At 39.6% G+C, this 144179-nt stretch overlaps 1 protein-coding gene across 2 annotated transcripts; it reads left to right on the top strand.

Annotated features, from left to right (window-relative positions):
* The first annotated feature begins 54858 nt into the window (after nucleotides 1–54858).
* Nucleotides 54859–128429, top strand: Slc12a2 (solute carrier family 12 member 2). 2 transcript variants are annotated; one of them, XM_021634119.2, is made up of 27 exons: nucleotides 54859–55584; nucleotides 72861–72980; nucleotides 73933–74008; nucleotides 74574–74669; nucleotides 75828–75967; nucleotides 76587–76697; nucleotides 77816–77924; nucleotides 80027–80154; nucleotides 80247–80331; nucleotides 81855–82006; nucleotides 86902–87009; nucleotides 88200–88323; nucleotides 89016–89117; nucleotides 90255–90410; nucleotides 91609–91708; nucleotides 96449–96560; nucleotides 98528–98668; nucleotides 104225–104331; nucleotides 114183–114262; nucleotides 116661–116786; nucleotides 119087–119134; nucleotides 120484–120606; nucleotides 120723–120834; nucleotides 122917–123003; nucleotides 123773–123908; nucleotides 124369–124436; nucleotides 125686–128429. In XM_021634119.2, exons 1-27 carry the CDS (start codon nucleotides 54859–54861, stop codon nucleotides 125819–125821), a joined length of 3609 nt encoding a protein of 1202 aa, XP_021489794.1. In that variant the 3' UTR covers nucleotides 125822–128429. The 2 variants fall into 2 exon arrangements, with proteins under 2 accessions (XP_021489794.1, XP_021489795.1); XM_021634120.2 differs by lacking the exon at nucleotides 119087–119134.
* Nucleotides 128430–144179: the final 15750 nt, after the last annotated feature.

Genomic DNA, 144179 nt, shown 5'->3' with positions numbered 1-144179 from the left:
ATTTTCCCCATATTGGCAATCTATAATTCCAAAAGTGGGGCCTGGGGAGATGCCTCAATGAATCCAGTGCTTTCTGTGCAAGCGTGAGGCCCTTAGTTCAGATTCCTAGCCACCATGAGGAAGTCAGCCACACAACATGGTTCACAGCACATGACCCCAGCTCTGGGATGCAGAGACAGGCGCATTCCAGAGGTTCCGTGGCCACCCAAGACAGCTAATACTGAGCTCTAGGTTTAGCAACAGCCCTCGTCTCAAAAAATATGGTAAGAAGTAAGAGAGGAAAACACCTAGCACTGACCTCTGGCTTCCACATCACATACGTGGGCAAGTGCACCCAAAACCAAACGTTTACACACGGAGTCCTGTATGCATGCGTACAACACACAGAGATAGACAGACATGCACAAACACAAGAACACAGTTCCGAGGTGAGCCCTGCATGAGGCATTCACCTGTAATCCTGACATTCAGGAAGCAGTGGCCAGAGGATTATGGTGGGTTTAAGGGGGATTTGTCCATAAGGAGAGTTCCTGCCCTGCTGTGATTACAAAGTCAGGCTGTCTCGATAATAAGAATAAATGGTAATAATTCTAAGAAGAGCAGAGCTTACATATCCCCTCTGATCTTTTCATTGGGATGCAAACCAATTAACAATGAAGATAAAGGAGAACCCAGACTAGAAGTATTTTCAAAAGCCTGGGAAAGAAGAGGAGAAGGGGAAAGAATGGCAAATGGGCAGAGCAGTATAGCTGGATAAGAGGAATAACTTCAAATGTTTTACAGCACACTAGGTAAGCTATGGCTAAAAAATAATTAATTGGATATTTCAAATTAGAGAGGATTTTGAGTTCTTCCACACACAGGAAGTTTGAGGTGATGGATATGCCAATCACTATAAACTGATTATTGCATGTTGTATATATTATCAAAATATTGTACTTTGTCTCAATATATGTACAATTAAAAGGGGTGGCAAAATGCTTCAACAGGTAAAGGTGTTTGCCACCCAGCATGATGACGTGAGGTCAATCCTTAGGATCCTTGTGGTAAAATGAGGGAACCGACTACAGAGAGTTGTCATCAAATCTCCACAGGTACATGATGGTACATACAGACCCACACATGTACACACAATAACTGAATAGATGATAGATAGATAGATAGATAGATAGATGTTAGAAGGGTGAAAAGTATATGATAGCAAAAAGAGATGCAAAGAGACTAACAAAAAAAGATTCTGTGTATCTTAATCAAATGGGGGGACTGGGTATTTTAAGAGTGGCAATTTGGAGATACGAAAAAGCACTTCTGAAGAAGAAGAATGTTTACACAAGAGACTGTGTTGGGTTCTTCTGTGAAGGCAATGAACTATCGGCCAGCTCCACTCGTACGTTCCTTCGTGGCAAGGGGCGTGTCTAGTTTATCTAGCAATGCTAAAAGAGAAGTCTGTATGCGCCCAGCAAGTACTTCGTGTTTATTAAGTTGCAGTGTAATTTTTCCATTGCAAAATTGTTGGCAATAAGCAAATGACTGGCTACCACCTAGTCGTCCGCTCACAGCAAATTCTCTGAAGTCATTCTATTAATGAAATTTATTTATATGTAACTCCATAAAAGAATTTCCAGAATGTATTATTGAATGAAAAAGCAAAGCATAGAACACTCTCACTTGAGTAATAAGTAAATAGATATTGACACCTTGATGTGGTAAGCAGTGAAGTTTCTCTCCTCACGTCTAATGGGTGTTCTCAACACCTCTGTGTCCAAATACGCATTTCTTTCCCTCAGATTTGGGAGGTTTTCCCGTGTAATTTCACCTAATAGATGCTTTGCGCATTTGGTGTTGTTTTAGCTCCTCTTTCTGTTACATGGATTCTTGGCTCTGGTCCCTTCTGAATACCCCGGAGCTTTTGGAAGATTTGGTCATTCTCACTGGGGGGAAAGAGAGGGTGGAAGGGAGGTATGTTTAAATGTTTTTTTTTTCCTCTCTCCCTGATATTCTTTTTTCTGATTCATGTTCTGTGGCAAATTTTGAAATTGTTTTTTGGCATTTCAGCTAGCTCATCTTTGGTTTAAGGCATTGAAGAGCTGTAAGAACGTGGGAGTGCCTTAATGGCTCGTTTTCTTACATTTTTGGTGTTCATTGTGTTCTGTGTGTTGCGTCTATGGGAATGGGTATGCCCTGTTCTCCCCCCGCCCCGCTTTTTTGTTTGTTTATTTTGAGTCTCCCTCTTGAGTTGTCTTTACTCGGGTTTACTCCCCTGTTACTATTTAAAAAGAAGTCTAACTGTAGTAACGGAAACAATGGTTGGACAGCTAGACCAGTGAAGTAACAGATACTTGTATACATCACTATGTCCCTGATAATCTTCACAGACCCAGTTTCTAGAGTGCTTTGCCAACGGCTATCCTCCCACACATATCCAAGATTGTGTGTGTGTGTGTGTGTGTGTGTGTGTGTGTGTTTCTGTTTGTTTATCTGTTTGTGCCAGCGGCCCACAGTTCTTGCCTGAGAGTAATTGTATCTACCTGTAGACTGTGCCACAGTCAGCAGCACACTTCTCATGATCCCGTGTTGCCCCTCACCGCGACAACAGCAGAGGTGGTGTCCTTCGTACAGTCTTCAGGTTAGTCCCTTCCAAATGAATGCAAAGATCTCACACAATGCCTTGCCCCAAGTGTAACTGTAACACGTCCTCTGGGGGGCCAGCCTTGCCATCCTTCCTTACCCACAGTGCTACTGGGTTCAAGTTGGCACTCCACAGCCTTTTCAACTTCTCTCTCAGGCTTGTGATTCCTACAGTGCCCATGCTGATGAAGGGACAGCACATCTCTGGCAAATGCATCTGACCCAGGCTTGAAGTGGGCTCCATTGTACAGCTAAGCACCAGTTAGCAAATGCTCTTAGTTGCTTCTTACATTGGAGGATGTGGGACTCTAAGCCCAGGTTGTTGGTTTTCTCTGCATCGCCTTTCTCTTTCACCATACTCTTCTGCTCTCTTATGATCCCCTATACATGCTCCTGGGGTTCCTCCCATCCTCCTTAAGAATAGAGTCTAATTTTATGTATTATGGTTCCTTTCCTTCACTGAGTCCCAGAGAGTCAGCTTCTAAGGTGCTCATTTTCTTATCCAGACCCTGAGTACATTCCACTGCACTTCTCAACACAGTTCAGGCAACAGAACTATGTTCTCTGGCACATAGCATTTGCAGCAGATGAGGTCGAGCTTAAGAACAGCACATATTTTCCATAAACTGCTTGCTGCTTCCAGCTCTAGGTGGGGTCTTCCTTCATTGTTTATCTACTCCTTAGTTCTTGAGCCCACAGTAGAGGCTGAGTGATTGCCTCCAGCTTAGGCATTTCCTCTACCTGCACTGCTGTGATTTATCCCTGCATTGCTGATCTCTACCTCGGATCTGCCACTTCCCAGTGACGTCATTCATTCTCCTTGTCCACTCAATTGTTTATTTCAAAGATACTGAATTATCTCCCCTTCAGACTATATTCAGACTTCCACCCTCCTCCCCATTTTACATTTTCAAAATGAGTTTTACTAAGAGATCCATTTCCTCCTTTGATTCAATTATTTTGACACCTTTTGCTCCAAACAAAACAATTTCTAAATCGTTATGTATCACTATATACCATCTTGTTACTTATCATATCTTTAACAGCAACACAACCACATGTCTCTGAAATTAATATAATCGATTATACATCTCAAAAGTATTATATTTTTATTCGTCTTTATTTTTTTATTTTGTTTTATTTTTTGAGACAGGATTTCTCTGTGTAGCCCTGGATGTCCTGGGAATCATTCTGTAGACCAGGCTGGCCTTGAACTCAAAGGCCAGCCTGCCTTTGCCTCCTTTCTGAGTGCTGAGACTAAAGGCATGTGCTACCACCACCCAGCTTCAAGAGTATTTTTAAAAAGCCAACAACTATATCATTGGCAGAAATGAAACAAAACACAGTGGTGAAAAACAAGCCTCTGAAAGTAGTTTAGCTAATAACTGTCTTGTATCTCAAGAAGCCTTTAGAAGCATCTTTCCCACTTATAAAAGTAGATGAGTAGTGCTTTATTGGTTCTCTGTGGTGATTATGTAAGATAGTGGCTGCTTGAGGACTCAGTGATGGTGCCAAATAACTGTTCCCCTTTTGGCTTTGTGTCATCATCAGCTCCCCACAAACCTTGTAAATCTCAACCTTGTCTTCACCACCTCATTTATACTCACCTTTTAATTCTTAACATCATCACCTGCATTGATGTTATATAAATTAATTTCATCATGTCAATTACATCAAGTTGATATAAAAAATACCTACTGTACATCCTTTGGTATACAATATTTTTATCTTACTGTTTTTACGGTAAGCTGAAAGAGTACCCCTGTGGAAACTGGATGTGGTAGTGCATATTATAATCCTAGCACTCACAGAGAAGAAGCTCAAGTTATGGTTAGCCATAGTTAGACCTTGTCTGGGGTAGGTGGGGGGGAGAGAAAGAGAGAGAGGATATCTCTTAAATTATAGAATGCTAGACTCTAATCTTAGAGTCAGCCCAAACAATGAGAGCTTTGTGCTCTGTTACAAGTTAGAGAGCTGTCTCGTATCCATTCACACCAGTTGTTATGGTGATTGCCTGTGGGGACCACAGACACATTCCAGCTCAAGATCTATTTTTATATGACTGTTCTGAGGATCTGCAGACACCTGTCTCATTTAGCAGCTAGAATATTTAAGCATCAAGATGCTTTTAAAATAACAGATAAGCCAGCTATGATGACATATTTTAAGCCAGGAATTTTATTACTGAAGACTAAGATTTCACTTATTTCAGTGATATCTTTGTAGTACTGTTTCCAAGAAAATACAACCTCTAAACAAAATCAGACAGAAGAAAATGTGGATTTGTCTAATGATAAATGGAAGGAGAAAAAAATTTTTCCCGCACTTTTATTGTTGCTCCATAAATTGTGAAAGAGAGGATGTGGGAAGCCAGGCATGTGTTGCAAGTACTCAAGAGGATGAGGCAAAAGAATGACAATTTCAAGGTCAGCTAGGGCTCTACAACCAACCAGATCCTGTTTGAAGAAAAAGGGTGAATCTAGGCAGGGGGAAGGATGGAGAAGTGAGGATAATGAGGACAAATATGGTTAGAGTGCCTTATATGCATATATGAAATTATCAACATTTATGCATAGCTTATGCTAAGAAAAATTTCACATTTTTTGCTTGTTTTCTGAAACAGGTTCTCACTCTGTGGCTCAGGCTGGCCTGGAACTCACTACGAAGCCCGACTTGAATCAATCTATTTGTTTCCACCTCCCAAGTGCTGGGATTATAGGCAGAACCAACCCAAGCCAGCAAGAAGGAAGGAAGGAAGGAAGGAAGGAAGGAAGGAAGGAAGGAAGGAAGGAAGGAAGGAAGGAAGAAAATGCAGCTTGCAAACCAATTTAAAGCACCCAACTGAGTCAGTTTACATTTTAAACCTTCATTTTGATTGTAATTTAGTTCCTTTTTTCTTTGACTTGATTACATTAGTTTCTTTACTGCCCAATCAAACACTCCACATCTTTTGTATTTTTGATTTTTCATATTCTTCAGTTAATATTGATTGATTCTAGTACACCTCTCATAGCCCTGGCCTGGATCTAGACATAATCTGTCTCTTAGTATATTTTTATGCATGTATCTTTATGTTTGTGCATATGTGTGTGCAGGTAATCATACACACGGAAGCATGTGCATGAGGAGATCAGAAATGGCTGTTGAGTATCTTCCTTATTTTCCACCTTAGTTTTTCTGAGACAGGACCCCTCACTGAATCCTGAACTTGATGGTTAGGCTCAACTGTCTGGTGAGCAGCCCCCAGGGATCCTCCTGTGTCTGCAACCTCACACTAGAATTACAGGTGTGTACCACTACACCTGGATCTTTACATGGGTGCTGTCTCCAAACTTAGATGCTCATGTTTGCACGGCAAGCACTTCACTGACTGAACCAACTTCCCAGGCACCATCACCCTTTTAATAACCCACTTGACTTTGAGAGGATTTGGCACACAGACTTCCATGTCCTTTAGCAGATTTCTCTTGTCAAGGAATAGATGACAAAAACAGAGGTCTAAGAGGCCCAAAGTTTGAAGTATTCTACAGTGCTGCAGTGGTCAGAATGGCAGTGAGGTGGAGGGGCTTTGGGAAGACTGAGTGAAGTGACACCACTTACCTTAAAGAGAAGGAGTAGGGAAGAGATTAACTGGCACAGCTTTTTTTAAAGCTCTGCTGTGTGGGCAATCACGTGCAGGGATTTAGGTTGGAGATTTGGGGGTTTTGAGACAGTCTCACTATGTAACCAAGGCTGACCTGAGACTTGACATCCTCCTACCTTCGCCTCCCAAGGGCTGAGGTTACAAGTACACCACCAGCATAGCTTACAATAGTTGTTGAAAATATTGTTTTATTATAGGATTTGTGTATTGCGGATGATCTTAAAAAATAAAATGTGTTATTACATCATGGATTTATTACATGAACGCCTTGTTATGAATCGTTCACGCGACATGAAAATGAATTAATCTTTCAGAATGGAGACAGAATTGTTAGCTGGATGACAACGCTATGAATAATTCAGCAGAAGCAAGGAATTTCGGGGCTTGGCTTAGTGTGCCGCGCCACATTCACAAAGGCAGGAGAAATTTATCTGTTGTCTGTAACATTTTCTTGGGTTCTACTGAAGAAAAGCTACCCACCAGACAGAATGAACATTTAGCACTTTATTCCTAAATACTGACTTAAGAATTCAGCGACAGGCTTATTAAATAATCTGCATTCATTAGCTGAATACAGACATACTATAGTTTTTTAAAAAGCTATCTTCCTTTTAATTAAATATAATATAGATTGCTGGCATAATGATCACATAATGCAAGCAAGCCAAGAAATTAGGGAGGTAATAATACATCTTTCAACATCTCTTCTATATGAACACGTTCAGTATTATGTAAACATTTTTTAAAAACTTGATTTTTTTTTTCTCCCAAAACTGGTCATTCAATCTTGACGATGCTTCTCTAAGAGTGAATACCTCACATAAAGTGTGATAATTGCCAGTAGAAGTTCTATATAAGTTATACCAGGGAACTGTAGAAGCGACCAGAGAACAAGAGTGAGTTCAAGCATGCATGTTTAACACTGGCCTGTCAGTCCACTGGGTTTCTAACTTGTTACATTTCTCAGTATCATGAAGACTATGTTTGTTTTAGAGTCCTCATCAATACCCAGTTTATAACTTCAAGCTAAACAAGACTCCCAGGACACTCAGTTATTAGCCATACGCAGCTTTTGCTCATCTATCTGTCTCTGATGTCCAAATCAGTCAGTCATCCATCGCCTATGAGCCTATGTTCTCATCAGAATAATGAAGACAGCTGTTGGGCGTTGAGTTGGAAGCACTTGCCTTATGCATATAAATCAGGTTTCCTTAACGCTTTCTTTCCTTATCTGTATTCACTTAGCAGCTCAGGAGACTGCATTCTAGCATCTAAATAATTTGGCATGTTTCTCTGCAGCACTGTAAAATCAGCATAAATCAGCTGAATTAAGGACAGCGGTAATGAATGTCCTGAGGCAAACTCATTGAATCACTACATTTCTTACACATTTGCTAACTGCTTTCAATTTTGAAGGTCAAGTAGAGATCAATATAAATGAATGATAGAATTTGGACGAAATGTGAAGGAATTTAAAACAGGTGTAAATGACGCTAATGCTAACTATGTGATATAAATATGAGCATTAGCCACAGACAAAGGATGAATGCTCTGCCAGTAGAACCAAGAGAGAGGTAAGGCAGAGTGGTCCTACGAGACACATGCTTTGGCATCTGTGTGTCAGCTGGTGGGAAAAGGTCATAGTGAGATGCACCATGAAGAAGTGAGACAGAGGAAGGAGAAGCATCTCGGTGGAGTCAGAAGAAGATGGAGCAGAGCAGGACAGCACAGACTTAATAGTCGGAATGAAAAAAGCAGTAAAGCTAGGTAAAAGCCCGTAATTCCAGCATTTGAGAGTCTGAGACAGGAGGGTGGTAAGGTTGAGGCCAGTCTGGGCTGCATAGCAAAATCCCACCTCAGGAAAAAAAAATAGTAATGAAGAAGAGGAATGGGTTCTCTGAGGAGGTACAAATGTAGTACAGGAATTGCCCATATTTGTATTTTGTTCTAAAGAGAGATCTAGGTCTTTTTTTCTTTTTCTTTTTTTTTTTTTTGTATTGGTTGCATTTCTGCCATATCTGATAGCCTGAGCAAAGTGAATCCTCTCACAATGTCAGAGTTTTCCCCAAACTCTTAGGATCTGGTAGATTGAAAGAGTAGGCAAAACAAACACACAGAAAAAAATATATTAATTTAGCAATGATTTGCAGACTTGTTCATCACTTAGCTTATTCCATGTGTAACTTTGGGTTATAATTACTGGTTCTATATTTAAATTTGCATCAAATATGAAATAATTATACTCAACCCAAATACCCATTTCAGAGAGATGATTCACAGTTACAACACTTAACAGCAACAAAATTTAACTTTGAATTTCCACTAAAATCTCCCCTTACCTCACATCTTACCACCTGAATACTGATAACCTCCACAGAACCATCGTGCTCCCCTCCTGAGATACAGCACAGCCTTGCTCAAGTCCAGGCCTTGAACTTGCTCCAAAAACTAAAGTTCTTGACTAACTGCACAAACATCTGCAGTATTTGTTCACTTTATAACCTCAGCATTTTGTAATTTGCAGGGAAACAACTTACAGAGACCTTTTTCATTTAAGCTTCCTCATGGTACAAGTGAGACAGAAATGCCCATTGATTCCTTATATAATGCTACAAACTCAAGTCAGAGGCAGGTATAGAAGCCAGATCTCATGATGCTTCATTTCCTCCTTTTTGCTGTGCTACATTTAGCCCATGATAATTATAATTTTAAAAATAACTGAGCACAGGTTGGAGAGATTGGTCAGTGGCTAAGAACACTAGGCCACTCTGCCAGAGAACCTGGGTTCAATTCCCAAGACCCACATGACAACTCACATCCATCACTGTAGTTTGAGAGGATTTAATGCCATCTTCTTGCCTCACCAAGCACCAGACACCCAGGTGATACACAGATATACATGGAAGTAAAACACCCATACACATAACATTAAAAATGAATATAAGAAAATAATTTAGCACTGAAATATTGAAAAATATTCTCAGGTGGTGACATTGTATTTTATTCTATTCTTCTGTTCAGTTTTATTCTGTTCAGCGATAGTAGAACATAATCAGGGAACAGAGAAAAGATTCAGGAAACATGCTCGCACAATAGTTGTCCTAGGGGCTGGGGAAATGGCTCAGGCTAGAAAGCATTTGCTGAGCAAGCATGGGGACTTGAGTGCAGACCCCAGCACCCATATAAAGAGGTTCCACAGCACTGTACCTCTGAAAGCCCAACACTGGGGAGGCATGGGCAGGAGGATCCCAGCCCAGATAGTCCAGCAAGATCAGGGATCAGGGAGCTCCAGGTCGGGCAAGAGATTGTGTCTCAAAAATTAATGGAGAGTGTGACTGGGGTGACACATAACATGACCTATTCACATGCAAGTGAACACACATGAAGAAAAACATACACATACATCACATAGCACACACAAACAAAATGGAAAGCGCTTTCTCAAGCAATAGCAGAAAATTTAGGATCAGTTTCGCTGTACTGTAGAAGTTCATCAGTGCGCATTTTATTTTCCTAGAGAGGGGAAATGACCAACAGTCAAGGATTTGCACTCTCAGGGGGTGTTCTGCTGCTCTTTTCACAGGTTTTTTTTTTTCTGGCCTGAGAATCAGATGAATGTGTTGCTCAGTCATCACCGGAGAAGCTTCCTTCTGCAGCAGGTGGGAATAAATACAAATACCCACAAAGGAACAATGTGCAAAGAGTAAGAGACCTTTGAATACTCACTCCAAAATTGGATGTCTCCATCAAATCCCCTCAGGGGTCAGAGAATACTGGAGAGGAGATGGAAAGGGTGTAAGAGCCAGAGGGGATGGAGGACCCCAAGGAAACAAGGTCTTCTAGACACATCAGCACTAACGTAGCATGCCCGTGGCCTGCATGGACCTAAACGAGTAGCCTATCCATCTCTCCAGCCTGTGTTGCCTTATTTTTAAAATTATAACCATTATCAGCTAAATGTGACACAGAAGAGAGGAGTGAAACAAACATCGTGAGATCTGGATTCTCTACCTGCCTCCAACTTTAGTTTGTAGCATTATGTAGGGATCAGTGCGCTCCTCCGTCTCAGTTGTACCATAAGGAAGCTTGAACTAAAAGATCTCTGTAAGTCGTGTGCATGCAGATCACAATACGCTAAGGTTGTAAAGTGAACAAATGCTGCAGATGTTTATGTAGTTTAGTTGTTAGTCAAGAACTTTCGTTTTCGGAGCAAGTTCAAGGCCTGGAGAGCTTAGCAAGGCTGCGCTCTATCTCAGGAGGGGAGCACTGTGGCTCTGTGCTAATTATCAGTATTCGCATGGTAGAATGTGAGGTAAGGGGAGATTTTAGAGGAAATCTGAATTTAAACTTTGTTGCTGTTAAAAGTTGTAACTGTGAATCATCTCTCTGAAGTGGGTATTTGGGTCGAGTATAATTATTTCATGCTTGATGTGAATCTAAATATAGAAGCAGTAATTATAACTCAAAGTTACACATGGATGCTCTCTCCAATTGATAACGACTCATAATGAGAAAATTAGTTGTTCCAATGAAGTTTCTCTGGGTGTACAAACCAGGCCTAAGGACAGACCTCAGGCCCAGCAGTGCATGGCCAACAGAAGACTAATCTGTGCCCTCTTGGAGGTTCCTTGTCTCATAATGCTTTGTCTGATCGTTATTATTTTTTTCCTTACAGGTCTTTTGCATGTATATTACAGTCTCCACTGTTGCGTTTTGATGGAGTTTCCATGGGTATGAACGCGTGTCCCTACTTCTCACGCTTTTTTCCCTTGGCGCTTTTCTTTTTCTGTTTGTTTGCTTTACCCCATTCCAGTCTATTTGTTTTCATTTTATCACTAATTTTAGACTCCGGTTTGTATTCTAATGAGAGAAAAAGAAGGAGTGTGGATTTGAGTGTGTGGGCGAGGGGAAGCAGTAATCAGAATATATTGTATGAGAGAATATATTTTCAATAAAAAAATAAAATTTTTTTAAAAGAGGATCACTTTCATGCCGGACCTAGTTTGACAACTGCTATGATCATCAGTTATTACGGTGACCGGTGGAATAAACATGCTTTGTTGTTGATAGCTCTCTAAATTTTCTTTTAAAAACTATAGTTACACACAATCCAGCCAAATAATCTAAAAAAAAATTAGACTTTTAAATGAAATTTTTTTTATCTTATATCTGACCTATAAGATGGGAGAAATCATAGCTTGAACTGTCTGCTTTGATATAATTAAACATTTGTTTAGTTCACTATTTAGGTTTTGACAAAAATAAAAATATAAGCAATGATCGAATATGTAGTTTACTCAAGAATTACTTATATATGAATGTGAAGGCAATTCTTTTCAAAGAATGTTCCATGAAGAAATATAAAAATAACAAAAGGTGCTTTTTCTCATAGAAAAAAAATGGCTGTATAATTTTAAACAGATACGATATTTAGGGGCTTATAACCCTATATGCCAGAAACAATCAGAGACGTTAGAATGCAAAGGTCAAATATTAATTCTCTTTATAAAATAATCAGAATGAATTTTTGTTTGTCTGTTTTTTGCTTCTTCTAGACAGGATCTCACTATGCAGCCCTGGCTGTCCTGGAACTCACAGTGAACTACTCGCTTCTGCCTTCCTCGTGCAGAAGGTGTGCGCCTCCATGTCTGGCACCCAAACTTTCTGATCAGATTTTTTTCTATCAACATTAGTGTCTTTTCATTCCTCTTTGAAATTTCTTTGGAGCATAAATTTCTTTCGCCATGGTTTGGGTCCTGTTTCCATTTTCCCTCTTAGATTGAGATAAAGAAAATAGGTGAGGTCTATATGTGAAAAACCCACTTATCACTATATGTTTTGTCCCCTTAAGAATATTTTCGTAGCTGGGTACAGTGCTATATATACATTACATAGCGCTGTATACATACACACATATGCATAGGTATATATATGGACAGTCAGAGCTACATAGTGAGACTTCATCGCAAATATATATATATATATCCTGAAAATTGACTTGCTACTGAAGACCCAGGATAGCCACTCAAATTCCACACTGAAGCGTGGTCAAAGGCCTCTCCTGGATCTTTATTTTTGAGTGCATCTAATGAGAATGAATTAACCTTATTTCCCATCCCACTATCCTTTTATTTGGGTAAGACATGGTTGGTGGCAGAACATGGAGAAAGCAGGGATTTATTCCTTTCACACAAAAGTTCATACATAATATTACTTAGTGCCACTTAGATCCAGTTATCCAGAGCTGAGCTACTGGGTCATAGTCAGCTGCTGCTAAAAAGCAGAGCCTTGGCTTGGGTCAGCTGTGTATATTAGTCATCATATCAGGTATGCCTTTGTTAATCTCAGCTGGATCCTCAACCCAGCTTACATCACTCATAGTTTTCAACTACCCAATTATACAACATGCAAAGGAAAAATGAGCTGGGGTCAGGGTCAGTGAAGAGGAAAACCATTCTGTCTCTCAGCACCAGGTGACACAAATTTTACAAGAAGGCATGTTCTCTGTATATGTTAAAAGTGAAGAAAAGGTTAACACAAATAGTTTTCACTATAGCCAAGTTTCTTATTTATTAAGTATCAGATCTGATTTTTTCTTGAGTGACTCTGTGGGTTTTCACAGTACTATGAAATATAACTGTAAAGAGGGCCCTTTCACAAACTCAGCTTTGTTCAGGAATTTGAAAACGCAGCCAGCTTTTATCCTGCCAGAACATTTTAAGATGCTTCACAAAAAATGTACAATTACTTACCAACTGTAATACAATCTGTAGCCTGAGATAAGGATTGGGAGCAGACGGAAACGAGTGAGTCAATACTATTGGCTTGTATTTTTGATAAGAGTATAAGAGAATTGTCTGCCTTCAGTCCAACTGCTTCCTATGGGGATACACACAGAGAACAGAGGTGTGGCGCAGAATACGGAAGACGCTCTTTTCACACGTTTGCCTAACAGCGTGTGTGCACTTTTCAACGGTTCATTCACTGCATCTGTTTTTAAAATTACGTAACAAAAATTTTAAATAATAAAAGATAATTCTCTTTTTGCTAAAATTCATTCCTGAGTTGGTATCCTCTAAACTCCTATCTATCTATATCTATAGATATATCTATATAGCTTACGAAACTTAAGTTAAAGGCCTTTAAATGAATACCCACCCATTCACCCCTTATGCAGTGCTAGATATCAAACCCAGGACCTTATGGTACATGCTAGGCAGTTGCTCTACCCCTAAGCCATATTCTCAGCCCCTCTTTGAATATTTACATGGGTTTCCCCCAGCCCAGAGGGCCAGAACACTTAATCATATAATTTCTTTTTTAAAATTTATTTATTTTTTTATTAATTACAGTTTATTCACTTTGTATCCCAGCTGTAGCTCCCTCCTTCATCCCCTCCCAATCTCATTCTCATCTCCTCCCATTCCCCTCCCCAAGTCCATGGATAGGGGAGGTCCTCCTCCCCTTCTACCTGACCCTAGCCTATCAGGTCTCATCAGGACTGGCTGCACTGTCCTCCTCTGTGGCCTGGGCAAGGCTGCTCAGGGGGAGATGATCAAAGAGCCTGCCACTGAGTTCATGTCAAAGACAGTCCCTGTTCCCCTTACTAGGGAACCCACTTGGAGATTGAGCTGCCATGTGTGCAGGGGTTCTTGGTTATCTCCATGCATGGGCCTTAGTTGTAGTTAATAGAATGAATTTTTTTTTCCCCAGAGGTGTAGTCTGATAAGACTTTGGTTTTTTTTCCATTTAATTTAATTTAATTTAATGTGATTGGTGTTCTGCCTCCATGTATGTCTATATGAGGGTGCCAGATGCCCTAGAACTGAAGTTATAAACAGTTGTGAGCTGCCATGTGGGTCCTGGGATTTGAACCTGGGTCCCTGGGAAGAGTATCCAGTGTTCTTAAACACTGAGCCATTTCTCCAGGCCATGGTAGAACTTACAATAGTTATTCTGATCTCTATCTTGATAGTCCACATCCTCTCTTTAGAACTATGGGTTTGGTCTTTTCAGCCTCTGTATACTTTGACTTCATATTTTATGTCTTTCATGAACATACATAAAACCTAAGATGACTAATAGAATGATAATGTATCTGGGATTTCTAATGAAGATATCCTGTTAAATTTAATTTCAAACTATGGGTCTCTAGAAGCACAAAGGAAATTAATGTGACAATGAAGGTTAATGGAAATAAATCACAGGACCTGTACTACTGAAGTGTGTGTGTGTGTTGTAAAATTCTTTGGAGACAGTATCTTTCTTTGTAGCTGTGGCTGACCTGAAACTTTCCATGCAGACCAGACTAGACTCAAAATTGTAGCAATCTTCCTGCCTCTGCCTCCTGAGGGCACGGATTACAAGTATGCGCCACAGTGTCTGCATGTACTACTGATCACTGACATTATCAATCACTCACTCTGCATTAAAGCTATGTCATACACTGTTAATTAAATCTTCACTGCAGTTGATAAGATAGGAAAAAATTCCCTCAGTTTTTAAAGTAAGGAATCTGGATCCCAAGGAGATAGAGAATTGCTCTGTTAAATGTGCAGGTTGTAGCTGATGGGAAATACCAACATAGGCTATTCTAGAACCTATGTTCTTATTTACCATACTAACACGTCCTCCTTAGTTCATGACCTGAGCCATGGTTACAGAAACATATTTTCCCCCCCAAAACTGAACAGACATCAGGACCACATGTAAATTTTGTAGCTCTAGCTGAGTGGCATTTGTGTGCCTGCTTTCTTTTCTCATAGCTGGCTTCTTCTCCCATATATATTCAAACAGAAGGAAAGCCAATTGGACCCTCTCTTCTAGACAAAATTTTTTTCATCTACAAATGGACATTAGACTTGAAGCACTAGACCCTGTCCAGGATAAATTAAATAGGTTAAGGTTTGACTTTAGCTTGGCTAGCTCTTTGAACACAAGAAGTATAAATATGGAAGCAGAATGCAACAGTCCTTTTCTATTACATGGAACAAGTGATAGAGAGAGGGGGTCTGCAGGGAAAGATGCATACAGAAAACATTCCCAGAAAAGCAGAGTAATTTCTTGGGCTACTAGAGTAAACAAATGGTCAGCTGGCCTCACTGCTGTCACTCTGTCCTGTGTTCTGCTGTCTTCAAGACAGGACTTTAGTGCTCTTCGCTCCGAATGGAAAAGTCTAACCAGCATGGTGATTCACAGCTGTAACCTCACTACTTGGGAGACTAAAGTAGAATCTCAATGACTTTCAGGTCACTTTGGGCTAGAGTGAGACCTTGTCTCAAAAAAGTAAAAACAAACAAACAAACAAACAAACAAAAAAGCCTAATATTCTATTGCTTGGATATGATTTTTTTTTTAATTTGTCAGAAGGAAGGGTCACATCAAGGCTTAGCTCACAAGGAGCATCATACATTGTGTTAGCTTCCCGGTACTGAACTAAAATAGTGTAGATGATTCAGAAAGAGTGAGGAGTCACTTTGGACTTTGTGAGTCCATTAGCAGTTGGCCTATTGTTTGGGGGCCTGTGGTGAATCCTGAGGTGGAAAAGGAACTAAGCAGTCATCTTATGGTACCTGAAGTGGGGGAGCCAAGAAGGAGGAAGGGGAGAGAGAATGAGAATGAGAATGAGAGGAAAGAAAGGAGGAAGGGAAGAAGGGAGTGAGGAGGGAGGAAGTGGGAGAAAGCAAGTGAGTAAGAAACCTGGGAACCAAACCTTCAACAAAGAGGCCTGGGAGGGGACTCTAGCAGACATCCACTCATCCACTCCCTGAGGTCAGGCATGCTTGGAGTAAGTAGCATAGCTGTGGCCCCAGAAAAGGCTATCTTAACAAGCCAATCCTAGCTGACCTACCAGTTGGCCAAAAAGCCCATCTGAGACCGTCCAAGCCCAGCATAGATAAACAAAACTGCCTGCCCAAGCCATAGACTTATGCAAAATAACAAACTGCTGTGATTACCAGGCTGGACTGTTAAACAGTATTAGCTAACTGATGCAGATAGCTAAAATGTTCCCGTGAGTATTTCCAAAAGCCTGAATCTGTTTTAAACACCATGCCTGATGTCCCATACCACATCTTCTAGTTGCCTTATGTCACCTTAGTTTGGTTTCTGGTATTTGAAAGCTGCAGATTTCTATGTGGCCAGAGTATTCAGGACTTGAGAAAAACAAGAAGACAATGGTGTCATCCTTACACAGGGTCTCCTAAGAAGGAGCCAGATCTGTGACATCAAGACTCAAGGATAACTAGCAAGAAGGCAGAGAGGCTACTGAGGATATAATAAGAAAACTGATGAAGTATTTAATTGGGGGGGGAATTAATTGAAGGATCTGGTTATAAGATAATAGTATGAAGATAGGGAAGGGAAGGTTGGTAGATAAGGAGAAGCAAATGAGTGATACCCACGGGCTAAGCTTTGCAGGCCTGTACCTGCCTCTATGCTGATGGAGACACTACTGTATTCTGCTTTGGGTCCAAGGATGAGGAGCTGCCCAACCAGGCATGGAACTTTAGCAAATGCCATCGTTGCCCTCTGAGACAGTGAGAAACCAGAAGCTGCCTGTCACCTCTGCCTTCTAATACCTTGCCAGTTTCTATTAGCAAGCCCTAACCAGAAGTCTCTGGCAAAGGAGTCTGAAGCAGACAGCGTGCAGACTTCAGACATCTAAAAATTAACAGAGCAAAGGACTGGAGCGAGTGACCTACACAAGGAGGTAACAGTGAAGGGTTAAAGATGTCACAGCTATCTCATTGACGGCTGTTGGAGCTACCACCAGGGCATTAGCCATGAGTCATACTGGGCAGACTGCTCAGACCCTGAATAATCATTTAGCCAATGTAGCTCATGCCTTAGTTGTACATAAAAGAATTAATGCTCAACTAAAAGGAAGCTTGATGGTGTTCAATCAGAGGATTGACCTCTTGCAGGAGCAAATTGATACCCTATGGCAAATCGCTCAACCTGGCTGTCAATGAAAGTATGCTGGACTTTGTGTCACTAGCATACAACATGAGAATTTTTCCTGCGCTGCAAATCTGTCTAAACAATTGTCGAGCTATATTTTAGGTAATTGGACTGGAGAATTCGATACTACGATGGAGCAGCTGAGAGTGGCCATTGTCACAGTAAATTCTACCGGAGTGGACGCAGGACTAGCCACAGGATTATCAACATGGATTGCTGCAGCCATGAATCACCTGAAGGAATGGGCGGGCATGGGAGTGTTAGCAGGCCTTCTGGTGTTGGTCTCCTTGGTTTGCCTGTGGTATATATGCAAGATTAGAGTCTCACAACAGTGTGATGCAGCCATGATCATTCAGGCCTTTACAGCCATTGAAGCAGGACATTCTCCCCAAGCATGGTTGGATACCATAAAAAGCTAAAATGATACGCTCAGGATGCACTCAGGGTCAGCCGCTTTGGACCCAGAGAAGAGCATGTCTGATTGCATGCAGGTTGATGCCCCAGGTCCCGCCTCTGAGAAAAAGGTATTGGACGGGTCTGATGCTCTTTGGGTGGATGACACCTAAATGAACATCTGTACAAAGTCCCAATTTATTTCTAATATCAGAGATCAGACCTCTACTCTTGCCTGATGCGTCTAAAACAAAAAGGGGGAACTGTAGAGAGCTGCGGAATACTATGCTGGTTTCTGCCTTCCACCTTCCCGATGGTGAGTGCTCTCTGTCACGAACAACTCCACATTTGGCTAAGGCCGAGGATCTGGCTTGCTTCCATGTATGTGGACCTATCTGCATTGCCCCCGTGGCACGCCTGGGTTGGCTACCCAGAGGCTATTTAAGCTGTGGGCTGGCTTTCCCCGGGGTCCGAGGATTGTTCAATGTTCCTGAATAAACTGCATTGAAAAAAAAAAAAAAAAAAGATGTCACAGCTAAGAAGGAAGCTGAGACACCTCTGTTCATTAAGAGATGGGTAAATTAATTATCTTTGTCTGGTCTGCTTTGTAGCATGCTGTATGTGGCTGTGTTTTCATTTCTTCAGAAAGGAACAGGAGGAGACCGCAGAGGAAGAAGGAAAATATGGATCAGAAATGCACAGATGCATGTACACAGGAGTCAGGAGTGCGTTTTCAACTCTGACTTCATTTGCAGGCTCCCGAATATGTTCCTGTGTTCCAACACCCTCCTCTGCTTCCTCCCTGCACCCTTTTCATCTTCATCTTCTTCCTTTTCTTTCTCCTCCTCCTCCTCTTTTTCTTTGGGCACTTCTTGTTAAGATCAGTAGGATTCATGTTGCTGGAAAATAAATAAGAGTTGAATACAGAAATAATGTAGCTATACACCTGCAAAGGGAGCTGGGAAAGGTTTATGTATAGAATCAGTCACAAGCTGTGAAAAATCAAAATTTTTCTACACATTCAGCATTATATGACCGAAATAAATCATGTTGTGGGGAAATAGTCAATAAAGTTATAAGTGTACATAATTTATGTAAATGAAAAAGTTAAGGATGTCTATGTCCAATTATTATCCCATTTGTGTTTTACATTTTGCATTGTACATTGGCACTCAGAAATGATGGCAATGTCTGAACAAAAATGACAATAGTAACTTTCTCTCAATAACAAAACTGGAAAACATTTATTTCATCATTTAAAAAAGTATTTCTGTTATCAGTGAGGAACTTGCACTTCTTTCACATTAAAAAAAAAACAAGGAAGTTCCACACAATATGAAAATGAAGATAATGGGTGTGGTATTTGTTGATACAGAGGTTAGGTAAGCAGAGAAGCAAAACTCAAATATGTAAAAGGTGAATAAGAGACTTCCGTAGCAGCTTAGTATCAATTAAAACCAGACTCATGATATTCATGAGAATGTGAAACGAGAAAAATAGCTTCTGAAAATGATGTACAACCATACCGTGTGGCTAAACAAGAGGCTTACACGTAGCTAAATAAACAACCTGTGACTTGTAAGCCTCACTCATTCTCTGTGGGCATACAGTCACCATCTCATGTCTCACTCATGACAGTAACTCTTTAATCCAAAATGTAAATCCTTACAGATAATAAATCTACCCTGGAGGGAAAGCGTGTACTAAAAATCTTGAGTACACTGTGACGAATTGCCATTTATGTGTAAAGCAGAAATTGAAAAAGACTGGGAAGATTCAACAGAAAGGTAGGAAATACTCAGGCTGCACAAGCAAAACGGTTTTTTGCAAATACAGATTGTCTAAAGGATGACTCATTCATCTCTGTCTCTGTCTCTCTGTCTCTGTCTCTCTCTCTCTCTTTCTGGCTACCTGCTTGGCATCTCACCCCATCTAACCTACTTTATACGCAGCAACTTCAATCACAAGATGACACTGGCAGTATTTCAGAAATGCTTTTCAACAGTACAAAACCTTTTTTTGGAAACTGGGATTAGCTTGCCACAAATATGGGTATGTAAAAGTAGGCAGTCAGTTATGCAATATTTATTCAAGTGGAATTCTTCCAATATTTTCTGGAAGAGAGATACTTTTCAGTGATGCCACTCTGTGGCCTAACATCTTAGAGAAAGTGCATAAGTGCATAAGTGTTCGTCTTTTTTTAATTAGTGTTTTAAGCATTAAAAATGCATGAATGTGAGACACTAAGATAAATGTCAGGTCTTCTCTGTAGTGAGTGTTTCAGATTAATAAAGTTTCCTTGCAAATAAGATGAACTCTACTTTCTCTCCTCCAGCACACACCTTGTACACATATTACATAGCAGGAGTGACTGTCTCCTGTTACATTAGTATGTACCATGAGTTATATACACTACTGAATCCCTCTCTTCCCTGTATACTGTTTCTGTCTACACTTTAGTCTAGCCTCTGGATCAGTGTGGAGCTGAAGGGCTTGTTCTCCTCCACTCCCCTTTCATTCCACATTGCCCTCAATGTTTCTGCCCTCCCAGTAGCTTCCCTTTCTTTTCATCCTGATTCCTGGAGTCTTACACTGATCATCCCTAAAATATTTTAGAAAACTCATGTGCTCTCAAGAATTCAACTTTCACTTGAGTACTTTACCTTAGCTATAACTGCCAAATTTACCCTTAAGCTGTGGCCTCATCTAGGATGAAACCCATCACCTTGCTCCCTAAAGCTGTTATGTTTCTTCATTGTTCAGTTATTAAATTGTATCAATTCTTTTAGTGGTGGCCTTTTAAATTTCTCTCTTTGTCTTAGTTGCTGTTCTATTGCTATGAAGAGGCACCATGACCAAGACAACTCTTTTGAAAGAAAGCAGCATTTATTAGGGGCTGTTTTAGAGGTTTAACCCAGTATCATCATAGCAGGGACCGTGGCTGCACATAGGCAGACATTGTGCTGAAGAACTAACAGAGAGCTCTGCACCTGGATCCACAGGCAGCAGGAAGGAAGGGAGGGGGAGAGAGAGAGAAATAGACTGGCATGGGCTTTTGAAAACCTAAGGTCCACCCCCAGTGACACACTTTCTTCCACAAGGCCACTCTTCCTAATCCTTCTAATCCTTTCAAACAGTTTCACTCTCTGGTGACTCAGCATTCAAATATATGATCCTATCAGAGTCATTCTTATTCAAACAATACTCTTCATTTTTCTTTGCAAATAGTATCCTTACACTTTTATGTATCAGTTTTCCCTACATTTGTTTGTCATTGAATCTCTCAAAACAATTAAAACTAAGGATTGTATGTTGGTGGTTTCTTAAGCAGTAATACCAAAAAGTACAATTGAGATGCTATAGGATGGGAAAGATGATGAGTTCAAAGGTGTCTTCTGCAATTGGCTGCTGTCACTGGGACTTGCTCTTCCCAGGAACTTATAATAAAGCTTATAAAAGACATCTCACAAAGCTCACCTAGGAAATGAAAAAAGGTAAATAGCAATTTATAAATTCCTGTCCCCCTGTTGTGTTACTTTATCTGGAGGGCCGTATGTGAACATCTATTCCTGCTAGACCGGGCACCATGAACTTGTCATTCTCTTACCTTGGTCTCTTCTTAAGTAGCTAAGACCACAGTCTGGGGCTGATCCTTGAGTCACTTCTAATCTAAAAGGCACATTCTATACGTTAATTATCTACTTTGTTGTGTCTTGTTTCTACAATAGGATTCTACTTCAGTGGCTTGCAATTATTCAGCTTTATTAAAATACTAGAATAGGGAGCTGGAGAAGTAGCTCAGCAGTTAAGAGCACTTGTTCTTGAGAAGAAGAGGTTCAATTCCCAGCTAGCAACCATCTGTAACTCCAGTCCCAGAGAATCAGACGCCTTCTCCTGACCTTTGAGGGCAGCAGGCACACCTATAGTGCCCATACACACATGCATACATAGAAAATAATAAGCCTAAAAAGTTTGCCAGGAATGGTGGTACATGCCTTTTTTCCCCAGAACTTGGGAGGCAGAGGCAGGTGAATCTCTGAGTTCGAGGGCAGCCTGGTCTACAGAGTGAGTTCCAACACAGTCGAGGCTACATACAGTAGCCCTATCTCAAAACAAAAGCAAAATAAAAACAAAATGCTAGAATAGGTTAACCCATCAGTCACATTCTGTTTCCTCTCGATACTAACAGAGTACATCTTCCAGCTCCGGTTTCCCAGTAAATAGACTGATTTCAGAGAATATGATCCATATGTTCATCTCTCTGGAGTATTACAAAAGTCACTACCATCTTTCAGTCCTATCCCTTACATACCTAAATCCAAATACTTCCTGCCCACTGTTGTTAAAGATTGGCCTATGCAGTTGCTTTTCTCACGATTGTTATATTTTCTTAGAGTAGAAAAGAATTCCTGTTTCTTTGAGAGTATAGAAGATTCTCCAAAACATCTGCCCCTTTTAGCAATGCAATTAATCATGCATTAGTCCTCTACTCAACTAAGATCACACAGATGATTTTTAAACTCTTTTTCCCCTGGCTGTCCTGGAACTTGATCTGTAGACCAGGCTGGCCTTGAACTCACAGACATCTACCTGCCTCCTACCCAAGTGCTGGGCTTAAAGGCAAGCAATCACCACATGGTGATTTTAAACTCCTTACCCAGATTAAGGCCAAGTTTCCTCAGTAACTTAAGTTTGATTCTGCATTTACTTATATTTACAACTTAGATGAATATTTTCTTGCATTCTATTTTCTCTTCCATCCACATGAGTTGGAAAACTTCAAAAATTTCTGTTATATACAAATCAAATGAAAACACCCAAACTATGCTTATGTCTTACATGCAAATAGTGCTTATTTTTAGAATATTCTAAAACTTAGACAGAGAAAACAAATTCATTTTCTTTATCCCTTATTTAAAATGCAGCATCCAAAAATTTTGTCAGGGAACTTACTCTTTCATTAGACTTTTTCATATGTTAAGATAAAGTTAGCAGATAAAATGTCTCCTAAGGGAAAAACTTGAAGTTATTTTGACCATAAATGTTTTTAAAACATTAGGACAAAAATTAGAGAATGTGTTTTTATTCAACAAATATCCATTAAGCAGTCTGTATGAAAAGGCACTGAAAGTCTATTGAAAGTCTATGTTTACACACAGTCTGTTTAGTTTTTGTTTTGTTTTGTTTTATTTTATTTTATTTATTTATTTTTGAGACATGATCTTTCTATATAGCTCTAGCTGCTCTGGAACTTAATATTTAGACCAGACTGGCCTCGAACTCACAGAACTCTACCTGTCTCTGTCTCTCAAGTGCTGGGATTAAAGACATTTGTCACCATACCTGACTAGTTACAAAATATTTAGAACATTCTGAGAAGCAAACAGAAAGCTTTGAAAACAGAAACATCAACCTTTGATGGACAGTTCATAGGTGCTTTGGAGAGAGATGCTGATAGAATGTTTTCACAGGGACAGGTTAGGATTGAAAACTTTAGTCTTCACTCAGCTTTCCTCCAGTTTTCACTTAATCATGTTATCTACCCCCAAAGTCAACATGTTATACAAATGTTTTGTGGGTTATTTCACTGGATTTATTAAAACTAAATCAAAACAGATTATTTAAGGAACTCATATCCCTTTTTGTCTGCTAGGAGGTAAATCATGCAGAATATGTAATCATGGTCTTTTTTTTTTTTCTGATTATACAAAGATGTTCACCAGACTTGAGTAGTTATTGTGTTCACATGGTGGTACACATCCAGTGTCTCACTGGAGATGGGATTTGGTGAGAGAGGCCCAAGCGAGAGAGGTCCTCATTCCATGCCTACAAGTGGAAGGCAAGCATGAAGCATAAAACTTGGGGTACACATGGTAGAAAAGTATTAGATTCTCTACAGGATCACAGCAATTGCGTTATGATTTCAGTTGACTTAATCTTGGATTCTAAAATCAGACATAAACTAGAACATAAGCTAAAATTCAAGTTGGCTTGGTGGCACACACCTTAAATCCCAGCACTGGGAAACAGAGGCAGGCATATCTCTAGGAGTTCTGAGGTCACCCTCGTCTACAGGAGTTCCAGGCTAGCCAAGGCTACATAGTAAGAACTTATCTAAAAAACAAACAACTTGAGCTGAGGTGGATGGGAAGGAGGGCTCTCCTTTTCTGAGGAATAGGGAAGGGGGATGGGGAAGAAGGAGGGAGGATTGGAGTGGGAGGTGAGGAAGAATGGGGCTAAGATGAGTATATAAAGTGAATGGATATATTAATAAAAAAAGAAACATAATAAATAAAACTTAAAATCTAAAATGAAGAACAAACAAACAAATATTAACTGGACATGGTGGTGTACACTTTTTTTTTTTTCAATGCAGTTTATTCAGGAACCTTGAACAATCATCGGACCCTGGGGAAAGCCCTTTGGGTAGCCAACCCCAGCGTGCCACGTGGGCAATGCAGATAGGTCCACATACATGGAAGCAAGCCAAATCCTCAGCCTTAGCCAAATGTGGAGTTGTTTGTGACAGAAAGCACTCACCATCAGGAAGGTGGAAGGCGGAAACCAGATCCATCTTTAAGGTGTGGCATTTCGCAGCTCTCTACAGTTCCCCCTTTTTGTTTTAGACGCATCAGGCAAGAGTAGAGGTCTGATCTCTGATTCGCGCATTTGGATGGCATAAGCATAGGGTCTCTATGACTTCAAAGACTCCGTGGTCCACCCAGCAAGACTGTGTCTCGAAAAAAAAAGGAACAACAACACAAGAGAAACTGTGTGGTTGTGCCAATGGTCTCTTGGGGAAATTTGACAGCTGACTTCTCTACTGTTTTCTCTGAAGGCCAAATAAACGGCTTAGTTTCAGCTTAGTGGAACTTTTGAGAGAATGGCTCCCTTGGATTTTAGCCTCATGGGCTGGAGTCTACTTAGAAAAGCCTAGAACTGAACAATGGCCTTCTGTGAATTTATCAATGTCAGCTAAAACCCTAAAGATTGGTTCATCATGTCCATGAGTCACTCTCCATCTGACAGGTGACAAAACTGATAAAATTCACTATATGTAATTACTAAAACTAATAATCAAAAACAAAACAAAAAGAATGAAATGTGTTATTTGGGGGGTTACTTTTAGAAAATGTTTTTTGCTAGTAATTTATATACTGAATATGTGTAAATAGCCTATCTTAATATGGGATTTCACCCATTTTATTTGTAGTTAAAACATTAAATTCTAAGAAATTTGTGAGAAAGAATACTATTTCATCATCCTTATCTTTGTACGGTTGGTGTAGAGATGAAAATATTTCCTGTTCTTTCAGAGAGTGGAGATCAGCCTCAGGCTTGTAAAAGTAAATTCTTTCTGTGGCTAATGGGAAAAAAATAGCATTCAGGTTGTAAATGATTTTTATAACAGTTTTAATATGTAATCAAGTCTTTGTCTGTTTGTCTTACTAAAGATGAAAACAGAGCTTCTGAGCAGACTGATAAAGGATGAATAGGTCTGAAGGGCCAGGGCTGTTTAAATAGGAACTGCCCTCTTGTACTGGTGGATTTTTGGCATAGGACAGGCTTTGGGAAATTGCTTAGATTTTAAAGGCCCTGAACTTTCAGTAGAGTAATCCTTTCGTACACTGGTGATACGGCAGCATTGTTGACAGTAAACAACAGGCAGCAGAGCCACCTGGAAGGAAGTAGGTCACTGGGTTGTGTGCTCTTCTGGCTAGATCTTGCCTTGGTGCCTTGCTTCCGTCATCTCTCAACCTCAAGAAAAGATGCTCCGCTGCCACATGTCCCTCAGTCACCATGTTCAGGCCAACCACAGATCGATCCCTCCGCAACCACAAGGAAAGCAAATCTCTCCTCTCCTTGAGCTGATATTTGTCACAGCAACAAAAGACTAACGAATAAAGAGGGACAAGAAGGAAGTGCCATTTACTAAAATAAGGAAGCCAGAGAAGCAGTTTGGGAAGCAAAAAAAAAAGGGGGGGGGATTAGGTATGGCTATCTGTTAAAAACTGAATTCAATGTTGGCCTGAGTCCCAGCATTAGCCTGCCTTAGCCAGGGCTCTCTTTCTTTCCAGTGTACTAGGAGAAAGAGAGTGTTGCCTGGCCTTGGAGGCCTGGGTACTTCATTCTCTCAACCGTATGACATCCTTCTAGATCAAGTCCCTAAGCACTCAGACTGGAGCTCATCAGTCACTACTCAGCAGTCACACCTCGTCCTGACTTCTCATCTTGTAAATATTTGGCTTTTCCCCAGAGGGACTGAAAGGACCAGTTGTTCAAGTTGAGAATATAGTTTTCACACTATTCATTTAAGAAGAGGAAACAAGGTGCTAGAGGATAAATAGTCCTGAAACTAAAACTAAGCTTCAGGTTCTTTAAGAGCACACTGAGCAAAAGAAGATACATTGGTTAGTCTCAGTGGCTTTTCAAATACTGAAAATATAGTTTCCCAAGTTTTAAATAACATAATTCCAAAATTGACACAGGCTATCTTTTCAATATATGCTTTACATTATGAAGTATGGAGTTAGTTGTCATATTTTTTGAAGCCTACAGTTAAGCACTGTGATCATCCAACTCTAATTGACTCCTTAACCCTTCAATTATCTTGGCACTTTAAAAAAATTAATGTTTCCTGTTCTGAATTACCCAGGTAATTATAGTTGTATTCTTAGGCTGCTGTCCTTTCATCACAAATGATGTTTTAATTTGAGTTGGCACTTTCTTCAGTGACATCTTAGGGTTCAACTTCTTTCCTACAAGGCAGAAAAAGAGAAAACTTTAAGGAAAGTTTCTAGCCCTGGGACAGGAGGGTGTGTAGGTCCATGAGTAAAACGTTCATTGCAGAAGCATGAGGATCTAAGTTTCAACCCCCCAGAACCTGAGTAAAAGCTAAGCATGGTAGTGCAATGAGGGCCCTAGAGTGAGGGACTACAGACAGAATGATACTGGAAATGCACTCCTCCATCTAGCCAGCCTAGCTAAAATGATAAAGTCTAGGTACAGTGAGAGACCCTGCCTCACAAAGTACAGTGAAGGGTGGCAAAGGAAGATATCTAATATCAATCTCTGGACTTTACATGCACACGAAAGCTAGTGCACCTGAACACAGGCATACCAACCCTCCTCCACACACACCTTGTCCTATAATGGCTGCCAATAAATCAGAAACAAGGTCCACTTCCATAAGTACAGAATTTAAAAGTGATCCCTATTCTTACGTACGTGGACAGAATTCTAGTTCTCTATTATGTAATGATTTAATCAGATGAAGATGTGACTGGTGTTAAAATAATCTAATCATTTATTTAATTGGAAACTGAGATCACTTATGATAAATATTTCCCAAAGTTGTCAAACTAGTTCTTTCTCTTGCATTTTGCCAGCTGTTCGGCAAGCTAGCTGGATTCTGGCTGCATTTTTATTCAAGTGTACTGAAGGATCAGTGAGATGCTTTCAGCTCTAGAATTCACTTCCTTGGTGGTCCCATCAATTATGAATTTACAGTTCTTCAGGGAATGATGTTTAAATGTTTTCCCCCTTTGGAAAATTAGTCTCAGCTCTTAAAATGAATGAGATTTCCATATGAAATGACCAACTAAAGTATTTTTAAAATGATTTTCATGGGTTAAGGACATAGCATGATAAAGTACTTGCCTAGCATATGTGACGCTATAGCTTCAATATTTGCATGCACACACAAGCAAGTGCACCTGAAAACACACATGCATACCAACCCTCCACCCCACCCCATTCAATAGAAAAAATTTTGGCATTTCTGTAAGAAATATATAATATGTAACTTTAGTCATTATTAAATATTTTTAACACATTTATACCTCTTACATAATTGTCTGGCGATTACTACTTCAAAACTGAAAGAGAATCACATTGTTTGCACTCCTCTATGATCATGCATCTCAGATAATCTTTTGGCACATGTCATCCCAAACACAGTAAATCAGTCTGGGTATGTTTTCTTATACATCCAGTCTCAGTACTTAGCAGGATGAAACAGGTGGATTGTCACAAGTTCAAGGACTGTATTAGGTACACAATGAGTTCAAGGCTAGGACTGAGCTACAGAATGAAATCCTGCATGTCTGAGAAAGAAAAAAATCAACCAACCAAACAACAACAAACCCTACAAAGTGAATCAGACATTTATCTGTCAAGTTTAGGCCAAAGATAGCATAGGCAGTGTCTACACTGAAAGAAATTACATACCTGCTGAAAGCAATACAACCTCATTTCCAAACTCTATAAGACAGTTTGAGCTTCTATTAGAAAGTACCCCAAACTAGGTGGCTTATAAAAAAATACAAAATTATTTCTACAAGTTCTGGATGTTGGAAGTCCCAGATTAGGGTGCAAACGTAGGGAAGGTTCTCGTATTGGTTGCAGACACTTCTTAAATCTTCACATGATAGAATGAGCACTGCCTAGCTTTCTGGTCTCTTCTTGTGAGATCACTAATCCCTTCATGAACAATTTACCTCCCAAAGGCTCTACTTTGGAACAGCAATGCTAACAATGAAAGTTTCAACACATGAATTGTGCCAGGACACAAGCGTGCAATCAATCCACAAATCCTCTGACCCATCCTCACCATAGTAAGATTTTTCTCATTCTGTTCTGCTACAGAGACACAGGAAAACAACAACAACAACACTATCAAATGGCAGAATCCATCATGTGTGCTGACAGGATGCATTTTTCTCACTGACCCTTAGTGTCCCACTGAATGCCGAGCATTTATAAATGACTGGTGCTGAGGGAAACACAAATGCAAAGCTAGGCCTCTCTGTTTCTCCTCTAAGGGTCAAGAAGTCAAATGAGGTAAAGAGGATGTAAGTGAAACAACCAACTCTTGAATGGTACCCAGAGTGTCCTTCATGAGAAGCCAGACAAAAAGGTAATGAACAACATCATAGCAGATGTTCATTTTCTTGAGTTGTTTGAATTGGGACAACTACAGTGGATTGATTCTTTATCTGTGATAAGTTAGTTTGGATAAGTTAGACTGAGACTATAACTGAACGTGAGCAAATGGTGGCGATTCAGCAACCAAAGAGGAGATGTTGGTGCAGTAAGAGGCAGACTGGCGGAGATCCAGTATGTTGGTCCATGTAGAATGAAAAATTCTCATCTCATATTTTCTCATCTGCTACTAGTGTCAGTGAAGAAGGATTGATGCTCAAATATAAAAAATAAAAGCATGTGTTTTTGTGGGGTGTTGTGCTCAGAGCACAGCTAGATGACCTTAGTTACTGTCACAGCAGCCTGGGCATTTTCTGATACTCCAGATTGAACTACAGACACTTGAGATTCAACAGATGCCGAAAAACTTCTCTTCAGACCCTCCCTTATCTGACTAGAGGCAGAAATTCCAGGAAGTAAGGTGGCCATAAGTCTTGTTGGAGGGAATCTTACTGGCCAGAAGGCAGACACTTGTTAAAACAAACACCAGCCCAAATCTGGTTTCTTCTTTGTTGCTTAAGTTACTTATTTATTCTTCCCAAAGTAACCTTCTCTCTCCTTCCCTCTTCTATCAAGTTATGTGTATAAATCTCCATCTTTTGCTATCTGAAGACTCATGTTCTTTTTTCTCTGTGTTCATATATAGGAAAAGAAATGAACAAGCGCCTTATTATTAGTCTTTTTCCCACTTAAATTATAACCTTGAAGCCAGGGAGATGGCTATCTGTAAAGAATAAGTAAAGTCTGTACAAGCAGGAGGACTTGAATTCAGAGCCCCAGCTTCCCAGGGAAAGGGGTACTCAGCTGCAATTCCAGTGCTAAAGAGGTGGCTCCTTGACACCTTTGAACACATTGACAAGCCAAGCAATCCAAATTGATAAATTATTTAATGACTCTGAAGTAGTGAACCTGAGGGTGGAGGGAAAAGTTTTCTTCCATTACAAACCCTATGAGTAAGCAATCTCATCTCCATCATAGACATAAGAAAAGTTAGACTCAGATCCAGAAAGCTTGCTGCCCTGGAGTCTACACCACAGTACTTCAGTAAATTGTTCATACTGACTCTAGACGCTGCAGTAGTCCATGCAAACTGGCAGATAAGTCAGATATGTCAATATTTATTTCTTGTGGTGCTGGGGATAAACCAGGGACTATGATCATGGGTGGCCACTCTTCTACTGAGCTCGATACTTCCTCCAACCTCAAACTTCAGATCACTTTGCTCTTTTAAATTGTGTGTGTGTGTGTGTGTGTGTGTGTGTATGTGTGTGTGTGTGTGACAGGGTCTCTCTGTGTAGTCCTTGCTGTCCTGGAGTTCATAGAGATCCACCTGCCTTTGCCTTTTGAGAGCTGAAATTAAAAGCATGCACCACTATGCTCAGCCCAAACTTAGACTTTAAAGCCAATTTTTACAGAGCTGGGGATGTGACTCAGCAATAGAGTATAGACATGCTTGGCATGCAAGAGTTTTTGGGTTCAATCACAGTACAACATGCCTCCCCCCAAAATAAAACAAAGCACAAACAAAAAAACAAGCAATTCTTATGCCTACCATCAGGCGTCTCAGTTCTGAATGCTTTGATACATACTAGGGAGGAACACTATTTATTTGGGTGACTGCAAAGTTCATCCAAACTATTTAGTTAGAAAAGCAAAGGTAAATGAAGCATTTAACTTTATTTCACTTCCTTCACAAACCTGTTTCTAAGGTTGACATGTGTTCTCACTGGGAAAAAATTTTCACATACCGTCGAAAAACTGACTCAAAATGAAAGAATCCAGCATGAGTAAGATTTGCTGTTTGTCACAAGCCAGTGATGAGGAAGTTTAGCTGTAGATACACAAAAGATAAACCAAACTGAGACAAGCGTCTCCGTGGCACCCGTAGGCATCTTCCAACTGTACAGTGAGAGAAGGAGCCTGGGAGTGCCTGTGCTTAGTAGCTCTTACGGAGGAAACTAGTCAGGGTCATGAAGAACCAACTGCAACAAAGTGGAGGATTAAAAGAGGAAGGTCCCTGGGGTGGAAAGTGAGCTACAGGTTCAAAGTTCAATCCTGACTGTGAAGCTCTAGAGATGTATCATAGAGCTGACTCTGGAAGAAGCCAGGGTATGTGAGACCTCTGGTGTATGTAGTGTATGCATATATGAACACAAGGACTATTTTGTTTTAAAAATGTCCACAAAACAGGGCTGGGGGTACAGGATATTGGTAGAGCGCCTGTGTAATATAAGTGACACCATGGGTTCCATCCCCAAAATTGAAAAGAAAATGAAATAAAATCTGCAAAATGATATACATACTTCCAAACAGTAAATACAGATGTCTATTTTAATATGTAGAGTTTTTTGTTTTGTTTTGTTTTTTAAAGCGGGAGAGATACTGTGCTGTTTGGTTTTTGTGTCAATTTGACACAGGCTACATATGGGAAGAGGAACTACACTTAAGAACATGCCTCTGTTGGATTGTGGCCTCTAGGCAAGCCTGAGGGGCATTTTATGGATTGATGATTGATGCTGGAAGGCCCAGCCCACAGTGCTATTTCCTAGCAGGTGGACATTGGTTATATGAGAAAGCAAGCCGAGGAAGCCAAGGGGAGCAAGCCAATAAGCAGCTCCTCCCTGGCCTCTGCTTTAGTTCCTGCCTCCAGTTTCCTGTTGGAGTGCCTGCCCTGGCTTCTCAGCCATGATGGACTATAAGCAGTGAAGATGAAAGCCCTTTCCTCCCCAAGTTGCTTTTGGCCATGATGTTTCCCCCAGCAATAGAAAGCAAGCTGGGACACATATCATGGAGATAAAGACCACACAAATGAGACTAATCAGAGGTTATAAATACCCCTCCCCCGGGAATCAGACACCATTACTTATGCTTGGCAGAGACTAAAAAGCACTCCTTGGAGGGTTTCATGTTAGGGGGGGGTTATAGTAAAGGAAGAAAAGATTCACTATGCTCCAGTTGGAAACTGCTTAAGAAGTGAGTGACAGTAGACTAACCAGAAGATGGACTCCTTTTGTGGTTGGCTGGAGAGCCATACTTGTCTTTCTCATTTTGGTCCTGAGTTTGAAACTAACAGTCATCAACTGATGGCTGACACTTCTAGACCGATGATCGATTGCTTCAGAGCCACTCAGTTAGCTTACCAGGCTGGCTGCTACACAGCCTGTTGTCAGCATTCTATTTGCTTGTGAGGTCTGTACCTTGTCCATTCATGTCAAGGAATTTTAATCCAGAAACATGGCTGCTCTGGCACGGGATCACATCTAAAGACCTAGGTCTGTGTGATCCAGCCGGGAATACAGATATTGCCATAGTGCACACCTTTAATCCCTCTGACTGGAATTTAATATGTGCCTTTAATCTCAAACAAGGAAGTGTAATTGAGGAGCAGACAAAGTGACAAATCAGAGAAATATATGGCAGAATGACTCAGAGATACGATACACCCAACTCTCACAAGAATTGACAGGAAAGAAAAACTACTTAAGAGCAGCACAGAGAGAGAAAGAGCAGGGCTTTGTGGAAACAGTACAGTAAAATTTGGGAGTATAGTATAGTTCACTGTCATTTGATGCAGTTCAATTGAGTGCAATTCAGTTGCAGTTTAGAAGTGCAATTCATGGAGTTCAGAAGCAGTTTTCCCAAGTAGAGAAATTCAATGAGAAGCAGAAGAAACCAGTTAGAATCAGTTGGCTTGAGGCATTTTGAGCCAGAACAGCTGATTTGAACTAGCCAGCCAGAGTTCAGAAAGAACTAGAAAGGGTTAATTTATCTAGCAGTAAGTCTTTAGGAAGCTGAAAACATTCTAGGCCTAGGCTAGCAGAGGGAAAATGGAAGCTGAAGCCTTCAAAGTCTGGGCTTGCCGAAGATTAGAGTTTATGGAGGCCAGAAGCTTCCAGGCTCAGGCCTAGAGATAGTTAGAAATGCTATGGGCTCAGCCCAAATCATGTATTCATAAAGTTTGGGTATGACTTTCATCTTCTGAGGAAATAAAAACAACATTGACACATTTGTATATCTCGGTATGCACACAGTGATCTTAGTGGTTACCAACTAGGAGAGTGTATGGTCAGCAAAGACTAAATTCATTATTTTTCATTCCTAATGTTTATTTATATTGCTTTGCAAGATTCTGAACAGAATGGCAAAAAAATGATAGTTGCCTTTTCTATAGTCAACATAATCATCTTCTTATTTTACAGTTAGAGACACTAAGGCACCCAGAAGGTGACTTTTCAGACACCACTGATAAACAAACAGTAGGTAAACCTGAGTTCCAAAAATACTTGATCCTAGTCACTGCTGCTCAGCCTGCTATGCCATGACCTACAAAATTATAGTCATGCCAACAATGAAAAAGAGGATGTCATTTGGACTGCACAAAACATTGAGCAGAAGTCACATCAGCCTCCTACAGTAGCAATACCTACGTGTTGGGAAGTTAGAGTGTAGAAATGGCTACAGCCCCGGGCAAACCGATTTACCCAAAGTTACATGGAAGTGCTGCATGAAGGACTGTGAGTCAGAGCTTTTGAATTCCCCACAGGGGAGCTTTGGCTTTTGAAAGAGAGCCTTTCTTCTTTGACTGTTTTTGTGCCTGTGAGGCCTTAGGACCCTGTGAATGCTAGAGATGCACTCTATTACTGAGCTTTATTTTTCCTGACCACAAAGCACACATTATGGGAGAAGTTACAACTAATGACAAAGCAAGAGAGTGGGGAACCTCAGTGCATCTTTTAGACAATTACTTTCAGGGTATCATCCATCACCCACATTGCTGATGACATGCTGTTTTCAGTTTCAGATCTGGGAGACACTCAAAAAGGTATTCCTTGGGTATTTGAAGAAGCTATAAACTGGCTGACTCTGTTCACGAAAGTAGACTAATTTATTTACCTTGCAGATTGAGAGCCTCTAGAAGTACTGTGTTTGCCTACTTCTTACAGAGTACAGAGAAGTAGGGCTTATCCTCTTTTATTTTATTCTTCTTTTATTTTTAAAGCTCTTTAATTGGAGGTTAAACGGCATTGTGCTTATATTTGCTTACTCTTGAGACAGGGTCTTCTGTGCTTAGCCCAAGCTGATCTGGAACTCAGAATCCTTTAGAACAATCAGAATGCTGGGGCTTACAGGTGCGAATGCCCACACATGGCTAAATTTGAATATTTTATTTGACATTTCTACGTTGTTGGCGATTGCACACACATTTGCACATACTCATGCGCATATACATTTTGAAATATGTGTGTCTATAACAAAGATGGTGTCATCACATATATTCAGTGTTTGCATTTTATGCAGATATGGCCAGGGCTCAGGATAATCCCCTAAATATGGTGGTTTGGGGTAAAATGAGTATTCTGTTGTATTAACATGATTAGTGTGTAGCCTCATTCATTACCTGCTTTAAGACCAAACTGAGAAAGGAAAATTTCTTCCCTTCCCACCTGAAATCCCATTTCCATCTCCTTGGAAATGTCAGTCTAGTTCCAATTATCTTGAGCTAGGGATATCTCAAGATAATGCCCACTGTCTAGCTCCAGATAACTCCTATCTCAAGATAATGTCCAGAGACGCAGGCTCAGATTCCAATATTTTTACTAACTTTTGCCTAATTTCCCTCAGTCTTTATTTACAATCCCTCAGAAACTCTCTATGTTCCCCAGTCATCTTATTTTTCATTAAAAAAAAAAAAAAGATAGACAAGTGTTTGAATGATGACCACTTGGTAATCACACTCCTGTGAGATTTTCATCCTCTTGTAAACCAATAAATACACACAGCCCCAAGCTGTGGTAGTGAGGGACTAGGAGTTAGGATACCCTGATAGGCAGAGAGGGACCTTGACTAGGTCATAAAGATAGGTGGTGAACTTCCAAGATGGCTTCTTCTTCACCCTCCTGACCTGAGACAAAAGCCTGGAAGCTTAAAGCAAAGGCCCTGTGAGTTTTTTCTCCTGCCTTAGGGCCTCTGATGATCCAATGGCTCACATGCAAGTTCAAGGCCGGATCAGAACTCTCATACACAAGAGTTGTGGGCCAGCCAGCCACCCTGTCTTTCTTCAAACTGACAAGCCCTAAAAGAGGAAAGAGCCTTCAAAGATTTTAAAAACCAAATAAACAAGAAACAACAACAAAAACAGCCCTCAAAGAGAGGGCAGCTGTACGCTTCCCAAGATCCCCTCCTCATTGGGGAGGCTCTTTTTAGCTGGGTGCTTGCAGGCACTAAGATGGTATAACACTGTTTTCTCTTTTCCCTCTAAGCCGTAACATTTGGGTCACAGCCTTCAGTGTTGGACAGGTGGTTCATCATGGTTCTCGAATGAGGAGTCCTAGGTTCCAGCTCTCCTTTTAACCAGGATCTTCTGTCGTGTTCCCAGGAGAAAAAGCATCTCAGCTTCTCAAATTTTCTGAGTTAACTTTGAGTTACCCTGTCATCTATTTTTTTTTTCTTTAATAGGGGGCTTATATAACTTAAAGCTCACTGTAGGCTGGCCTCAAATTTACAGACATCCATCTGCCTCTGCCTCTGCCTCCTAAGTGCTAGGATGAGAGGTGTGAGACACCACACCCAGCCAATCCTCATACTTAAAAACAAACAAACAAACAAACAAACAAACAAAAAACTTCTTACGTGTTTCAGAAGGAAGGTTGATTAAAATAGTCTAACAGTGTTTCTCAACCTTCCTAATACTTCAACCCTTTAATACAGTTCCTTATGTTGCAGTGATCCTCAACCATAAAATTATTTCCCTTGCTACTTCATAACTGTAATTCATACTGTTATGAATTGTAATGTAAATATCTGTGTTTCCGATGGTCTTAGGCGACCCCTGTGAAAGGATAGGAAAATCATATTGGAGAAAAGAACCAAAAAAGGAAAGGACAGGGAGGCGGGCAGGACACATACCAGGGCATTCCACATGGGTATGGAGAGTTGGGGTGGCTATAAACATGTATGGGATTGTCAGAGAATAAATGAAAGGTTTTCTTTCAAGAGAAAAGAAGCTGTCACGACTCAGAGCTCTACGGAATAGGCAGGACAGCAGAGCAACCCTCTGGCCAGGGATCTATAGTGGAGACCTACAGCCCATGGGCCACATCTTGCCCCCAAACTGCCTTTGAGTGGCCTGCAAGCTCAGAATGATTTTTACATTTTAAAGGGACACAACAAATTCAAAGATGCTCACACAAGAGGCCACATATTACCTGTCCGCCTCACTGCAGAAATGTGTCAGGCCTGCTACCTGTCATCTAGTCACAGCAAACGAAGATTCTGAAAGTTTATCTTGCAAGCTAACAAGTTAGGCTACTGCAGTGCCATGGGCCTGGCAGCAGACAGAGGACTCAAAAAACATGGACTAGTTTACAGCAATAGTGGCCATCTGTTGCAGTTACTTACATGTGATTCCCCAGGAGTGAGAAGGAGGGTACCAGGTGACAGACACCTGCTTGCACAATAAGGAGGAAAGGAATCCTGAGCTCAGAATGCTGAAGCTATTATAAAAGGCACCTGCTTTTTACCAGCAGGGAGCTATTATCTCACTCTTCTGGGGCTCTTTGCTATACATTTATGAAAAGTTAGTTTGTATTGCTGGTCACTGCCTCTGTTGGTGAGACACACAGAAACTCATGAGGACACATTAACAGTTTCTTCTTCTGTTCCTGTGATTAAAATTCCAAGACATAAACAACTCAAGGGAGAAAGAGTTTATTTCCATTCACAATGTAAGAGTTATGGTGGGGAAGTCAAAGGGGCAGGAGCTCGAAGCAGCTGCTCACATCCCATCTACCATCAAGGATTAGACAATAGTGAGTGTGTGTGCTCAGAAGAACATGATGAAAAAATAGCTGTGCTGGATAAAGTTTGACAGTGTACAAAGACTTCCTGTTTTTGTTGCTTGAGACAGGGAAGAAGACTTCTTAATATACTGTCTTAAGAAGTAATTGTGGCTGGGCCGTGGTGGCACACCTTTAGTCCTAGCAGAGACAGGTGGATCTCTGTGAGTTCTAGGCCAGCCTGGTTTACAGAGTGAGTTCCAGGACCACCTAGGCTACACAGAGAAAACCTGTCTTGAAAAACAAAACAAAACAAGAGAGAGAGAGGTAATTATCATCTAATTTCTAGAAGCAGAACAGTCTAAGCAGTTTTCTCAAAGCACTCTAAATGGAGGAGTGTCTGTAAAAATGAAGACAGTTTTAACATTTTATAGTTTTTTAGCTAAGTCTGTAAACAGCATTTGCTTACATGCTTAATGGTTTGTTTTACTGAAAACAAGAAACATAGATCATCTTTAGAGATAAGCCAGGGGGTGGTCAGCAGCATTCTCTTATTCTAACATGAAAGGATCCTGTCTGAAAGCTCTGTGCTGCTACCGGTACAGCTCTGGAGAGGGCAGGTCACTTTGAGGATGACAACCAACCAAGTCTGATCCGTAATTTTCAGTTCCTAGCCTGCTGAAACAAAGCTGCAGAAACGGTTTGATGTCTCATTAGTTAATCTTTCTTGGTCATTTGTAAACAGCTTTACAACATATAGGAAATAAGAACACAGTAATACACGAAGAGAGACTTTCAAAGTTGGCCTATGACCTCCATGACCTCTCGGTGTTACTACTGAGATTTTTCCAGTGTGTTCTGGTGGGTTAAATTTGAAGTCATTTTTGCTGAAAACTAAGCAGGGGCTAGGTTCACACGGACTGTCCCACACAGAATGTTTTTATATATTAAAATACCAATTCAATTGGACACCTAAGTGCTTTGCTTCAATTATATTGTAAGCATTCTATAAGAATAACAAGATAGGATTTTTGGTTGGTTCAAGACAGAGTCTCAATAGGCTGGCCCCAAATTTGCTACAGTCCTCCTGCCTCTGCCTTTCAAGTGCAGAGATCACAGGCTTGTGCCACCACACCCAACCCTTATTACCTATTAGGGCAAATATACTAAGAAAAAGTCCAGATAAATCTCCTAATTTCATTATTGCATGTCAATAGTTCTTGGGTAAAATGACCACTTCTGGTCTTCAATATTGTGTCTTCAGTAAGATGAAGGGAAGTTGCAGAGGCTATTCTTTTTTTTTTTATAATTCTGTTTTTTATTTTTATTTATTTTATTTTATTTTATTTTATTTTATTTTATCAGTTACATTTTATTAACTCTGTATCCCAGCCATGTCCCGATCCCTCATTCCCTCCCAGTCCCTCCCTCCCTTCCTCATCTCCACTGTGCCCCTTTCCAAGTCCACTGATAGGGGGACCTCCTCCCCGTTCATCTGATCCTGTTTTATCAGGTATCTTCAGGACTGGCTGCAAAGCCCTCCTCTGTGGCCTAACAGGACTGCTCCTCCCTTCGGGGGTGGGGAGACCAAAGAGCCAGTCATTGAGTTCCTGTTAGAAATAGTCCTTGTTCCCCTCACTTTGGGAAACCAATTGGTTACTGAGCTACCACAGGCTACATCTGAGTAGAGGTTCTAGGTTATATCCATACATGGTCCTTGGTTGAATGTCACCCTCAGAAAAGACCCTGTGCCCAGATATATTTGGTCCTTGTGGAGCTCCTATCCTTTCCCCATCAGACTAACTCCCCTTCTTTCTTATGATTCCCTGTACTCTGCCAAAGGTTTGGTCATGAGTCTTTGCTTTGAAAACACTGCTAGTTAGAGTCTTTCAGATGCGCTCAGTAGACTCCTGTCATACGTTCAATGCACATCTTTCTAAACGAGGATTGATCATCTTACCCCATGTCCGCTCAATTGATTATCTTTTTTAGGTGTATAGATTTCATTATGTTTATCATATCTTATAGGTCTATATAAGTGAGTATATCCCATGTTTGTCTTTCTCCTTCTGGGATATTTCACTCAGAATGATCTTTTCTAGATCCCACCATTTGCCTGCAAATTTCATGATTTCCTCCTTTTTAATTGCTGAGTAGTATTCCATTGTATAAAAATACCACAATTTCTGTACCCATTCCACCGTTGATGGACATCTGGGTTGTTTCCAGGTTCTGGCTATTACAAATAGAGCTGCTATAAACATGGTTGAGCAAGTGTCCTTTTTTTGTACTTGAACAAACTTTGGGTATATACCTAGCAGTGGTATAGCTGGGTCTGGAGGAAGCACTATTCCTATTTGTCTTAGAAAGCGCCAGATTGATTTCCAGAGTGGTTGTACCAGTTTACATTCCCACCAGCAGTGGAGGAGGGTTCCCCTTTCTCCACAACCTCTCCAGCATGTGTTATCGCTTGAGTTTTTCATCTTGGCCATTCTGATGGGTGTAAGGTGATATCTCAGGGTCGTTTTAATTTGCATTTCCCTGATGGTTAATGAGGATGAGCATTTCTTTAAGTGTTTTTCTGCCATTCGATATTCCTCTGTCGAGAATTCTCTGTTTAGCTCTGTTCCCCATTTTTTAATTGGATTACTTGGATTGCTGCTTTTCAGCTTCTTTAGTTCTTTGTATATACTGGATATTAGTCCTCTGTCAGATAAAGGGTTAGTGAAGATTCTTTCCCAATCTGTAGGCAGTCGTTTTGTTTTGATGACGGTATCCTTTGCTTTACAGAAACTTTTCAGTTTCATGAAGTCCCATTTATTGATTGTTGCAGAGGCTATTCTTATGCTTCACCAAATAAAGTTATTTCCTAATAGAACTTTTCTACCTATTGGCTTTTCGGGTGCTTAAAAGAAGGAGGCAGATACAATTTAAATGTTAAATATATTTCTGTTTTGACAACTCAAGCTCACAGCACTAAAGCAACTGCAGCGCTTCTTTCTAGGAAGGCTCTCATAGACTTTGCAAAAGGTGAGAGGATAACTTATAATTCAACTAATGTCATTAATACACAACACATGACAACTCATAAAATTGGCTTCTAAGCAATCTGAATGTTATATGGACTCTGAAAAAAATCAAAAAAGAATATTGACATGCACAAAAAGTTACAAAGCGAAGTGCAAAACAAGTACTTTGAAATTGGAAAAACACAGGGCACAGGGGTCTTTCATGAGACTGTTTCTCCAACCAAGGACCATGTATGGATATAACCTAGAACCCTTGCTCGGATATAGTCCATGGTAGCTCAGTATCCAAGTAGGTTCTCTAGTAAGGGGAACAGGGACTATTTCTGACATGAACTCAATGGCGAGCTCTTCGACCCCCCCACAAACACACCCAGGGAGGAGCAGCCTCACTAGGCCCCAGAAGAGGACATTGCAGCCAGTCAGTCCTGAAGACACCTGATAAGCTAAGGTCAGATGGAAGGGGAGGAGGTCCTCCTCTATCAGTGGACTTGGAAAGGGGCAGGAAGGAGATGGGGGAGGGAGGATGGAATTGGGAGGGAATGAGGGAGGGGGCTATGGCTGGGATACAAAATAAATAACCTGTGATTGATATAAAAAATAAGAAAAACAGACTTAAAAAGTTAGTTTCTTTACTTTACCAGTTTTACAAATCACTTAAGAGGGGAAAATAGAACAACACTGTTTTTAGAAGAAACAAGAAGCACACAGTACGTATTCAGAGTGTGTTTGAAGACTGATAGTAAAACTGAAAAAATTATTTTCTTCTGGGAGAGGCATGACCTTGAAGGAACATACTTGGGGGCCTTTGGGCACCTGAAAATATGTTTCAAGACTAGATAGTGACTCACATGAGCATTTGTTATAATTTTAATCAAAATGCACATACATGTTCTAAACACTCCTCTGTCTATGTATTATACATTTCATTAAAAAAAAATAGCACACAGCTATAACCTACACACCAGAGAGACAACACAAGGCAATCCAGTCTTCAAGATTATCCTGGGCTACATAGCGAAACCCTGTTGCAAAATATAAACAAAACCAAAATAAAATGGGACAGCTAATATGCCTCCATGGCAGAGTATGTGTCTAGGATGTCTAAGACCTTGGTTTTAGTCCCCAACAGCACGACACAATTCCCCCAATAAAGCCAAAACACAACTCCAACAAAATACAAAAACAAAAAACAAAGACCCCCCAAACCAACCACTCAATGAACATCTTATACCATTCAGCATTAAGTCAAAGCCTTGTAGAGTAATATTCTAGAGTTCTAAGAAATATCTTACAGTGGCGTACAGAGCTGTGCATAAGCTTGTAGGAAGAATCCCAAGGTTTACACTTTAGTAATCCAAAAATAACGAATGGAGAGGCTAAATACGGGACCTTCGTCCAAATCACCACAGAGAAGGCACACTCCAGTCCCAAGAAGAAGTGATATATTTAGATTAGAAGATAGAATTTCTAATTCCTCTTTCAGCACTAGATTTTTAATATTCATTCCTAAATTAGATTCAGGGCAGTCTTTTCCAAGGGTATTACATTTCGTGATAAATTTATCTCGTAATTTGCCAGCTTCTCTTATTAATCATACTAATATATTCTATCATGATAATTATGTTGAACGTGGGTCTGAAAATGTGTTTATAACTATAAAGTGAAAATATGCACCTAACATTTTACAACGTTTTGCCCTTATAAAATGTGTGTGTGTCTGTGAATAGTCATCTTTTCTTCCTTCTTTTTTTCTAGCCAATACCCCATATCTAGCCGGTACCTAAAGGACTGGAGAGGTGAAATATATATGAGCAAATGGATGTGGTAGCATAAGCCTGTAATCCCAACTACTTAGGAGGCCAAATTCAGAAAATCATAAATCCATGGCCATCTGTGCTGCATGAGAAGTTCAAGGCCAAACTAGACAATATGGAGCCCCTATCTTAAACTGAAACAGACCAACAAATAGAGGAACATGGATTTAGCCATGTGGCAGAAACCTTCCTAGCTAGTGTGCATGAGGCCATAGGCTCAACCCTTAAAACACAAGAGGAGAAATAAAAGGCACAAATGTGTGGAACAGCAGCTTAAACCATCCACATATGAAAATGTGCCTCTAAAATCATGGTCCTTATGAAAAGGTATAAAGCACTGTATATAGCACCCCGGGTAGGAAAGAAGAGGAGCAAGACATTTAGATTCTCACCCCTGACACACATGCACAGATGCATCCCCCCACACACCACCACACACTTATAGTTTACAAGGCTTGGGGAAATGTCTTATATTAGCTAGATGTTTTCAGTTTACAGTTGTAAGCACATTTTCAGTTCCATATCCATCAAAATTATTAATTCGATAGTAAACATTTAAATATTAAGCGAATGTCTCCTAACCCTTTAAAACAGTTTTGTATTTCCTGGCAGGACTCATAGTTATGGGGGAATTCTAGAAATCTTTGGGCTTTGATGGTCACGTGATTGCCAGGTAAGAGGTTTCATTCCTGCCCAAGATCCTATGTCCAACTTCAAATGATGCAGACAATGAAGCGCCTCAAAAACAAAAAATGAAAATTCCAGTTTCTCAATATGCTATGTCAAGTGCTGAGACAGACGGACACAGAAAGAGAGGAAGAGAGGGAGAGAGGGAGAAGGAGAGGGGAAGGGAGAAGGGGAAGAGGAAGGGAGAAGGAGAGGAACAGAGAGAGGAAAAGAGGAAGAGAGGGAGAAGGAGAGGGAAAAGGAGAGGGGGAAGGGAGAAGGAGAGGGACAGAGGGAGGGAGAAAGAGAGCTTATTCTCTATTCTCCAGTTCCACATTTTCCTGGATTGGAAACAGTAACAAAGGAAGGCTTTCCTTTTCAACTCTGAGATGGGAGTCTCCTGGTGAACAGGAGACCTGTTGGAGGACAATGTAAACATACATCTTTTCTGAGCTGAACCAACTGTTGAAACAAAACATAAAAGTCTAAATACTCAAAATACATCCCATGGATTGTTACACTATTGCCACGTACTACAATAAAAATCACTATAGTAATAGGGGCTAAATAGAGAAACTAAATGCATACATATCTATTTTTATTCAAATGATCTTGTGACTAACTTTATTTATATGATTTTTTTTGACGACAAAGGATTTTCTAAGCGTTCTATCAAAACACTTCTGAGCTCGCTACTAATTGAAGTTTGACAGCATGATGTCTAAAACTACAATGTGAGGAACAAATGAGAGAATGCCAATCAGTTTACACAAAAATGCCAAAAAACAAAAAACAAAACCCTGCATAGATGCTGTTTCTTGGTTGCAAGCCAAATGTTGAATTCAAAACAGGGTAAATTCCTAGATGGGTATTGCCACAGGAAAGCTGAAAGAAAAGGGCCAGGTGTAAAGAGGATGCGAGAAGTATTTCCATAACGTCTTACAGGGACAACTGTGCAGTCTTTTGAGTACTGTCACCGGAACCAGATGGAAAGTCCCTGCAAGCAGACTGAGAGGGAAGGACAGAGGGAGGGAGAGAGTTTTCTGGGTCTTAGGAAATGTGTCTCAAAAAAAAAAAAAAAAAAAGCGAGGCAGGATTTGCTGAGGGTCAGTCTAAAAGCAGGAGGATGCTTCAGTCTAAGCCACTCCCACTGAGTGCTCTCTACTGGATCCTTTCAGAGTTGTCCCAGGCAGCCACAGCCTTTGTATTCTTTCTAGGCCAGCCGGCCAGTCACCTACATTGGATTACCCCAGGCACAGCAGTTCCCTATTGAAGAGGCGGTGAGTTAGGATGAGGTAGCAGTTACAGAAAATTGACTTATTTTCTTATTTTGCCCCCTGCCACCCAGACTTCAAAACGTGAAAGAGCCAGGTTGGCACATTTTCCGTGATGTGCTCTCAATGTGGTTGGAGCAGGCTAGGTTCTAATTTTGTTCCTCCAAAACAGACACAGAGGTAATCATCCAAGCTATTAAAATAAATGTGGGTGTAGGGAGGAGAGGCAAATAAGCAAGAAAAAGAATAAAAAAGCATTTATACATTCACATCTAGACAGGACGGAAGCCAGAATTTCAGGACACAGCAAATGTCCACTACAGGCATCAGCAGGTAATTCAGAAGTAAAGATATAAAAATAATTACTAAAGGCTCTTCTTTAGAGGACGCCTGGTTCCAAGTCTCACTCTGCTGTCCTGAATGGCCTTGAACTCTGGCAATCTAACCTCACCTTAGCAGCTGGGGCTACAGGCGTGCACCATCTGGGGGGTGGGGTGTACTTCAAGAAGTACATCCTTAGAGTACTTGTGCTAAGATTTGAAAATTAAATGGTCCTTTGGTGATCAGGTTGTCACAGGCTGTGGAGGGGGTCATCTTCAGAAGCTGGGAGGGTCGTAGAATACAGGAGGCAGATATAATGCCAACAGAATAACTTTTCTGTAAATCAACTCTGCAATGTATGTCAAGTTTTAAAATAGACACAGCCTGTAATTTTATTTCTAGGAATTTATTCTTAGGGAAAAAAAAAATCAATCAGGCAGAAAGTTATAAAAGCCCAGAAGTGGTGTCTGCCCACAGTCAGGATAGTAAGGAGTCTGAGGCCGAAGGGTCAGTTGAGCCCAGGAGTTTGAGATCTGGCTGGCCAACAAAGGCAGATGGAGAACAGGGGGCAGGCAGGGCACGAACACAAACACAAACACATTATGCAACTTTGCTTGATAGTATTTACAAGGGAAATGAGAGCTCAAACATGACAGATGTAGTGAATTATGGTAAACCTGAGTGATGCAAAGGTAATAAGAAGCATACAATTGTAATACATCCAGTTTCACATAGAAAAGTGATCATGTCATTTGTAAATTTAAAAAAAAACCACATAAAACATATAATAATTTATTTTATAAAAATCAAAGGGTGTTATTTTTAGGTGACATCACTTCAAGTATTGCCTTTTTTTGTTTTTCTCTGTGTCTATTTTATATCTATATTGTGGGCTAAAGAAATAGTTCAGTGGTAGAATACTTGCCTAATATGCTTGAAGTCTTGGGTTCAGTTCCCACTACTGCAAAACACAAAATGCCACCATGTATCACCTTTATAGTTATAAAATGATAAGTAATAAATGCCTAATTATTTGGGATTGTAAATGAAATGTTTGATAAATAGTCTACAATTTCATATTTCTAAAAACTAATTATAATAAAGGTGGATTTTTTTTTTAATGAGAGTTACAAGTCTCTTTATACAGCGCTGTGTCTGAGTCTATTGCTATGAAGAGACACCATGACCAAGGCACTCTTATGAAAGAATTCATTTACTTGGGTGCTGGCTTACAGTTTCAGAGGCTTAGTTCATTTTAACCATGGCAGGAGGCTTGGTGGTATGTGTGCCTCTACAGCAGTAGCTGAGCACTACATCATGGCCTGCAGGCTGAGAGAGAATTAATAATGCACCTGGGTCAGGCTTTTGAAACCTCAGAGACAACAGAGCTCCTCCACTAAGGCCACACCTCCTAATCCTTCTAATCCTATCAAAGAGTTCCCCTTCTTTGTAATTAAGCATTCAGATCTACAAAGCCTATGAGGGTCGTTCTTATTCAGATTGCTACATTCAGGCTCATGTAATATTCACCTAACACTCCACATGCAGCTTAAGCTGGATGTTTTTGTTGTTTTGTTTTGAGACAGGCTCTCATGGCATAGCCACCTGAGTCTGACCTGAAACTACATAACCCAGGCTGGCCTGGTACCTGTGTCAATTGTTCTTCAGCTTCCCAAGTGCTAGAATTATATGTGATTCTTCTTGGCCAGCTTTCAAAGTTTTGACCAATTAAAAGAGTTTATACTCAGGGACATGTTGAAAGCTAATTGAGTTCTCAGTGTAATTTAAAGTTTTGTTTTTCTGGCCTTCTGTTTCCCCTTTTTCCATGTAGAAGATTGAACCTAGGGCCTTATGCATGCTAGGCAAGCCTTTTACCACAAACCTACAACACCAACCTAAGAGCCCACTGCAAGAAATTTTTTATGTGTGGTTGTGTGTGTGTGCGTCTACACACATGCTGAAGTGCACATACGTAGGTCAGAGAACAGACTGCAGAAGTCAATTCTCTCTTTCTACAAGGTCTTAGGCCTTGATCGGGTTTGGTGGTAAGTGTCTTGATATACTATGCCATCTCCTTGTGTATGGTAGCTCAATTTTAAATGCAAACAAAAACTTGAACTATAAAAGCTTGTTTTTACCCTCATAATCATTAGTGAGTGGGTTTTGTCTGTTTTTTAAAAATTGGAATATTAAACCTAATAGTTTTGCCTTACATTTAATGAAACATTAAATTACTTGGAAAAATACAGAAGAAATGATTAAAAAAAAAAAAAAAAAACCCAATCATGTACTTAGAAATTGGGTTACATAATGACACATTTGGAGAAAACATTTGGAAATAAAATTGGAAATTACATTTTTTTTGTTTACCATACTCTTTGATTGTGATACGAAACAAAAAATATGAATTGTTTGTTATAATAACTTGGGTTAGCCATGAGAAAGAAGAACCTCCTAAAGAAATACTGAAGTGACTTATATATCCAATGACATGATTAAAAAATAAAATAAAATGTGTGATTTAGTGTGTTACTAAAGAAAAAAGTCATCTTTACAAAGTGTTAAATGTAGAATTTTTGTTTTGTTTCAAGACAGGGTCTTAACTACATAGCTATCCTGGAACTCATTATATAAACCAGGCCGGCCTAGAACTCATTGAGATCTGCTTGTGTCTGCCTCCTGGGTGCTGGATTTAAAGAGGTATACCACCATGCCCAACTAAAATCTTTTTTAATTTTTTGCACATTTTATTTATTATTTTCATGTGCATTGGTGTTTTTCCTGTATGTATGTCCGTCTACCACATTCATACAGCACACAGCAGAGGCCAAAACACTGGAGATAAGACAGCTGTGAGCTGCCATGTGGGTCTTGGGAATGGAGCCTTAGTCCTCTCTCTGGAAGAGTATTCAGGTGCCCTCAACTGTTGAGCCATCTTTCCAGCTCCAATTCTTTTTTTTTTTTTTTCTTTTATTTATTTAGGCAAGTTCTGTCTCTACAGAGCTCTGGCTGTCTTGAAACCCACAGTGTAGAGAGGGCTGGCTTCTAACTCAACACAAATCCATCTGCCTCTGCCTCCCAGCCCTGGATTAAAGGCATGTACCACCATGCCCAGCTTTTCTTTTTTCTTTTTCTTTCTTTCTTTCTTCCTTTCTTTTTTCTTTTTATTTATTTATTTTATTTTATTTTATTTTTTTATTAAAGTAAGTGCTTACTCATACCCATTTAACATTCTTTCCAAGGCCTGGAGGTGTAACTTAGTGGTAGAATGCTTGCCTAGTATGTGCCAGGACCTGTGCATGAGCCCCAGCATTAAAAAAAAGATACTTTCCACATTTATGGCTTTCTGGATTATAGACATCTTAAAAAATTTATAAAACATATACCTGAATTTTATTTATGGCTTTTTGAAAGTGAAAAATGGATTAATCACCAAGGAATGCACTAGAAGATTAAACCATTAAAGATGTTTTTTTCATTAATGGTGAAGGGCATGTAGGTATTCAGCTTAGTGAGGGAATGCATTGCATTATTCAGTCCACAAAGCGTAAGGGAGGAGTAAAGTAGTCATTAAGAGGTGTTTGGAGAACACATTTGGAGAAGTCTAGCCTAACTAGAGGCTTTACCTCTACTGACTCGTTTCCCTAGTACTGTAAGATACTCTGCATTCTTCCAGAGGAGAAAAGCAAATCATCAATCTAGCTACAAAGGCTGTGATCTACAACCATGACTTGCCTGTGAAAACTGCTGGTGCAATAGATCCACAAATATTTTGGAAGTAACCAAACATACTCTGATTGGACTTAAGGCCCACTCCATGAGTTGGACTCCATGCCTGACACTTCTAGAGTAGATAAGAATCTGAAATTGGCTAGGTCATGAGCCAAGGGAACATAGCAATACAAGGACTGCTATGTTCTGCTCAAGGAACATAGCAATACAAGGACTCCTGATGACATTCTGGTTTACACATAGATCAGCGCCTCCCTTAGCCATCATCAGAGAAGCTTCTGCTTATAGGAGAGGAGAACTATGCAAATGAATGAGAAGTTCAGAGACTGAGAGACTTTGGAACACTCAGATCATAGGGGATGTCTGCACCATATCCCTCCCCTCAGAGCTCATTGAACCCTGTGGAAGAGGGGGCAGAAAGATCGAAAGAGCCAGTGGGTATGGAAGACACCAAGCAAACGGTGCCTTCCAGACACAACAGGACTGACACACATGTGAATTCAAGAGACCCTCACAGATGGACAGAGTTAAGCCAAATGGGGTCCCTGAGAGGGAAGAGTTGACATGGGTTCCCACCAGTAACCAAGAAGCTATTTGCAATTGACACCCACTGGCAGAAAGAAAAAAAATAGGTTTCTCCAAGAGAGTCTCAATGGGTATATTAACCACGCTTTAGAGCATGGAGTATTCCGCCAACACAAAAAGAACTCAATGATAATTCTGTAGACATTTTGTCTCATTTTGCCATGATTAGGCATTATTTCTTTTTGTCTTATGCTCTTTGGTCTTTTGTTTGTATATTTTGGTTTCTAGTTTTGTGAGATTATTTTTTGTGCATTTTTCTTGTTTGTTTTGAGAGAGAGAGAAAGAGCAATTGAGTGGGTGGGAATGTGGGGAGGATCTGAGAGGAATTAGGGTAGGGGAAAAACATGATCAGAATATATTTATGAGAATTTAAAAAAAATTTAGCACATTAAAGATATATTTAATTTTACCGTTAAAAATGTGTGTGTGTGTAGGTGGGTGGGGGTATTCATGTTTGTATGGTGAAAGAAGAGAATCAATTCTCACAAACTGTCCTCTGACCTATAAGGCATGCATGCAGTTGGATGCACAAGCCCTGTGCATATGAACATACTTACACACCCATGAAAAACTAATGTAACTTAAAATTTTTATAGGTGTTTGTCTTGTGTGAATGTAATTATTACAAGTCTCTTTGAAAATCTAGTGCAATTCAACGAATGTGATTTTTTTTCTGCAATATACTGAGGTTAGTCTATAGCATAATGTAATTATATATTAGGCCTCTATAATGTGTTAGTACCCATTAAGGTTGTCTTTTGGGTTTTTTTGTTTGTTTGATTTTTTTAAGTCAAGGTCTCACTGTGTTTGCCAGGTTGTCCTTGAACTCACAATCCTTCTGCCCCCAGTCTCTACAGGAAGTACCTATTAGTCTTAAAGAGACCAGTGGAAAAAAATGTAAAATGGTCTGAAATTAACTAAGAATCACCTACAATATGGATCCCACTTGAACTTCCACATTAAGTGGCTGGACAATGAGAATTGAGAACTACTTTTAAAAATCAATTCCAAAAAAAAAAAACAAAGAAATAACAACCAAAAATCCACATAAAAACATCAGTTATATGGTAATTAAAAAGTGCTTAAATACCCTTGAAAGCAAGCAAAAGGAAAAAAAATTAAAGAGATCTCCCCCGCCCCTGCATGCATACACACACACACACACACACACACACACACACACACACACACACAGGAACAGACAGAAAGATATCATTTAAAAGGCTTGCTTCATGGCTATTACTTTGAATAAAATATCAGCTCTTTGTAGTTGTTGTTTGGTTGTTCTTTTGAGAAGAGTTTCTCTGTGTAACAGCCCCGGCTGCCCTGGAATTCTCTTTGCAGATGAGGCTGGCCTTGAGTTCACAGAGATCTACCTGCCTCTGCCTCCTGGGTGCTGGGATTAAAGGTGTGGTCCACCAGGCCTGGTTATGAATTTACACTTTGGATAAGAGCAACATATAGATCAGGACAATGAGTACATACTTCAAGAGCATAAGAACCTGAGTTTGATCCCTAATGACCATGAAAAGACCCAGTTGTGATCCCAGTTGGTTTGGGTGGTGTGGAGATAGGCAAATCCCTGGGGCTAGCTGGCCAGCCAGCCTGGTCTAATGGAAGAACCCAAGGGCCCAGTTAAGAGACTGTCTCAAAAAACAAAGTGGACAGCTCCTGAGGAAGGAGCCCTGAGGTTGTTCTCTCTCTCTCTCACACACACACACACACACACAGAATCACATAGACAGACAGATACATGGATGGATAAATGGATGGAGGAATGAATAGATGATAGGTAGGTAGCTTTGGGTTATCTGTTTTAAAAGGGATAACTTATAAACATGAATTTAAATATTGTGCTGTGAAAAGGATAATAAGGTTTGGATTAGTGTTCTATACTGACTTGAAAATAAAAGAAGAATGTGAATGGGACTTAGGTAAGAAAACAGAGTAACATTTATAGCATGAACAAGCTTCTCCAGGGCAACTGTTTTCTTTTTTCCATGATAGGATAATCACTTTATTTCTCAAGGGAAACACTGGTTGTCTGCATCTGTGCGCTTAATGTCAGCTGGTGAAAACATAAAACCACAACCAGATAGGATGTCAGTTTGTCTAACTGAACGCACTGGCTCGTTGTGTGTTAATTTTAAAGGTTCCACATGAAGTCAGGTGGTGATTTATGTTTGTAACCCTAGCACTTACAAGGCAGAGGCAGGAGAATTGCTGCAGCTTTGAGGACAACCTGTCCTACGCAGTGAGTTCCAGGCCAGCCTGGATTACAGTGAGACCTGGTTTCAAAACAAAACCATTGAAAGGTTTTATGTGGTTTTGTACTTTACTTTATTCTAATACAGCAGAGTAAAGATACTATCCAGAATTTATGCCTCCATTTAGAATACCTTAGTGTTCTAGCTTCCTTTCTTCAGCTGCAATACAACATTCTCACCAAAAGCAACTTAGGGAGCAAAGGGTTCATTTGATTTAGACTCTCGGGTCACAGTCCATCTGGAGAGGTCAGGGCAGAAACTCAAGGCAGGAGCCTGAAAGTAGGACTGCTGGCTGTTCATGCTTGCTAGCTGACTCAGTCAGGCTTATGCTCCACTAGGTTTTCTTTCTTTCTCCTTTTATTTTCTTCTTCTTTTTTATTTATTTATTTATCTATTTATGTATTTATTTTGAGACAGGGTTTCTCTGTGTAGCTTTGGCTGTCCTGGACTCCCTTCATAGACCAGCTGGCCTCAAACTCACAGAGAGCCACCTGTACCCAGCTAAGTTTTCTTATAGAGCTGTGGACTAACCACCTTGGGATGGTACTGCTCTCAGTGGACTGGGCCCCCTACATCAGGCAACCATCAAAGCAATGCCCCACAGATGTGCCCATAGGCTAATCTGATCTAGCCAATTCTTCAGATCAGGTCTCTTCTTCCCAGGGTCTCTAGGTTGTAGCATGCTGATAATGAAATCTGAGCAGATACAGCCTTTGTGAGGTCAGACCTTTGATCTAACACAATCCAAGCCCTCTCGAGTTCCCTGTCTCAGTGCATTTGGTACAAAATGCTCAGTTTGCTGATACTATATTGTCCAGCACTGGGCTATTAGTAAAAGATAGGCAAATGAACAAAATAGTGCAAGGGTCCTCCTCTGTGTCTCTAAAGATGAATCTGTTTTCATGGCCAGTCCCTCTGCGGGCAACTGGCCAATCTGATAGCCATGACTGATAGTTACTAAAGGAGACCTCTTGACAGTGTTTCTACATGTTTTCCATGCATCCTTTGATTGTTTCTCCTGAACTACACTAACTGCCATTTCCCTGGCCAGTACTGTTACATAATTCAATATATTCAGCTCCTCTTGGTCCTGTTCCCATGTGATTTCAGCTCCTTTTCTTCTCATCTTGTAGGACCCTACTTCTTCCTGCCCTTTCTGTCTTTAGTCATTGAGTTTTGGAATTACTCCTTTTCCTGCTTTAGGTTTTTCATATACAACACAAGAGCAGTGCCATTCTATTCTTCATAGTATTGTGCAATTAAGACTGTAAAGAGTTTAGCCCAGTATGTCAGGCATAAATGCTTCTAAAGTGATAGCTACTAACGTTTTCATTCTCGAGTAGACTGATGAATTCTTTCCTTCCATTGCTGACTCTTCCTCCTCTATTCTGCTAAAGAAGCTGGTCCCCCTTTCGTATCCCTGGAAATCCAGTAATGGTTTCATGGGGCTTATAGAAAAAAGACGGTCTCATTTTCTACTACTCTTGCCCCTGTCTCTTATACTTTTAAACAGACTTCAAGGTCTCTGGTCCATGTGCACTCCAGGAGGGCTGTGGTCCACACTGTTCCCCTGGTATGAAGTGCTCTGTGACTTGGTTTAGATTTCTGCTGAAAAGTCACTTCCTTCCAAGTCTGGCTTCTCTATTTTGCATTCTTTCTCAGAAATTTAGTTTGCAATTACCACTATAGGAGTTCCAGGGTAGCCAGGGCTACACAGAGAAACCCTGTCTCAAAAATAAAAAAGACAAACAAACTACACACACACACACACACACACACACGTTACACATACATATATATGTCTCTAAGCTCCTGTTCTTTATCTCATTCAAACCTACTCTTCTCCCTCTCTTCTAATTCTCAGAAATTCCATTATTCCTTCAGGCCAAAACACTTGGGTTCTCACTCTACCCTAGCTCTGTATCAATATGCAAATGCTACTGTCTCCCTTGTCCCTGCCCCATCCACCCACTTACTCCACTTTTTACTACTAACCACCATGGCCAGAGCCACACTGTCCACTGGGGACTGTTCTGGCACACCTTAGCACGTCTTGCTCTTTCTGTGTCTCTGCCACTTACTTCCTTGCCTACAGAACAGTTACATTGGTCCTCTGTGTTGGTTACCTAAAGGGACAAATGTGTGGTTTGGTAATTTTGACTGATCACTGTGGGATGTATGTACTCAAACCTACAGGGTGTATAGTTTACACCATACATGGGTTATATGGCATGGCCTAGTTCTCCTCCTGGAACTGAACGCTCCAGGCTCAATACAATGTTGGGTGTGTATCCAAGCAGAAAAAAGTACACTAAAAATAGGGATATGGATTTTTTTTTCAGCCCCATCATGACCTTACATGACAGCTTTCCTGAAACATCACTAGGTTGAACAGAATTCTTTTTGTTTGTTGTTGTTTGTCTTTATGTTTTTGGAGACAGGGTTTCTCCGTGTAGCTCTGGCTACCCTGGAACTCCTATAGAGTAGGCTGGCCTCTAACTCACAGAAATGTGCCTGCTTCTGCCTCCTGAGTGCTGGGATCAAAGGTGTGTGCCACCTTTACCCAGCTGATGCTCTCTTACCTAAAGAAAGATCCTGGAACTCTTTAATGATTTGACAGTTGTTATGGGCTGAATTGTGCAGCTCAAACATTTGTAGTTGAAGTCACTCCCACCCCCACATGACTGATTGGAAATAAAATTTTCAACAGCTACCGTAAGACTAAATTAGCTCATAGGGATAAAGCTGGGGGTCAGTACAACCGTGCCTTTGCCAGGGAATGAAGCAGCAGAGCGGTCACTCCACTGTGTAAAGCCACACGGGGAAGGCAGCTGTCTGTGATCAGAGTCCTCACCTGCACCAAAGCATGCTGGCACCTTGATCTCAGAGAGCTCCAGAACTGTGGAAAAAAAAAAAAGACAAAAAAAGGTATTTTCTGTTGCTTAAGTCATCCAGTCTATACTATTTTACTGTGGAAGCCAGAACTATCACTCCTCTTAGAGTAAATGCCAGAGTGTATCCAACAGCTAGAAGCTTCACACATTTCCCACATCCTCAAACTCTGACCTCATCTCCTTTGATTCTTTCCATCTCTTAAGAAGTTCCAGTCAAAATGCCCTACATGCAATTCCATGCCAGGCCTGCTCCCACTATGGTGCTTTTGCTTTCTCTACTTAGAATGGATTGTTTCAAAATATTTGCATAATATACTTTCTCACTCAAAGGTCACCTCAAGGATGCCATCCTAAGGAGGATTTACCACCCCGACGTCACACAGCCCTATGCCTTCCCTTAGCATTTGCTTCTGACAGACAGGCTGTATCTTATCTCTTTACCTTATCCAGACATCCATGAAATGGATTTAGCAATATCCTAAGAACACAGGGGAGCACACAGCATGTGTTTCAACATTTGTTCAGTAAATTAACGTTGAATTCTAACAGCCACAAATTAGCTCTAGGCTGAAAGGCACAATACAGAACTGTCACTAACACAGCAGTTCCCTAGTAGAAACGGAACTGCTTGAAAGAACACTTTTTTTTTTCTGGCTTCTTCTGGTTTTCCGTTAATATTAAGAAAGTTCAAAGGGCATTTCGTGTGTGTGAGGGTCGGCTTAAAGCCTTGGGTGTGTGACCCAAGATCTGTTCTTTTGGATTTCCATTTTTAAAACAGATAATAAGCTTTTAGCCCTTAGTGAATACGATCTTAAGTTGGAAAACAGGTGTTCCTCTGTTTTCAGTGAAAACAAACCTGCCGAAGGAGTGGCTTTTTGTTTTAAAACCGAGGAATTCTTCACTACCGCAGCCAAATGGAAAACTAGTAATTGTAGCGCTGGCTGCTGCTGTCACTGTATTCTGAGAGCTGCTCTTTCCTAACACTGAACTTAAAAAAGAAAAAAATAATGTAATCAAACATCGAAAGGAGGTTCCGTTGTCACTTCCAAACACAGCATTTAAAAATAGAGGTGTCACCCGAGCGTGGACACACCCATCGCACCGCGGCTCGGAATCACTTTCTGGTCCTGCAAATCTAAAGCGCCGGGCGCCCGGCTCGGGGTGCGCGCAGGCCCCGCCGGGAGCGCGCAGAGCCAGCGCCTCCGGAAGCGCGCGGGCCCAACAGGAAAGCCCCCAGCATCACCCGCAGCCGGAGCGCCGCGGGCCTGGGTACCACGCGCCCTCAGGGAAACCGCCCACAGGCCCTGCAGCCTCTCGCGAGATCTCGCCGGCTCGCCCCAAGTACTGCGAGTTTAGAACTTAAAAAGAAAAGAAAAGCCGAGCGAAGTCCGCAGAGCCGGTGCAGCCGGGGGGAGGAGGAGGAGGAGCATCCCCGGCGGCCGGCGCTGCGGGCGGGCGGGCGGGCGCCGCGCGGGAGAGCGCGGAGCGGGCGGCGGGGGCGGAAGGGGCGCCCGCGGCCGCGCCTGCTCGCTGCGCACGTTGCGGAGGCCGGCGCTCTCGGGGCTCGGCGCGCCCGGCTCGCCGGCGCAGGGCTCGGGGCGGGCCGAGGGGCGGGCCGAGCGGCCCCGCCTCCTCCCGCGTGCTGCACCGAGCGCCGCGGCGCCGCCGCGCCTTTAAACCGCGGGGCCGGCCGCGCTCGCGGGCACTCGGCGGCTGGCGGCGAGCGTGCCGCGCGCGGGCGGGCTCGGGGAGGGGGCGGCCCAGTGAGCGGCGCCTCCGCGACTCTTCTCGCCCGGCTCCTCGGCGGGACCGCCCGGCCAGGGAGCCCGAGCCGCGCTCTACGCAGCCCTCACCCGCCCGCTCCGCAGGTCCCCGTGCGTCGTCGGGCGGCGATGGAGCCCGGGCCCGCGGCGCCCTCGTCTGGTGCTTCGCGGCCCGCCCGGGATGGGGACGCGCCGCCGGCGGCCGCCAGGGTGGACCTGCCCGGCACGGCCGTGCCCTCCGGTCGGGAGGATGCTACGGCCGGGAGCCAGGCTGGCGGGGTGCGCGGCGGAGAGGGAGCCGCGGCGGCGGCGGCGGCGGCGGGCGATGGACTGGGCAGACCTCTGGGGCCCACCCCCAGCCAGAGCCGCTTCCAGGTGGACCTGGTTTCCGAGAACGCCGGGCGGGCCGCTGCGGCGGCTGCTGCTGCTGCGGCGGCGGCGGCTAAGGAGACCCCGGCGGCCGGGAAAGCCGGCGGCGAGAGCGGCGTGGCCAAGGGCAGCGAGGAAGCCAAGGGTCGTTTCCGCGTGAACTTCGTGGACCCGGCTGCCTCCTCGTCGGCGGATGACAGCCTGTCGGATGCACCGGGGGTCGGTGGTGACGGGCCCAACGTGAGCTTCCAGAACGGCGGGGACACGGTGCTGAGCGAGGGCAGCAGCTTGCACTCGGGCGGCGGCAGCGGACACCACCAGCAGTACTACTATGACACCCACACCAACACCTACTACCTGCGCACCTTCGGCCACAACACCATGGACGCGGTGCCCAGGATCGACCACTACCGGCACACGGCCGCGCAGCTGGGCGAGAAGCTGCTCCGGCCCAGCCTGGCAGAGCTCCACGATGAGCTGGAAAAGGTGAGCTCGCCCAGACCTTCCTCCCTCCCCGTGCCCCGGTGCTTGCTGGCCTCAGGATGCAGCCGCTGACTCTCCCTGATGAGGTGGCAGCACAGGACCTGAGGAAAGACTCGCTGGCATCCCTGGATTCAGCTGTCAAGTGTGGAATTGCAGCGGAATGTAACTTAATCCTGCAAAAGTTTGCAGCGGGTTAGGCCGGTTACGCGATACGGCAGAGGCAGCCCTTAGAGGCCTTTCCCGTGCAGTTATATATCTTGTGTACACTGTCTTTTCGTCCAGTCTTGATGTGCCACATGTGTTCAGGCCCCGGAGAAGGCAGTGTGGAGGAGGGTTAGAAGAGGCTCTCTTGGGACAGGGTGGAGAGAATGTGCTACCATCTGGGTCCTTTTTAGAATGTAGTGTATGGTTTATGTATATCCATTAGGGATCCTGAGTGGAAAGCCTGGTGTTTGAAGGAAAAACCTTAATAGCATGTCTTTGTAGTTTATTAATTATTAAAGCTCTGCTTTTGCAGTCTTGAATATACAGAGGGCTATAGAAATCTTTTTTCTTTTCCTTTCTTCCTGCCTTTTCTGTCTCTTTTTCTTTGCTTCTTTCTTTCTTTTGGATCTCACCCTCTCCCCATCATCTCTCTCATCTCTCTATGTAGCCCCATCTGTCCTAGGTCTTGCTATGTAGACCAGGCTGGGAACTAACAGATCCACCTGCTTCTGCTTCTCAGCGCTGGCATTAAAGGCATGTGCCACCCATCTTGGGAAAAGTTGTACCTGGTAATAGTGTGGTCCTTTTGTTTTTGTTTGCTTGTTTGTAAACTTTTTGCAAAGAGGGTTGTTTCTGGGCTGGTGTGGGAGGGTGGTTATAGAAAGATGTCTCGGTTCAGAGCACTTGTTGCTCTTGCAGGAAATCAGGAGGGTTCTCTTCCCAGCGCTCACAGGAGTGTTCACAACCATCTTTAACCCCACTTCCAGGGAGGTTTGATGCCTTCTGACCTTGACAGGCACCAAGCATGCATATGGTGTACATCCATGAACGCAAGCAAAACATTTATACACATAAATCTTGAGGACTATATTAAAAAAAAAAAAAAGACTGAGAGGGGTGAGTCTTTAGAGAAAAGAGGAAACACCAGGTTTTTATTTTATTTTATTTTTCCTCTCAAGAATGTCCATAGAAATAGTCTGGGGTCTTTGCAGAAGCCCATTTACTTTGTAAACAGAAAACCATTCTCAATACACTCTTACTGACTTTACTAATTCTGTTGTTTTTTTTTATGGCCCCATAAAGCTTTTGTTTCCTCGGGGTTCAGATAATTATTTGAAGATAACATTGATGCTTTTGAGACCTGATTAATATTTAACTTTTATGAGCTGAATTACTTACCATCTGCCTCAGCAAGTCTGTAATGGAATTTTGTGACTTCAGAGTTGGTACCACAAAGATGGAAATGATCAAGGTGAAGACGGTTATGTGATTTGTTTGGACTGTGATGGTTTGATCTCATACATTCATGTCTTACAAGACTACACATGTCCCTGTGCTTGATAAAGTAACAGTCACAGAATGAAATACATGCATAACCCTTACAAGCGTATAGATCGTTTAAAAGATCGATATTATTTAGCTGTAGATAATACTACTTCTGTTTCATTGTTTTATTTTGTCATATCAGAAACTAACCACTTTCTGAATGACTTCTTTCATTCATATGTAGTTTTTCGTATCCATCCTTTTCCTTTTTTATTCTAAATCTTTATAGGCTGAAATAGAAATGAAGTTGGTGATATTTTATTGGAGCATTTTAGTATTCAAAGTTCTATACAAACACATTTCAGATTTACTTCAGTAAAGCCAACATGAGCAGTAAACCTATAAATTGTAGAATTTTAGTTGAAAGGTGTCATATATCTTCTGAAAGTTTTTGCTATTTTACATTTTGTCAGTAACAGTGCACTTCAAGTCCTCTAAGGCTCTAAGGTTATTTTGTGTGTGGATTATGATTTGGGTTTTGGTGGTTTTGTTCAGTTGAGAGCATCTGAAAATTAAACACATTATTTGTTGGTGAGAAAGTCACCTAGTTCCTCAACCTCAGCCTTCTCAGTCCAGAATTATTTAATTATTTATTGTGAAAATTAAAGAAAATACGCAATGGGCCAAAAAAAAAAAAAAATTGGCCGTGATGACCATGCTAAGTGCGTGGAATATCATTGCTAAAGCTGGGTTCTATTTTAATTTTTCTTACATTAGCTCCTCAGAAGTACAAGGCTACCCTCTGAAGATATCAATTTTGGATTCAATTCATTACATCATAAAATTAATATAGTTTATAATATGCTCAATTCAGAGTTCCGATTATGCAAGGAGTAGGGTCATGAATTCTTCACCGTTTTTTTTTTTTTGTTTGTTTTGTTTTGTTTTTGTTTTTTTTCTTTTCATAGCCTATGCTAGATGGGGGTTTATTTCACTGATGTGGACCCTCAGCCTCTACTCCGGAGTGTCTGTATAGGAACCAGAAGTTGTTGATGGTGTTAACAAATAAGCAACTATTAAAGATGACCATAGCAAATGGGTTAAATACCTGTCATGTTAAATTGGGCAAAAAATGCTGCTTAGCGTTGTAGAAGGAGTGAGCTCCACAAGTTGTTGCTCGTCCGTACAGACTGACAAAAACTTTACCAATGTTCTTAGCCCTTAGTGAATACAACATTTAGAATTTCTTTTGATTGTCGTGTACTGTACTCTGGTGGCTGAGTGCTTTAATGTCCATGGACTAAGTAACAGGTGCTAAGAACTGTGGAGAGTTAGAGGAAGTGAAAGGTAAATGCTCTATAGATTTGCTCGGAAAAGGGACTAAAACACTTTTAAAAGTGTTTTCCCTAATACCCTACTGTAGGGGGATAATATCCTTGGTGTGTTATGCAGCTATTCTAGGAAGAGGCTGGTGGCTTTCCAGTTAGAAACTGTTGACTGGGGAAGGGGTGACTGTTGTCCAGTGCTCTGGAACTGTGGTGTGACGTATGACACAGAGGAAGTAGCAAGTCAGATGCTTTGCCTGCCTGCACAGACATAGAACAAATAATAGTTATTAGCATAATAAATAATAGTCATTTCTTCAGTGCAGTCAAAAGAAACATCACCAGTCAGGATATAATGCAACCTAATTTTACCTGGGCTTTGAGAAGAAATAAGAGTGGCATTGAGGCTGAGGCCTGATGATAAAAGTTGATGGATGAAATGACGTTTTGGAACAAAGACTGTATTTATAAAAGTGGTGAGGAGAGAAGTGCTGTGTTCAAAGGCCAGAATGTTTTACTGTAACGTAGTGGGAAGCTGTTGGGGGCTCAGTGTGGCAGAACATGCTGTATTTTATTTGAACATCTTTGCTAGCCAGAGAATGGGTTCTGAGGTGTGGCTGGAAATGAAATCTTAAACTGTTGGTCTGACTGAGAGATTAAAAGGATTTGTGAGAGAGGCTGACTCCAGGTTTTGGACTTGAGTAACTGAATATTGGGGTTATATTACCTGAAGGATGATTGAAAGGGGAATGGATGTGGAGTGCTGAAGAGAATTCTAGTTGTAAGACACCTCAGAGTCGTGAAGTGTCAGAAAGTGTGTGTGTGTGTGTGTGTGTGTGTGTGTGTGTGTGTGTGTGTGAAGAAAGTACCATAAATATGAGTGGAAGATGGGGTTGGGAAAGGAACAGAAAGCATGGTCCAGGATGGTGCCTGGAGATCACTTAAAGTTTTGTTGGGTACTTCTAATAGCCCAGAAAGCAGTATCCTAGAAGGGCAGACAGAAGAGTTTTTAAAGAAGGCAGACACTACACAGAGTATGGTGGCACATGCCTGCAGTCCTGGGAGGCTGAGCACCTTTTTGGTGCAAGGCCAGCCAAGGCTATTTAGATGGTGCCAGGCCAGACTGAGATATATAGTGAAACTTTATCTCAAAAAGGTAGAAACTCTTTAAACAATTGATGCTACGATTGATTTTTTAAAAAGAAATTGTTGTGTTTGTTCCCACACCCCCAGTATCAAAGTAACAGTTTCTCCTATAGGAAGAAGTAGAAAGTAGAGAGTACCAAAAAAGTATCAATGGGCAGCTTTAACAGTTGTGATAATTTCCAACCACCAGGTTAGGTAAACTGTCTGCTGCTGCTGGAGTTAAAGCATCATCGTCATCAACATGATCATCATCATCAACAACGTCATCATTATCATCAGTCACTGTGTTTTGTAACTACAGTGGGAAGCACTGTGCTGAAACATTTTATGGTTTGCGGGTGTGTGTCAGCCTCTGGTATTGTTCTTTAGAAGACTTTCACGTTGGCTGACCTAGGGTTAGGCTCACAGATGAGGTTATAGGCTGGCTGGCCACTTAGCCCCTGCTCTGGGATTATAAGCATGGGCTAGCACACCGAGCCTTTCCACTTTACTAAGTCATTTCTTTACCCCACCTCTCCTTCCTCTTTCAAAAATAATACCACCATTGCAGTTGTTCTTAGACCAAGGCTTAGAATCCTTTTGATGATGGTATCAAATCATTGGATGTGGCCTATTTTCTCTTTTCTCTTTAATAAGAGTGGAAGGGAATAAAGGAGGCAACAGTATTGTATCATTGCTTTTTAAAAATTTAATTTCTAAGAAATCAGTTTTTTGCACACTTCACTAGTAATAAAATGATCTCATAGAAACTGAAAATGGCTTCCTAGCCATTTTCTCTTCCTTTTCTTTTCTTTTCTTTTTGATTTTTTTGAGTCAGGATTTCTCTGTGTAGCCTTGGCTGTCTTCCACTCACTTTGTAGACCAGGTTGGCATTGAACTCACACTGATCTGCCTGCCGCTGCCTCCCTGAGTGTTGGGTGCACCACCACAGCTAGCTTACTAACCATTTTCTTTGAAAACTATAGAACTAGACTTCGTACTTGCTTTTCTTTGTGATGCTAGAATATTTTTTTCCAGGGTCTTCCCTTCTTTATCACATATTTCTGGCTATTGCTCAGACCTTCTGTAAGATGCCTGAGCTGCTGAAAGAAAGGTAGACTTTGCCATCATCGCTTCAGCGTGTTGACATCCTAAGAATAATGAGGAGTACACTTGAGATGATACAATTGTTAATTAATCCTTCACTAGAATCAGAGCTTTTGTCTCATTAATTTCCATACAAGAGATTAGGTACTTAGTACAGATCTGTTCACGGAATGTATCAGGGCTGGCAGTCCCTGTCACTTAACAAGGGCTTCAAGTAAAACACTGAACAATTGCAGTATTGCCTCTAACACTGAGCTGCTCCTATACTCTGCTAGTAATTATTTCAAGATATGGCTTGGTTCCTTCACAGTCACCTGGAAGAACAAGAATAGGTCACAGCTTGGGTGGTATGTGGGAATAGCTTCTAGATACAAGTAAAAGTGATACCCTGCTACATGTTTCCATGTGGCAAATCCAGATGTCAGTGTTGCCTAGGCTGCAACCTGCTAGGTCCATGTTACTGGCTACTGTAGTCTGTTTCTGTATTAATTCTCCAAGTAGATTAGTAGCTGACTACCTAGGTTAAAAGAAAGATAAACTTGGGGATATAAATCAAGACGAAGGAAATAAATGTGTACATTACCAGTCACTGTGTTTTGTAACTACAGTGGGAAGCACTGTGCTGAAACATTTTATAGTTTGCAGATGTGTGTCAGCCTCAGGTATTGTTCCTCAGAAGACATTCATGTTGGCTGACCTAGGGTTAGGCTCACAGATGGGGTTATAGGCTGGCTGGCCCCTGAGCCCCTGCTCTGGGATTATCTCTATTTATGTTCATGCCTGTCAAAAAACTCTTCAAGTTTCTAGTCACGCTTGATGCCTTATCTACATATATTTATGTTCATGTCCATCCTGTGAAATAGAGCCTGAAAGATGTGAGTTTCTTAGTTCTTATATGTTTAGTATCTTTGCTTGCGGTGATGTCTCGTCATATTTTTCATGTGTCTGGGAAGTTTGTAATACCAGTCGATTTGGTTCCAGTTACCCACCAGATCCTTACTGAACAGCAACAACAGCAGTGCTGTGCTGAGTGTAGCAGATGTAGCAGGGAGCAAAAAGCTCCCAGGAGAGACAATAGGCAAACAGGTCAGATGCACTACTGCGAAGAAACTAAAGCAGGAGGGAAAATGGTGCCTAGGTGCCATTTTACAGTAGTCGGGGAAGGTCTTCATGAAAGACTAGCAAAGAGGAAGAGAACCATGCCATGCAAATACCAGGGTGAACACTGTAGATTCAGAAACAAGCCCCTGAGACTGAGATGGGAATGTGCAATTTAGAGACCAGGGAGGGCAAGACTGAAGGTGAGGTGCTTGGTAGAACAGAGGTTCAGTTACAGGGTGTTTTGAAAGGGAGGGTTGTGGGGACTTTGCTGATAGGTTGGATGGAGTGTGTCTGGAAAGAGAGATGTTATGGTTCTTTTTAGAATGGGATTACTATTTATGGACGTAGGCAACAACCGGGAAGAGCATGGTTGGTTAGGTAGATTCAGTAGGATATAATTCCGTAAATCAGCTCTATAGTAGGGCAAGCCCTAGACAGTTGCAGCTACTAATTAGGCCTTAATCCTGAACAACTTCACATTATAAACAGTAGCCGTTGGTAAGACTTTTCCCTTCTGTAGAATAGGTAGGTTTGAAACAAGGTCTTATGAATTATTGAGGTTCTAAGATATGTACAATGCATGGGGCTACCAGTACTTGCTCTGCTAGTTATATTGAATTTATTCAGTTAAAATACAGAAGTCTTATGACAGAACACTTCTCTTTGGTACCTTTTTGCCATTGTCATATAAATGGTAAGCCCAATAAGATTACATCGCTGTAATACTTGTTTTTAACAGTCATCAGCTTTACTAAAAACAGACCAGAATAACTATTGTTTTTTAACTTTTAGAAATGCATTCTTCCATCTAAATGTTGCTTTCCTTCCTTGAGATCTTCTTGTAATAGAAGAAAGGCACAAGACATACTGTTTTTATTGAAGACATCTTACGGTTTTGTGGGATATAGCTTTGGTGGACACATTCTCTTTTAGCCCTTTGAGTATGCTGTGCCAATGTCTCTGGCCTCCATTGCTGCAGGAAGGAAGATGGTCAACGGTAGAGGAGAGGTAACTTCTCTAGGACTGAGGATTTTCTCGTTGCCTTGAGCTTTCAGCGGTTTGTAGTGGTAGGTGCTTCCCTTTGTGTGTATCTTTTCTAGATTTTTGAGTTTCTTGGCTCTGTAAATGAGTTATCTACTTCTCTCTTTTGTCATTTTAACTTTGACTTGAAGTCCATCCAGTGGCTTTATCATTTCAAATACTGTGCTTTTCTCTAAAATGTATCACAGTCTTAAATTTCTGAAATTTAAAATGCAGCTTTCCTCTCTGTGTCAAATACCTGTTGGTAAGCAGATTTACCTTTGGCTTCTTTAGTACTTGTTTTAACTGTGTTCTAATTGGTCCCTACCACAAACTTTTGAATGTGTAACATTTTCTCATTACTTTATACATCTATTAATTGGAGGAAGGGAGAAATGAATGTATCACTAATGCATTGTGGTGACGCTGAATTTTTATTTTTAATATTCTTAATTTCATTTTCCTTTTCTTTGTAGAGACAGTGTCTCACTATGTATGTTAGCCTGACTTGGAGTACACTATACATCTCAGGCTAGGGTTACAGGTGTGTGCCACCTTGTTAGGCTCAGACATGCAACAGCTGCTCTCTGTTCTATGCCTGCCTCTGCAAGCCACTATTGTTTGGTTCCCGGAAGTCTCCCCTCCTTTTTTCATTTGGGGCCAGCTCAGATATGGGGATCTACCCTTTCTGTTATTCTCGTTTTTCTAGAAAAACCAAATGAAATTTACAGTTGGTCTGCCCATTTGGGGCTCTGTTCTGTTATTCCCGACTGGCGTAGCTTCTCTGTTAACTGTAATCCACAGACAGTTTGAGAAGACCCTGAAGAAGCCATAAGCTCATGCTCTCACTAAGGCCGGCATACAGATAGCCCCTGGCCTGTGCTTTTCCCACTTCCCCGGAGTTCTTTCCCATGAGCAAATAGTTGGGCTGCCAGTTGGCAATTCTTGACTGCTAGATGGACATTTATATTCTTAACCACTCACTTAAGACATCTTCAGAAAAAGATATGCCATCTCTGATTCTGATGAACTGAAAATGGGAAAGGGGAAAGAAGACAGAAGATAGTGTCTGTTCTTGAGAGAAATGCAGGAAGCACCCGTTGCTGTAACAGCTCAGATTTCCATGCATATTGCCTTTCCAGTGTCCACTTGGTTCTCATGCTGCTTTTCAGGGCTTTCTCTGGGTCCTTCCTAACTTTTGGGTCTTGCTTCCTAAACAGTTAGAGATAAAATTATACACGGCCATTGCTCCTTGTTAACGGAAGGTGTATGCTTCCTGGGAATTCTAGCTAAGCTGTTCCAAGCTCTTAGTTAGTTGACATTAGCAAGTTGTGTGGGATTTGAAGTTACGCCCATGTTGTTTGTGAACCATTCTTTTGTAACTCGGTCTTGAAATTTTGGTAAAGAACATGCAGAGCTAGTTCTGGTACTGAATTCGTTGACTTGGATCAGCAGTTCTGACTTGGTTCATTGTGAAGTCACATGGTCACACTGTCCACTTTTATCTGTGGCACTTGAGTTTTGAGCTTTGCATTAATGCCACTGGATATTAATAGAGCATTGTTAACCAAGGCAAATTGGATTTGTGTAAAACAATACTTTGTTTTGAAAGCTTAGTCTGTATGGGGAGCATTACACTGAATACACCAATCACCGACAGCACGGAGAGGAAGTATTGGTAGCTTTGGGATGATATAATTGGCTAGTACTTGCTTTAAAAAAATAGAACAGTTATTAGAATAAACCCCCTCACTTTGGCATCGAAATTTACATATGTATACGTATATTTTAACTGCTGAGTAAGCTGTTTTAGATATAAAAACAAAGTGTACTCAATAGAAAGAGTGCGAGAATTTCCCTTTTAACAGTGACTAATTTTTTATCTCTGTCAGAGATATTATTTACTAAGAAAGTTGATGACATTCAAATAATTTTTTCTTCAAAGAAAATAAAATCTTTTTATTTCCCCAGCTTTCTTCAAAAGGCATGGACACTTTGGGCACAGGGGCCAGGCTAGTGATGAGAAAATGTACAAGTGAAAAAGCAAGCTGGGTATGGCCAGGAACATTGATTAAAAGGATGTACACGCTTGAGTGGCTCATTACAACACAGATATAGAGTGACTGGCCAGTTTGACCTTCACCTATCAAAGTAAATTTCCAAAGTTAAGTTGATGCACATATCTATTTCACGTTACACATTTTATGCACCTTCCAGGAGGTGTCACATCTGGGCAGATAGCAGTTCTATTTCTGAAAGTGGTTATGAGGGAGCTGTCTGTAGTCACTGTGTTTTGTTTCTTATTGGTAAAAGTTTGTGTCTTGCTGTGTTAGCACAGGAGAATTTGGTGTTTACCACAGTGAACCTGGGCTGACTTGGGTTAGACCCTCTGCCAGGGTCCCCTCCCTAATATTGAAGAGCGAGGTTATTCCTCCAGCCTAGAAACCAGCTCTTACCACCATTAAATGCTTGTAGCGGTATTTGGGAGAACACCCCATTCCTGCTGTATTTTCTAAGATGCTGATAGTTGACAGTAGTAGAGTACCTCAGCGCCAGATGGGATTGGGTACATCTGGGAAGGCAGCACAAGTCACTAATGACTTTTCCATCTTGTTTTTATTTAGTGCACATGGTTTACTCAGACACGTTTAATTTGGTGTATTTCTCTTTACTATTAGATTTTTATCTGTTTTGGTGAATTACAGTTACCTGAGTTGTGACCTCCAGAGTAATTTGAAAAGGGATAACCTGAATAAGGGTATGGTTTTGACTTCTAGATTTTCTTTTTTCCCCCATGATAGCTACTATCCTGTACTCACCCCATCTTCTGAGTGTTCTGTTCCCTACTTTTTTCACTGTTCTAGTTTCTTTGCTGTCCCTCTTGGTTATTATTTATAGATAAGAAATATAAAAGATGCATCAATAAAATTGACTAGAATCAAGACTTTTATGTCACAGATAAAGTATGAGAAAGGCTTTCAGTATAATAATTCTCTTGCCTTCTTTTGTCATGGAAAAAGGTTTTGAACATATGTTGTGTTGCCAGGAGAATGTGCTGTATGCTTTCCAGTACATATAACTTCAACTTACTGAAAAACTAAAAACTTTTTATATCCAATTCCTTATCAGCATTCGTCTTTAGTAAATAGCCATCCTTGGATATTTGCTAAATTAATGCCTTTTATTACTTTCCTGTTCACTGTGTAAAGTAATATATTAGTTTACAATTCATTTTTTTATAGGTGATGCTAAAAGGAAAATGTTCCTCTTAGATAATCTCTTTGCCTAAAAGCAGGCTTGTATTTTGTCCACAAAACCATTGATCAAGATTTGATTCACGTGTGTTTCAGCAGTGGTCATTTGCAAGAGGCATTAAGAGTCCTGGGGGGCGCTGCTTCTGATCTTCCCTTACTGGGATGGTTTATAGCTTCTAAGCAGGCATGGCCCAGGTGGAACTGACCAGCTCCAGGACATGTGTAGGTCAGGAAAGCTGCTACCCTTAGTCACATCGGATCAGCTGGGTAAATTTTCTCTTCCTGAAGAGTAGCCAGAAATTGAAAAGCTAGGTCACCTAAGGACAACTGTGCCACTAAAGTGTTGACTTAAAAAAAAAAAATTGAAATGCCTAGCTATAGATTTGACTTATAACTGTCACAAATGAAATGTGTCATTGACACTTAAATTATGCTTGTATAATCATGGTGTGTCAGTCCACTAACCAAGCCAGACATCTCCCCCACTTTATATACGTGTGTCATTATCTAGAGAGCCTAAAGCCTTTCAGGATAAGGTGTTGGTGAGTAGAGATTGTTATCTCCATGTAGACAAGGACACCAGTTCTCAGACAGGGGCTGTAATATAAAAAGTAAATTGAACAGGTACGCAGCTGAACATTTACTGGAGGGTGCATTGAATATGGAAGATGTCCCAGAAATGGTAAAGACTTGTTTTTCTCTACAGTCTCTATTGGAAAAAGAAGTCACACTTTAAGAGGGACTAGCATGAAGTGTTAATATCTATGTGCCTAATGAATGAGTGAAAGGATATGGTTCTCATTTATGCCCAGAAACTGCTTCCACAACTGCCAGGATTGAAGAATATCAGCATTACTTCAGACTCTTGTTGCACCTTGGCTCCACTAAGGCCCATTTCCCTACATAATAGGTATTGATATTTGGATGGCCTTAAGTTACTCGAGAGGCAATGTTGTGGTAGGTTCCCAAGCCCTGAAAAGACTCTTTAGTACAACTTTGCCCCAGTGTTGTTTAAAATATAAGAACAAGGCTGCACTTCCCAGGGAGAGGAGAGAGAGAGCCCGCCACTGAGTTCATGTCAGAGACAGCCCCTGCTCCCCTTACTAGGGAACCTACTTGGGGACTGAGTCTATGGGCTACATCTGAGCAGGTGTTTTAGGTCCTGTCAATGCATGGTCCTTGGTTGGGGTATCATTCTCTTCAAGGGCCCCAGAACTCTTTATTTATTTATTTATTTTGTTTGTTTGTTTGTTTGGTTGGTTTGGTTTTTTGTTTTTGGCTCTGTTGATCTCCTTTTGGATCAACAGGATGATGTTTGTTTCTTTTGGAGTGCCTGTCCCCTCCAGGTCGTTCTGTCTCCCTCTTCTTTCATAAAATTCCATGCATTCTGCTCAGAGTTTGGCTATAAGTCTCAGCCTCTGCTTTGATACCTCGATCAGAGGAAGACGATGCAACCAGTCCTGATGAGACCTGATAGGCTAGGGTCAGATAGAAGGGGAAGTCTATCAGTAGACTAGGGGAGAGGTATAGGGGAGAAAAAGGGAACGTGGGATTGGGAGGAGACAAAAGAGGGGGCCGCAGTCTGGATTCAAATTGAATAAATTGTAATAAATGATAAGAAGAAGAAGAAGAAAAGAAAAAAAAAAGGAAATTTTAGACTTCAGAAAGAATATTTATATATCTGAGTTAACCCAGACACCTTTCTCACAGGTTAAAAGCTTATAGTTTATTTTCTTTGCCTGTTATGCCAAAAAGTACCAAGTAAAGATACTTTTTACAAGAAGCTAAAAAAGCTCACAATGTTGATAAATATTGCTCGAAGTTTACTTTAATAATGTTAAATATGGTGGCACATTTCTATAATTTTGTATGTGAGAGGCTGTAGTATAAGGAGTTTGAGACCATCCTGAACCACCTAGTCAGACCCTCTCTTAGGAATCCAAAATCATTCCTGGTGGCTACCCAGTCATCATTCCTTGATATTAATATCTTTGTCCAGAGTTGACGTAACGATTGTCTTATCCTGTTGTGCGCTTGAGAAAACGTTTTGGCCTTTATAACTGGGAGGTCCGCAGAAGTACTTCAAGCATTGAAGAAGTAGCCAAGCATGGTGCTGTAGGCCTCTAATTCCTGTACTGCAGAGGCTGGGGCAGAAGGAACCCAAGGCCCATCTGACCTGCATGACACTTTGACTCAAAAAACAGACAGGGAAGGAGTTCAGTGGTGTATAGATTTGTGGGCACACATTAATAATGCCATGCATATAAGATAGCCCTCCCTATAGTATGATCTAGTCAAAGCTGTGTTAAGGCTTTTAATTGTAATTAAAGGGGGTAAACAACCCTTAGGCAAATATTTGTCTTTAGGCATAGTTTTATTCAATAGTTGTTTTTTTTTTTTTTTTTTAAGGATCTTGTTTAATTGTAAGTTGTCTCTAAAATGCTGAATGATAGTTCAGTATTAGGTAGAATTAGCTTAATCTGTGGGAACTTCTTGCTGTATATTCTGTGAATACTGTGTGGTAAATACTGTGTGATATACCGTAGATTGGGGCATTTTTTCATTATATGATGAAAAAAATAATTATGGCAAGTGGTATCTAATAAGGAATATTTTCTTTCAGAGCCAATAGAATTAAAATCTGATAAATTGGTAAAACAAAAGACAAGTTAGTATTGGAAGTATAGTTTTTGTTTCTAAGATGTATGCATCCAGGAAGAAGTCTAAAATGTATTTATATTTAAAGCATTTTTGAAAATTCAACTTGGGGGCTTAGAAGATGGCTTGGTAGGTATCTCACCGCTTGAACTTGAAACCTGAGCCCCTGTACGAACCAGGCATGGTGACATGTCTGTGACACCAGTGTTCCCAGCTTAGATGGGAGGCAGAGACAAACTCCTGGAGGCTTCTGAGCCACTTAACCTGTCCTGTGCCGCAGTAAACAAAGAAGCCCTGTGCCACACGAGTCAGAAGGCAAAGACCAGCACCCAGATACACACCCCAGTGTGTCCTCTGACTTTTGGCCATGGTTGAAGGGGAGCTTTGAGTCTATTAGAAAACAAAACAAACAAAAAGCAAACAAAACACCCAGTCTATAAAGAAATTCGTCCTTTTTCTACTTTCTGCAAAGAAATAACAACCATGGGAGCTAGGGTTCTTCACTCATATGCCTGTTTTCTCTGTATGTTTCTCTTAATTTGCTTCCATACATTCACCCGGTGACCGTTTATCCCTGGCCCCTCTTTTTTAAGCTGCCTGATAGACTCTCTTGTTTCCTGGCCCCCTCGTTCTACACATGCTATTTGTGTCTTTTTTCTAATTTTCCTTTAAACAGAACCTTACTTTTTAGCCCAGGCATGCCCGCACATTCTTGTTTAGTGTAATATGATTCACTGGTAGGTCTGTTTGTTTCATGAGAGATTCTTCCAGTTAGGTTTAAGTTACCTATGTCTTCCATCTTTCCTGTTTCTTCACCTCTTCTGAGTTTATTTTTACTGTAACCCCAAATTCAGAATCACAGTGCTACTTTTTGAAAGCTTTGTTTCCTAGAATAATACTAAATTAATTTTATCTACCTCATTAATATGCCGTCAATCATTTTTATCTTCCCACCTATTGCAGAAAAGATAGTAAATATTAAAGACTATCATTTTTGTATCTTGCATCATTTTGTACCTTGTCTTGGCCTAACTTATAGTTCATATTTGAACTTTTATACTTAGGAGGTCATTATGTAATTTTTTTCAGGTATATAGAGGGGATAGATAGGATTTCTTTATTCCTTGGAAGCTCATGTATTAAGCAAACAAATCAAAGCTGACGATACAGCTCAGTAGTAGAGCCTTGAGTTACCAACATAACTAACATTAACAAAATAAGTGCTGGTTTTCTTTTATTTCAGGAAATTAATTTAGTTCTAACTCAATGTCATTACACTTCAGTCTTTTAATTCAGCCACAAATAGCACCCTTATTTGATGAACTTTTGATGTTTGTTTCTTTGGTTGGTTTTGGGTCTATCTTAGCCTTGGTTGGCCTCTAGTTCACTGTGCAGTCTATGCTTCAAACTCATGGCAGCCTTCCCCTACAGCCTCATGAGTTCTGAGAGTGTAGGTATGCACCATTGCATCTGGCTTTAGTTGTATTTTGGAGATTAATGACTAAAAATTTTAAAAGTAAAGTTGCTATAGGATGATTAGGAAGGTAATATTTTTTGTCCGTGATCAACACCATTAGTTTTCTAACTTAATATTTCATAGAAGCTAGACAGTACTTGTTTCCTGAACAAGTGTTCATACTATGGTAGAAACTAGCATAATTGTTAGATCTTCAGCTTTGATGTGAAATTCTGACAAGCACCCACAGCAAAAAGTTTAGGATGCCTGCATACTTTTGCATTGTTCAAAAGACACCCACATTGCTATTTAGCATTGGGAAAAGTAGCTGATTAGGGACATACATATTCAGTTTTCTTGTAAGAGAGATGGAAAGAGATGCCTTTTCTGTGTATATTATAGACTTTATATTTCAGATTGAAAACTAAGAACTTTTTGCCTAAAAGTTAATAAATTGATAGGCAGGCTTTTTCTTCTTGCAGCTCTGTTTGAATAATTGAACAGCTAAGGGAGTTGGTGAAATCTGGAGTAAGAGTTTCTTTTTTCTGTTTAGAATCAACATTGATCCTCTGCTGTCTGGGAAGAACTTAACAGCAGGAGATTCTAACTAGGATTGTGATTATGACGCACTGCCATTTCTACCCATTTTATTAAGGTTAATGTCCACTAACTAGTTGCCATATTTGCACCAGCTTCTATGTAGGGAGAAGAATAATAATAGGCTAGAGGCAAGGGAAGATTGTATGAGTGTGTAGATTTGCCTTTGTGGTTACACATAACATACACACGCTTCTCTTCTTGCTGTGTTTGGTTTTTCGAGATGGGGCTTCTCTATATAGCCCTGGCTCTTCTGGAACTCCCTCTGTAGACCAGGCTGGCCTTGATCTCACAGAGATTCTCCTGCCTCTGCCTCTTGAGATTCAAGGTGTAAGCCACCACTGCCTGGCTACAGAAAGCTTTCTATAACTCATTTCTTGTAATCATTGTATTCAGAATTCACTTAATTATGTTGAAGTACTAAAATCAGGTTTAAAAATTGGATTTTGTACTTAGAAAAATAACCAATACTCAAAGTAATAACTGTATTATGTTTTGTTCTCTGGTGTTGAATATGAATTAAGCGTCAGGATGATGGTGTGAAGGTTGTAACTTTAGACTTGGCACCTATCTTCCAAACCATTTCCTTCTCACCCTCATGCTTCTGTTAAGTCTTTGTAATACTAGTTTGCCTATGTTAGGACTTGTATTCCAATAAGGACTGAACAGGTGGAATCACTGAGAAAGGAGGTAGAGAATAAAAACCTAAGAGCTACAGAATTAGATAGGAAACTTTACATAAGAAACAATGGCCAATAGTGAGTCCACACTGTGTGATCTGTGAAAAGTCAGCAGACTGATGACGAAGAGCACGTAGGGTCAGTGTGGGGGTGAAGTTCTCAAGGACTCTTAGGAATCTTGAGGATCTTCTGTATTGGTTGTGTGGAAGAATTTTAAACAGGGAGATGATGGTGCAGGCTTCTAATCCCAGCACTCAGGAGACAAAGGCAGACAGATCTCTGAGTTCAAGGTCAGCCTGGTCTAGATCAAGGACAGTCAGGGCTATACAGAGAAACCTTGTTTTGAAACCAAAAAAACACCTCCCCCCAAAAAACATTATTAATGTTGATATTTCAGATGTAGGAAAGGGTGTGGCAGCTAGATGATATAAGTTTGTGCTAAAGAGCTCTGTGTCGGTTGTGGTGGCACATGCCTTTAATCCCAGCACTTGGGAACTGACAGGCAGGTGGATTTCTGTGAGTTTGAGGCCAGCCTCATCTACAAAGCCCAGGAGAGCCAAGGCTACACAGAGAAATTCTCTCAAAAAAACCAGAGGCCTGGTGCGCTCTCTCTCTCTCTCTCTCTCTCTCTCTCTCTCTCTCTCTCTCTCTCACACACACACACAAAGATGATGAGAGAATGAGATTTTCTCAAACTGGGACAGGCTGTCCTTGAAGTGTTGGGCTTACATGTCAATCCCACCATAGGCCTATCAGCAAGTAGTCAGCAGTCACTGCATACTCCAGGTACCACTAAAATATAAAAGTATTCGTTATTGTGATGTTCCATGTAGCTTAGGCTGGGGTCCAGATTTTGAACTCAGACAATCATCTACTCTGCTTTCTTGAGTGCCAGGAATATTGATTTCTGCCACTAGGCCCGTTTTTTAAAATTGGAAACATTAAAATGGGTTTACGTCATAGTAACACTTAAGTTTCATGTTTCCTTTTACTTTATTGCTTTGATTTTTCTAAGATAAACTGTTGAGAATCCTGTTGTTATTATTATATTGAAATGCTTGAGCCAAGCCATTTGGCCCTCAGTTATGAGTGCTGAAGCCCTGACAGCACATTTGGTAAGGGCTTCCTTGTCTGTGTCGCCTTATAGGGCAGTAGAGCATCAGGTGTGTGTGCAAGTGTGAGTACTACACCACCCCAATCCAGGACACACATGCTCACAGGGTAGCCCCCTGTGATGTAGGGACCTTAAACGAGGCCTCCTCTCTTTATGGCTCCACCTCTCCAGGAGCACGACACTGGGTACCAGACAATGAATTCATGAGCCTGGATGGGAAACAAACCATGTAGTTACCACGTTTCATTCTCGGAAGTTTTTCTTATGTTATCCTAAGTGTGCTTAACCTTGTTTAGTCATGTTTGTTTTTATCAGGTGATTCAAAATTGTATCTAAGTTTTAATCTGAATTCATATTTCTTTCTGTAATCAGGAACCATTTGAGGATGGCTTTGCAAATGGAGAAGAAAGCACTCCCACCAGAGATGCTGTGGTCACATACGCTGCTGAAAGTAAAGGAGTTGTAAAGTTTGGCTGGATCAAGGGTGTATTAGTATGTATGCATAGGTTCCATTTGGTTACAGTCTTTCTGTTGGTTAGAAAACTTAGCTGATATTCTTAGGAGGATTATTATTTTTTTACTTTAGCTATTTGTTCGTGAGTACTATGAGAGGCCCAGTTAAGGCCTTTTGTTTCTTTTGTCTTTAGGGGAGAAATGTTTATTAATTATATATATCATCTGGATAAAATTAGAAACTCACATTTTTATTTTTGGTAGAGTGGGTCTTACTATATATATATATACACCCCAGGTTGGCCTAGAACTTGAAATGTACACTGTGGTAGCCTCAAACGTGCGGTCATTGTTTTGCTTCTTAATCAGTTGTATAATACACAAATAGGAACACAGAATAAAAAAGTTAATATATGTCCAAGTTGTGGGAGTATCATACTCAGTTTAAAATTTTGAAAAATGTAATCCATTGACATTTATGTTGGTGTACATGCAATATTTAACTCTGCCTTAACCATTCATAACATGTTAGGAATGTATATGTAAAACTTAGGTGATAAAGGCAAATTGCTAAAGTCTTATCCAAGTGTAGTGGCACAGGCCTTTAATCTCAGCACTCTGGAGGCAGAGGCAGACAGATATCTGAGTTCAAGGCTAGTCTGGTCTCCATAGTGAATTCTAGGACAGCCACAGAAAAATCCTGTCTTGAAAACACACAAAGCAGAAACAGAGTTGAAGTCTTAAGACTAGTCTTCTGTGGTGTTCCGACCCTTGTGGTGAGCACATTTATTTGTAAACACACTTACATTGTACTTACGTTGGCTAACAGTAAGCTCTCAGTAAGCTGCTTTGACAAACTTTAGGAAACAGTTTGATTTCAGAACTCCTCTGTGGTTTTAAGTGCATCTTATCGTTTTACTTGTTGAGTATCTATTGTTAAATCATGTTTTAATTACATTTCTTTGTCTGACTTGTGGTCTCTTTCTCCCAGGTACGCTGTATGTTAAACATTTGGGGTGTGATGCTCTTCATTAGATTGTCGTGGATTGTGGGTCAAGCTGGGATAGGTAAGGTCTACAATTGCTGACCGAGCTGTGTTGCCTTTATGTAGATTGCTACCATAATTGACTTTCATAATTTTGATTTCCTTTCTTAAGAATGAGATTAGAATTAGGTAGTTTACAGCCTATGTCTTAGTTGTCTGTTTTTATGAGGAAACACCATGACCAAGACAGCTTATAAAAGAACACTTTTAGTTGAGGGCTTGCTTGTAGTTTCAGAGGGTGAGCCCCTGAGCATGGCAGCAAGCATATAGGCGTGACATGGAAGCAACAGCTGAGCTCACATCTGATCCACAAGCAAAAGGCAGAGAGAGGGAGACTTGATCTGCCGTAGGTTTTTGAACCCTCAAAGCCCACCCCCAGTGACACACTTCCTCCAACAAGCCTATACCTCGTAACCCTTCCTCAGAAGTCCACTAACTAGAAACCAAACATTTAGATACGTGAGCCTCTGGGGGCCATTCTCACTCCAAACACCACTGTCTATAATGTTAGTGCAGTGCTTAGCCAGCCAGTTCTAGGTAATGACAAGTTTGTATGAGGTTCTTAGTTTCTTTTTCCTCCTTTAAAGGTCTCTCCGTCCTGGTAATAATAATGGCCACTGTCGTGACAACCATCACAGGATTGTCTACTTCAGCAATAGCTACCAATGGTTTCGTAAGAGGAGGTGAGCCCAGCTGGCACAGGCCCTACCTGGAAGATACATTCATGCTTCTTAAGTTCCTGCATCTTCTTCAGTGCCCAGAATCCTGTGTCTGCAAATCATCTGGTTCTCTAGAGCTTGTCCTTGGCACTTTGCTTGAGTGCTGTTGATCTTGCGCTTAGATAATATTTATTGCTTCGCAGCCCTGTCACTCTGCCCTGCATTCTTGCATTGCACAGACCAGCCTTTTCCTGTCTTCAGTTGAATACAGACTACAGTAGACAACAGTCACGGCAACTTTTAAAAAGATGAATATTGTAAATTCTAGTTGTTGAGCTTACATCTGTTCATTAATATGAACTTGCCTATTGTATCGGTTAGGTGAAGTATATTTGACTTGTACGTCATCAGTCAGGTAATTGTTGAGCCCCTGGTAGCAGATGCTAGGTTTGTAACAGTGTCAGGCTAAGTCCAATTTTCTTAGGGCTTAAGATCATATAGTAATAGTAGCCATTGTTCCAGACCTTAGTTCTGGGAGTGCTGCCATGGTTTTGGCATACATTTTCTTGATGAATGCAACATTGCTGTTTGCTACTTTTATTATTTGTATGACTAATGTTACTAAAAATGAAACAGTTATATTCATGTTTTAGCAAAATTTAAACTGGATAACGATTGTACTGCTTCATCTCAAATGTCTAAAAACAATTTTTTTGAAATAATTGGAAGCCTCCTCATTTATGTATCAGTAAAGCCAAAACACTGAAATTGAGGAATACAGCATTTTCCCACATGTGACAAAAAATACTATATTGGTAAAATCAGTTTATCACTGGTTATCAAGTCTATTGTTTTAACACATTGTTTAACCATGGATCACTACTATCACCAGGCAAGGTCCGCTGTAGTTCTTCGCTGCGATGCGGAAGTTTCTTCAAGTTGTGACCTCAGGTCAATGAAATACCTACACAGGTACAAAAGGCAGCTCGGAAGTGTCTGTTTCATTAAGGCAGTTTTCACCGCAATGCTTCCCGCGAACATGAGCATCTCCGATACCAGTCTTCTGGGGCGTTCTTATGGAAACGCATTCACCTACTTGGCTGAATCTGCTTTGTGAATTGCTTGGTCTAACTAAAAGGATTGTCGGCGTCACAACCCTAACTCGTTTTCATTCTCTTTTAGGAGGAGCGTATTATTTGATCTCCAGAAGTCTAGGGCCAGAATTTGGTGGTGCAATTGGCTTGATCTTTGCTTTTGCCAATGCAGTGGCAGTTGCTATGTATGTTGTTGGATTTGCAGAAACGGTGGTGGAACTGCTTAAGGTAACTGGACCTTAAGTCATTCATTTGCCGTATCTTCACTGAGAGGATACACACACATGCACACATCTTAACCCATATGTGAGCTTTAAAAAATACTATTTACATTATTGACTTTTATAAGTAATTTTGCTTATAGGAACAGTATGATTTTGACAAAAACATGAATTTATTCTTTATTCCTCTTGTATCGTAAAAGACCAGTAAAGCATGAGTTCACTAGTCCCACCAAACCCAGAAATACACTTCTGTTATGCTACTTTATAAAACCCAAACATACCAGTCAGATTATAATTTTCTTGGTTAGTAATTCCTTTTTTGATTTATTAGGTCCATATCAGATATACCAGTATTAATAATTTATTAGTAATTTAATGAGACATTAGATAGAAAAGATAACTGAATGACAACTAAAATTATTATTTTCTTTTCTTTTCTTGATTTTGAGACAGGGTCTTGCAATGTGGCTGTCTAGGAACTTGCAGTATAAACCAGGCTAGCCTTAGTCCTGCCTCTGACTTCCAAGTACTGGGAATGCAGGCATACTTCTGTCCATTCCCTTAATAAGCACTGGTGCAGGGTTGATATGTAAGGAAGTGTTCATTATATTTCTCTTTTGTAGGAGCATTCCATACTTATGATAGATGAAATCAATGACATCAGAATTATTGGAGCCATTACGGTGGTGATTCTTCTGGGGATCTCCGTAGCTGGGATGGAGTGGGAAGCAAAGGTAACGTGACAGAGCTTCTGTATCCCTTCGTCCACACACTTAGTGTTACAGGAAGCTCAAACCGATATTTTCAGAATCAGGTGGAAAAAGTGACCATTTTTATAGACGTTTATGAAGTTTAAAATGACATATTTGGAGGTAATACATTCTGAATCCAGTTAAACATCCCTTTCCTCATTTGTATGCTTGTTTTGAGTACTTAAGATTTGAGCCCAAGGGCCCTCGTGTGGTAGGCATTATGCCTATCGCCAAGTGTATGCCAGCCCTTCATTTATTTATATATGTAACAAATTGACTTTATTGAAAAGATTATAATTTCATGCTACTTGGGCCACAGTTAATGTATAGGAAGTTCTTACTGGATTGAGGTGCTTGCTTTAGAGGCCCTGTGGTCTGATTTGCTTTCCTGGATGCCACAGAAAGGTGGAAAGAGAGAGATCCAATTCCTAAAGTTTCCTCTGAGCTCCACACATGCACTGTGGCACACGTGGCTTCCCTCCCCATAGTAATCATACTTCAAAATGCTTTCTAAGTTTTGTTTGCACAGATGACACAGTATTTACCACTTTTTTTTTTTTTGAGAAGCTAACATTGGAGAAAAATTGATTGTTGATGGTGCTCAGGCTTTCTCCCCTTTCAGTGTCATGGATCCTTCAGTTCCTCACTTGCCACTTCTTTCTGTTTTTCCTTCTTTCCTAGAACAGTTGCAGACAGATACAGCATTATGTTTGGACCTGATGTGAAACTTGTGTTGCTGTCAGACATATTCTCCTTGTCAGATGCTACTCTTAGTGGGGTGGTGGGGATAGTTGTACAGAATGAAAAACCTGTGTGGCTTGATTTTGTCCATAATTGAACATTCTCAGTTTTCTAGCTAGCTCAGAGCGCCGACTAGTCTGAGACTTGTCATCCTTCTGCTCTGGGCTCATGACACTGTGCCTGGTTTTAAGACACTGTTCTTTAAGAGCGTGATCCATGTAACAGCATTTATTGACTACCTACTGAATGCTTCACATTCTTCAAGACATTTGGCAGAAAGGCAAAATAAGAGAAAGTATCTGTGTCATAGGAGTGAGTACAGCAGGCAAGGTTGTAATTTCTAGTATTTAAAACTGCAGGCTCAGATTGTCCTGCTGGTGATTCTTCTCCTGGCCATCGCCGACTTCGTCATAGGAACATTTATCTCACTGGAGAGCAAGAAGCCCAAGGGTTTCTTTGGCTACAAATGTAAGTAAAAAGATGGAATACTTTCTTAAGTGCAAATTACAACATTCTGCTGTTAACTAAATTTAGTACATTTTAGGTATTTTGTACTGTAATTAAATTTGGTTGGTGATTCACACTAATTCTTAATTCAGTTTTGGCCCCCTTTATGTAGGCTGTACAACTAGAGTAAAGTTGCTTTCATTTCCATCTTTTGTGTTTCGGTGTTAGCACCCACCGGTGGCAGAATGTAAAGAAGCTAGTGTTACTAAGGAGAAGGTGCAACGTGGCTCTCATTATATGTCCAGTTGTGTGTTTCTTGGTGATGGGAAGGTGATGGGAATGTGAGAAACGTGCCTTTAGGTGCTCTTAGTATTACACAAACACCTTAGGGTTTATTTACTGAAACTGCTATGTCTATGATCTTACCAGACTGAATAAACTTACAGAATTCACTATGTATACTGCCCATCATTAACCAAAGTGCTACTTGGCTTGCAACTTTTTGGACATAACAGTTGAAAAGTGCTTTGGACCATGAAAGCAGATAGAAGTCACAAAAATTATGACTTTCTACCTCTAAATACTTGAGCTCCTGTCTGCTCAGGAAATGGACAGTTCAGGGAATTTGTCTTTGGTATGATGCGCAGATGCAAGATATTTCAGGTCTTCGAGGGCATCCTAATGGCAACTGCTGATTTCCCTGCTCAGGGTCAGTTGCATCAAGTTGTTCACTTTTCTTTCCTTTTTAAAACAAAACAGAGCCACGACTCAGACTCATTATGTCCTCTTCAGTCTCATTAGGCTTTTTTGTCTTCTGTGACGCTGACAGTTTTCAAGAATATAGATACTTACTTGTTTCTATGTATGTGTGGGTCATCTCTCCAGGTGGGTTGTTTACATCAGCAAGATAAGTGATGTGTCCTCAGCACCCAGAATAGGGGTTCCCAGTGATCTGAGCTGTCACCACTATGATGTTATTAATTTTTATCTCTTTGTTAAGGTGATGACTAAGAGTCTCTTGTGCTGGGAAGTTGCCAGGGGCTTCTGTCTAGTCACAATGACAGAACGGCATACATTGTTTTGTCTTCTTCCTTAGTCACATTCTTCTCCTTTTTGAAAGGCTTTCCTTGTTGCCTGTGAGACTGATGTTCTGCTCGACTCAGTGATGGCTGTATCTATTCCTCCTTCTACCCCTCTTAGTTAGAATTTCTCTTGCTATAATGGAACACATGATCAAGAAGCAAGTTGGAGAAGAAAGGGTTTATTTGGCTTACAAGTCCCTGTGCTGTAAGTGGTGACAGAACATCACATGGTACTGTGAATAGAAGGAAAAATGGACCTTTCATTTAGTAGTACGATCAGTCTGAGGCTGAGAAGAATAAAGGAGAAGAGGTGAGAGAAGGAAGAATGAGAAGAGAGGAGATCCAGGGACTGTGTTTGCAAGCACCATCCAGGATGGTCTTTGGGAAACCTGAAAACCATTAGGTGGTTCTCTTACAGTTACTATTGCTGTAGTGAAACAACATGACCAGAAGCAACTTGGGAAGAAAAGGGTTTATTTGGTACCAGATCACTGTTGCTCACTGAAGGAAGTCAGGACAGGAACTCAGACAGGGCAGGAACCTGGAGGCAGGAGCTGATGCACAGGCCATTGAAGGGTGCTGCTTACTGGCTTAGTCCCCATGGCTTTCTCACCCTGCTTTCTAATAGAACCCAGAACTACCAGCCCAGGCATGGCACCACGGGCTGGTTTCAGATTAGTGTGTTTCCTATTATTTCCTTAATCCTTTCTTGAGGGTTTTTGTTTGTTTATTTTTGTTTTTAATTTGGGGGAAAGTGGGGCAGTAATCAATACTTGTGATTTTTGTTTGCATTAGTGATAACAATTAAGTTTGGAGGTTCTTAAACAATCACTGTTAAGAACCAAAAAGTAGGACATAACAGATCACTAATTTGATCATGAACTATATTTCTTCATTCCAGAAAAGAGCAGCACTGATATTGAACTAGAATTAAATAAGAGTGACCAGTTGGGTGGAGACCATATAGTCTGATTACTATTAACTTATATTATTTTGGTCTTATTTGCTGTCCAGTAATTGCCAAAATGTTTTGTCCTCTAGCTGAAATATTTAATGAGAACTTTGGGCCGGATTTCCGAGGGGAAGAGACTTTCTTCTCTGTGTTTGCCATCTTTTTCCCTGCTGCAACTGGTATCCTAGCCGGGGCAAATATCTCGGGTGACCTCGCAGTAAGTATTCCTGTATCAGTTACTGACACATTAAAAATGCTGCACGTGCATCCAACTCTAAAGATAGACTAAAACAAAATCTTGTCTTCTAGGATCCTCAATCAGCCATTCCCAAAGGAACACTCTTAGCCATTTTGATTACTACAGTGGTTTACATAGGAATTGCAGTGTCTGTAGGTAAATAGCTTTCGTTTCTTTGTGTGTCTCAGAGATTTTGTGATGTTCGTAGTATAAATATTATTGTGGCATTTTCTGCCTTTAACATTCCAACATATTTTTGGTAAGAAGGCACAGAGCAGTTTGCCTGTTTTAATCCAGGAAGGAAAACTGGGAGTGACTTACAGAGACAGAAAACCACCAAATGCTTTGCTGAGAATTTAATCATTATAGTGAATCAGAAATCTATGTAAAGTTTTATCTGCAAACTCACATTTTATTTAGACATTTGAGATATATTTTCATGTGGAAGTAAACTTTATGCTTTAATATTAAAGTTTTAAAGAATTGGGAGGCCCAGGCAATCCCTCACACACTATTGTCCATGCACCTATTTATTCTCACACCAAATTTTAAACTCTGAATTTATTAATGTCACAAGAAGAGGTTTCCATGCATACCTAGTAAGAATACTGTAATTTTACCATATTTTTTTTTCATTATTTTCTTCAGAAGTAGCAACAGAACTCTATTTCCAAATTTTATAGCTATTTCTTAGGTAATTTTGAAATTTGAACAAAAGTTAGAAATGCTAGCAGTACCATGATGGTCCATATTGCCTTTTAAAAATGATTTTGGATTTATTTTATTCTTAATATGTAATTCTGAAATTGGTTTGAGAAAACAAATATGTATATAAGCATACTAATTTAACAAAATGTGTGTTTCTCTAAAGCGTTGAAGTATACTTATATACTATGTAGCCTAGCAAAATAAAATTTATTTTTAATTTAACTAATGGCATAATTGATTATATTCCAACTTTTAAAATAATTTGTTGTCACTTATACATTTCTGCTTTGGTCTGACCCTGTGGTACTGCTAGACCTCATGTCGCTTCATTCCATCTGTACTCAGGAAGCAGAGGGACTGCCCTTTTCTTCCTGGTATTCAGGAGTCGGGCCAGTAGAGAGCTCTGCACCAGTGGTTATATAAGTAGTTCAAAGCACCTCAAGATGTCAGTGCAACCACACAGACACAGTGGAGAATCCTGGTGCTCAGGAGACAGAAGCAGGAATTGCCCTTTAAAGTGTATACAGCCTGGGCTAGGCAGTGACTCCAAACAAAGAACCCAGACACCAGCCATGAAAGTATGGCTGCTTACAAGCTGATTAGAATCACAAGGCTCTTTTCTCTTTCCAGTCCTGTAAGAGCTCACAGGTACATTTAGCCAACATGGTTGAAAGATGGAGGAAAAAAATAACAAAGTGTTCTGTAATCAATCCAATCACAAAAATATTTATACAGGGTGTTTCCAGCATTTCTGGAAACACACTTTTTTTTTTTTTATAGGTTTAGTTTAATTATTTAAATTTTGGTGTCCCCAAAGCTTCTCTTACTTCCATCAGAGTAAGGCTATATGTAAACACAGTGTATTCTGTCATGAATGTGTACCTAGACAGGATTGTGATTTCTTTACGAATGGATGTATAATTTTAAGAGGAAGCAGATAGGAGTTACTCACATTGTTCTTTGTGCTTCAGGTTCTTGTGTTGTTCGGGATGCCACTGGGAATGTTAATGATACCATTACGACAGAGCTAACAAACTGTACTTCTGCAGCCTGCAAATTAAACTTTGATTTTTCCTATTGTGAAAGCAATCCTTGCTCCTATGGACTTATGAACAACTTTCAGGTATGCACTGAGTTTATGGCACATAGATGTTTTGTATTCATCTCGGGATCATACCCCTGTGAACTCTATGAATTCAGAACATAGCTGTACATTAGAAGGGAAGACGGTTGTTACTTCCTGCCCCTCCTACTAAACTGTATTACCACTAACTAGGCAAATGGAAAACCACGAAAGAGTAAATAAACTATTCATGAATAAAACAAAGCCCTTAAGAGTTACGCTTTTCTAGTAGTGTCCATAGCATGCACACATGCGGCTACTGGTATACTTCAGAAAGGAAAATGTGGAAATTTTGTATGTAAAACATAATTAATAAAGTAGTGGGAATCTGAATATTTTTGGAACTTAATATTTATAATTGTAAATATTTCATAATACAACTTTTTGAATAAAAATTTTAATGGCATTTTATTTTTCAGTGTATAGTTTCGAGCAATTTATTTGTGTTAATTGTAAGTGCTGGAGTCAATTATGTCATACAAGTTTGTGTTTTCTACTCACAAGATTAGGCAAAATTATAGCAATGAAAATATTCATGCTAAGCTAATGATTCATGCCAGTTCTGACATTGATATCATGAATAAAAGATACAAACATTGGCCTCTCTCCAGTACTGAGAACGCTAGTCAGATTTTTATGTTTCCTAGAAATAAAAAGCTATGTTCTTTATGATCTTGTATGGACTCATTTGAGTAAAGCTCTATTTTAATTTAAGTAAAACTTTTTTGTTTTTTGAGACAGTTTCTCTGTGTAGCCTTGGTCATCATGGACTTGCTTTGTAGATCAGGCTGGCTTTGAGCTCACAGAGATCTGCCTACTTCTGTCTTCTGAGTGCTGGGATCACAGGCATAAGTAAAATTTACAATGCCATGGGAAAAAATGCAAAATGCTCATGATGGAGGAAATCTGTGTTATTTAGAGAGTGAGAATAGTTGGTACAATATGTACGTAAACATTGTAAGTTACATGCTGCCGTAGTGTTCTGTTGCTTTGAAGAGACACTATGACCAAGAATGCTCGTAAAGGAAAACATTTAACTGGGGGCTTGCTTACAGCTTCAGATTCTTAGTTCCTCGTCATTGCGGTGCAGAGCATGGTGGTCCTCAGATACAGGCAGACAGGCAAACAGACACTATGCCTGGCCTGGGCTTTTGAAACCTCAAAGCCCAACCTCAGCAGCACACCTCTTCCATCAAGGACACACCTTCTAATCCTTCCAAATAGTTCATCAACTGGGGACTAAGCATGCACATTTATGAACCTGTGGGGGCCATTTTCATTCAGACCACCACAGATACCTATTGTAAAGTCCAGACAAGACTCACTTTATAATGCTCTTTTTCATAGAAATGACTTCATGCTTAAAGGAGTAGAGATCCCATGCTGGTTACAAATTTTGGGATATCATGCTGTCTTTAAATTTAGAATTATATATGTTTTCTCTTGTTATATTTATTTTGCTATCCTGTGACACCTTTGACTTATGCATTGCATGATGAACCAAGTGGGAGCTGCCTTTTGTTTATAGCTGATCTCTCACACAGCCTCTGTTTTATCCTGAGGTTGGTCACTGTTTATGCTGGTGTGTGTCTGTCCTCTTGTTATATGTTGTGGACAGCAGTGGCGTCACCACTATTTTATTCGGTGTCACTATGTTCTTTCTACTCCTGCTTCACATTAAAGTGATGAGGTTTGGAAAAATATTAAACTGGAAAGCCAGAAATCTAGTTGGCTTTTCATGTAGTATTTCCTGATACTAAACATAGGGCATTGATGTGATTTGTGCAGAGGACAGTGCAGCCAGAGAGTCGAGCCTGAGGTTTCCCTGCGTGAGTCTGGAGGAGTACACACATGCATGTGTATTCTCAGAAAGTGTTTAAACACAACACAGACGGGGGAACACAATGTAATGAACTTAATGTACATACTACCTAACTTCATTTGGCTAATTGTGTTTTCATTATAACCTTTCATAGCCAAGATTATTTAGAAGTAAAATAGAATTCTACCATAACCTTTTGTCTTTACGTATTTTTACATTTAACTGTTATGTGCTTTAAAAAAAAACTTCATGTCCACAGTACACTATCAACCCCGTAAAGATAAACTATCATAATGTAGTACACCTTGGCAAGAGCTTGAACCCCAGTCTGACTTACTGTCTGAGGCTGAGAGGAATGGGTTACAGAATGGAGAAGTGTGGTCAGTGCATTGCAGAGAATGGCAGAAAAAAAAAAAAAAAAAAAAAAAAAAACAACTAATTGGTTGAAAAACTATGTCAACCAAATATGGCAATCATTTTTGAGAGCTGGTTTGCAAAAAAACCCCAAAACCTTTTTTAAAATGACCAAGAAAATGAGGGCAACTGAGGCAGTTTGATTGCTGACTAGATATGTGATACTCTGAAGGAATGGCCAGATCATTAAGCTGGGCCAATGGCTTTAGCTATAGTTTTCGAAACTCTTACCTGTTTGGAAAAAAAAAAAAAAGTTTTACCTGTTAAGAGATACCTATCAAACCTTTGAACCTTTATGCATTAAAAATCTACGATTTGCTTTACAGAAGCTTTTCAGTTTCATGAGATCCCATTTATTGATTGTTGACCTTAGAGCCTGTGCTGTTGGTGTTCTTTTCAGGAAGTTGTCTCCTGTGCCAATGAGTTCAAGACTTTTCTGCATGGGTTGAGTGTGTCTGGTTTTATGTTGAGGTCTTTGATCCACTTGGACTTTAGTTTGATGCAGGGTGATAAGTATGGATCTATTTGCATTTTTCTACATGTAGACATCCAATTAGACCAGCACCATTTGTTGAAGAGGCTATCTTTTTTCCATTGAATGGTTTTGGCATCTTTGTCAAAAATCAGGTGTCCATAAGTGTGTGGGTTTATTTCTGGGTCTTCTATTTGATTCCATTGATCCACCATTCTGTTTCTATGCCAGTACCAGGGAGTTTTTAAAACTGTTGCTCTCTAGTACAGCTTGAAATCAGAGATGGAGATACCTCCAGAAGATATTTTATTGTAGAGGATTGTTTTAGCAATTCTGGGTTTCTTGTTATTCCATATAAAGTTGAGAATTTTTCTTTCAATGTCTGTAAAGCAAAGGACACTGTCATCCAAACAAAACGGCAGCCTACAGATTGGGAAAGGATCGTCATCAACCCTATATCTGACAGAGAGCTAATATCCAAAATATATAAAGAACTCAAGAAGTTAAACAGCAACAAATCAATTAATCCAATAAAAACATGGGGTACAGAGCTAAACAGAGAATTCTCAATAGAGGAATGTTGAATGGCAGAGAAACACTTAAAGAAATGCTCAACATCCTCAGTCATCAAGGAAATGCAAATTAAAACGACCTTGAGATTTCACCTAACAACCATCAGAATGGCTAAGATCAAAACTCATGTGACAATACATGCTGGAGAGGATGTGGAGAAAGGGGAACCCTACTCCACTTCTGGTGGGAATGTAAACTTGTACAACCACTTTGGAAATCAATCTGGTGCTTTCTCAGACAATTAGGAATAGCGCCCCCTCAATATCCAGCTATATCATTCTTAGGCATATATCCAAAAGAGACTGAAGTAAACAGCAAGGACATTTGCTCAACCATGTTTGTAGCAGCCTTATTTGTAATAGCCAGAATCTGGAAACAACCCAGATGGCCCTCAACTGAGGAATGGATACAGAAATTGTGCTACATCTACACAATGGAATATTACTCAGCAATAAAAAAAAAAAAAAAAAAAAGGAAATCATGAAATTTGCAAGCAGATGGTGGGAACTGGAAAAGATCATCCTGAGTGAGGTATCCTAGAAGCAGAAAGACACACAGGACATATACTCACTCATAAGTAGATATTAGATATATAATATAGGATAAACCTACTAAAATCGGTACACCTAAAGAAACTAATCAAGAAGGAGGACTCTGGCTAAGATGCTCAATCCCCATTCAGAAAGGCAAAGAGGATAGACATCAGAACAGGGAGAAAACAGGGAACAGGACAGGAGCCTACCACAGAGGGCCTCTGAAAGGCTCTACCCTGCAGGGTATCAAAGCACCTGTTGAGACTTACAGCCAAACTTTGGGCAGAGTTCAGGGAATCTTAGGAAAGAAGGGGGAGATAGTAAAACCTGGAGAGGACAGGAGCTCCACAAGGAGAGCAACAGAACCAAAAAATCTGGGCCCAGGGGTCTTTTCTGAGACTGATATTCCAACCAAGGACCATGCATGGAGATAACCTAGAACCCTGCACAGATGTAGCCCATGGCAGTTCAGTGTCTAAGTGGGTTCCATAACAATGGGAACAGGGACTGTCTCTGACATGAACTGAAAGGCCTGCTCTTTGATCACCTACCCCTGAGAGAGGAGCAGCATTACCAGGCCACAGAGGAAGACAGTATAGTCACTCCTGAAGAGATCTGAAGACTGGGACTAGGGGGAGGGAGAGGAAGACCTCCCCTGTCAGTAGACTTGGGATGGAACATGAGGGGAGAAGGAGGGTGGGGTCTACAGGGGGGATACAAAGTGAATAAACTGTAATTAATAAAAAAAAAGTTTAAAATATAGGATTTGTTGCAAAAATGATGCAGGATTGGCCCAAGGTATCTGGTTGAAACCTAGTGATGGGTAGTTGATGGTTCATTGTCCTCTTTTTCTTTTATCCTGCAATCTGCATTTGAAAATTTATAAGAGAAAAGAATATTTTAGTGGTAAATCTGTTTTAACAATTTGTAATTTACTTCTCATTGCTATTATTTACCAAATCATTAACAGATGATTTTACTGTTCATTTTCATTATTGGGACATAAAATTGTGACTACTTAATACTCTGTTCTTTTTCAAATCACTTTTATGACGTATTTTCCAATTCCGTTTTCCTTAAGGTGATGAGCATGGTGTCAGGATTTGCGCCGTTAATCTCTGCAGGTATCTTTTCAGCCACACTTTCATCAGCATTAGCGTCTCTTGTGAGTGCTCCCAAAATATTTCAGGTAAGTATTTTCATATTAAAATTTTTATTGAAGGGAATATTAACATAGTATTTTAAATTTTGGATTGTTGCTATGTTCAGATAGGTTACCTTTATCAACCTCATTTGTTTGATATGTTTGCGTATACATATATCAAAATTGGTATAAATTTTATATATATAAATGCTATGTAGATCTGTACAGACATTTAGCATTTTCCCACTGTCAAGGTACATGCTTTGAAATGGCTTTTTAGAAAGGATGAGTTATGCGTCTGGAGAGATGCCTCAGCAGTACAGGCATGTAGGGGATCTCAATTTAGTTTCCAGTATACTGGTGGCTCATGCCTACCTATGACTCCAGACAGATATACATAATTGAAGATGAGAAAACAAGCGTGTAGAGGTGAAAAGGGTGGGTTTTGCTTCTTGACATACTTAGCATAAAAGTACAGGATTCTTGTCAGTAATAGGAGTGCAGTATAAGACTCCAAAGCAAAAGTAGTAAATAATTGTTTCAGTTAGCATGATGCCAACTTAAATATTTTATGTGGCTCATATTAATTATAGTGGGTGCAGTGATAGCTAGAATGAAATCTGCTTCCTGCAGTGATCATTAAGCAGCTAATACTGATTTATTTAATACTTACTAAATCATTTTTAATTGCTGCGTGACATAAATGTTGATTTTCTACCAGTGTTCTTAATATTGTATTTATAGCCAGCAAGTACAGTAGTGGTGTTGGTTATAATTTTTAAGGTAGTAGCTATTAAGATTTGATAAAAAGTGGTTAAACTTTATATTATAATTTTTAATCTACTTTTAAGTTTCAGATTTGGACTTGGTTTTCTTAAAGCTGTAGGCACACTATCATATTTGCCAACTTCCAGTTTTCATTTTATTTTATTCATTGTATTTTATTTGAATGTGTGCTTCTCTGGTCTTCATAAGTAGAGTTTTAACTTGGGTTGGGGGAAAGACAAAATCTTAAGCAGTGTTATAAACCAACTAGCCTTCTGCTATTTGAACTATTTGCATGTCTTTATAATCTGTAGATAAAGCACTATGAGACAGCAAACAAAAAGTATCAGAAATGAGAGACTTAGCTTGCATTCATGTTTAACTTACTTTAACTGTTAGAAAATTTGTATATCTTAATTTTTCTGTATTTCATTTTAATGTTTGTATTTTTTGTTTTTTTTTTGGGTTAGGCTCTATGTAAGGACAATATCTACCCAGCTTTCCAGATGTTTGCTAAAGGTTATGGGAAAAATAATGAACCTCTTCGTGGTTACATCTTAACATTCTTAATTGCACTTGGATTCATCCTAATTGGTTAGTTCTATGAATGGTATATCATGTAGGTTTTGCTATATTTATAGCATTAGCTATAATCATGAATATTATGTTATTAACAAAATAAGCCTTGCTTTAGTGCACAAAATTACTTTGTAATAAAAAAAATACTGCAAAAATAGTGCCTGATATTATTTATTAAAATTATTGCCATTATGTAAAATTAGGGACAGAAGAAAATATACTCGTTTTCTTTTTTTCTTTCTTTCTTTCTTTCTTTTTTAAGATTCATGTAGCCCAGGCTGGCTTCTTGTTATTCACTATTGTAGCCAAAGATAATCTTAAATTCCTGATGGTCCTGCCTCTGTTCCCAAGGACTAGGATTATAGGCATATATAATATCCTTTTCCTAAAATATTCATGATGATAATATAAGGAAAATGATATTAGTGTACCCCTAGTTTACTAGACAGAGGTAATACCTCTGTCTGATGTATGTAAAGCTATGGATCTTTCACTGTTACTGATAATATTAGACTTTCTATATCTTGTGTCGTTGTTAAATTACTTGAATGTGAAAATCCGATTATGCCTTCAATTGTGATAACAAGATGGAAGTATCAATGTGTGGTAGATTTAGGAGTGTTTATGATGCTATTTAAAAATTAGAACTATTTCAATTTGAAGTTTTAAATACCATTAAATCTATTTCTTGTTTTTTCTTTTTGCAGCTGAATTGAATGTTATCGCTCCAATTATCTCTAATTTCTTCCTTGCATCTTATGCATTAATCAATTTTTCAGTATTCCATGCATCACTTGCAAAATCTCCAGGTAATTTTACATTTCAAAAGTTTGTATGTATTAATAGCTTTGATTTCAGAAGAAACAAAATTTTTACTGTTCTAAAATTTAATGTATCTGAATTTAGTTTATTAAAGTTGTCTAATTTTATAGTTAAGTCAAATTCAGTGTTCAAAGATCTCTATCATGAAGTACACTGATAATCTATTTCTTTCAGAACATTAAAAATAGCATTGTCATATAAAGAACTATTTCCTATTTTAAAAATGTCTTTCCTATTTGCTTACCTGAGTCAATTCTCATAATACTGTTACTATTTAATAACTTTCAAAACTGTTCCCTTTCAGTGTTGAGAACTGAGCCTGGTGCTTCATGCATGATAAATACACACTTTACCACTGAGCCTGTGTCCCAGCCCCCAACATGTTCTTTACACAATGAGTTCTGTGGAACTCTAACATAAGGGGGCTCTATCAACTGAAAGAGTACCATGGGGCCTTTGTTATAAACAGGCAAGGGCTGGAAATCAGGAAAAGAATGGAAATACAGAAGGATTTGAGTTTGTTAGAACAGGCCAGATAGTGTGGTGTTTTCTAACAGAAAAGGAAGAGTGAACACGCATGTTTTAGCCTCAGTTTTACTTTCAAAATAAAATTTTATTGAAGTAGTTAATATCATTGGCTGTTAGTGGCAAGTTTAAAACGTTGTAACATTTACGAGTAGTATTATGTTCATAAACACTAAATGGAAATTTATGAATTTCTTGAGTTCACACCTAGATTTGTTGCATGGGTAGATTGCTTGAAATGTTTCGTGTATCCATTGGAACATGGATGTGTTTCACGCTGAAGATCGGAGAGTAAAGCCACCCTTCTTAGGAGTCCATGCAAAACCTTCCCTTTGTATATGCCACTTCTCTATATTGCACTATCGTGGGTTGATTGAAATTTCTAAAAGATTATATTGCCTAAAAGTCTGAGAAGATGCAGTGATAGAGTACTGTCTGCAGTCATTGAGAACTATCAAAGCCATTGTGATGAATAATAGTCATTGACCTCACTGTTAGGTGTTACCCTTGCACTTACTACATAAAGTCGTCTGACTATGGCAACCATAAGGATATCTGTTTTACGTGTGCCCAGTGACGGTTTCTGTCTGTCTTGTTAGGATGGCGCCCTGCATTCAAATACTACAACATGTGGATATCCCTTCTTGGAGCAGTTCTTTGCTGCATAGTGATGTTTGTCATCAACTGGTGGGCCGCATTGCTGACCTATGTCATAGTTCTTGGACTGTACATTTATGTCACTTATAAAAAGCCAGGTCAGTGGACTTTGTTATTTAGTATTTCAAGCTCGAAAACATTGGCAAATTTCTGTTACTTTTTTATTCAAGCAACTTTCATATATTTGAAAAGGTGCCACATGTAAAACTTACAATACCTTCTTTCCAGATATTTTTTTTTTGTTTTTGAAGTTCACTTAGTTTCAATGAACTACTTTGAAATGTTTAATTCTTATAGAATTTCATTCTCATCCAGTAATTAAATATGACTAACCTTATTTTAAGAAAACTAATATGACATTCTATTGCACTTAATATGTTTAAAAATTGCTCAAAAATCTGAAGGTTTCAGATTTTTCAATACTACAGTAGCTGCTAGCCAAATATGCATGTATGCGTGTGTGTGTGTGTGTGTGTGTGTGTGTGTGTGTTGCTTCTTGTTGTTTTAGAACTGCTCTGTGGCAGTTCTAAGCACTGGGAAGGTGTAACTTTCCCAAAATTAGTAAATGTAACTGTTCTTAACTGAGAAATAATTAGTGATTACCATCTTTTACATTGGTGATGTTTAGGTTGATCTACATGTAAGGTGATGAGGGGAGAGATTATTAAAGAGTGGTTCAGTATACAGAAAAAGATCAGGCAAAAAAGTTAGGAAAGTTTGGTCTACTGGGATAAACCAGAAGATGAGTAGTTAAAATACAGTGGTTTCAAACACTGATGAAACATTTTTAATCTGGATAAGAAATGATGAGCTTTGGATTCAGATGGTGGCTCTAGAAAGGAATGGATAAAGGAGCTATATTTTTAACTTTTAGGAGCAATTACTCTTCTAAAATAACTATTAAGCATATTTTAATGTGTTTAAAATCATTCAAGGCCCAACTTTTTTATTTAACAGGAAAGGATGTTTGCATGTTTAAATAGGTTGAACATAGTTACTGAATTTATAATCTGCCCCTTTCCTTTCAGGTCAGCTACATAAAAAATAATCTTAAAATGTATTATTAAGTGATTGTTTTGTTATGTGAACATGTCTGTAGTGACATCATCACGCAGCAACAGACATGATGATAACTTTCATCCTCTTCTATATGCTGGAGCCCATGTGAATTTATAGAATAGTAGTTTGTTTTACAGTTGACGTATAAACATGAAACTCCTGCTCAATTTGCTGTTAGTCATTTGGTTTGAATTGGTTGCCATTGGTACTACACTGCACACACCTGTTTTCCCACAGATGTGAACTGGGGGTCCTCCACACAAGCCCTGACTTACCTGAGTGCACTGCAGCATTCAATTCGTCTTTCTGGTGTGGAAGACCATGTGAAAAACTTCAGGTAGGTGACAGGGTACCATTGTCTGGTGGCCAGTCAGTCAGTCTTAAACCTCTCATTCTTCCGTAGCGCTTCATATGGAAGAGTACAAAATATTCTGTTCTGTTTGGCAGTTAATTATTCAAAGTCAGCCGAATCATACAAAAAACTTACCTTCTTTTGGAAAAGGTTATGAAAGTTTTGGAACTGTTACTTAAAGATTTTATTTAAATATTTTTTTCTCTTTGTAACCATTCATGTTGTATACCTACTTACAAATTTCTTTTCAACTTTTTATGTGTATGGATGTTTTGCCCACATGTATGTCTGTGCACCACTGGCATGCTGGTGCCTGCAGATGCCAGAGGGCAATAGATCCCCTAGAGGAGGAGGGTATTAGAGCCCCTAGAACTGGAGTTACCAACAGTTGTGAACTGTTAGGTGAGGATTGGGAACTGACCCCATAAGAGGTTTACTTTCTTTTTTCCCCCATTTGCTTGAGGCAGGGTTTTACTATGTAGCTCTGAGTGGCTTGAACTTTCTTTGTGTAGACCACCAGGCTAACCTTGAACTCACAGAGATCTGCCTGTCTCTGCCATCTGAGTGCTGGGATTAAAGGCAAGTACAACCATGCCTGGCTAAGATAGGCCTGTTTTGATACACCCATTATTTACATTTTATTAAGACTGAATATTTAGTCATTCACATTTCTCAACAACTGGCTAGAAACCACTTGCAGTGATCAGACTGTGCTTTTGGCTAAGGAGAACTTGCACTGTACTTTCCTTAGCAAATGACTTTGTATATTTATCACTAGTCTGTTCTTAGTCTCCAGTGAAACTTGTGCAATATATTGCTAATAATGAGTTAGATCCAGTTGCTGAAGCACTGTTGATGCTTTTCTTCATTCAAAAATATTATTTTTTAATTAAATTTTTACTTTTTTGTATTATATACAGTTTCTTTACTTTGTATCCCAGCTGTAGCCCCTTCCTCATTCCCTTATTCATGTATATAAAGTCTAAGAAATTTTAGCTTATTTATATATTTATAAAATATTTCTTAAATTGATAAAATGTTTAGCTGTGAACAGGTGACTTTTTTTGGTCATGAATTACCATATTTCGTTGGCTTCTACAGTACACAGAAACTTGTTCCAGAAAACAGCTTTGAAGAGGAGATACATTTCAGGATAGAATTGCTCTTCTCATAAGGAGAATTTGTGTGTATTCCTTGGGTTGCTCTCTTTTCTCTAGAATGAAAAGTTCCCAGAGACCAAGGCTTTGCACGTGAGAGAGGAGGAAAACAATAACAACAAAAAGGAAAAAAAAAAAAAAAGGAAGGAGTGCCCTGAGCCCTGGTGGAAAATCATTACTGTCAGCATCTGGGGTAGTTGATGTCACGTATGACAGGAAAACAGAAATTATTCTCCTGTGACTTGTGTAACAGAAGATGTGAAAAAAAGTCACAATTAATTTTAAACCAGCAAAAGCTTGCTTGCATTTATTACTGAATCTTTTGAAGTTTCTTTCTTTCTTTTTATTTATTTATTTTTTAAATCCCAGGGTTTTTTGTTGTTGTTGTTTTATTTTTGTTGTTTATATAACCCAGCTATCCCATAACTCAACTCCTGCCTCTGGCCCTCCCAAGTCCTGAAATTATAGGCACATGTGTTTCAATTTTCATCGAAATTATAGTAAACATAGCACAAAGAGGAGAGTTTGTAAAATTTTGCAATGAAAACCAATACTTGACTTATCCTCCATGTTCCTTTTCTTGTTGTATAGGCACTAGTTTCAGCGGTTAGCTGCTTCCTTGTCTGCTGGTTTTGTATTAATTTATAATGTGTATTTATCTTGTGTGAATTCTGATTTTTGTTTAGTCCTTATCTTCTGTCTTTCTGACCATAGCACATGGGTGTATTCCTCCTGTACTTCCAATACATTTATGGTGTTACATTGGTTAATTTATATTAACATTTATGTTTTTATGACTTTAAACAAGGTGGACACAGTGTAAATTCTTTTTTCTTTTTTTGGCTTTTTTGTTGTCTTATTAAAACTCGTAATTCTTTTAAATTTTTTTGTATTTATGTCAGTATTCATCAAAGTCGCCAAAAATTAGAGTTACCCTGAAGTTTCTTTCTCATTGTTTGTTTTTTCTTAGTTTGGGTTCTTGCATCTAAAGTGCAATATTTATTATGTTCCTTGACAACGAAGTTGTGCATTGGTGGGGAGGCCTTCCCATTCCAGTCCTTAATGTAGATTAATTAATACAGCTTTGCTCATTCTTTGGGGAATTTAAGTCATCTTAAAGGCTTTCTTTTTGATCTGATTAGATTTCTCAGAAATGAATATTTTAAGCTTTTTGTGTGTCCTTGTTACCAGAGTTCTGAGAGCCAGGCAGCGAGGGAGGTGGAGGTTTCATAAACAACTTACTAAGTCACCCCTGCCCTTAGCTGGTCTCAGTGTCTCCTAGACCACAGAGACCTCTTTAACTAGTAGCCAAGTCGGTTTGAGGAGAGCAGGCAGTTGTCCCTCAATGTGATGGCAATGACTAGACTCCTCTTACTTGCTTCTGTGTGCTGCACATGAGACCAGTGTTCTTGAGTTTGGGTTCTTTAACATGGCTTCACTGCTGTCTGCAGAGCTACTTGGAGATGCCTGGTTACTAACTTCATGTTGCTGTGTTTGAGGTTTGGAATCAGTAACTTCACAGCATTCCTGTTCTCATTTAGTGTTTTCATGATGATCAGCTCCTTCACTATTCTGCTTGCTTTCCAGCTTTCCAGCTTTCCATGCTTTACTCTCATGCTTTTTTCCACATGGCCTTTGTAATTTTATAATTTCAGCAGAATTATATTGTTTAGAGGAGACTCTAAATTACTCTAACAAGAGGCTTTTAAAAGTGCAGTAATTGAACAAGGAAGGCATAGGTAGATGTCCAGTAATGGATGGTTCGTGGCAGGTAGACAGATTTGGTCATTTGGCACCTCTAATCCTTATGTATTGGCATTCTGCTGTTCCCTAAAAGATGTTTTGTCTTTATGATCAAAGTAATCACTACATCCATGATCTAGCTTGTAAGAAAGAAAGTATAGGGATCAACTGTCTTTTAAGTAGTGTGGCTGGGAAAAGGAACACCTTATGGGTTGTTATGGGTTCTAAGTTACACATAGTCACTTTATTCTTGGAAGGTGGAGGGGGCATTCCATAGCTGGAGAATGTGGCACCTGCAGAAGCTGAAAAGTGAGACAGACTTAAGTAAGAAGAGGGCACTGAGCAGTCTGGGTCATGATGTTACATTGATTACTCCAAAGTAACTCTTAAGAGTTGATTTTTGAGCTACTTTACTAAAATTCTGAATACGTCAGTATTTTTTAAAGTCTTTGTTAATATTTTTCTTATTTTAGGGACTATTCTAAGTTAGAATTAAATTTTTTAAAGATTCATTTAGTTTTATTTTATGTATATGTGTGTTCCTGCCCACATGTATGTCTGTGAGTCAGAAGAGGGCATCAGACCCTCTGCAGTGAGTTCCAGGCTGTTCTAGTCACCATGTCGGTGCCGGAAACATTGCCTTGGTCTTCTGCAAGCGCAGAAAGTGCTGGTATCCACAGAGCATCTCTCCAGCCCTTACCTTAGGAGTTCTAGTTGGCTCTTTGCTTTTGTTCAGTTATAGATGTTGCTAATTTAAGGAACTCTGCCAGTCATTTTTGGTGGATAAAATAAACACTGGATATCATATGAACAAGATTGATTTCCCCTAGTTAGTGAAAATCAGTTTTTGTTTTGTTTTTTGTGTATGTTTTTTTTTTTTTTTTTTAAGTCATGGTTTTCCTCTGTGGTCTTAACTGTCTTGGAACTTACTATATAGACCAGGGGTTGGCCTTGAACTCACAGAGAGCTGCCTGCTTCTGTCTTTCTTATGCTGGGATGAAAGGCATTTACCACCATGCCCAACCAAAACACAGTAGTTTAAAACATCTAAATATTTTGTTAACTTCTCATGTTTATGGAGATAATTGAATGCAGTTTTGGCATTCATCATTATTAACTAGAATTAAAAGGTTTTAGTCCACTAGTAGAACCTGTAGTTCAGACTACTGTATTTGATTTTACTTACCCCACAGCCTTAAGAATAAAGTTAATAGATGGAGATCTGATCCATGAAGTACGTGTCATTATGCTGAGATAGAACTTACCTGTTTATATTATGGCTTAGTTGTGCTCAGTGGTTTTGCAGGATCTATGAAATGACTGGAACAGTTAAGACCTTTGAAGATAAAAATTGTTATGTTGTTTTTAAATGATGTGGTAATTACCCAAAAAACTCAGTGTGTAGAATTACCTGTTGTTGGAGAGGGGCATCTGGTATGATACTTTTACAAAGCTTTGTATTTTTTTGTTATTTATTTATTTTTATTTCTAGTTATCTCCTTAGCAAAATCATGCTGGTGCTATGCATTCTTTCAAATGTTTAGTTATATTTATGTCTGTACGCATGTGTCCTGTGTCCTGTGGGCCTTCACAGCCAGCTGCAGTTCCAAGCAGTTGTAGCCCCTGACTTGGCTGCTAAGAACTGAGCTTGTTTCCTTTGGAAAAGCAGTGATCACAGTTAACTACCAAGCCATCTCTCTAGCCCCATGTAGCCTGTATCTTCAAGATTATTTCTTAAAGTTCTTTGTAGTATTGTTCTTAGAGAAACTACATAAAAATTTGAAAGTGTTCTATTTTTTTTTTTTTTTTTTTAATTTTAAATTAGGCCACAGTGTCTTGTAATGACAGGCTCTCCAAACTCACGGCCTGCTTTATTGCATCTGGTTCATGACTTCACAAAGAATGTTGGCTTGATGATCTGTGGCCATGTGCATATGGTAAGTATCACTTTGTTTTAGAGTAAAACGTTTTCACTCATCAAATGGACTGCAATTCATAGAACTTTATAGACTGGAAATCATTAGACAAATCTGTAGGACTTTTATCTTTAAGATGTTTTCTTCAATGTACTTTTTCTTTAAACTGTCAAAAAGCAACATTTTTTTAAAAAGACGTAGATATTTTGAACTGTTGTGATTTTAACCAGGAGTAAGAAAAATATCTAAAATAGTAAATTTTTACCCAAAAGGGTAATGCCTTTTTTTTTCTTAAATTATTTTGGATATTGAAAACAGTTGTGAAATTATTCCTCACCTGTTCTGCATAAGAAACTAAGGTAGCTCTTTAGCTGGTTGTATTAAGATGAAGCTGAATATCACCTTTGCAACCATTGGCTGTTGGAAACTCAATGAAATGGACTGCAAACTTTGTACTTTCTGTGAGGAGCACATGGTCATAGAAGTAGTTGCTGATGCTCTGGCAGGGTTCATTGGACCAAATCTGGTGGGGACAACAGTTTCCCATGAAGCAGGTTGTCTTGGTCCTCAGCAGAGTGCACCTGCTATTGAGTAAGTGGCATTCCTGTTATAGACCAAGGAAGAGTTTTGAAGAGAGGAAGCACAAGACTGCTTGAGATATACCATAGATGCCAATCTGAGGGCTCTCAACTTGGAGACTATAAAGAGAGAGAGATTCCTAGATGATAGCTACTACACCTCAGTAACTAAGGTGTAGAATCCAAAAACTTATCAGTCTCTAAAGAAGATGATGTTCACTAATGTGTTGTCAGAGAACCCTTAAAGAATGCAGGAAGCCCAGGACCAAAGCACCCAAGGTCCGATATCGCGTTGCTCTATGAGCCTTGTAACACAAGTGCCCATGTGTTTCTCTGAAGAAACAACACACTGAGAAAATGAGAAGGCTGCAGAATATGCTAACCGTTTGGCCAAGAGAATAAAGAAAGCCAAGGAAACACGCCAGGAACAGATTGCCAAGAGATGTAGGCTGTCTTCACTGAGAACTTCTACTTCTAAATCTGAGTGCAGTTAAAAATAAGTCTTTAAGAGTAACAGATAAATGATAAGCCTTGGGGGGTGAAAAAGAAAAAAAAAGCTAGAATGTCAGTTTTGTTTCTTTCTCAGACTCTGCCCCCTTATTTAGGTGCCAGAAATGTGTGTTGTGCATTGTGTTGTAACTCCTGTGACAGTTGCTCTTAGTTGCAAGCCAAGGCCACAAGCATACACATGAATACGTGAGTGTGTGTGTGTGTGTGTGTGTAGGACTTGTTGTCAGCATTGACCCCAATTAGAGTTTTCCAGTTTGTCTCTACTTCATCCCTTGAAGGTGCCTTGAGTACAAAATGTTACAAAGAAGGCAATTTCCATACTTAGGAAAGATTGTATTTTCTTTTACACATTTATCTTTAAGAGAAATACTTTTAAATCCTTTCAAATTTTTGTTTTACATATTTTTGCTTAACAGATTTTATATGTTTCATGAAAGGATCAAAATGTCACTTTGAAGCAACCTTACTTGCTTTTAGCAGAAGCATATGCCTTTTGATTTTCAATGATATTCTCAAGTTCCTGTGATTTAATAACCCAGGAACTTAGACCAAATAGGAAACTTTCTGTAGAGAAATAGAAGGGTTTTATTTTGCTTTGTGTAATCTCTTTTCCATTTTCAGTAATTGCAAATTTCTCTCATTAATTTAGGATTGAAATATTTTGTTCTAAATCTTTTTACCTTCCTTTTCCAGGCACAGCAGTGCTCTCCCTTTCTGTATAATCTTAAGTATTAGGAAGAATTCATTCAAGGGAGAATGAAAGACTTATTGCACTTTTCCTATCACAACGCCTAAGCACATTCTTTCAAACCAATATTAAGGCGATGTCTTTCGTATATGGATTTGTGTAAAAAAAGATTGTCTTTCAAATGCAAATCTTGATAATGTTTTAATTTAAAGGGCCCTCGAAGACAAGCTATGAAAGAGATGTCCATTGACCAAACCAAATATCAGCGATGGCTAATTAAAAACAAAATGAAGGCTTTCTATGCTCCGGTTCATGCAGATGACTTAAGAGAAGGTGCCCAGTATTTGATGCAGGTAATGAGCCTTCCATGTGGCTGCATGTGATTAAAGCTTCTATGCTCTCTCATTCTTTCTTCATGGGAATATAAATGTATATCATTTTAAAAATATCTTTAAATCACTGATTTTTTTAAAAATTTAGAGTTCTACGGAAATTTTGTGCTGTAGGGTGACACAAAGGACCTATTTTAAAGTTACCTTGGCCTCTTAATCTTTTTGTTAGATATTTCTCACTTCCTCTTTACACTAGGGTTGTTTTTAAAATGTTGAGTCATAGCTATCTTTATTTGGCTTTTCAAAAACTCTTGTCCTTTGTATTTCTGTTTATTTGCTAGCTCTAAGTTTAGACTTCTCTTTCTACTTTATGTATTTTATAGGCATCACAGTAGGAAATTTGGATTCAGGCCTAGGTTTAAATGTTAGTGCTGTTGCTTTCTTATTATGGATTTTGGACCAAGCTATTTACATGATTTCTGAACTCTACGCTCACTGTCTTGAAGGTAATAGGGAGATATAAATTGAGACAGCATTTGCCAACCAATCTTAACCAACCAAACAAATATTAAAAGTAGAAACAGCTCTGACCATGGAACTGTCTATTAAAAGTGGGGTGAGCCTCCCAGCACTCTACTGAGCCCATCCTGTTGCACTTCTTAGAACTTTGTTCAGAATGATCCACAGTCTTTGTACTCACAGGAAGTGAATAGGGTTGCTAAGTAATTACCACACTCTTGTATGGAAACTGCCATAATTCAATGATGGCAGAAAATGGCTACTCACACAGAAAATATACTGTATGATACAAGTGGCTTTGAAAGGGTTGTGTGTAATAAGTGCTTACCTATGAAAAAGGATTGAAATAAGTCCTTACAAAGACTGCAAAAACCATTTTGAAGCAGTGTTTGATTTATGCCTTTATAATCTCAGGGCTTGGGACACTGAGGATTACCATTAGTAGAAGACCAGCATGGGATAGGTGATCAGAACAGGCCTTCCAAAAGAGAAAGAGAAAGAAGGCCAGATGTGGTTCCACACCTCTGTAGTCTCAGCACTTGGGAGGAGCATGTGACTTTGGCCAACTTGATCTAAATCGAAACAAATCCATCATTTTTAAGATGGATTAAAGGCCTAAAGATAAAATGCAAATTTTAAAATTTAGGAGAATATATAAAATACTGAGAGAATAATTTAAGTTAAACCCAGAAAATAAAACTGAAGACTATCAGTAATCTTTTAAAAGTTTAAAACTGAGATTTTAAAGGAAACATAAAAATGAAAAGAAGAGGACCCCTCAGACCAAGTGAACCTAAGAATCCTGACATGTGGCCAGTAAAAGAACAGTGCAGAGTATGGCCTGAGATACTGTAAGTCAGTCAGTGAGAGAGGGGGAAAAGAGGGAAAGAAACCAAAGCTAGATTACCGGAATGAAGTAAAAGCAATTCTCTGCCAATATTGACCAGGATCACTTCTGCCAGATTTTAAACTGTTGTAGTAATCCATGCCGATAATCACTATTGGACAAGATCTGATTGTTTAAAGGACTAGAGAACAAAACTAGGCTACATGCACACCTCTTCACATGTAAAGAAAACTCTATGAAGTTTAAGTTCCAGGTACAAGAAACCATCTTTGAATGTTTGGTTAGGGTTGTTTAAGCAACTCCCCAAACAATATCAATGGACCCTTCATTTTTCTCTCAGGGATTGAGGATAAGGGTTTAGTGCTGATGATACCATACGTTTAAGACTTGGATGGTTTGATCTGGTTCTGACCTGAAAGCCTGTTTTCCTGCAGTCTAGCTTCCATGATTCCAGAAGACACAATGTAACCTGCTAAGGGAGGAAAACAATTGAACAGTTCAACACAAATGCAACATCCGTGAAGCACAGCAGTTCACCAGCATGGCAAGGTGTAGGCAAGCGGGCAGGAAGTGGCACTCCCATGCTGGAGGCAACCAGCAGCTGTCTAACTACATAAAGTCCATCAGCAGGGAGGAGATGTGCCTGGCACTGGAAACCGAGCCAGCTTACCCGGGCTAGTGAGGCACTTGGCAGCATCATTTATAATAGCTAAGCACAATCATACTTAATTTCAACAAATATCAGATAATTAAAATGAAGACTGCTATCATTCTATAAAATTACTGCATACTGTTGAAAAGAACTGCACATATCCATGTGGGCAAATTTCAGTGTTAAAAAGAGCAACTCTTAAAAAGAATTTGATAAGAATGAAGGTGTAGTTTTTAAAAATTGCAAAGATTTTACCTGATGTGTTGCTAAATAATAGAAGTTCTAGTAAGCGTGAGAAGTGCACATGAAGGCACGTGCTGTGTGTCGTGTCTATTGTATTGTCTGGCCTATATGATTACTGCTTGGTGCTGTGCACCTTTTTGTAGTCAGTGATATTTTAGGACTTTAGGTTCTGTTCAACAGCCCTGCTCCACCATCACTTTGCACAAAACAACAAAACAAACAAACAAAAACAACTTCACGGTTAGTCTACCCAGCAGATAGTTTTGCTTTTAGAAAAAGGTGGAATATTCTTTATTGTTCATTTAAGGAAAGGGTCTTTTAAATGCAAAATCTTAGTCTCTTAGAGATATTTGTACAGGAGAACAAATTTAAGATGACTGTAAGCTTGCAGGGCAGCTCTATTTCCTGTTTCTTAATCATGCCAAATACTTAGGACAGTGGCCTATGGCCAGGCCTTTGATAAATATTTGAATTCATTTAATGTTTTGCAAAAATAAAATGATTTAGACCATAGACAAAATCAACTTGGAATGTGTCTCCAACATAAATGAGAGCTAAAACCATAAAACTTAAAGAAAACAGAGTTAAATCTTCCTGACTTTGGATCTGGCAGTGGACTCAGTTATGATATCAAAAGCATGAAGCTTAAAACAGAAATAAATTGGACATTTTCTGACTTAAGATATTTTCTGCAGAAGACATGGTAAAGAAAGTGAAGACAACTTAGTGATTGGGAAAATATTTCTATTGATTTGATAAAGGGTTTTTTCCTAGTTAATAACAGAGTAACTTAGCAATAGCCACTGTGATGAGACACCGTGACCAAGGTAACTTACAGAAGAAACCGTTTCTGGTGTGGGTTTAGTTCCAGAGGATGAGTCCATGACCATCTGACAGTGAGCATGACGGCAGGCAAGCAGGCATAGAGATGTAGCAGGAGCTGAGGACTTATATCCTAACCCACAAGCACAAGGCAGAGAGGGAGCTTCCTGGCCTGGTATGAGCTTCTGAAACCTTGAAGCCCTGTGACACCTCTCAACAAGGCCACACCTCCTAATCCTTCCCAGACAGTGCACCAACTGAGGACAAAGCATTTATATATGAACCTTTGGAGGCTATTTTCACTCAAACCACCACAGGTTTTGATACCTATAATATGTAAAGAAAAAAAAATAAAACAGAAAGAAATTTTTCTAAAAATAACAGAACTTGAAAATTGTTAGTTGGGTAAAGAAAAAAGTTATATGTATCTCTAGTACACATGTAAAAAGATGTTCAATAGCATTAGTTATAAAGGAATTGTAAATCAAAACCACAGCGAGATACTAGGTCAGTATACTAGGATAGCTATAATTTTAAAAATAGAAAGTGTTAGTGGGGTTTTAGAAAAAGTTGAACCTGTGTTTTACTGATTGTGAATATAAAATGCTATAGATACTATAAAAATTAAGTTGATTGTTCCTCAAAAGGTAAACTTAAAATGACTTGTGACTATCAGCCGTACTGCACTCCTTGACATTTACCCTGACTAAACTGAAGAGGAAGAGGTTTTTTGGTTTTTTTTTCAATATAGTAACTTGCTACTGCACCATCATGCAGTGTAGCCAAAAGGTACAAATTAGAAACAGTTGAAGTGCAAGCATCAAACAAATGGATAAGCAAAATGAGACGTGGATATGTACATGCAATATCATTATCTGCAGAAAGGAATAGAGTTGCACAGCCTGCTGAATGAAGTAAGCTGAACACCAGAGTTCTGGGATTTCATTCATGAAGTAAAGGGGCAAAAGGGAGAACATGAATGGCTATGAAGAGCAGTTACAGAGCAGCTGTAGAATTTCGGAATGGAGTGATGAAAACATTTTGGAAATAATGATATGTTACCTGGCAGTATGGTGGACATGAGAAGTACTGCTTAAAATATTAAACTTGTTAACTTTGTATCATAATTCACTTATGTGTGTAAATGTTTGCTTGTTCGTGTATGTGTGGACTTGTAGGTCTAGGCCAGAGATCAACCTCAGATGCCATTCTTGTGGATGTAATCCTTGCTCTTGTTAGGTTGTTTTGAAATGCTCTTTCACTCTTTACCTGAAACTTGTCAATTTGTGTGGCTTGGCTGGCCTGTGAGCCCCAGAGAAATGACTGTCTCTACCTCCCATCACTGTCTTCACATTTGTTCTAGGGTTGAACAAAGGTCATCATGCTTGACTGCAAGCATTTTCTGACCAAACTCTATCCTTAGCCCTTACCCCAATTTTAAAAACCTTCCCAAACCTAAGTATTATTGCAGGATATAATTTCTCGTAATTAGACAACAACAACAAAACAAAAACACTTCTAGAGGATATTTTGGGGGCTGATGGATAATTGTTTTTGTTTTATTAAATTTTTATTTTTTAATATTAGTTACAGTTTATTAACTTTGTATCCCAGCTGTATCCCACTCCCTCATTCCCTCCCAATCCCACCCTCCCTCCCTCATCTCCTCCCTGCCCCTTTCCAAGTCCACTGATAGGGGATGTCCTCCTCCCTTTCCATCTGACCCTAGCTTATCAGATATCTCCAGGACTGGCTGCAGATTCCTCCTCTGTGGCCTACCAAGGCTGCTCCTCCCTCGGGGTGGTGGGAATGTCAAAGAGCTCGCCATTGAGTTCATGTCAGAAATAGTCCCTGTTCCCCTTACTAGGATACACACTTGGATACTGAATTATTAATCATTTGAATTACAGCTCTTTAATTGTGTCTGTGTTGTGTGGCTTTTAAAGACAGGATCTTTCTTTCTGTTTCTGATACTGTGTAGCCCTTTACACTCACTACACATAGACAGTCTGGCTTCAGCCTCGTAGACAGGAATCCCGTCACTGCCTCCTGAGTGTTGGGATTACAGGCAGCTTTTGGTGAGATTGCAAAATGCTGAACTACTGTGGGAGGAAACCAAACAGCTTTCAGAAAGAACATTTGCATGATTAAAAGAAGTTACAGTTTCCTATTGATGGAATTCAGAACTCCAGACAGTGGAATTACGTCTAGTCATTAGTGGCTATTATTAAAATATATCATGGAGGTGGAAAAAATTAAATGTTTTATTTTGGTTAGTAAAAGTGTAAGTTTTTATGTCATCCTGATACAAAAATGAATTTAGAACTTTTTAAGTGTCTCTATGTAACATTATTTTTATTGTGTTTAGTATGAGTGATATGGGGTTAATTTCACATGTATAATTTATAGAAAAACTGTCAATATGAAAATAATTCATCTCTTAAAATGATTTTGTCAACTAATCTGTATTTGAAGTTGTATTTCTATATTTTAGGCTGCTGGACTTGGTCGTATGAAACCAAACACACTTGTCCTTGGATTTAAGAAAGACTGGTTACAAGCAGATATGAGGGATGTGGATATTTATATAAACTTATTTCAGTAAGTATATCCTAAATTGTTAAGTACTTGGCAAAAACTGCTAATTTTAAAGGCATTCACTAATTTTTGACATTGTTTTTTTTTTGTATAGTCCTTTCTTTTCTTAATTAATTTATTTTTTTTTTATAAATTATACTTTATTTACTTTGTGTCCTCATCTCCTCCCATATCCACCTCTCCCTCCCTCTTCTCCTCCCATGCCCCTCCCCAAGTCCACTGATGGGGGAGGTCCTCCTCCCCTTCCCTCTGACCCTAGTCTATCAGGTCTCATCAGGACTGGCTGCATTGTCTTCCTCTGTGGCCTGGTAAGGCTGCTCCACCATCAGGGGGAGGTAATCAAAGTGCCAGCCACTGAGTTCATGTCAGACACAGTCCCTGTTCCCCCTACTCCCTAGGGAACCTACGTGGAGACTGAACTGCCTTGGGCTACATCTGTGCAGGGGTTCTAGGTTATCTCCATGTATGGTCCTTGGTTGGAGTATCAGTCTCAGAAAAGACCCCTGTGCCCAGATTTTTTGGTTCTGTTGCTCTCCTTGTGGAGCTCCAGTCCCTTCCAGGTCTTTCTCTCTCCCCCTTCTTTCCTAAGATTCCCTGCACTCTGTCCAAAGTTTTGCTATGAGTCTCAGTATCTGCTTTGATACACTGCTGGGTAGTCTTTCAGAGGTCCACTGTGGTGGTAGGTTCCGGTCCTGTTCCCTGTTTTCTCCCTCTTCTAATGACTCTCCCCTTTACCTTTCTGAGTAAGGATCGATCATCTTACCCAGGGTCCTCCTTCTTGCTTAGCTTCTTTAGGTGTACAGAATTTAGTATGTTTATCCTATATTATATGTCTAATGTCCACTTATAAGTGAGTATATATCATACTTGCCTTTCTTCTGGGATACCTCGCTCAGGATGATCTTTTCTAGTTCCCACCATTTCCCTGCAAATTTCATGATTTCCTTGTTTCTAATTGCTGAGTAGTATTACATTTTGTAAATGTACCATAATATCTGTATCCATTCCTCAGTTGAGGGACATCTGGGTTGTTTCTAGATTCTGGCTATTATGAATAAAGCTCCTATGAACATGGTTGAGCAAATGTCCTTGTTGTAGACTTGAGCATATTTTGGATATATGCCTAGGAGTGGTATAGCTGGATCTTGAGGAAGCACTATTCCTAATTGTCTGAGAAAGTGAAAGATCGAAAACTCAAGTCACCACACATGCTGGAGAGGATGTGGTAAAAGGGGAACCCCTCCTCCATTGCTGGTGGGAATTTAAACTTGTACAACCACTTTGGAAATCAATCTGGTACTTTCTCAGACAATTAGGAGTAGGTAGTCCTTTCTTAACAGGTAGAGAAAAAAGAACCCATGGGTTTTAAAATAATGAACTATTAGCAAAATACTGATCTCATTCTTTTTTTTTTTACACAAAACATCAAAAAATATGTACAAATAATTATGTAAATTACAGATGCAAGTACATCTAGAAAATAGCTTATGTGTATAAAAATAGTTTGTTAACCTTTCTCTTTTATTATATTTTTATTAGTTCTTTGGCAATTTCAATGTATCTGGAACAAATTCACCCCCTTCAACTCTTTCCTTTTTACAATCCTTTCCTACCCAACTTAGAGATGACTTCCTTTCCTCCCCCATCCCCTCCCCCTGCCTTCCAATTTTGTTTCCCAGCTCCTGTGTGGTCAGCCTACCAGGGGTCACATTAAAAAATACTGACTTGCTTTCCCAGCCACTACCAAATGCCAGTAGTTTCTCAGCTAATGATAGGATCACAAGTCTACCGTCCGCCCTCTGTCTTGGGATTTTGTCTGGCTAGAGCTTATGTGTGTTGTCACAATCACTGTGAGTTCATATATGTACCTGCTCTTTTGTGTCTGGAGAAACTGTGACCTTGAAATTATCTACCACCTTTAGCTCTTAGAGTCTTTCTCCCTCTCTTTGGCAAAGATTGAACCTTGAGGTAAAGGGTATGATGTGATTGTCCTACTTAGGGCTAAGTACTCCAGTCTTGTGTTCTCTGCACAGTCATGAGTTTAGGCTCTTTGTTAATTACCATCTACTGCCAGGAGAGGCTTCTGTTGCTGGATAAAAGATGGTCTAGTCTGTGGGTCCAGCAATAAGAGAGGTAGTTTTATTTATTTTCATTTTTATAGCATTGGTGTTTTGCGTGCATGTATATCTGTGTGACAGTGTCAGATCTTGGAGTTATGGACAGTTTCAAGTTGCCATGTGGATATTGGGAATTAAACCCAAGTCCTCTGGAAGAGCAGTCAGTGCTCTTAACCTCTAAGCCAGCCCTAAAGGGAATTTTAATACTCAATATTCTGTCTATTTAACTGACTAGTATTGGATTCTCACCTAGTGCCTATGATCTATCATCCTCTTAATAGTACCAGGTATGGTTTCTTTCTCATAGACAAAACCTTAAATTCAGTCAGAAAGTGTTTGGTTACTCCTGTAACATTTGTGCCACTCTTGCACAAGCGGACATACCTTGTCAGTCCAGTCAGTGTTGTAGCTTACAAGATTTCATGGCTGGGTGAGACTGAGGCTTACTTTTCTCCTTTATCAGTGTGCATAGATCCTTCCAACACCATGAATACTGGCTAGTAAGGATGAAGAGCTTGCAGGTGAAAACCAGTTTGATGTCTGCATGATCTGTGATTCAAGTATGTGGTATCTTCAGCAATAGGTTTTAGCATCAAGTTCTGAAGTTTAACCTGTAATACTTGGAGGTCTTTGTGACCCCGTGGGCTAACAGCACAAAAAATGGTAACCTACTTTGGTACTGGGGTTATTTTTTGATGGGGTATCTAGTTGGGATATTGTCCCCCCCCCCCGTTGTACAGAACCATTATATCCCTTTATATATGTATACTTATATATTTTATTATGCTTCTACAATAGTAGCTTTCCAAATGTTTTTAACTCTTCTTTAATATTAGTTACCCATCCCCATATTTCTCCTTACCATGCCTCCCATCTTCCACCCCAGTTTAACCCATCTAATTTCATTGTTACCTTAATGCTTTGTATTTCGGTGCTTCTTTTTCCCACTCTTGATGACTGCTCCTCCCCAGTGCCCCCTTTATCAATTCCTGACTTCTCTGGGTATTACAAATGGACACATGTCTGAATATTCAAAGGTAACATCCAGAAATGAGAGAAATCATACAATGTTTGTCTTTCTGGATTTGGGTTACGTTATTCAGGGTGAGTATTTCCGGCGCCATCAATTTATTTGTGAATTTCATAATTTCATTTTTCTTAATATCTGAATAATCTTTCATAGAGATATTATGTGTAAACTACCCAAGAGTGGTGTGTATGGAGCCTGCTCCCTGGGTAAGAAGGTCCACTTCTCCTTATGCTGTAGCTGTAGCTGAGCAGTCCTGTCAGTGTTGCTCTGCAAGGTGTGTGTTAAGTCGAATGCTGAGTGAGCAGCTGCAGAGATTTGACTGTTTCCACTCAGACTAGCTCTGCTGCTGGTCTGGTGTGTTCCTGGAGTTATTCTTATTGCTTACAGTTACACATACTTGTTCGCCTTTTCCTATTTCCTGTGCTGTTTATCATGCAGCCTAGCTTTGTTTCTTGTCACTTGGACATCCTTCTCACAGCTTGTCTAGTGGTTCTCTTTATTCTCTGGTCACTTTGCCTTTCTGGCTCATAGACTTTTGGAATCTTACCAATGCTTTGTAGAACGGAACTATTTAATAAAAATTCTGGTTTTGCCAGATATGCTTGAAACTTGAAAGTACTTTCTTTTCCTAGTATTCTAGGATTTGATCAACAAATCTAATGTACACTGAGAATTCTCACTATGCTATTATCATAATATATTGTTATTTGTCTTTAAAATATCAGGGAGAAAAATCTTGTCTTTGGCAAGGTAGGTAGTTCTAAGAATTGAGACGCCAGTTTTTCTGTGAGCTTACTTGTAACTCACTAGAGGAGTTAGCTTCTTTACTGGAAGTCTTGCCATGTCTGTAGATTTTTTTTTCATCACTTATTTTAAAGTCTTTCAAGAAGTGATCAGAGGTCATTGTTGCTCTTTGAGAAAGTCTTATGCTGATCAGTAATTCAGTAGGTGACAAGTAAGAATCCTTTAATTGTTAGGTGATTCTAGGAAGGGTAAAGTCTGAAGCTTGTGCCTGCTGATCCTTGGTGAGGACATTTTCATTGTAGCTGGTTCTACACTCTGTACTTTGCATATATGGTAACGCACAAAAGAAAGACTGTGGAAGTAAAGATTAAATCACAAGCTGTCAAAGCCTATGAGCTGTGGTGGGCTGTGCTGTTTTCCTCTCAAGGCTCAAGAGCAGTGAGGTGGACTAATTATTCTAGAAAATAGAGAAATGGCATTTTGAAAAATGGTTTTTATACACCAACCACATTAGCAGTAGATGTAGTTGATCATAATAGCCCTGGAAGGGGTCTATCTGAATGTTCTAGAAGTTAACAGTGTTCTGGATGTTGTGCGTCATTAACCACTTTACAGACACATAGTAAAAATGTTCTCTAGTTTCCTGAGCCATTGCTGTTAATGGTTTTGTTGTTAATGTAACGTATTTATTTATGTATGTGTGTACATGGGCATGTCTTGGTAAAAGTGTTGGAGGTCTGAGGGCAACATGCAGGAATCAGTTCTCTTCTTCTACTATGTGAATCCCAGGGATTAAACTAGGGTTAGTGGGTTTGGCAGCAAGTGCCTGTGTGTACTGTGCAAGCCATCTTATGGACTCTTGTTGTTATTTTGTGTTTTGTGTGTGGTACTAGAGATTGAACCTAGGGGCTTTACACATGCCTTTGTATCTACTATACCACTGAGCTGAAGAGGGTTGTATCCTCATCCCTAAAAAACCATGTAGGCTGTTTGCAAGTTCACTGTGTGTCTGAGGATGTGATCTCTCTGTCCTAGCCACCCAAATGCTGGAATTACAAAGCATGGTTATTGCCACACCCAGTCAGTCCATTTAAAAGTTTTTTATTTGAGAAAGGACCTTTCAAAAGCTGTCTAGGCTGCTCTTAATCGCAATCACTAGTCCAGTCTCACACTGGATTTGTGATCCTCCTGACTCATTTTTAAAAATTATTTTTATTTTTATTAATTATGGTTTATTCACTTTGTTTCCCCCTCCTTCCTCCCCTCCCAATTGCACCCTTCGTCTTCCCCACTTGTGTTCCTCCCCAAGTCCACTGACAGGGGAGATCTTCCTCTCCCTCCCCCTGATCCCAGTCTATCACGTCTCATCAGGAGTGGCTGCATTGTCTTCTTCTGTGGCCTGGTAAGGCTGCTCCCCCTTCAGGGGGAGGTGATCAAAGGGCAGGCCAATCAGTTCATGCTCCTGACTCATTTTTAAAGCAAAGATATTACTCAGTCTTTGTCATAAATGATTATCCCCTAATGATTTCCCTGAAGTTTCAATATTGAGGTATGCTTTATGTGTTTTACTAACAGTATCTAAGACCTGAAACCATAGAGTATATTCTATAATTTATAGCAAAATCATCCAGGTATTATATCCATACTAAACTCGAAGTTTATTTCCTGACATTCTCTAAAGAAAATTGGCAATTGATTATGTCGATTTACTATGTACTTAACAAGCTGGTTAATTCTTTAACATTAGATCCTTCAGGATATAGTTGAGAAAGTAATCTCTATTAAATTTCTTTGTACAGTGATTCTTTGACCTTAGTTAACTAATTACAAATACAAGGCCACATTATCTCTATCCCACTCTAAATGGATGGGTGAATGGGTAGATGGATGAATGGGTGGATGGATGGATGCATAGACTTTGTTACATTGTAAACATTCTTTATTGTTTTTGTTTGCAAGAGGAGCAATTGCTCTTAATAGTTGAGGCCTCTCTGTAGCCCCACTTTTCAGTTTTCAAAGTTGAAATGTGGGCTTAGAGAGGCCTTTAAATTTTTGGTGTATCTGAATTCTTAAAATGCCTTTTTATTTTTGTTTTATTTTTGCCTTTTTATTTATTTATTTTTATTATTTTAGCCATGTATTTTTGTTTGAGTTGTGAGAAAATAAAGATAAAAAAGATCAAAATCCAACACACAGAGAGACAAAAGTCAACACCACAAAATGTTAGAATGTAGAATGTATAGATAATTTTAAAATTCAGACTTAAAAACAAGTGAAATAAAATTACATTGAAAACAAGGGATGTAGTTAGGAAAGATCTCAGTAATGTTTTTTTTTTAACTTTCATTAATTACACTTTATTCATTTTGTGTCCCCTCATAAACCCCTTCCTCCTCCCCTCCCAATCCCACCCTTCCTCCCCCTTCTTCATGCATACCCCTCCCCAAGTCCACTGATAGGGGAGGTCCTCCTCTCCTTCCTTCTGATCTTAGTTTATCAGATCACATCAGGAGTGGGTGCATTGTCATCTTCTGTGGCCTGGTAAGGCTGCTCCCCCCTCAAAGGGAGATGATCAAAGAGCAGGACAATCAGTTTATATCAGAGGCAGTCCCTCTTCCCATTACTATGGAACCCACTTGGACACTGAACTGCCATGGGCTACATCTGTGCAGGGGTTCTAGGTTATCTCCATGCATGGTACTTGGTTGGAGTATGAGTCTCTGGAAAGACCCCTGTGTTCAAATTTCTGGTTCTGTTGCTTTCTTTGTGGAGTTCCTGTCCTCTCCAGATCTTACTATTTCCCACTTCTTTCATAAGATCCCATGCACTCTGCCCAACAGTTGGCCCTGTCTCAGTGTCTGCTTTGATAGTCTGCAGGGCAGAGCCTTTCAGAGGCCCTCTGTGGCAGGTTCCTAGCTTGTTTCCTGTTTACTTCTTCTGATGTCAATCCTCTTTGCCTTTCGGAATGGGGATTGAGCATTTTCCTAGGCATATATCCAAAAGAGCCTCAAGTACACAGTAAGGACATTTGCTCAACCATGTTTGTAGCAGCTTTATTTGTAATAGCCAGAAGCTGGAAACAGCCCAGATGCCCCTCAACTGAAGAATGGATGCAGAAATTGTGGTACAGCTACACAATGGAATATTACTCAGCAATGAAAAATAAGGAAATCATGAAATTTGCAGGTAAATGGTGGAACCTGGAAAGGATCATCCTGAGTGAGCTGTCCCAGAAGCAGAAAGACACACATGGTATATACTCACTCATATAGACATGTAATATAGGATAAACCTACTAAAATCTGTACATCTAAAGAAACTAATCAAGAGGGAGGGCCCTGACTAAAATGCTCAATCCCCATTCCGAAAGGCCTTTTTATTTTTGATTAATTTTTTTTTCATTCCGTAACTACTCCTAAGTCCTCCTGCCTCCCTTCCCACCCAACTCATGTTCTTCCTCCATGAGTGGTTTTATGTGTACTTACAACAAACTAAAAGTCAACTGAGGAGGGAACCTCAGTGAAGAAAATGCCTCCATAAAATCAGGCTGTACCCAAGACTAGGGCATTTTCTTAATTAGTGATCCATAGGGAGGGCCCAGTGCCTTTGTGGGCGGTGCGGGCTCTGGGCTGGTGGTGCTGGGTCCTGTGAGAAAGCCATAAGGAGCAAGGGATGAGCAGCGCCGCTCCATAGCCTCTGCCTCAGTGCCTACCTCCATGTTCATGCCCTGTCTGAGTCACTGGCTCGGCTTTCCTCACTGAGAGACTGTCACCTGGAAGAGCAAGCTAAAACAAACGCTATCTTCCCCTAGGTGCCTTGGTCATGTAGTGTTTCAGCACAAAATAGTAACCTCAACTAAGACATTCCCCCTCTCTCAAAAAAGAAAAGGAACAACCAAACAAAGCAAAAAAAAAAAAAAAAAAAAAAAAAATCATTCAGACAAAAAGTGCACAAAAAACAACAACAACATGGAATCCATTCTGTGTTGGCTAGTCAATCCTGGTTGTAAGGCCTGTCATGGAGTATGGTAAAGTCTGAGACTAGATAGGTCATGGACACTAGGGGAAAACATACTCTTGTTCTGCTAAAGAAACATGGTAATAAAGTAACTCCTAATAACATATTGCTGTAGCAGAGCGCAACCCCCGTTAGAGAAGGTTCTTGCAGTAGATGGTGATTAACACAGAGACTTACAGCTGGACAGAGTGCTGAGCCTGAGACTTTGGCACACTCAGTGCTAAGTGGGAAGTCTTTATCCACGCCCTTCCTTTAAGGCTTAGGGATGATCTACATGGAAGTGGAGGTCATGGGTGACTCCAAGAAAACAGCATTTTTCTAGACACAGCAGGACTGACACAGAGACTGACAGCTCACTTAGAACCTGCACAGGTTCAAGACAGACAATTGCTTTTCTAAATTAACTTTGAAAATGGAAAACGTATTGCTCGCCCCTGTTGATGTAACTGTGCCAGGCCATGGAGGAAGAGGATCCAGGCAGTCCTGATGAGACTTAGCAAACTTATGGGCAGGTGGCAATGGTGGAGAACTCCCCCTTTCAGCGGACTAGGGGAAGGGGAAGAGAGGGGTAGGGTGGGACTGGGGGACTTGAGGGAGGGGGCACCAGTCCAGATATATAATGAATAAATGGTGAAGAAAAAAATTAAAATTAAAAGAAAGAAAAAGTAAAATGTATTTTAGAAATACCATCTGTTAGGTTTGGGAGATGGCTCAGGTGGTAAAGTGCTTGGCTGTGAAGGCACAAGGACCTGGGTTTGATTGCTAGCATTCATGTGAGGAAACTGGGCACAGCAGCGTGCCTTTAATCTTTTTTGGAGACATGGAGACTAGAGGATTCTTGGGGTGTGTGGGCCAGTTGCTCCAGCTGAATTGACAAGCTCCAGGTTCATTGGAAGACCCTCAGTCAAACGATTGGGAGGGATTGATGAAGACAGTTGATGTGGACTTCTGGGTTCTCCAAGCACACACATATCCACACACTCAGAGATTCTTGTTTTATTTTTTGTTTGTTTGTTGTCCCCCCTCCCCCAAACACACACAGAGACAGGGTTTCTCTGTATAACAGCTGTGGCTGTCCTGGAGCTTGCTCTGCAGACCAGGCTGGCCTTGAAATCACAGAGAAACACCTGCTTCTATCTCCCAAGTGCTCTGGGGGATTAAAGGTGTACACTACCACCACCTGGCTCAGATTCTATTCTTCAGAATATTGTCAACACTGAGGCCTGACCTCCATAGAACCTGTTTCTTCATCTTCATATGCCTATCTTCAAAGGGAGTACGAGTGTGAGTGTAGTAGGATTACTCTTAACAGTTGTTTTCTGTCATATTTCCTTGCAATATAAAAATACTGTTAGAGGGGCTAGATGAGTTTTTCCAGAGGACCCACTTTGGGTTCCCAGCACCCACTTCAGGTGGCTTGTAATTGCCTGTACTCTAGGAAGATCCGATCCTTCCGGGCCTCTGTGGCCACAGATACTCAAGTGCACATGCCTACACACAGACATTTCAATATGTAATGAAAAATAAAACAAAATACCCAAACCAACAAACCTTCGGCTCTAAAAAGCTGCTACAGGAGTCACTTGTGGTACTTAGTGGTGGATGTGCATCTAGGGAAGTATTTTGTGTGGTGGTTTTATTGACAGTAGGTACAGAAAACTAGACCACACCTAGGCTATACGGCATGTGAAGTCATGTATGCAGATATGCCTGACCACAGCATCATGTGGCACATTACTATAATGTAGACTTAATAGTTTTCAAGGTTGCCTCAGAGGAAAGGTATGGGATTAGGAATGAGTGTGATTCATTTCTCACTGACTGATTTTCGGTACATATTAAAGAAAACAGACATTTAGAGCTGAAAGTCACTTTAGAAATCTGTGATCCCTTCATTTTATATAAAACATAAACAATTTCTGTGATTCTTCCTTTCTCCATTATAGTGATGCTTTCGACATACAATATGGAGTTGTGGTTATCCGCCTAAAGGAAGGACTGGATATATCACACCTTCAAGGACAAGGTAAGTACGCTTCAACATAAGGTTTTATTTTTAGAAGTATGGATTACTGTGTTAGAAATGCTAATTGTGCCTAATTGTTACACATTCTTTACTGACTTTCATAGTTACCATCTTCACGCCATGTGCTCTTACCATCTTAAGATCAGATGTGCTTGGGAGCCACCAATATCTGTCTTTTCTTTGTGCTAGCATATATGACCACTAATTATTATTAACAGAGAGAGTAAATTCTTCATAGCCTAAAGAGTGGCAGACATTAGTTATGATTTTAAATTGGCCAAATTTGTTTAAAAATTAGGATGAAAAATTTATCATTACCAAAATATTTAAATCACTACTTAGGCTGTAAAGCTATTAAATAGAACAGTATATAATCTTTAAATTAGTTTAAAAATTAAGGTTAAGACCTAAATTAAAATATGTTTTTCTTACCAATTTTATAAAAATGGAAATTTCCATGTCCTTCAAAGATTTTCTTTTGCTGATTTTAAAATATTAATACTATTTTATACTATTATACTATAGAATAGCTACTATTTTCCCTTATCAGTTAATTAATGAAATAATCAGATTAACTGAGTTTACATAGACAAGAAGCATATATAAATTTTGTAATCTGTTCATGGACTTAAACTTCTTAATTTCACACTCTGCTTAAGGAATAGTCTGCAACTTTGAAGAAATACTTTGAGGTCTCTGAATAAAAAAGGTTGATTTGTTGTAAATCTGTTTTCTTTTTCTGGAATAAGCCTGGCAAAACCTCATTTGAAGTCTCATAACAGTGACTAAATTTAGAGAAGCTGATTCATACCCATTGATGCTGCATAATTAGAAGCCATACTCCCTTTCACTCAGAAGAAGAATTCAGTTCTCTCATTTACTGGGGCTTGGGTGTGACTGAAATATTTAAAAAGTATCTTATATATTTATGATCATTATGAAATGCTTTTTTGTTGTTGTTCATCCCGCCTTTATTACCTTCTTAGTTTTTGGGTTACCGACAATAATAAAAATACTTTTCAGAACAGGCCTCACAGGCTCACTGTATGTACCTTCTAAAGGGAAAAAGGTTTTGGCAGAGGGACAAGGTTACTGCTGTTAGCCCAGGACCCTAGCTGTGTGGCCAGTGAAATGTGGGCCTTCTCTCCTTTTCCCCTCAATGTCCCTTTCCTCATAGAACAAGGGGTTCCTCCCAGATTGATGCAAATAGAGAAGTAGCTGCCTTTTATTGAATACAGAAGTTACTCAAATATTCCTTGTGCTCTGAGGCTCTCCTGCAGTTTCTTTTTTATTTTATTATAATTTATTCACTTTATATCCTGATTGTAGCCCCCTCCCTCATCTCCTCCTGATCCAACCCTCCAATACTCTTCCCCCTATCCCTATTCTCAGTCCACTGAAAGGGGAGTCCTCCTCCCCTGCCATCTGACCCTAGCCTATCAAGTCTCATAAGGGCTGCCTGGATCCTCTTCCTCTGTGGACTGGGAAGGCGACCCCACCATGGAGAAGTGATCAAAGAGTAGGCAACTGAGTTCATGTCAGAGACAGCTCCTGCTTCCTTTTCCAGGGGTCCCACATGGAGACTGAGCTGCCCATGGGCTACATCTGAGAAGGGCATCTAGGTCCTCTCCCTGCATGATCTTTTGTTCCATCAGTAAGGTCTGGTGTTGGACCCAGGTAGATTTTTCTAAAACCTCCAGCCTTTTCCCAGAATTGTATAGCCTGGACAAGTCTTGAAACTTGTCTGTCAGTGCCTAGTGACATCCCTCATAGTGTTGTCATGAACATTAAAGAAGTAAATCCTCTTAACCCTGAGTTCAGTGCTGGATCCTGGCTCCCATATCTTCTCTTGTTTCTCTCCATTCACACAAATCAGTGATGGGGATTATGGACAAATTATAAATTTCGTGTTGTATTTTTTATACATGTTTTACAGTTAAAAGTTAAATATTTACTAATTATTTGCCAAAATCTGAAAATGCTTTAAAAAGAATTGGTATGTTCAGTGGACTTATTAGGAAAAGGCTGTACCTCTGACATTGACTTTGTAGTTCCTGAATAATTTTCCAGGGCTATTTTTCCTCTGTGGACATGTGAACATTTGTCACCTCTAACTACCTTTGAGAGTAGACCTTTTTGACAGCCTGCCTATCATCCTTTTGCCTGCTGTGTTCTATTTTTGTGTGAATTTCTCATTCATTACTTACTCTCCAGAACCTAACTTAGCCATTTGTGGTTGACATATATAAATGGATAGGCATTTTAAACATTCTGGGTATTTCTAAAGAAATCAGTTATCACAAGGAATACTGATTAGCTTTTAATTATTAAACCATAATACTTTGAATAGTTAAAATACTATTTTTTGATACTGTTTTAAATAATTTCATATCTACAGAAGAACTATTGTCTTCACAAGAAAAATCACCTGGTACCAAGGATGTGGTAGTAAATGTGGACTACAGTAAAAAGTCAGATCAAGATACTTTCATATCATCTGGTGAAAAATCTATTTCACATAAAGGTAATTTTTATTCACACAAGATTTTATTAACAGTTATATTTTAATTTGGAGGGGATTGGCCTTTGTTACAGACACCCTTTTATTAATCTAAACGTTGTTCATTTATAATTGGTCAGGTTAAAAATTGTAGCTCAAAACTGACCACAAAATGAGAAGCAATTTTAAGGTATTTGCTTGCCTTAAACAAGTAAAAGAGAGGTCATGCCAATTAGTTACTAACATGGTCTTAAGTTGTTTGCATTAAATATTTTTGTTTGAACTTGGGAAGAACATGTACTTTTTCATGAGGCTTACAGATAATTTTATCCACAAACTTGTGTGTCATGTAAGAAGGAAGAGGGATGACTTCCAAATCTTACTCTCCCACCCTCACTCTCCAACCTCTGTTCAGACTCGTATCTCCATCTGTCCTGTTCCAACTGATACGCAACAAGAAAGAAATCTGCACTGTAAATCATCAAGCCATAGTGTACTTTTGATTTCTCTAAGATGACTACCATTCTTTTCATGGAATTGTTAGCCTTGGATACACCATGTCTCTGTGCAGTTTATCTTTTAGATTATTTGAAAGCATTAATGTTGCTTTTTATTCTTTTTCTTCCTGTGTAACTTGCCTAGTGTAGTGGTAGAAAGTGAAGCTTGCACACATTCCCTCAATCCTTGGTGGCTTTATTATTATTTTCTGTGTTGTCTGTGCACTAGCTTTTTCTGTTCATTTTTTTGCATTTACTTTAATTTATATATATATATATATATATATATATATATATTCTTTTACCTTCTTCCATTTTCTTGCCTGAAACTGATTCTTCTAGTCTATGAGAACTCAGTGCATTCAGCCACATTGATCATTTCCTAGGAGCTACTCTGCGCTCACATCCAGGTGGATGTTAACATATACATTAACTTATTAAAGGATAGGAAACTAGGTTAGTACATATCTACTCTGTTGTAAACATTTATATGCACTTAGCCCAACTTAAAGAGTCATTTTGGGGGTGGGTAAAAAGACCCAGTGGGAAAAATGCATTAACTAAGTCTCATGACTTGAATTTGGTCCTCAAAGTAGAAGGAGATAACAGACTCCTACAAGATGTTCTCTGCCTTTCATGCACTTACATAAGTAATCTATTAATTTTAAATGCCACGGTGTCTTTGACATTTAAATTCCTTTTCTATAAACTACCTATCACTATATTTTCAAAATCAGATATTAAGTATTACTTTATAACAGAAATATTTGAAATGTAGGTATTTTTCTAAATAACAAACATAAAAAGTAACAGTAGTATAACTTAACTTTCTGTTTCTAATTTGAAAATTCTCAAAATCAGCATAGATAATACAAGAGAAATGGATAATATGTAAAAATTCTTCAGGATTAGTAACATTATAATAGAGTTATATAGTCACATTATTTGGTTTTATCTGTCTTGCCTACCAAGGCAAAAAAAAAAAAAAAAAAAAAAAGGAATGCCCTGTAAGTGCCTGGTTTGTGCCAGCCCTAAGCTCAGTTAATCTGTGCCTATAATTTCTCAGCCTTAAGAGTTATGTACATTTTTGCCAGTAAGAAAGCAAGGCATTAACTAGCCAGCTCTGGCTCGTTCAGGAAAGTCCTAATGAGATTATCTGAAGCCAGGGAGTCTTTCGGGATCCCACTGCAGAAAGTTCTTTCATTTTTAACTCTCAAGTTTGTTTGCCTTAAACAAATAAATTTACATTCAGGGGGAAAAAGAGTTAGAAAAAGTGTTTACACAGAAAATAAATTGGTGAATATTTAAATATAAGCTGGTAAATATAAATGACTCCTCTATAAAACAAGGCATCTGTCTTTGATTAAATTCCTTACTATTGCAAGTGCTGATTGACTTGTACTAATACTAGGTGCGTTTAGTCTTTTGTGTAGTTATGTAGTGACATGCTTAAAGGCTATGTATTATCTGCGAAGATAATTGCTCAAAGTCATGCTTCCACTCTACATGCTGTAGTTTGACATTATTAACCAAATTCAAGTTTGAAAGATTAAAGCTTACAGGATCTGCTGGCTCTTTTTGAGTAATTTTACGGAAATAAAATTTCAGGGTGGGTGTTAATCATTCACTCGGTGTGGTCTTTGTAGAAAATATGTTTTTAAAATATTGAACACTCAGTATAGAAGATATTAATTTTCAGTCTTAATCATTTCTCATGGGCTGTTGCTTCACATTGTCTTGTTTATAATGTGCTCTAATTACATTTCCATATTTTATGATTATAAAGACAATTAACTTCATATTTTGTGTTTTTTAAACATAATCTAGATGAGGAAGAGGATGGCAAGACTCCAACTCAGCCACTGTTGAAAAAAGGCAGGCATTGTTCATCATTTTATTTTAATTCCCCTTTTCATACTGTTAACTCTTTAATTCTAACCCTATTATTTTCCTTTTATTTTAATTTAGTTTTAATTTCCATGGTGAGGTGATATTACAGTTACTATTAAATGCAGATTAGCAAAATTATTATTATTCCAACTAAAGCATTAAATATCACTGGGACAAGCTGTGATTTCAGAGTCTTTGAACCATCATAGTGTTTCTGAAATACTCAAACCTGGAAAGGCAGGGGTTTTTTTGCTTTTTTGTTTTTTTTCCTTAATTTAACTGCATGGTTTAGATGACAAGTAGGGACACTGGAGTAGGTTTATTTGCAGTGTCACTTACATTCTTTACCATCAGTTGTACCTAGCCAAATTCTCGATTTTGATACTAATATATTTTTCGTTTCAAAAATTGCGATATTTCTCACAGTCATGCTGCGTTTGGGAGATACACAGTCATGTCAGCGTACATGAATTTTATGAGAAGGAGATAGAGGTGAGAGTTATGGAGCAGTGTGGTTTGGTAGCCATATTATTTCATCATGCAAAATCATTTGTCATGTTTGCTTACATCATGGCAGCATGAAAAGTGAATGATGGACCTTCTGGAAAAATGACCAGAGTTCCTTCTGTGAATTTCTGTTCTTAAAGTTGTGGTAATGGAGTTTCATAATAGTCATTTGCTTGCTCACGGAGTCAATGCTGATTTTTCTTTTTCAATTCCTAGAAATGTAAATGGGAACTCCTTTCAGTCATGCAGCAAATTTGTATTCTTTCCAAGGAGTTCCCACCATCTTTCTGTGATTCAGAGAAAGATATGGTTATATGGCTTTTAAAAATTGGGTATCCCCTGTTGAGAGGAAAGACAATAAATGAACAAATTTCCCAGATAATTTTAAGAGTGATTGGTGTTTCTCCAGTCATCTTGCAAATACAGCTTGTTATTTAATACCTTTCAGCTCATTGAGCTGTACAAGATAATGCAAGAAATCTCAAGAAACAAGTGTAAAGCTTGATTTGTTAGCCTAAAATAGCTTTTCAAAAAAAAAAAAATTAAACTCTGTTAATACTTGTTTGGTATTTAGGATACCTGCACATTCACAGAACACTTCAGAACACTGGACATTAGGATAATTTGGATGAGTTTACATATTTAAACAAAAGGTCCTTTTTGTACCCATTATTTGTTATAAGCTACTTCAGGCTTATGATGGAAGCCATATACAGCTGTCTGCATATAAACATATCTGAATTTACAAATGCTAGGAAATTCTAGGAATACAGTGAAAAGAGATTTAACATTTCCCTATGTCATAATTTTTTTGCTTAATCCTTCAGAATCCAAAGGTCCTGTTGCACCTTTAAATGTAGCTGACCAAAAGCTTCTTGAAGCTAGCACACAGTTTCAGAAAAAACAAGGGAAGAATACTATAGATGTCTGGTGGCTTTTTGATGATGGAGGTAAGCCGTTACTTTACATTGACTTATAGTAAATGGGTTTTGAGACCAAGTTGAAAATAATTTTTGTTTGCAGTATTAGCAGTTTAAAAAGGATTTACTGTATTTTTATAATTCAGGTTTGACCTTGTTGATACCCTATCTTCTGACTACCAAGAAAAAGTGGAAAGATTGTAAGATTCGAGTATTCATTGGAGGAAAAATAAACAGAATAGATCATGATCGGAGAGCGTAAGTTGTTTAAAGTTGGAGAGCATTATTCAAATAACCCTATCATGATAGAGATTTGATAAAATAAAAACCACATAGGCCTTGAAGTATTAACACTACTGCAAAAGTCTCATTAAATAGAACCTCATCCTCTTAAATTTGCCATTTCTAAGGAACTCTGGTCTAAACTTCTTGCTGGCAGCTTGGCTGGTTTCTGCTTCCAGGCATCCACTAGTCTCAGAATCTTCTTTATAGCTTGGCTTGTCTCAGAGTGACTTTCAGCAGCTTTATTGCTTACCCTGGGAGGGAGGAGTCCTGTGAGTTTCAGAAACTTCCTGAAGCTTTTTGAGTTACCTTCCTGCTTTAAGAGCTTCCCTCCAGGACAAGGCTCATCAAACTTGGGAAAAGCTGTTATGTAACAAAGTGCTGCATTCTAGAACTGGGCTCTACTGTATTACCCCCTTTCCTCTTAGTTAGTATTTGAGACTATTCACGGTTGTTTTTATTTTAATTGTATGGGCTCTATAATGCTTAGTGGGTTGTAGTTAAGAGATACTAAAATTCAGTTAGGTATTTTTCATTTCAACACAATTATGTAAGAAATGTTTCTCATGCCTTACTTTTTAAAGCTTTTTATTAAACATAAGGTCTTATTTTGTTGACTGCTTTTCTTGGATGTTTCAGTGTTCTGTTGTTACCTCCAGTATTCATATGAGCTAATTCAGGAAATTTGTACAGCAGCTGATACACTTTCCTTTTATGTCATTTTATCACATATGTAGACAGTGAAAATACCTGTTAAATCCTTTACACCCCTGAATGCTATTCTTTTTTTGCTTTTTTTAAAATTTTTTAAATATTAGTTACAGTTTATTAACTTTGTATCCCGGCTGTATCCCCTTTCTTCATTCCCTCCCAATCCCACCCTCCCTCCCTCATCTCCTCCCTGCCCCTTTCCAAGTCCACTGATAGGGGAGGACCTCCTCCCCTTTCATCTGACCCTGGTTTATCAGGTATCTTCAGGACTGTCAGTGGCCTAAGAGGGCTGTTCCTCCCTCAGGGCAGGGGAGGGGGAGGGGAGGTCAAAGAGCCCATCATTGAGTTCATGTCAGAAATAGTCCCTGTTCCCCTTACTAGGGTACCCACTTGGATACTGAGCTACCATGGGCGACATTTGAGCACAGGTTCTAGGTTATATCCATACATGGTCCTTGGTTGGAGAAACAGTCTCATAAGAGACCCCTGTGCCCAGATACATATTTGGTTCTTGTGGAGCTCCTGTCCTCTCCAGGTCATATTAACTCCCTCTTCTTTCATATGATTCCCTGCACTCTGCCAAAGGTTTGGTTATGAGTCTTAGTATCTGCTTTGATACACTGCTAGGAAGAGTCTTTCAGAGGCCCTCTGTGGTAGGCTCCTGTCCTGTTACTTGTTTTCTCCTACATCCAATGTCCATCCCATTTGTCTTTCTAAGTGAGGATTGATCATCTTACCCAGGGTCCTCCTTCTTGTTTATCTTCTATAGGTATATAGATTTCAGTATGTTTATCATCTCTTATAGATCTATATAAGATTCTTTCTGCTTCTGGGATACTTCACTCAGGATGATCTTTTCTAGGTCCCACTATTTGCCTGCAAATTTCATAATTTCCTTGTTTTTAATTGCTGAGTAGTGTTCTATTGTGTAGAAGTACCACAACAGAGAGATGCAAATCAAAACCACCCTGAGATTTCACTTACACCCATCAGAATGGCTAAGATCAAAAACTCAAGTGTCAACACATGCTGGAAAGGTTGTGGAGAAAGGGGAACCCTCCACCATTGCTGGTGGGAATGCAAACTTGTACAACCACTTCGGAAATCAATCTGGCGCATTCTCAGACAATTAGGAATAGTGCTTCCTCAAGATCCATCTATACCACTCCTAGGCATATATCTAAAAGATGCTCAAGTACACAACAATGACATTTGCTCAACGATGTTTGTAGCAGCTTTATTTGTAATAGCCAGGACCTGGAAACAACCCAGATGTCCCTTAGTTGAAAAATGGATACAGAAATTATGGTACTTTTACATAACTGCATGTAATTCTTTTTGTTACAGAATGGCTACTTTACTTAGCAAATTCCGAATAGACTTCTCTGATATCATGGTCCTAGGAGATATCAACACCAAACCAGAGAAAGAAAAGTAAGTTGCTGGATAAATTATTCTATGTACATTTTTCAATTCAATTGCCCTATGCAGACACAGATAATTTAAAATTAAATGATTACCTGGGCTTTTTCTCTGCCATGAGTTATGTGAAACCATATGGTACTTGGCTTACGGTAATCCTGGAGTAGTAAGCTTTAAGGAATTCTCAGTTTTCAGACGATTTCACTTCTTTACATGCTTTCTGAAAATTGTTAGTGCCACAAAAATTCTAGATAGGCTTTAAATACCAGATGTTTCTTGACTACGGTCAATAAAAGCATTTGGTCCCAACTTTCCATACACATCACTTCTATTTTATACATTTTTGTGAAAGTCTGAGAGTTTCCCTATAATAGTTGTAGTCAAGAGTCTCTTACTCAGTTTATAGTCTTAAGATTGTTTTCCTGAAAATGGCACAGAGAGGCAGGTATTGTCTGTGTGTTTTATTGTGCATAACATAATTATTTTTAGGCATGTCTTGAATAAGTTACAGAGCTGGTATAAGGGTTATGTTTTCCAAGAGTTGGAAAAGATTTGCTGTTTGAGCAAAGTTGTATTTGGCTTACCACTCAGGAATCATTTTGGTTAAAGTGACACTCTGTAGGTTGAAGGGTTGACATAGGCAAGGGCCAAGTCTGCTCAATGTGAGAGACTGGAAAGTACTGTTTTCTAACTAAATTATAAAAATTGTTTTAAGTTATTGTTTACTATTAAGATGTCCCTGATACAATAAGATTATTGGTATTCTTTCTGTTCTTTAAAGTATTGTCACTTTTGATGACATGATTGAGCCATACAGACTTCATGAAGATGATAAAGAACAGGAGATTGCAGATAAGATGAAAGAAGATGAGCCTTGGCGAATAACAGATAATGAGCTTGAGCTTTATAAAACTAAGGTATTCCTTACTTTCTGTCTCCTTTTTAAATCATGCATGTGATTTAAAAGAATCAAAATTATTGATGCTATAAATACCAAGCACTGTGATTTGATACAGGGAAAAACAATTTTGTAAAACCTGCATTAAGGTCATTTATATATGAATGGTGAGAAGCAGCATCAAATATTTTTCTCAATAGTATTTTATTACAGAAAATTTGTTTTTGTTTTTACTACGTGTTTTACAAACCATGGTATCTGTTTCTTCTTCCTTTTCTTTTTCGTTTTTCTTTCTCTTCCTCTTCTCTTGTCCTCTTTTCTTCTCCTTCCTTTCTCCTCCTCCTCCTTTGATAGCGCAGAAGCTCTAACACATGGCTACATGGGCGTACACACTATACACCAAGCTACAATCTGCTTTACACTGTTCACAGTTCTAATTATAGTATATTTAAGAATGATTCTGTTCTTTTATATTGCAGACATATCGGCAGATCAGGTTAAATGAATTATTAAAGGAGCATTCAAGCACAGCTAATATTATTGTCATGTAAGTATTGGTGGAATAAGGTTTAGGTTATTTTTTAAAAAGTGTATGCTTGTATCTGTGTGTCTCTCTGTCTGCTAGGATAACAGTACTTACTGGCTTTTAAAAAGTTCTTTTTAGAATTTTAGATATGAGTATTATATCTCTTCTTCCCTGTCCTCCCTTTCATCTCCTCTCATGTCTACCTGGATTTTTTTCAAATTTGTGGGTTTTTTCTTAATTATTATTGTTATGACAAATAATTGTTAAAATATATTGTTATCATGCCACTGAGTCCTCTGGTATCATAGTGCTGAGTCCACCTAGTGTTGCTCATAGTATATGTTATTAGGGCTGACCACTTTTAATTGACTAACCAGCTAGGGGCCTCATCCCTGAAGAAGACTGACTAATTGCCTTTAGCCTTTCATGTAGGGTGAAGCTTCCTGAAACGTCTCTCATCCACATTGCGTGCCAGCCAATGTTGTCATTGTCCGGGTCTCGTTTAAGGGGCACAACTTCTATTGTGTATTGAATCCACTAACTCACAGCAGATGTGCAGGCCCTTTGGCTTTTACAGTCTTTTCTGTCGTCTCTTTAGCCCTGATCCCTGACCCTTAGGTATAGGGACTGTGTTGTATCAAACGGGGTTGAGTACCCTGTATTCGATTGTTCTATGCATTGTGGCCTGTTGTAACTTTGTGTAGTGCTTTTATCCACAACCAGAACAAATGATAAAATACAGTGACACTAAAGAACTGTCAGGGAACACCAAGCACATTTTTAATTTGTGCTGGTTGTAGGTAGATTTCTATAATGAAAGACAATAAACCATAGAAATGGAGAATGAATGCCTTATCGGTCAAGAGGACACGACCATATTTTATAAATAGAAATTAAAATTCACAAGAAAAGGTTAAAATAGTTAATTAAATTTCATTTTCAACTATAACTTCCACTATCTAAGCTATACATTTTTCTTCTAAAGAATCCTATCCTAGTGAAGGAAAATTTTGAAATTAATATTAATATGAGTTACAGGTATTGAAGTTCTCAAGAATACTTACTCTTATGGACAAGTGTTTGAAAATCTGTTGAAACCTGAAAACCTGGGGACAGTGAAATGAGAATATATATAGAAGTTACTGCTATGTGTTAGCAGAATTCTCCTTCATTCAGAAGTATTTTATCACAGGAATTGGGACCCTAATTAATAATTGTTTTGTTATCGTCTCCAAAGCATTGCTGAGATTCTTTCTCATTCTGATCCTAGGAGTCTCCCAGTGGCACGGAAAGGTGCTGTGTCCAGTGCTCTGTATATGGCATGGTTAGAAGTTCTCTCTAAGGACCTGCCTCCAATCCTCCTGGTCCGCGGGAACCATCAGAGCGTCCTCACCTTCTATTCATAGTTGCTCTGCACCAAGGACTGCCCTCCAAGAATGGTACTTCAGTGCCTAGTGAAAGTGACTGTGATCATCAATAACACCCTAACATCATAGTGGCCAACTGGGACTTTCGTTCACTACTTCATGATTTGAAAGCACATGGAAAAGTCACTCCATTAATAGATGTATGGAGACTTCAGTTTTAGTCTACTCCATATCTCAATCTTAATGACTGATAATTCTTGTTGGACTGAAATTCATGAGAGTAAAGTTTTCCTTTGCTACTTGAAAGCAATAAGAGTGTGTTATTTTTTTGATTGATGAAAGGAGTACAAAAGCCTTTAGCCTTGAGGTGCCTTCTGAAATTAACCAAATTTCATCCATATATCTATTGTCTTTTGTAAATTTATAGAATGTTAATCTCTGTCTTCAGATATTTTTATTTCTAATCTCTGTCACTTTAAGTGGACACTGCTTTTCTCCTCCCATTGACCAGTTAGTGTTGAGTACTCTGTGTTTTGTATTACTTTTGTAAAGGTATCTGTTAGATACTAAAGAGGATTAGAACAAACTAAAAATATGTGGGGAAAGTATCCAAAAAATGGAGCCCAAGGTTAGGCGTATACAAGTATATGTACATATAGAGCTAAGAAAAATAGTCCCAAAATACCATTTTTAACTCTCAATAGGAATCATGTATTATTTCTTTTAAATTGTAGAGAAGGCTGAAGATCTACCCAGTACTTCATGTATGATGCTGAAAAATCACGCATCTTTTTTCAAGCAAAACCCTGAGATCATTTGTATTATTTTTAAAAAGATCTGTTCTGATTTAGAATTTCCTCTCAAATGTGATGGACTTTTAAGACATGCTAACAGATATTTTGGGAGGAAATTTAGACAAAGCAATGTCATTTAACGGAACATTTCAGTAAGCACTATGGGAATTTCACTATCCTTATGCCATCCTTTATTTAAAAAAAAAATGATTAAAATATTTTCAATGGTTAAATGGACCACTGTTAGTTAAATGGTTTTAGGCTTAATTTATTCAAGTATCAAGTACATTTAGTCTTAATACACTCAGGTTTGAACAGATTATTCTGAGCATTGAAATTTAATCCATTCTTAATACTTTAAAACTTTTGTGTTAAAACTGCCAGTTTGTGTGTTTGACCTCCTTGTCTTGCAGTGCACGTGACAGTGCGCCTGTGCCGTCCTGAAAGCTTTATATACATTTGTTAATGTGAAGTTTCTCATTTTTCAAAGAAGGATTTTCTAAAAACATTTCAAGGGATTCATGTCTACGTGTCTGTATGTGTGTATGTTATACATATACAGGTACATATGTGTATATGTAATGAAATTTATGTTGCTGGTGTTTTAAACTTTTAAAGTGATCACAATTTGGTAAATATATATATTTTAGGTAAACATTCAAGTCAGATCAAGAGGTTACAGGTTTCATGGAGGACAAAGACAATTTGAAGAAGCCCACAGTATATACTTCTTACAATTATCCGGTTAGGGAAAGTGCTGTCACATAGATGATGTCTAGGCTTCCGTGGAGAATGTACAGAGGCTTTCATCACCTTAAGGGAATGTCAGAAAAGCACTTTGAGTGGCGCAGCATTTCTGCCGTGTGAATATAGACTAAATTAATGCCAGCAGGATAGCTGCTCATTTCCATTCAGAATCTTAAGAAAATGAAGTGATTTTTCTAAGTTTCTTTTACACTATAGTACAATATAGTTCTATTTACTGTAAATTTCACAGTTTGGGGGACAATGTAGAAGAGTCACATTCAGCAAACCATATCATGCGTGAATTTTCTGAATGGATACTAGGACGTGGCTGAATGCTGCTATCTTGAAATGTACACAGGTACACTTGCCTTTTATTTTTAAAGGATTTTTCCCCATTCAGGAAACTTCATTATGATCTGTACTACAGAAGCTAAATGCCATACATCCTACACGTGTGTATAAGGTACATAAAATGGATCTCAGTACACATAATAGGGAGGGTGATATTGTTTGTGAAACAATATAAGAAGCTTTCCACTTTAAAAAAATACATAACGTTCACTTAACACTAGTACCAGGTCAGTCATTTTTCAGGGTTGCAGTAGTACTCTAAAAATGAAAATTTCCAACAATTAATCCTTAGAGATGCTAGGTAGTATTAAAGCTATTTTTATTTTATGCTGAATTTTGATTATTTTGATGCCAAATTATTTTTTAGTCGTAATCATTGATAATAACTTGAAAATAATTATGCAGTGGCATTTGAGCCCATTGTTCCGAGAAGTGAGAAATTCAGTGGATTCAAAGAGATTATTAACAGCTAAATCAGATATTTATTTGTTGCATCGTTTCCTTTGTGCTTGGGGTTTGCTTTACACTCTTCATATTGCTTTCTGACATAAGTGTTTTTTTTTTTTTTTAAGACTATGGAAATAATTTAAAGAGTTGAGCTCTGGTGATGGCCCGCTAAGTTTGAAGATGTAATATTTTGGTAATACTGTACTGTACCTGTCACAGATGCTTTTGTAATGTTTTAACCTTGAGCGTTGCAGTTGTCGCTTTGTACAGAAGTTACTGCAATAAAGGAAGTGGTCATTAAAACGTTACTATCAACTCTTAATTTGACCCGTTCTTTGCCAGCCTTGTGATTGCGTGTCTGTTTCAGGTGGCCTTGGGGAGGTTAAGTGTTCACTACCTCCAGTCTCCCAAGGATGACTGTTGCTGTTTTTAATGACCTGGACACAGCACAGCACAGTATGGTTGTTTCTAAACTGATGTCGCTTTTCTAATTCCTAGTTTGGGTCCAGACTTCAGGGAAAAAACTAAAAGATTAAAATTGATTCATATTCCCTGAGTTCAAGTTGAGGCTTTGCTCCTGGGATTTTTTTCTGAGGTGGTGGTGTTTTGTTTTTGTTTTTTGTAAGATTGATTTGCAGTTTTACAAAGCATTTTCTGTTTCTCATTTAGACCCTTGAGCATGTTCATGGGCTGGATTATTACTTCCTCTTGAGAAAGCAGCTTAGAGCAGTTATGAAATTTGCTAACGGTCGTGGAAGTTGCTGAGGACACTGTCTGAAGCCGGGGATTTCTCTCATGCACTCACCACTGCTCAGTAAGACAGTTGAGACAGAGCAGGCATTTGCAAAGTCCCCTGCTCTGCTCTTCCAGTCCACCCAGCGTTCATAGTATAGCCGCAGAGAAATGCTTGTTCAGGTTGCCATCGCAGATCTGAAACCACATATAAATAGCCACGTCTGACTTTTGTTTTTAGTGGGCTGCTATTGGTGCCACTTTCCTCAGGTCTTTGGGAACTTAGGAATTCAAAAGTCACTATGACATTTTAATTTTAAACAGAAACCAACAGGGTTATTCATTTCAGCTGAGGGGAAAGTCACAGTTGATACGTATTTGTTAATATGTACCAGCAAGGTAATTAGAGCTCTAAGAAACCCGCACCGCATGGAGGTAGTGCAGTACGTGGATATACTCAGGAAGTTCTATCTTGTTCAAGTAGTTCAGATAGTAAATGCCCAAGATGCATTCATGGGCTAAGCTGTGTGACCTTGGGGTGGCTTGTGAATCAGCCTAATTTTTTTCTATAAACCTGGTGGCAAAGTAAGAATTAAGAGTCACCGTTCTAGTTCTAGAGAAGATGGGAACTTGTCACCTCTTGGTGTAGGTTTTCCTCTGGCTTCCATCAATACAGACCAGGGTACCCATTTCCCAGCTGTTTGCACATGAGGACAAATGTCCAATGTGCTCCGCCTACTAAAAGCTAAACGTCCTTTTTTTTAAATGCACGATATAGGGTGAGTGATTCTTGGATCTTCAGTTAAAAGCCTGACTCATTTCGCCATAAAATTGTATCAAAATATCGCAGAAGCATTTGTTAGAGGGCCGTTAAGATTTTGCCCTGAAAGAAGGTGTAGTTTAGTCAAAAGAAAAACATTTCATAGGTTATCTTCAGATTTAACAGACATACACAAAGATAATATTAAAATGAAGAAGGCAGTATTCATATTTACAGAGCTACATGGAAGAAGAGAAAATGAGCAAGGTTTGCTTGCCTTTTTTACATTTTAAATTCTACTGCATCAGTTGTAATTGCAGTAATCCAGTTTTGAAAATGAGCAATGCTTAGGGCAGCAGCTCTTTTTTTTTTTTTTATGTTTTATTCATTATGTGTACAGTGTTCTGTCTGCATGTATGCCTGCAGGCCAGAAGAGGGCAGCAGATTTCATTATAGATGGTTGTGAGCCACCATGTGGTTGCTGCGAATTGAATTCAGGACCTCTGGAAGAAGCTCAGCCATTTCTCTGGTCCAGGGCAGTAGCAAAATTAAAATTATTAAGTAGCAATGAAATAATTTTATGGTCTCTACAACATAAAGAACTGTATTAAAGGGTTAATTAATTGTTAATTCAATGTTACAGCATTAGGAAGGTTGAGAACTATTGGGTATGTTGAATAACTGATAAGCCTCAGGTTATTTTTTTCTTTTTAATTAAAATTGTTTTCACGTGGTGTTTTTTTTGATGTTTTTGTTCTCCCTCAGCGCCCCGCCCCCAGGCTCTCCACACATTTCTACCAGTCCAATAGTACATATATTCTTTTTCAAAGCAAACAAAAATCCCCATAAAAACAAACATCAAAACAAGCAACAGATCAACAAGATTAATAAACAAATCAAACCCAAAAGTCTACAGAAAAAATCTAGAGTTTGTTGTGTGTCAGCCAACTGCTGGCCATGGGGTCTGCTCTGGAGTGTGGTTGGTACAACCAGTGATCCATTGTTGGAGGAAACTGTTCTTTGCTTTGCCAGCAGGTATCAGTTGCAAATAACTTCTTTGTTAGGGATGGGACCCATGTCTGCTTTTCTCTCTCACTGCTGAGCCCCCATCTGGCTTGAAACTGTGTAGGGTTTGTGCATGCTACCATAGTCTGTAAATTCATATGTGAACTAGTCCTGTTAAATTTAGAAGGCACTGTTACTTTGCAGTATCCATCACCTCTGGCTCTTACAATCTTTCTGCCCCCTCTTCTGCATAAATCCTTAAGGCCTGGGGGAGGGGGGGAGGCGGTGGTAGGGTTTGATAAAGGCTTAGCCATTCTGACTTGTGTAAGGTGAAATCTTTCAAAGTAGTTTTGATTTGTATTTCCCTGATGATCAAGGATATTGAGCATATCTTTAAGTGTTTTTCAGCTATTTGTGTTTTATCTTTTTAGGAATTCTGTTTAGTCCTGTTCTCTATTTTTTTAGTTGAGTTATTTTCTTCATGTCCAGATTTTTTTTTGTTTTAGTTCTTTATATATTCTAGATATGAACCTTCTACCAGATCTATAATTGGTAAAGATATTTTTCCATTCTGTAGGCTGCCATCTTGCCCAAATAATAGTATACAGTACAGATGGACACTTTTGTCATACAGAAGCTCTTCACTTTCATGAGGTCTCATTTATTAATTGTTGATCTTAGTGCCTGTGCTATTGGTGTCCTCTCCAGAAAGTCCTTTCTTGTGCCAGTGAGTTCAAGCCTACTGCACACCTTCTTTTCTGTCAGATTCAGGGTAACTGGCCTTACTGCTGAGGTTCTTGTTGATTTGGAGTTGAGTTTTGTGCATGTCGATACATGCAGAACTATTTATGTCCTCTCATGCAACATTTGTTGAAGATGCTGTCTTTTCTCCAGTGTGTATTTTTATCTGCTTTGTCAAAAATCAGGTTCCACAGGTGTGTGGGCTTATGTCTGGGTCTTCAGTTCAGTTCCATAGGTCAACATGTCTGTTTTTAGGACAATACCATGCTTTTTTTTAAAAGCTATAAATAGATCTGTAACATAGCTTGAAATTTTGAATGTGATGACTCCAAAAGTTCTTTTATTGTTCAAGGTTGTTTTAGCTATCCTGTGTGTGCTACCATATTAAGTTAAAGATTATTTTTTTCATTTTTGAAAAGAATTGTGTTGTAATTTTGATGGGAATTGCATTGAATCTCTAGATTTCTTTTGTTAGGATGGCTATTTTCACAATATTATTCCTACTAACCCTTGAGCCTGGAAGATCTTGCCATATTCTGATACTTTCTTTGACTTCTTTTTTTAATGTCTTAAAATTTTTATTATGCAAGTCTTTCATTTGCGTAGTTAGAGTTATCCCAAGATTATTATTATTATTTTGTAGCTATTGTGAAAGGTATCATTTTCCTGATTTCTTTTTCAGTCTGTCATTTGTATGTCGGAAGGCTACTAATTTTTGTGGGTTAGTTTTGTATCCCACTACTTTGCTGAAAATGTTTATCAGCTGTAAAGGTCTGTCCTGTTCTTAGTATCTTTTATATGTAAAATAATATCTGCAAATACATTTGACTTTTTTTAACTTTCCTATTTATATTTCCCTGATTTTCAGTTGTCTTATTCCTCTAGTTAAAACTTCAAGTTTGTATGGATAGAGGAGATAGCCTTGTCTTGTTTCTGATTGTAGTGGAATTGTTTTGAGTTTTTCTGGTTTTTTTAGGTTGATGCTGGCTGTGGGCTTGTTGAAAATTGCTTTTATTTTATTATATTGAGATATGTCCCCTGTATCCTTAGTTTCTCCAGGACTTTTATCATGAAGGGATGTTGTTGGATTTTGTCAAATATCTTTTCTGCATTTATTGAGATGACCATATAGCTTTTCTCTTTCAGTTTATGTAGTGGATAATGTTTATTGATTTATGTATGTTGAACCATACCTTCATCCTGGGATGAAGCCAACTTGATCATGGTGGATAATTTTTTCATGTGTTCTTGGATTCAATTTACATGTATTTTATTGAGAATTTTTGCATCTGTGTGTAGCCAGACTTTTGGCTACTTTATTAGGTTCTGTTTCCTAACTCCCTACACCACAACATCCCTATCCTTTCCAAGCCCCCAACAGCAGGTAGGAGAGAAAGAAAGTCAGAGGGGAAATGGGCCATCAATATCCTTAGACTACTTTCTGCTGATTATGGTATCGAGGTCCTTGGGGTAAATTTGATCTTCATTTTCAGGATATCTCCAACCAGCAACCAGCAACCAGCCATCCAGCAAACAGCAACAAACAGCAATCAGCAACAGCAGGAGCAACAGCTGTCTCATCTCCGGGGCTCTGACATTTATACCCTCTGAAGAGTCCCCAGAATTCCAAACATAAACTATCTTCAACTGGCAAAATCATGCCTCTGCCCGAGCATGAGACAAATCATAGCCAGCTACTATGGTCTGCCTGGAGGGGCTCCATATCCCACACCTTGGATGTGTGTGTGTGTGTGTGTGTGTGTGTGTGTGTGTGTGTGTGTGTGTGTGTGTTTGAGAGGTTTTTTAATACTCCTCCTATTTCACTAGGGGGTTATAGGGCTTTTTTAATTGCTTATTTCATCTTGATTTAACTTCGGAAGGTCAAAATCAAGAAATCAAAATTTTAATAGGTTTTCTGGTTTAGAATACAGAGTTTTAAAATATGTCCTTACAATTCTCTGAATTTCCTGTTGAATATTCCTCTTTTCATTTCAAATTTTATTAATTTAGATCTGTTCTTTCCATATTTTGGTTAATTGGGCTAGAGTTTGTCAGTCTTACTGTTTTTTCCAGAAAACCAGTTCTTTGTTTCATTGTTTGTGGTTTGTGTTATTTTTTTGTATTTCATCTCTGAATTCGGGTCTTCCTTCCTGTTTCTCTTTTTGAGTATTGTTTCTTCTTATTCTAGAGCTGTCAGGTATTCTTTTTTTAATTCTTTATTAATTACATTTTATTCACTTTGTATCCCCCCCTGTGGTTCCCTCCCTCCTCCCGTCCCAGTCCCTCCACCCTCTGCATGCATGCCCCTCCACAAGTCCACTGATAGGGGAGGTCTTTTTTTCCTTCCTTCTGATCCTAGTCAATTAGGTCTCATCAGGAGTGACTGTATTGTCTTCTGTGGCCTGGTAATTCTGCTTCCCCCTCAGGGGGTTGTAATTAAAGAGCAGGCCAATCAGTTCATGTCAGAGACAGTACCTGTTCCTATTACAATGGAACCCACTTGGATACTGAACTGCCATGGGCTACATCTGTGCAGGGGTCTTAGGTTATCTTCATGCATAGTCCTTGGTTGGAGTATCAGTCTCAGGAAAGACCCCTGTGCTCAGATTTTTTGGTTCTGTTGCTCTCCTTGTGGAGTTCCTGTCCTCTCCAGATCTTACTGTTTCCCACTTCTTACCTAAGATTCCATGCGCTCTGCCCAACAGTTGGCCATAAGTCTTAGCATCTGCATTGATAGTTTGCAGGGTAGACAGAACCTTTCAGAGATCCCCTGTGTCAAGCTCCTGACTTGTTCCCTCTTTTCTCCTTCTGATGTCCATCCTCTTTGCCTTTCTGGATAGAAATGGAGCATTTTAGCAAGAGTCCTCCCTCTTGATTAGTTTCTTTAGGTGTACAGATTTTAGTAGATTTATCCTATATTATATATCTATATGAGTAAGTATATACCGTGTGCATCTTTCTGCTTCTGGGATAGCTCACTCAGGATGATCTTTTCCAGATCCAACATGTACCTGCAAATTTCATGATTTCCTTGTTTTTTATTGCTGAGTAATATTCCATTGTGTAGATATACCACAATTTGCGCATCCATTCCTCCACTGAGGGGCATCTGGACTGTTTCCAGCTTCTGGCTATATAAAGAACTAAAGAAGTTAAACAGCAAAAAATCAAGTAATCCAATTAAAAAATGGAGTACAGAGCTAAACAGAGAATTCTCAATAGAGGAATATTGAATGGCAGAGAAAAACTTAAAGAAATGCTCAACCTCATTAGCCATCAGGGAAATGCAAATTAAAACGACCCTAAGATTTCACCTTACACACCATCAGAATGGCTAAGATCAAAAACTCACGAGACAACACATGCTGGAGAGGTTGTGGAGAAAGGGGAACCCTCCTCCACTGCTGGTGGGAATGTAAACTTGTACAACCACTCTGGAAAGCAATCTGGTGCTTTCTCAGGCAACCAGGAATAGTGCTTCCTCTAGATCCAGCTATACCTCTCCTAGGCATATACCCAAAAGAGTCTGAAGTACACAATAAGGACATTTGCTCAACCATGTTTGTAACAGCTTTATTTGTAATAGCTGTCAGGTATTCTAAGTGACCAATATGAGGTCTCTCATTTTTTAGTGTAGGCAGTTAGTGTTATGAACTTGCCTTCACTCTGTCCCATATGTTTGGGTATGCTGGGTTTTCATTTTCATTCAGTTTTAAACTGTTTTGAATTTCCTTCTTGACTTCTGTCTTGACCCAGTTTTCATTCAATAGTGAGCTGTTCAGCTTCTGTGAGTTTCTCTACTTAAGTGTTGCTTCCATTGTTATTGATATCTAGCTTTAATCCATGATGGTGAGATAGGTTTCTAGGTGTTGTTTCAGGTCTTTTTATATCTGTTGAGAGTTGCTTTTTGGGTCCATTTGCTTGGAATACCTCTCCCACTTTCACCTTGAGGTGATGTCCATTCTTGAACATGTTTCTTTAAGCAGAGTACTGTTTTCTAATGTCTGTTAGTCTTCGTTTTCCTTGGGAAATTGAAACAATTGATACTGAAAGTCATTAATGAAGAATGTTTCTTGATTCCTGTTTATTTTTACAAGGCATTAGTTTCTCCATCTACTTCCACTTAATAGCTCCAGTGTTTAGCTGAGTACATACTAATGCTTATATTGTCCATCCCTCTTTGCAGCTGGATGTAGTCATATGATCATATCTGAACCAAGTTTAGTACCAACCCCAGACTTGTTAATATTTTTGTAAGATTCTTGCCACTTTATTGTTGTGGTATGCGTATTTTTTATCTATTGATTTACTCTTCTTAGGTTATGTATTTCTTTTGTCCTTTTGTGTATAGTTAACCTCTTCAGACTCCAATTTTCATTCTAGTGGCTTCTATAGAGCTGGATTGGTATCATGTAAATTTGGTTTTTATCATAGGCTATTTTTCTTTCCCAGTCGATTGTGACTGATAGTTTCTCTTGGTATAATTTGAGCTACCCTCCATGGTCTCTTCTGGCTTTCAGAGTCTCCATTGAGAATTCAGAAGTTACTCTGATGGGTCTGCCTTTTGATGTTACTTGGTTAATTTTTTTTTCTCCAGTGGTTTTTAATATCTTTTGCTGTTGTTGTTCTGTACATCTAGTGTTTTAGTTATTTTGTGTCTTGAGGAGTTTCTTTTTGGTGCTGACTATTTAGTGTTCTCTGTGCTTCCTGTAACACAATCAGCTTCTCTTTCTTTAGATTGGGGAGATTTTCCTCTCTGGTTTTGTTAAAAATATTTTCTGTGCCTTTCTGTGTATGGGTTTCTTCTCCTTCCTCCATACCTATTCTTTGTGGGTTTGGTCTTTTCATTATGTCCTAGATTTCATAGTTTGTTCGGGTTTCTTTCTTTCTTTCTTTCTTTCTTTCTTTCTTTCTTTCTTTCTTTCTTTCTTTTGTTTAGATTTAACATTTTCCTTGAGTAAGCTATCCATTTCTTCTATCTTGTCTTCAGGACCAGAAATTCTCTCTTCCATGCCTTTTAATCTATTGTTGAGACTTACCTCTGAAGTTTTTGTTTGACATCTTAAGTCTTTTCATTTCTATTTTTATTTCAGGGTGGGTTTACTTCCATAATTATATTTCTATGTCAAATTCTATTTCATGTCTTGAATTGTTTCTTTATTTCATTTAACTGTTTGTGTTTTTATGGTCCTTTTTAAGGCATTTATTCATATCCTCTTTAAGGTTCTTGAACATGTTAATAATTAACTATTTTGAAATCATTGTCTTGTGCTGCAGCTGAATGACTTTTCTCTGGGCCCATTATTACAGTAGGATTGCTGGCTTTCAGAGAATGCACATTTTCCCAGCTATTGTTTTTGCACCAGGATCTAGGCATCTGGAGTTATGGTATTTGGATCACTTCTCAATGTAGCTATCTGGTCGTCTCTTTAATGGGTGAGTGTTCTGTTTTGGTTGCTGTTACTAGTCTGAAGGCAAGTATGGTAGCTGTGAAGTCCCTGGTAGAAAGTGTTTGTGTGGGTCATTAGGTGATACAAAGGAAAGGAGATGACTTGGGAGAAAGGCTGAGAGGGCAAGGGGATTGTAGATAGGGGGCCTTAGGTCTGCAAAGAGGCAAAGTACCCAGGGAGTAGAGGTGAGCAAAGGGCTCCTGCAAGTAGGCTGCGGCAGGACTATCTGTCTGAGAGACCAGAATGGAAGGCAGGAAAGTTTATGTAAATCATCACCTTCCAGCCAAATATAGGTATTGGAGGTCCCTGGGAGAAAGTGTTCCTGAGGCTTTATGGGTGGCACAAAGAAATGGAGGTGGGCTGGAAGGAAAGGCTGAGATAGGCAGCCAGAAAGAGCTCGAGGGACCCTGAATCTGGGTGCAGCGCCCAGCAGGAAATGGCACTGATCGCTTTTCAGTGTACAGTTGTTCTGCGTAGCCATGGATGCTCCTTGGGTTTCTGAAATGCTCTACTGAGATATGTAGAAGATGACAAGGACAGTTTGAGAATGGGGAAGGACAGCGCTGCTGGCAGAGGCACGCTCCAAGAGGTTCATAGACTCAAAGACTTTTTTTTTCCCTTAAAAAAATATTAAACTTTCACAAATATATTTTCATTTGGAAAATAGTGAATTGTAAAGGACGGGAATCATTTTATTCCCTGATTTATTGTAAACATGTGCTCATCCAATAAGCCTCTTCCTCTTAGCTCCCTGGCTCTAGTCTCGGAAGGACAGATTGCATCATGCCAGGGGTCTGCTCCCTGGGCACATCCGTGGAGGTAATCCTTGTTTATGTTCATACACCTGGGATTTTGAGCTCCCCACACCCAGAAAACACACAGCACAGGTGTGTTATGTGTTGACACACTGATGACAATAGTGGTTCTCAGGCTGTCAGCATTTAGCTTACACAGGAATCTACCAGTAAAGCTCGCTTAAGCTTACTTCCCTGGCATGGGCAACATAGTTTGTGCCCAGCACCACACGTAGTCCTACTTCATTCTTCTATACATCATTCCTTCACACAACTCTACCCCCGAGTGGAGTTGTTTCATTAGTGTTTCTTTGTGATACACACATTTCTAGTCCCCCTCCCCCCTTAATAGCAGCTATGGATTAAATTATTGAATTTTTTATTAGTTCTTGGTCTGTGGCCAGATCAGAACCTAAGAGCTGCTAATAGTAAAGGAATTCCAGGAAGGTGGCCAAGTTGCTCACTCCATTATGTGAAATGACTTCTGGGAAAATACCACACGGAGCCCAGCAGCTCGGCTATGCCTGCAGTGAGAAGGTCATCTCTAGGGAAGCATCAGTGAGCTCAGCTCAGCAAGTGTGGTCCCTCTGCCTTGGTCCTGGCATTGGTAAGGTGTGAATGATATGCCTGCCTGACCTGCAGAGGGTTCTCTAGAAAACTGAGGAAGAGAGACTGGAAAGACAAGAGCTATAAGTCCTGTGGCATTATTGTGACGTTATTGTTAGGTTTGCTTTAAATAATAATGACCCTGGTTCACCTGAATATGAGAGAGAAGCTGAGCTACCAGCTGTTTGGAGTGTGGTTACCAGGATTTAACTGAAGGCAGAGTATGTATTTTGTTCACTTCCGAATGTGGCTCTTTAGGAGCAAGCAAACCAGGAATGGCTAAATGATGTTTCCCTAGTATACCTTACGGTGACTGATGTGAGCAAGTGTCTCTATCAGATGTTTTGTCTCACTTAGTCTTTAACAGCTGTGATCTGGATTCCGAGTCCTGGTCATGGGGCAAAGCTAGGATCCAGATAAAGTCAGTATAGCTGAACCCTGGGTTTTTAATCATTCAGCCAGCCTGCTCCCAGTTTACACGAGATTGTGAAGTCACTATTTAAGACAAAACCAGAAACAAGATGAAAACCTGCTGCTCAAGTGAGTCCACGGTTGGCCATGGCTGCTGTTCCACTGTCTCATTGTCTTCTATATCTGTGAGGACATGGGGTCCCCTGTGGCTGCTCTGTGAGCCAAGGGTCAGAGCGCCGCTCTAAGGGCAGTTTGAGAATCTCAGTCCGAGGTCAGTCCTTTTCTGATAAGCAACTTTTCCAGATGTTAGCCTTTGGAAATCACAGGGCAACTCCGTTAACTGAAGTCAGGTCCTTTAAAAATGTCATTATTTTTTAGTTGTGTGTGCATAGATGAGGTATGGGTGTGCAGGTGTGCGTGTGTGTGTGTGTGGGTCACCGGAGTTGGATCACCGGAGCCGGAGTTAACAGGTGATTGTGAGCTTGGTCTTCTGGAGCTCTGAACTATTGAGCCATTTGTCCAGCCCCAAATATCACATTCTTTTTTTTCCCCAACATGTCAAAAAGAAGCTTTATTCCATGCACAGCCTCACACTTTCTTGCCAGCCGCATATAGATTTGGTCCTGGCCATTTGACTAATTTCTAGTACAATTATACATGCAAGCCGCCACAGGCCAGAAAGAATACCTTGGGCCAGAAGGGAAAAGCTGCCATGAGAAAACACCTCACTCAACCAACCCCTCACCAGCAGTGATAAGAGAGAGGCAGCAAGTGCAAGTTGGCTTAGTGTTTACCACCATTGAGGTTGGTAAATAGAATTAACACATGTGAACAAAACCCAGCATGAAGTGTCTTTAAGGATTCTGGGAAATGTGGCACCTAGAAAGCAGGGGCAGTCACCACTATGTGAGTGCAAGGCCTGTTCCACCTAGTGAATTCCAGGACAGCTGGAGCTCTGTAGTGAAACCCTGTCTCAAAAAACCCAAACCAACCAACCAAACAAAACCACCAGCAAAAAGTGTAATGATAAAAGGGAATCTGTGCAAGTTTACAGATAAAGTAAAAACGAACTACAAAGGTAACTTTAATATAGCTGACAATACAATGGCTAAACCTCTACACATAGCACCAACGTAAATGTCTAACAGAATTATTTGTTGACATGCACACAGCAGTGGCTCAGAGCGCAAAGGATTTAGCTGTGTTCCCTGTGCCACCAAGAGACCTGTTCTGCAGTGCCTGTCCTCTGAAACTGAACTGCAATCCTGGTAAGTGAATGTCATGGGAAATTTGGTGACAGTAAAAGATTTCTGAACACGCAACCACCAAAGATTAACTCCTGAAGCACGCACTGACTCCAAGGTGTCTCTCTAATTGTATTGTTGTGTCTCAACTGCCCCACACAGCTTCTGAACACTCAGCATGCCCTTTTCACTGTGTGTGCTATCCTATCACACCACATGACACCAACAAATGCTGCCCAAAGCACAGGTTCAAAACTAATCAACATTATAAAGGCAGCATTATTAGCATACATGCATAGTTTCCTGTTCTGGGAGAAACATGGTGGTTGTCTCATGGGGAGAGAGGACTTATAATATTCTCGGAACGTCATACCCTCCCCTGCCACAAACACACATCTATAATTTAAAAATAGAAGTAAAATCTCTTTAAAAATTGTGTGTGGGTTTGGGGGGGGGGGTGGTGTGTGAGTGTGAGTGTAGGTATCCACAGTTGTTGGATCCCCTGGAGCTGGAGTTAGAGATGGATATGAACGGTCATGTGGGTCCTGAGAATGGAGTCCCTGTTCCAGCCCTGCCCATTCATCGAATAAACCATTTGTTACGCCCCTTGAGAAAAAAGTGATGCTCTTGCCTGGGTGCTCACTTTGGAGAGCCTGTTGTTCAAATGATACATAAACCTCACATTTCCACATCGGTGAATCCCACACTTTTGGGGGTCTAGATCTCCTCACTTCTTCCTTCAGGACAAGAGTTTCTCCACAGAGTTTCTGCTGTCGTTTTCTTCTCCGCCTTCTGCCCAGCCTGTCACCCACATCACCTTTGTCTTCCAGCAGAACACCTGAGTTTCAATCCGGTTTGCACCTGTTACAACTGGACTGCACTGCTTCGGTTAGAGGGACTTTCAGAGCAAGGCCATACTGAAGGAGAGATGGCCAGAAGTCCTAGGCCTCAGGCACCACCTGTGTTTTGAGGCCTGTGTTTTGAGGCCTGTGTTTTGAGTTTCTACCCTTTACTTCCTTGGATCAACACTGACTACTGGGATTTTAAATTCCAAGAAACGTTTGTTTGATATCATCTAGTTATGTTTGCTTGCTGAGGAGCTCTTGGGCAAACCACCTCCCTCCCTTTGTACTTCACAAAAACCAACCTTCACCTGTGCTTACACACAAAACTGGTAGGATCACCAGAACAGCCAAAAGTAGGCTGTTACCATGAAAAGGGAAGGTTTAGCCACTACACAATAGAGGCCACAGACCTGCCACAATAAAGATAGCTTTCTCAATAAGAGCAGGTCATGGAAGGAAGTCTAATTCAAACAGGGCCATCTCTCCCAAGCTCAGTCCAATGTAGCTTATGCAGGACAGGGGTTGTTGTGGCCTGTTCAGCTTTTCCTCATAGGTGGAGGTTTGTAGCCAAATGATGCATCTCAGCCCAGGGCCACTCTTGACACTGGTGAGTTACCCTCTTGTCATAGCACAAACACAGGTGACAGAGGTATTGGGCCAGAAACTGCCATGTTGATCACCAAACATGTTGATAATGCAAGAAAACAGGATTAGTGCTGGAATAGACTGTGGTGGGGAGGGGAAACTGGAGCAAGAGAACATCACCTGATTATTGCTGGATTGTGGAAGACAGCATCTGGTTGGGTTAGTCACGGTGTGAAGGGAGCAAGAGAGCTGGTTCCAATGCTTATCTTTTCAGTGTCAAAATGTAATTTTCTGAAAGTTAAAACAGAGCAATTGGGTAAAGCATGTTGCTGTAGACTTTGTGATTTCATGTTTCTATATACCCGATGTATATTCATTTTCTGATTTATTAGTTAGATTTGTTTCTGTTTTCTGAAGAGATAATTTTGTATCGATTCCTGGTTTTCCTAATCAAGATGGCTGATGAAATCAACAGAGGCTTTCTCCTGTAGTTCTTCACTTATTAGAAATTATGCAAACTACACGGGATATATTTGTTCAACTTTATCCCAGAAAAAGTCCATGACTACATATGGCATTAGGGCTCTGGAGATAATCCCAGCTTTCCAAAGTCCCCAGTGTTTTATACATCATGGCATGTGGTAAGAGTAGAGCTGACATTACATCACAAACAGACACAGCTATTGCAAAACATCAAAGTAGGTCTATCTCTAAACGGATGGCTCAAGTTATCTGCTTGGCAGAAGGCTGTGGCTCAGGCTCTGCTCACACCGAGTGCTCCCATGTTCTGCTGGATGCCCTTGACTCAGACCAGCTAATGGCCAGAGTTTTCTCCTAAAGTTTTGAAGTAGGAGGAGGTAAAGTGGACCAGCGTAGGTCTCTATAAGAATGCAGTGTTAACTTTCTGCTACATCCCAAGGTCATTCATCCTTCCTCTGAAGAGAGGAAGAGTAGGGCGTTAGAGTACACTAAAGCCCATCTGGGAGAGAAGAGAGAGTCTGGGTTGCAGAAAGCTGGCCTTAGTCTCATGCTGACCTGACTAGCCCCTAATGGCCAGGGCCATGTTCATTGATCCTTGTGTACTTTGCTCTTCAATTCTAGCACGAGGATGCTGTCTCTCCTTCAGAGTGCTTTAGGGTTTCAGTAAGTTGAAATAGATCAGTGGTAATTGATGGGAGCTCCCAGCTTCCCCCTCCCCATTCCCATATCTCTGAAATTACAGAGATTCAGGAGTTCTTGACCATAGTGGGTCTCTGTGGAGTCTTAACTTCTAGTTTACTGCCAGGTGCAGTCCCTTACCCTGTCCTGCTAGTTTATTCTTTCTCTTTCCCTTTACCAATCCTTTTAATTGTGCCTTCATATCAGGTATCAAGCCCAGAGACTGGCTGTGCCATTCATGTGGAACATTCATGTGGCTCCTCTTTCCCTAGAACCCTCCACCCACCTGCCTTGTACACTGCTGTGCATCCGTGAGAATTCAGAGCTGTGTCTGCCAGCCCAGGGTTATGCCACGGCTCCCCATAGCGCCCTTTTGCAGGTCTTCAACAAACTCAAGCACAGGCCTAAGAAACTAAGCATGAACTAAGCATAAATCATTTTAGCCCTCCAACTCTAATGGGGGCTTTGTAGCTTGACCGATATCAGTATTGTTCTCGTATGACTACAAAAGGTTTCTGATGATTCTGCTTTTGTTTCCTCCCCACCCCCCGCAATTCTGACTCTTTCTACACTAAAGTGGGGTGAAAATATGAACCAAAACCACAAAAGCATGAGAATGAGCAGCTCCCATACTTTTCATCAGAATGGAAGCCAGGGATCTGTATCCACTGAGTCCAGGCACTGCACACCCCTTGTTTTGATTAAAGAAGCTCCATTTGCTTATTTTCAATCTGATTAAGGGTCCTAACTTGATAAATACCTTTATTGGTCTGTCTTCAAAGTATTCGGTTTAAGGGTATCTAAGATAGCATGTGTCGCTTAGCTTCTTCCCAGGACACTACTATTTCAGGAAGGGGATATTTAATAAACGATGATCCAAGGATACTCACCGGTTTTGTGTCTCTGACACCTAGCACGGTATCTGGCGTATAGGAGGCACCCTGTAAACATTTCTGGAGCAATGAACAAGACCTTCTTGTTTAAAAATGGAGGCATATTTCCTACCCTGTTCCACAGGAGCCTGAACAAGAGCTGATAAACCATCAAAGCTGGAAGCACCTCCTTTACATCCTTCCCCACTGTCTGTTGGCTTTGGACAAGAGGCTCAGAGAGGTGACATGCTGGGTTGGGCACTGGCTGTCTATCAGGGTTTACTGTGCTCTGTTTGAAGTTTCTTATTCTGCTGATAGGGTGTTTAACTATGTATATGACCTATATAAATAATCAGTTTCATTAATATTATTGCAAAGGTTTATTGAGCTAGCAAACTCCAAATGGCATGTCATAGAAAGGAAAAGGACACTTTCCTGTCGTAGAGAAAGTCAGAACCTCCTGCTATAAATAGCTACAAGTGATGTCAACATCCAGGCACAGCAAAGAAAGGTTTTTGCAGAAAAACACTTGTTGCGGGAAAAGGTCAGAACTCTTGGCTATGAGAGGCACACACAGACCTCAGGAATTCAGATTGCTTCTTTTTATTTACCAGGTTCACCAACTGGGGACATAAAGTCCTGTGTACTGTTAGGCACAGACACCCAGGAACAGTCAGCTACTGCTTTCATGTATTTATTTCATGTAAGCCTCTGACCTCCAAGTTACTACCGGTTTTCACAAAGTGAAAGCAGAGCTTGAAGATTTGGTGATGCCTCTTATTTTATTTTTTTCCTCTTTTTTAAAAAATAATTTTATTTATATAGTTATTTATTACAATTTATTCACTTTGTATC

This window comes from Meriones unguiculatus, chromosome 2 (assembly GCF_030254825.1).
Source record: "Meriones unguiculatus strain TT.TT164.6M chromosome 2, Bangor_MerUng_6.1, whole genome shotgun sequence".
Classification (NCBI taxonomy): domain Eukaryota; kingdom Metazoa; phylum Chordata; class Mammalia; order Rodentia; family Muridae; genus Meriones; species Meriones unguiculatus.
This window is presented reverse-complemented; position numbering and strand designations above follow the sequence as displayed.

Excerpts from the sequence above, each read along its gene's own strand:
- Slc12a2 (XM_021634119.2), top strand. The coding sequence starts at position 54,859 with ATGGAGCCCGGGCCCGCGGCGCCCTCGTCTGGTGCTTCGCGGCCCGCC. Across the intron at positions 119,135-120,483 it reads TCAGCCACTGTTGAAAAAAG|AATCCAAAGGTCCTGTTGCA; the intron begins GCAGGCATTGTT and ends TTAATCCTTCAG. Across the intron at positions 120,607-120,722 it reads GTGGCTTTTTGATGATGGAG|GTTTGACCTTGTTGATACCC; the intron begins GTAAGCCGTTAC and ends TTTATAATTCAG.